This window comes from Varroa jacobsoni, unplaced genomic scaffold, assembly GCF_002532875.2.
Source record: "Varroa jacobsoni isolate VJ856 unplaced genomic scaffold, vjacob_1.0 scaffold_1393, whole genome shotgun sequence".
NCBI lineage: Eukaryota > Metazoa > Arthropoda > Arachnida > Mesostigmata > Varroidae > Varroa > Varroa jacobsoni.
In genome coordinates this window covers 101,315-245,493 of record NW_019214295.1, presented here as the reverse complement: position 1 = coordinate 245,493, position 144,179 = coordinate 101,315, and the positions used below count along the sequence as shown (strand labels likewise).

At 41.2% G+C, this 144,179-nt stretch overlaps 4 long non-coding RNA genes across 6 annotated transcripts; 2 read left to right on the top strand and 2 right to left on the bottom strand.

Annotated features, from left to right (window-relative positions):
* The first annotated feature begins 10,210 nt into the window (after positions 1-10,210).
* Positions 10,211-17,520, top strand: LOC147752230 (uncharacterized). Its single transcript, XR_015314630.1, has 4 exons — positions 10,211-10,344; positions 11,010-11,104; positions 11,581-11,643; positions 16,664-17,520. It is a non-coding gene; the product is annotated as an uncharacterized LOC147752230 (long non-coding RNA).
* Positions 17,521-26,303: 8,783 nt separating this feature from the next.
* On the bottom strand, positions 26,304-129,191 carry LOC147752228 (uncharacterized). 2 transcript variants are annotated; one of them, XR_015314622.1, is made up of 4 exons: positions 127,707-129,191; positions 70,622-70,686; positions 32,437-32,532; positions 26,304-26,728 (listed from the first exon to the last, which is right to left on the bottom strand). It is a non-coding gene; the product is annotated as an uncharacterized LOC147752228 (long non-coding RNA). The 2 variants fall into 2 exon arrangements; XR_015314623.1 differs by lacking the exons at positions 26,304-26,728; positions 32,437-32,532; positions 127,707-129,191 and adding an exon at positions 59,022-69,158 and having other exon boundaries at positions 70,622-70,687.
* LOC147752229 (uncharacterized) lies at positions 67,539-70,914 on the top strand. The gene is made up of 2 exons (XR_015314631.1): positions 67,539-67,675; positions 70,608-70,914. It is a non-coding gene; the product is annotated as an uncharacterized LOC147752229 (long non-coding RNA).
* Positions 107,568-111,232, bottom strand: LOC111269536 (uncharacterized). 2 transcript variants are annotated; one of them, XR_002685819.2, is made up of 3 exons: positions 111,001-111,232; positions 109,621-109,798; positions 107,568-108,457 (listed from the first exon to the last, which is right to left on the bottom strand). It is a non-coding gene; the product is annotated as an uncharacterized LOC111269536 (long non-coding RNA). The 2 variants fall into 2 exon arrangements; XR_002685820.2 differs by having other exon boundaries at positions 109,718-109,798.
* Positions 129,192-144,179: the final 14,988 nt, after the last annotated feature.

Here is a 144,179-nt window from a genome sequence, read left to right as displayed (position 1 = left end):
GTCGCTATTGGGACGAATAGGTCAGGTAAAGCTAATAGTTGTATCAATTTATATATATCCGTATGTTACTTGTCATTCGCAGCTGAAAGCTGAAGTTTCACATTCAGTATAGTCATCCTTTAACAGCAGGGTCGTTTAGACAGTCGACGGTGAACTGAGGTATATTTTAGTAAACAAACAAGCTAGCTACACAAGTACAATAGCACTTATATTAGGCACTTTATATAGATACAAATAAAAGGATTCATATACATATGCAGCTACGAGTATAATAGATTTGGGTTTAAACGTATTCGAGTTGTGGGTCCGGTTTATTTTCTATGTTGGCACAGCTCTTTTCACCTAATTTGCACGCATGACACGGGCTTCTCTAAATTCTGCGTATATTCGTACGGCTCCAATGACTACAACTCTTCGTAATAGCTAACAGCCTTCACAGGTGATAACGAGCAGCATTGTGAAACCTTGACGCCTCAATATCTCGCAGCATCTGCGAAGCAGGTTGAGTTTTCAACGAACGAAGTTGCAAGCCTAATTAAACTAGACAATGACGAATAAGCCGTACCATCGAACTAGCCTTCAAACTGTACCAATTGATATGCGAACAAACGTATAAACAAAAGCGGGCATTTTAAATATTACAGAACTTCACAGGCACAAGAGGAAAGTTTGTCTGTTATCGAAGGGCTAACTAGGTTGCAGCATTGCCCATGCAGGCTGTTAAGTTCGCTCCGAGAAGACCTAAAGATAACAAAAACCAAAACGATTGTGTGCAATGGCGACATAACAGTTCGTTCCCGTGAATACCCCTCTCGGTGCGACGTAAACTGTCATTGAAAGTCTCTTTCCGGTCGGTATAGCGCTGTTAATTACAATTTAACTTTGAAATTATTAAGAAAGTAGATGAAAAACTCTAATTTTGCAGCAATGATGGATACTGCACCGAAGAAAGATGTCTTGTTACACTCAGTATATTTCTGGCGTGCAGTTAGTGCCGTAACTTTAATACCGTTACGAACATTATTGTTTCAACGCTGCAGTGCGGTACTATTTATATATATATATATATAAATAGGATTTTCTATGCAGAATCGGTGCGGAGCTTTCGTGGTACCTAAGAAGGCTTTCGTTAATTCAGATCATAAAACATATACATCTTATACGTCGGAGGCTACCTGTCCGTATGAGGGGCATTTAAAATTGTAACGATCCTGGTTAGTGTGTAGACAGAGGCAAGTTGTTGCGTATTCTGAAGTTTTATTTGAAGTATGAGTGTCAGAACCTCTGAAATGATTGAATAGTTATCCTATTCGAGTCAATTGCTCTCTGTTATTTTTATCCAGGTACAACAATGACATTTCCAGCTCCATGCGGCGCATGGTCATCGCTGAAATGGGCTCCACTATTAACTTTTTCCTAATCCACTACTGTTCTTTAGCACTTTTCTCCTTTTTCCACGACTGCTCGAGCAAGTGATTATTACACATGCTGTATGTGCTTATATTATGAAAGCTCAAAAACATAAGGCAAGTTAGTGTCGCCTCACCGAGACACAGGCAGCTAATATGAATTGTAAGTACTTTCTATGGTAGCTAGGAAAAACAAATTAGTTGTGGACGACAGAAGGTATCAGGCCGGTTTTGCAAGGCAGTCACGCATGTGCATCTATATGATGTAGCGATTCAATTGTCTCCAAAAGACTCTTTAGCACTTCAACCGGGCTGAAATATGCCAGAAGTATTCCGCGACTTTTTTCTGACCGATTGCTTTATCCCTTGGTTTTGCTGCATGTTTTGTACACACATCATAGAGTTACGCATCAGTCGAACTGATGTTTAGGGAAAATGTGCGTTGTTAAATAGCTTAATTACCCGTATGAACGTCTGAAGCGATGTCTGGTACCGGTGTTCTACATCTAACTCGAAATATCTAATTACCCGTGTGGTCAACGGGGCTACTAGTAGGTCGCCAAATACCAGTTTTCCACAACTGTAGAGGTTAGGTCAAACAATACGTGCATGAAGCCCCGTGGAGTGATCATTCTACAGCGGACAGAGGTACGGTATACGCAGCATCAACCGATCCTCTTTTCGGCCTTGACCTGTCAGGGCCTGTAATAAGCTTAGAACAATAAAGCAGAACGAAGAGACGTTGATTACAACATAAATATATCTATGATAGGGATTTCAGCATGTATCCAACTTCTCTAAATTGAAGCCTTATACAAATCTAACGACACAATTGCTTTAAAATTCTATAAACTCTTATGCGTACAGCTTTACGATATTGGCACTAACATTGTAACATCTTTTGGATTCTAATCCGCCGTTATTCTTTACGATGATTATTATCACGATGACTTTAAGCATCCAGATTTAAAAAAAAAAAAAAAAAAAGACTAAAAAGAAAAAGTTGTCGCAGTTACCTTTCCACGTTCGGGTGCAGTTGGCCGTTGGTTTCTACCTATCCCAAAGAGCTGCCGTTACCCTTATCGTAGTACCTTGCCAGAGCGGAACCAGAGCGAAAGATTGGAGCCGAGTGGTTCAATACCAAAGAGGGTAATTGTGGTGTTCCTCAGGTGGTGCTTACCTTCTATGCCCTTGTTGTCCATTCTGTACTCTTTCCTGGGCCTCCATTTTGCTCTATCAAAACAACCTACAGGAATGCATGAGAAGTAGACAATGATTCGTGATCATAATGGTAGACGCAGCCTGAGCCTATAAGGATGTACTAGGACTCAGCTCAATTAGCATAGAACAGAAGGGTTCTGTGGAGTTTTGGGAAGCAGTTGAGAAATGAGCTACTGCGCAGCCTTCTGGTTGCAGGCAGCGGCCGTAGCCAGGTTGACTACTGCCTGCGCACCGCTGAAACCTGCAAGGCCTGCTGTTAGTAGCGGAAGCGTGTGTGCGATTCGTCGATGACGAAACCGTCTCTGTCCTTGCCTTCGAGTGGTCGTTCCTGGTCCTTCCTTTCGCGTCCTTTGCCAAAATACCGAAAGAAGCGAACGGGAAGCTTTCCAAGGAGCCTTCTTCTGCTGTCCGCACCCCCCTCGGTCTTTTCCGCCTTCTCTCCCCTTTTGGTCCTATAATGGCCTACTGGCGTTGTTTCCCGTAGAACCTATGTCAAGTTCTCGCTTTAACTTCCTACATTTTGTCACGGACACCCTTTACTAGACACTTGTTCTGTGCAGGCAAGGCGCCTTTCTCCCTTTCTTCTTACTGTGGCTTGATCAGCGTCTGCGGTGCGCTGTGGCAACAAAGACGGAGGTAGTAGTCTTCGAAGAAAAACGTCATCTAGAACAAAAGACGATGTAAACAAACGCAAAATCGCAGCACTGCCAGCTTTCCCGGGACGTAGTGTCCTTAGGATTATCACGGGAGCTGGCATTAGAACCAGGAGACGTCTGGGTTCGATGGACCGCGAACCGCGCCAAAGGGGTGTTGACGGCAAACGCCTGCTTAGCGTACCGAGGTTGCCTGCTTCGCTAGCATTGTCGTAACGTGGCTGTAACGACTCCATGTAAGTCGTTATATTGTCACATGCTGCGCTGTTCTATTCTGTGACCAACGTTGTGTAAAAAAGCGAAAGGGAGCACGTTGATGGATTGAATTTCCTACAAGAGTCCCCCAGAGTCCCTGGCACTCCCCCTCATCTACCTTACGACCGAGTCTCTTTCACTGATCGGCACATCCTGGCAAGCTGCAAGATTAGTTGCGGTATTTATTATCCAAGTTACCGGCTTCGAGCCGTCTACGTTTTGCTCGGTAGCAATGACACAACTGCTCTTTTGAGATGGGCAACAGAGCCAAACGTCATGGTCGCAAGCGCTGTGATAATGTTTGTCTTTCAATGACCGTTTTCAATAGGTATGAGCAGCTAGTATAGACTAAATCGTTTAGTCTCGTCCGAAGGAGAAAATCAATACCCGTTTAAAGCCACCCATGAAAATAACCGGACAAACGAGTGACATCCACAAGTCTTTTGGCCTTGAGAGTTCCACCTGCAAGTAGCCGGCATCTAGTTATAAGTAGGTTGATGAGCCAGTAAGTGTTCCAGACTAAACACAATTCACCATTGTGAATTCCATTCACATAAGGAAAGCACTGATACGTTACGTTACAGGCTCGGATGCTCGTCTTAGCACCGACCATCAAACATCGCATACGGCTTTGTATGTATATACACAGTAATACGCAGTGTTCAATATATAGACGTATACATACGAGAAAGTGCGCGATGATGTGCTGTTTCTGACACTGCTGCTGCTGCTGCTGCTGCTGCTTTTCAATAACTCAAAGATACTTTCTTCGTCTGTTTCAACCTAATGGCTCTCCCTTTGCTGTCTTTACAAGGTCTTTCGCAGTCGTTCTCTGTTTTATTTACTTGCCTCTGTGCGGTTTGGTTTAATGGAATCATTACAAGACGATATATCGGCAATGGTGTTCGAGGATCCGAACGGCAAAACGCTAGCGGCGCTCACGAATGACTGGTATCGACTGAGTATTCCCATAAGTGCTTACTGAGATGTGCTGTTAGGTAATGGAGAGAAGGAACTAAGAAGCCGCAAATACAGTAAGTACGGCGACGGATCCGACAGACAAACCACAGGCCGTCGGCCAATGCTAGTTCATCGTTAGTACATAATTAGTTTTATTGCCACAGTGCATTACCGTGTGCAACTATGTGAGACGTTGACTGTGCCTCATGGTTGTACGGCAGCCCACAGGACATAGTAGTGGTAAAAAATACGGTTAGATTAGGTATTGTGAGAAATGGACCTATGAGAATTTTCGGAAACAGAGACGGCAATAAACAAGCCAGCCGGACATGCCACCAAAGGCATGTCCGATGGAGAAAGCTTAAAGTGATGGTTTTCCAGGACTCTCGCAATGGCCATGATAAAGTGGCAAGATCTTGACTGTAAAATCGACCAATGGAACCGCACGTTATAATGATCTCGTTCTAGAATTCGCCAGAGAGTGAACAGCCAAGTCAGTAACTTAGACAAACTTTTCACAAGAAAGCCCACTGAAGTGGACTCATATATAATGGGGTGGTCTTAGACTGTAAACGCATAGAAGCCTATTGAACGGGGGTGGATGCTACATTATTTTTAGAATACTAGGCTATAACAAGTGTGAATGCTGCTCGTCGGACGCTACAAACAGGACGTGCTACCATTTAACTAATCATTTAGTTACGCGCGCCAAGTTATGTATCACTGGTGGATAAAGATGTGAAGACGAAGCATCGTAGGTTGCAGTTAGTACCGATGCATTAAAACGAGATACTTGACAAAGTGGCATTCTTAAACGAGGCTGAAGGCTTCCTGTTGAAATTCAAATTGAGGGCCCATTCCTCAATGCGCGTTATCAACTGATACTAATAAGCAGGAAATGGTTCTGTATGCGAGTGTATTTTTTTTTTTTTATTATCTGGCCGTTGTATTATTAGCCGAGACAAATAATGTAAATATTTTATTGAGTCTATAAAATCATGATCATTACCAACTTTTTATTAGATGTTTACTATTATCTTTTATTCATTTATCATTGTTATTACTGCTAGCATATGGGTAAATTAGGTGACGCAATTCTTTTTTTTTTTTTTCGATAGTCTTACGATTAAGTTCAGTTTGAAAGGAACTTGAGCAAATGGGAACTTAAGTTGGTTTTAATATATATTTATTCAATCGTTCTTCACTATAAAATCATTGTTTGTCATTTAGGTAAATCATCAGTCGTGTCTTAGCTATATTATATTATACGATATCTAGCTGGCCAGGCTATTGGCTTATACACATATAAAACCATAGTTTCTTTTTTGGTCTGTCGCAGGTCGTCTGTTTCACTTCGTCCACTGAACGTATCATAGACTTCTCCGTGCATTGCATAGCAACCATTATGCATTCACTCCTATTCATGTTGTCATGTTGTCGTTAACAATCCAAGTGCCCTTCTCTTCACATGATTCGTTCCCTGCAACAATGTTAGATGTGCCTTGTTTTATATTTCCTAAATGGAACTCTGTACACACACACACACTCACGTAATATGGTCATAGCTTTATCTGGCTACCACTCCATTAAGTACTTTTGGCCTTTTTACATTGGCGCCACAAATCTCTGAAGCCTGCGCATGTCTGCCCCTCTCAGCTTGGTCTCCGTTTTCACATCACAGTGAATACGTTCTTGTGAGGTTTTCGGTGTTGAGGCTGTCGCATTGTTTACGAAGATATAGGCAAGCAGCGTCCTGTGCGGGGCACTAAGCCGAAAGTAACATGCACTACGGGTGACGTTAACTTGTTCCGCTCCTGGTAGCGTGACGTCCGTTGACCCTACGAAACGGTTACCGGCTCCGATTGGAAGGGCTGAACATCCACGGTCTCAACTCCAGCTCAGCCATAGACTTCTTCCGAAGTCCCTTTCGCTTGGCAACTAAACTTCATTAGCAGCAGTCTTGGTCCATCTCGGAGTTTCCTCATCAGGACAAAGCCGGAGCAATATCTTCCCTACAAACGTTCCCGTAACATCCATAGTGCACTATTTCGACGAGGTATAACAAAAAGCCATCGTATAAGAAACCAACACGCCGATCTATCACATGTATTTCCCTTTTAACCCACCTTGTTATTCTTTCCTTTTTCAGCACATTCGTAGATTTTTTTTCCCAGGATTTATCTCTAGTCGTCGACGAGCGGTAATTCATTATGTTGTGACACAGTCAATAAACGCAAACGAGCCAGTAAAGTGTTAAGTGGCCAGTTTTCTGGATGCTTGTCGACTCGACAGCTGCATCTGAAGTAACCACTGTGCTCTCTGAGGATGTATACTCCACTGTGCAGGAATCTCCGGCTAATTCACGGCTCACGGTAACTTTGTGCAATTTTCACTAGTCTATCGATATATAAACGCATAGTACAGCATTAAAGATAATTGGTCAGGACAGGGTCTGTAGATAAACGAGTCCATTGCATAACGTAGCGATTCATTGGTTAGATCACTAACATTGGTCCGCACCCTTAAACTGGAAGGTAACTTCGTCGAAGTTAAGGTCGATCTGACTGCAGCCGTTGTATTAATAGCTATGAACGGTAGATGATAAGTGTGGATACGGTATAGATCTGCGCGCGTTACCGAATGTTCCGAGATAAGTAATAGACAGATAGTAACATGTACCAGTTTTACCAGAGGTGTCATGCATCTATTATATATCACCGTAAGATATTACGATACAAAGAATGTTCCTCGTGTCGACGCGTAGCTCCTATGGAGGATAGATGCGGAGAAGGCAAATAGGTCAAATACAACCATTTGCATGAATGAATCTATATAGGGTCCACTACTGACACCTAGGGGCATAGCAAAATATATATAGAGTGATGCATTAAAATGAAAAAGAATTTACTGTAATGAGTATGCGTTTATTAGCTACTTTTGACGCCAAACGAAAGCCGATAGTTTCAAAATTAAAACCGCCGATTCGTCAGGGCTAAAAGTACGTAATTTTCATAATCTGAGAAAAAAAAAAAAAAAAATCAGCTAATATGCAATATTTTCGCGATAGACAACCTCCGTCAAGATTAAAAGCTTCATTACTTGTCTGAAATTTACGGTTTCAGTTATTGTCCCTTTAGGCAGAATAATATTAGCGATGGGATCATCCAGATAAGCTTTTTTAAGCCTTATTTTGCCTTTTCGTATTTTCTTAAAAAATATTTTCGATGTTTAGAACTCTTGCGTTTCGGAACTTCTACTCCAAAATTTAATTCTGGTGAAACTTTTTTTAGATGTAGCGTAGTTAAGCAAAATAAACAATTTTATACGTACCAGTATTATTTAACGGTTCCTCTTAAAAAATCGTTTGTAAGGTAAAGAAGAAATATTTTTAAAATGATTAATATCAAGTGCTTTAGGCCCGAATTGAAGCTGTAATCATGATGGATGGTGGTTACATTTGATAAAAGTAGTCTTAAAAAGTTACACCTCTAACACATGGACAGAATTTTGTTGGATTATCTGTGTTTATTTAAAAACACAATACAAGGAGATATATATATATATTTTTTTTCTTTAATTGTCAAAAGCATTGACAGTCTTAAGCCAAAGTTCAAACAATTTTTTTTTTTTTTAATCTTATAGGTAACCGAGCTAAATATGCGCCATTTTGATTAATGACCCCCTGCCATTTTTCTCGTAACAGCATAATCCCATAATCCAGTCACTCTTCAATTTCTGTGATTTCTGGACAGTAGAGTTTTTGATTTTTGCATCCCTTAATTGAAAGTGAATGGATACCATTATGGGAATTCTGCAGGGACTGCAAAGCTGGTCGTCTAATGGAGCAAGATACGAGCTATACGAGGTAGCTAAAGACATATGTAGTCTACCGCTGTCATGGTGGAAGACGACGCCTTTCATATCCACTAGCTGCGATGGATTTTTTCAATGGCTTATTTTAAAAATCTTGTTCGTCCATCGTTTTGCTAGACGGCAGCTATTGATAATGCACAGGTCATTCCCAATGCCACCAAATACATAACACTACCTTCTTTGGCCTCAGGCTGGACCTTGTCACCGATTATGAAGCATATGTTTTTTTTTTTTTATTTGTAGGATATCGTCTTATGTGAATTACTTTTGACTAGTTGCTTTAGAAATAGCTTGATTTCGCTGCGTTTGTGAAGGGTATCGCAGATACGAGTACGATGGAATAAATTGTTCTGCGTTAATTTGTATGGCATCGAAACGTCGAACTTTTTTTTTTTTTTTTGATGTTTTGGTTTCGTTGGTGAGATCGGTGATATCATGGCCACTTACATATCGTTCTTGTTCAACTTCCGCAGTGATCTTAATGACTTCTTTCATAATCCACCTACAACTATAAAAAGTATCATTTTGAATAGTCCATACTGACTATAAACAGCAGAGATTTTGCATAGGCCTGGGCAGCATTTGCGCCATTGTCGTAATAAAATCGTGGACTATCATGAATCTTTGCAGCAGCTTCCAGGCGCTCGATCTCAGATCCGAGTAGAAACATTCTAATGATGTGAGCACATCTATCATGGCGCAGCTAGTTATACGCATTAGACTAAATAAGCCAACTCGACTTCGCATTTTGTTACTGTTGCATTGCTAGCTGGTACTTCGTGAGTACTATATTAAGCTCTAATCTATCTATAAATGTACAACAAAATAGCAACAATATAACAAAAATATATAGAACTCTATGTAGACCGGCAAAGGTAACAACCCTATCGAACAAACCGAGTAGCGCAACGCACACTTCTATCGACTATTTATTTATTTATTATAACTTCTTTTCGCAAATGAATTTTTACGCGGAACAGCTAAGTACGAATGCGAAAAGACTATATACTAATCAATCAGTCGAGCGAAAAAGAAGGTAGTGTACTTCTTAAATTTTCTACTTCGTATAATCTCAAAAGTTCGCGCGCATTCTGTGGCGCACACGTAGCACTTGATACACCTTGCTCAACACGACGTCCCTCACATCTGTCTGTAATCTCGCGTCATCTGTGCTACTCTCGATGCAGCATGCCTTGAAAGACGCGCTTCACTTGTCTCTGAATGTACATATAGAAAACCGAGATAAGCTGTCCCCAGCACCGAATCAATCGTTCCTCACACCTCGCTCTGAGCACGCTGAGTATAGCGCTACGAATTTAGTCGAACAAGCCATTTTCTCGTTCTTGTCTCCAACAAATGCTGATCACGACGCTCTAGCACAGACGGTGAAGCACGGAAATCGAAAGTCGCAGAGCTAGCAGCGCACCCCAACTCAGCCCATCTTGTCCCATCTATCCCTCTGAGCTACTTCTCTTTTCTCAGCCGTCATGCGTCGGCTGACGGTTTCCGATTATATCTATGAGTCTGCTGTGAACGCACGCTTTCGAAGCTTCCAGAGCTCGGAGCTCCGACCGTGTTTATATTCGGCTGCGACACGTGCTGGGTCGCACGAATACGAACTGCCGGCGTGAACGAGCGTCTGGCGTCGTTTGGTCGGGTCACATGCTTGAGAGCCGCACAAGTTCCTCGGGGCATTCGAATAGCCGGCGAAGACAGATCGAAGCGGTGAGGTTGAAAAGACGGGTTTGGACAAAAAGGCCATGGGTAAATGTGCATCCTCGAAGAAGGAATTCTTAAGCTGCCCGGGCTCGCGTTTGCGGAGAAAAATAACGTCGTGCAATAGGTGTTAAAGCTTTCGTTGACAGTTGTGTTCGTAGGTATAAAAGAAGTAGACGTTTTCATTCTGTGGGTTGTGGCGTCGACTGTGAAATCGCTCCTGAAAGGAAAAAGAACGGTGATCACTAACGAAAAAGGTAAAACCGGGGCGACGTTGCGTTCGATGGTAATAAAATGGAGTTCGAAAGCTATGGGGAGATTTTGACGTTTTGCATGGTCAACATGAAAATGCGGTGGGTGTTTTGCATTCGTCAACGAGGTGTTAAAAAGGTTATGAAACCATTCCACAGGCATACAACATATGTTAGATTTGGTCGTTCAATTGAAGTAAGCGTGTCACTATGACCAAATAACGAAAAAAAACTCTTTGTGCTAAAGAAGATGCATTATATTATTTTTTATCCTAAATTCTGTCGAGTCTTTCATTGGATAAAAGTTATGATACTCAGATCATGCAGTAGTTTTCACTCTTCCAAACAAAATATGCTCGGATTTTCCACTAAATTGTGATGGGCTTACTAATTTCTACCAGCTATCTTTGTTCGTACGTCCGTCGGCTACCAACTACACTGCAACGTTGCTCAAAATGAATCTACACCATCGATGATAGGTCACATTATTCTGAGAGACGTAGGTGGTTACTCGAAGTTCAGTAACGTCAATTTAGGTCTGTTTCTGCAGTGCACCCAAATGTGTACGCAGTATTAAATAGAGCGCTATTTATCTGACTTTCTCTGCTGTTCTGATGTTATGCTGTTGTCAAACTTACTAAGGGGTTATTGTTTGTCTGAACGTCCGACAGCTCCGTGACTCAGTGCATTTCCTCTGAAGCAGGACTAGCATGTTACATCACGACTAGCATCAGCAGAATTCGACCTTGCGCAATTCGGCCGATCGGTAAACTAATCTCATTACAAGTACAATGGTTCGGCTTGTGCACATTGTCTCTTCCTTTTGTCTTCTCTCATATTTACTCAGACGTATTTATGCATTAAATATGGCTTAGTTAAACTGATACTGTTTGGCCTTCACAAATAGAACTCCTCTACGTTTCCGTAGCTTTTTTTGCCATATTTGCCAATCAGACAATATGATTATATGTCTCGAATATATATCTGTACATTGTAACGAGCATTCTTGCTGCACTAGCCTACGTTAGTTACATATGTATATAATTATATACGAAGACGTAGACTTTACATATCGCATCACTTCTTCGCTACGTCGATATCTATTCCTTATAACTGACTGCGATTGCGAGATTGGCGAGACGTTTAATTATTATATTGCCCATACATATGTCCATAGGGTCCACACGCCAAGTTCGAGACAAGAGTACATAATCATTGTATGGCTATTGTCGGACATTTCAGGCACGTCCAACAATGATGTATGCCAAGAATGGGAATCATAGATGGTTTTTGCATCTTATAATGGTACGCAAGTAAGTGGAATCCTGAATCAAACCAGCAACCATTTCGTACAAACCAAACGTATCACTGTGCACCGTTAATTATACAGATAGATGGTTAAGACAGCAGATTGTGTAATAATAATAAGCCTGGTATCGTTTTGGCAAAAGTGACCTAACCTAATACCGTTCGCCCAATATCTTTTGAGAGATGTTCCTAATATTGTAGGACATCCTAAACGTGTTTAGTTTTTTCGGCCCCTATCTCCTTTCACCTATAGGACATAACCAGGCACAAGGCTCTAACAATTTCAACTAGAGCGGCGCTTTGCTTTGGCACGTCAGAAAAAACGGAAAGACACTCCAACATTGGCGCCCAAGATCAAGATTACCTGAAGAGACGGGATAAAATAGGATAACATAAAGTTTTGCTGGTAATTCGATTTTCCTGAAACGGCAACGAGGTCGACTAGGAAAGCAAAAGAACGAGTTGGGGTACAGACCCAAGACACACAACAGCAAAGCAAAAATTTAGGACCGAGGTGGCTGAAGCGTCAGGCGATTTTGTCCAATTGGGCGGCTATGTAGGCTCGCGTTAGCGTTATGGGTCAGGAGAGCATCAAGATCCGAGCAGCGTTATTTGTATCATAGTCATCGATATTGAGTGTATTCGCGGATAATGTAAATTCGAGCGAGGGTAAAAATAGGCAAAATTTCAACAGACCCTAAGTGCGACTGAGCTAGACTGTCGGGTATGTAGGAAAAAGTCAAATGAAAGTGGCTTGTTTTCTCTTGACAAGAAAATTTTGTTGTGCAGGATTTTTCGCAGAAGACTTGAGCTTTAATCGTACAACTTACTCTGTCTTAGACAAAAGTAAAAAGACTATGAGAAATTTGACTGGAAACTCGAAAGTGGCAGTACATTTGGATAAATCACGTAACGTAAACGAAATACGACATGTCCAATCAGGCGTGTAAAGGTAAAAGTGCTGTTTATTAAATGAACTCGAAAGATATTTTGTTCTACTAAATGTGGTGGCACGACGATCGACTTCATACGAAACAGATAAGCAGGTGGAACAATATACCGAAACATATTTATCAGCTATAAGGGTTTCGGGTAAGCTATAAGGGCGGTGAAGTCAGAGTATAGGACTAGTATGCGCAGAATCTGATAACAAGGAAGTAACATTTAGGGACTTCTCTTTAGTGAGTCTTTTCTTTGTACGGCGCGCACTATATAGATAAAGAACCATGATTTGTGTCATGTCCGTACGACTACTCGTAAATCTACGCGTGTGTTCAGCGAGGTACGGCAAGCTAGATGTGTTCTTCGGCAGACTTTTACCGCTGGTGCCCGAATGACATTCGTTTCAGGAAACGAAAATGTAACCCGACAGCATAGTTACCGCGTAGACTTTAAGCGTTATCCGGATATGGGGCAAGATGATGGCCTCACAGGTCCGGCCGCGATTGACACAACCGCCTCTTACTATATCGCGTCCATATATGTACACTAGTTGAAAGTTACAAAGATGATCCTTTTAGTCTTGTGATAAACCGGGCTAAATAAGACAAAACAGAATCGAATCAGCCGCGGGTCGAAATCGCCACGACAAACAGTGAGGTGACGGCTGCTGAACTGTACGGGGTGTAATGTATTTGCGCAGATGGTAGACTGAGTTCACAGTAAGAAAAAACTTATTCGTTGTCCACTTGGAAGATAACTGGCTTACAATTGAAACGTATGCTGTTCTTAGAGTGTTAGCCTATTCCTTCTTGAGTACGAACCTCTTTTCTTCACAATTACTTCAATTTCACCGTACGTTAAGTTGGTCCGTTTCGTATAACATGGCTTATACAGGGAGACGCTGAAGGAAATCGTACACCTGCACAATAAAAGAACAGCGATATAGATTAAAAAGGAGAGGTCATGCTTTCTCTTCTGTAGGAAGTCCGAGATAATCTTCACTTTCTATGCGGGATGTTTGAGATGATCGTCGATTGCTGCCCGTTGAAGGTGACCAAATCATCTGTCTCAGGCTTAACCCTTTTCGGCCCGAGGCTATAGACAATAGGTTCGTATACGATCTCTCTTTGAATTTACACGAATTCTGCACTACGACGCAATACTGACACGTCCCGAAAACGCCTCACAAAAGCTTAAGCAAAAACTAATAGTAAGTATAATCGTGTCTATAAGTTACCTAGGTCGACATCTAGCGTGTCCTGTATAAAGTCAGCTGCTTACAGACCTGGTTCGGTTAGCTATCGATCAGTTGTAAGCTTTAAATATTTTCCTATTAGTTGCTTTGATCCGACGGAATTGAAGGCAGCTGACGAGTATAGATATCTCGAACACAGCGAGAAGCAATGCATCTGCAGTGATTGACACTAAAATTACGGAGTCTTTTTAGATACGTATTTTAATTGTACCCGACCAGAATAGGCGATCCTTGCAAAAGTTATCACTTTTTTTAATTACGTATAGATTTTGCGTAGCGAAAATTTCGCTGATAATGTTTAGGTGGGACGACCAAATCGACTGCTGATAGTAACTTCAGTGGCGAAATTTTACGTTCGACATTTTTGCTAGATCTAGTTTTAAGAGTCTCGAGGTGAAAATCCGCTAGAAGCCTTACCGGAAACTGTCTAATCTAACCTTTCGTCTGATAATTTTGCATATTAGAAAGCGGAAATATTCTTCGTCACACTATTCTGAAAAAGAACTTGTCAACCCAACCATTATCGCAAAATTACATTATGACTATGGGAAGTTTTACTGGTTTCAACAAGGAAATTTAGTCAAACCTACCAAAACTATTATGGATTGATGTCGCACTTGGATTTCTATTTCGTTCGAAACACTTTAGTTGCCTGAGCATGGCTAGTAGTCAATAGTACTTCCATCGAGATCTTACTTTCATTTCTCTTGCAGTATCTGACCAAGCATTGTAAGACCAGCATAAATCAATTAGGTAAACATTCAATACCCGCGAGACAGTGTTAAGCAGCGGCCCCTGTACAGTGTTAAGCAAAGCGATGTTTGGGTTCCGCTAACTTAGATGCAACCATCTACTTGTCTCTCTCAGTTTTCGGCTTCCGGTCTTCGGCGCATCGTCCGCCGCCGCCGCCGCCGCCGCCAGTGGCTAGCAATGCCGCCATATATTGAGATGCAGAAATCTACGCCTCAGTGTACGTCTGTTTATTCCATTATTTCTGCTATTGCTATCTTTTCCACCAGCGCCACGCAGCGAACATTGCGCCAACCCAGGTCAGGGCAGAGCGTAAATAGCCCGCTGCTAATAGAATCAGTAACATTCTGCAATCAATGACATATTATCGCCTTATACAGGCGTTGTATTCTATGTGCGTGTGATGTCGAACACAGGAGCATATTGTGAGGATCTGAGACTTTGCCGTCACGCAATAGATGGAAACTAATTTGGAAAGCATTGATAATACGGCATAGCTACGCTGAATGGACAGTAATGAAATTCCACGCAGCGGGTGGTACATCTAGCCAGGCAATACCAAGTGCATTTGTGACCTGGTAATCAGCCTTAGCGTAGATATAGCAAGAGTGAAGGGAGAGTTTCGCGAGCTGGATATCTTTCCTGTAAACAGTCATTTGTGGTCGATCTACTTACTGTAGATAGCTACACAAATATACTAATGTTTTAACTGAACGATAACGTTAGGCAAGGCTATCTCTAAGTAGATGCCTACCTTCATTTATATACTAGGTACGCTTGAAAATCGTTTTTATACATCTATTGTTATCTGTGTGTCAAGTTGTACGGTGTGTTGGTTGAAGTTTTATTGATGCGCATAATATAAAGCCTTTTTAACTCAAATACTCTTTCTAATCATAGCTTCAGTTTATGTCTGGACTCGACCACCATATTGTGTCTTTCACTTAGCTGCACTAGCCAGAGGCACGATTAAAAACCATAAACCGATGGGTTTCTATTTCTTCGTAGTCTAATTCTATTAGGCCACAAATTCACACAGAACCAAGTCGGCCACGGTATGAAGAGAACACCAGATAAGACCCTTACGGTTATCTGTAAACAGCCTTGGATTCAAATCCTTTTCAACCTTACAAATGTAACGTTACCAAGTAACTTCTAATCAACCAGATACGAAGCCTCGTCTACAAACAGATTAATATTGTTAACCTAATATGCAACTCCTGACGGCTCTATATGATCGATAGAAAGCAGCAAATAAATCTATCAAACAGTGCCTAGATTCCTCGTATGTCAACTATCGGCTTCCGGCAGGCCGTCTCACTTCGCGCGCACACAGTTCTTCGTGGCAGGAAACACCCACAAAGGAGGTCCTGCAGAAGGTCGCTCTTAATAAAACAGTAAAATGGTAAGTTGGTGGAAGGCCGGTCACGTTCTAGGTATAGTCCTTTCTTGACGTCTTTGCTGTTGTTCATCCTCCGAGAAGCTCGCACACTTTCCCATTTGCCTGTAACCCTTTTAGATCAGCGAACCTGCCGAGGCCAAGAGTTGAAGAGGCCTGGCCTGTGAACTGGGCGTAAAGGTTGCGAATTACTGGTTTCGCAAGCACGCCAGTGGGTATCTTGCTCTCTCCTTCGAGAGCAGGCTAAGAACGTGGGGCGGGGGAGAAGGATGAGGAAGAGTATACGCTCCTCATTTCTAGCCTTGCGGCGTCGAGGTGTCTCTGGTCGTCTCTGCGTCTGCCGTCCTGATGTTCGAGCAGTCAGCTCCTGTGCCTTTCCCAAACCTCCTACGTTCCGCTTCGATTTCTCCCCTGGCTGAATTCGAGAGCTGTGCACTATCTATCTTCTGTACCTATTCCGACTACTCGACTGTCACTGTGCCACCCTACGATACCGGATGTCTATAACTTAAGCTATCCTTGTATATACAGTGATTCTACATAGGCTAGGGTAGAGGTAGCTGCCCACACTACAATGCTAGCTATACGTGACTGTACTGGAAGAGACGAGACGAAAACCCACTACACCAAACGGGTCTAACCTTCTTGTCTAGTTATGCTGTCAATTTCAGCGCTTCAACTGTAAAACGTCATCATCCATTCATCTACGCGGTTCGCTTCATCAGCCACGGTGGGATTTTCAGCGCCTTCGGAACAACCGGCCTCGACCGCCATCTATCATTAGCTTTACAGACGATCTCTGACTAGCTAAAATAAAACCGAAAGAACGAGCTGGTTATCAGCCGCCAATGAATAAGTGCAACTCTTTTTGCCACTTCGAATCCCTTCCCAAAACCAGCCGCTCTTTATTCTACACATAGTACAGGCCCGAGCAAATTTTTTACTATTTGTAAGTAGCCACGTAAACCGGTATACAAAAGAAACGTAACCAAAATGTAACTGCTATTTCCAGTACTCAGCTTTCTTTTACCATACTTTTGATTGGACTGCAATCTGCTGTGTACATCTCAATGAATTATATGCAATATGGGCTAGAAGCTATATACACACACCCTCACACCCCCTCACACACAAGATTTTATCATCACAGGAATAAAAAAAAGCCCAATTGATGGGATCGTGCAGCTAACTTCGACCTGATCATTTGTCCGTTACTTGTCAACCCCGCCTGAAGTCTCTGTGCAGCGTAGGCCGATCTATTAGTAGGACACTGACTCTAGGGGCAAGTGCGGCTTACGAAGAAGTTATTTAAATTGGTGTAACTTTAAGTCCTACTTTAGTTCTGCCTCCCAATCCGCATGGTACCGCCAGTCATTATGTTCTTTGTCGAACAATACTGTTGATCGGCTATCAGGCGTTGAGGTCTCTGCAGCATTATGCAGCTCTAACAGAATGATACACGCATTGAAATGCTACAAAAACGAGTCGGTAACTGTGGAACAATAAAGGTACAATAGAACGAATGTTATATTATCGCACTGGATGTATCGGATACTAGATAAGTTGCAAGAGTTATCAAAATTCCTCCATACAGCACAGGAAGCTAAAATTGCATGCAGGCTCTTTTTGTTGGCAGCTTGTCGTCGATCCGGCCACAAGTATTTTCAAGTTAAAATGGTTTTAAATCGATGAGTAAATTCGCCTTTGTAAAGGGCTACTGCATAAAAAGCATACACCATATTATTTGAATGTCGCGGCCAATTCGTCAAGCGTACGTACATACTTTCGGACATATCGTAAAGTCTATATGTGCATAGGTAGTCGATATAAATGCCTCTATTAACAGGGCGTATGATCATCGTATCGGAAGTCTAACATCCCTATTTGTCGCGCTCTATATACGTGAAGATAAGCACATGCTCTTATCCTCAGCAGATTCACACACTTATCGACGGCCCTTTATTCATGTTTAGGTAAACATTAAGGTAATCAGTGCCCTAATTGCCATAAGCCTAAGTTACGATAAGCTTTTTAAAAATCTGTAATATTTTTAGACTTTAGCTTTTTCCCTTTAGATGCTATTGCGATGACAATGCCATGTTTACAATAAAAGAACCAGCAATCACATTAACGCTGAAAATTTAGGAACGGGGCATATATGTAGCTCCCTAAAGCTCTCACCAAATATCACATTTTGCTAGAAGCATAAAAGACTCTACGGGGCGGGATAGTCTTCCGTGTGTCAAGCCAGCCGAACTCACGAGCATGGCCAGCAGGCGCCCGCTAGTTGAGTTGAAACGAGTGAGGAGTTTAGTTAAATTGATAGTATAGGGAAAATACGTATTATAGAAAGTGAATCTGCGTTGAGAAAAGGTAAGACCTTTGTAGTACTCGCTCAAACGATTCACAGATAGACGCTCAGTTTGACTTGTGCTGCAGACACACCACGTGTTGCTAAGTTACTGCGTCACTTCGTCGCCATACAATTGAGAATTACCCGTGTTTTACCAGCATCTCGTGTGCTCTTTGTTATAGTTTACTTTTAGCATTGCATCTGCTCCAGCACGAAGGGGCAGCAGAAATAAAACTCGAAAATCAAGTCAACCATACTCACAACCTTAGCGGCTTTCCAGACTGCGCCGTGTTCCTCTTTCTTTCGACTTTCTGGATTTTGTATTTCCCGGCTAGTCTCGCCTGCCGGCCTCCCTTTATGCTTGCTAGCTGTCGTCTCAGATAAGAAAAATACTATCACGCTCATTGTCCTGTTGATTCGTCACCTCACGGTTTGTGGGCCAGCGCCTGATCGCGGCACTTGCTCCAACGCCCAACACTGCTCTCCATTCGTGCTGCATTTGAAAGCAGGTTGAACAGTCAGACGCTCGCTCACCGACTCGTTCCCCTAAACAACAAGTGAAACTTATGGCCAGCGTCTATCCATTGCAGAGTCGGTATACTCAATGCCTATTACGCTGTTCATCTCTCGTTCTAGTTCGTCCACCAACACGTTTCTGCACAGGAGGCAGTGGCAGCGGTTGTCTTTCCTATCTGCTACTCTTTTTATTCATTTTCCAAAAAATGGCGGTTGACATAATAACAAACGCTTTTCCCTGTTTGCCCCCCGCTGCTTTGCCCTCAGTCGCGTGAGTAAACGCCCGCTCACCTTTATATACATTTTGCACAAGCAAGCCGATTTGCTTGATTGTATCACCACGGAGCCCACTAACTTAACTAGCTTCCTCCGGCAACGTACACGCATCCAGCTGTGCGGCTTTGGAGAAATGTCCAAATGAAAAAATCCAAGGCTCAGGTACTCCTCAGGCTCTCCGGGTCGCCTGGGCGGGATCGAGCGACCATCTAAAATCACGGAACTAAGGTCGATTGCAGTCATAATCCGAATGGCTGCTAAATCGTCATTCGGACGATGCCTTTCGCCGGTTTCGCAACACCTCGGGACATATAGCCTCATGATAATATTTTTTATCTCGTCACTTTCCTTCTATTCCAATACGGGTTAAGGTTCGGTTGTCTCTTTTTTGGGTAGTGGGTTAGTCCCGGACTGTGTAGAGCTTCAACAAGCATACCGAATGAGATGGTATATTGGAGCCTTTCTTGCGGATATATAACAGGTAGCTGTTCTTTTCCGGATTTGTTTATGGTTTACAATATGATGGACTTATAAATGCATAATCAGTCAAATCTGGATTTTTTCCTTTAATTGTGTTCCATAGAATTTCAGTAAGGACCTGTAGGTGCACAAACTGAGTACAGGCATTTGTCGCTGCTACGCTCCGCTACGAACGGTAAATAATGAACGACATTGGTAATGTTCTATAGCAGAAGAAATTCACAGAAAATTATAAAGCAGACTGGAACGGCAATAATATAGACGAGAATGATATAATTGTACGTTAACTAATTAATTATCGTTAATAAAGTACGCTAAACTATAATAACCATAACTTATAAAGGGAAAGAAAAGACGCAAACTGGAAATTGTTGAAAACATCTGTTGAGGCGATAACCTTTCATCACGACTATATGTGCCTTGCTCGACATTTCCCAATACGAACGACGGTATTACTCACAGGGTAGGCTAAAAGTCTCCGGACAGCTAGAATCTTCATTTTCTTCGGCAAAACTAGCAAGAGCAAGTTGTTGAGGTGGAAATACGCTCATAATGGTGGCGTCCTTTTTAGATTGTTCAAACGCTTCTAGTCCATTTGGTATTAGTATATACGTATACATCGCACAAGTGGCAGGGGGCTCGGAAGCGAGATGACCAGCGAAGCAATCAGCGTTTGCGAACCCTGTGTTTCTGGGGGTTGCGACCGCCGCTGCGTCCGCGACCGAAAACAACTGTACGACTATTGCGTTGCCTTAAACAAAGGCACATGGTTGGTTAAACAAAAATCGATTTATGAGTCCAGGGAGTACCGAATCAGTTCTCCCAAACAAACTAAGAGCTTTTTTCAAACAAAACACAGCTGTTTCAGCCCATAGATAAAAGGAAATGTACAATTACCTACAAGAAGTATAGACAAGCTCGTTGCCCAGTGTGTGATATCCGAAGAGTAGAAAAGGTTCGTAAGCATATAGAGATATATATACGTTATTTGCTAAGGCAAGCGGAGCGCGGATTGGGTCAGGGTATTGTATTAGAACAAAAAGACAATCAAAGCTCTTTTTGGTCGGTGCGTAAGGCAAGCGTTGATCGAGATCAAATGATGAAAGTTGACGAGCACTAACCTGAATCTAGACAATCAAGACTAGCTCCAGTTAACAATGGCATAGTTGTTGATTCCAGCTGTAGTCTCTAGCTTTTTTTCTGGTCGATACGTGCATGTTATATATATATAGCATGTGAGACAGTTACGGGCAACATCGACTCAAGCACATCACGGTAAGATTGCAAGTTCAAGTTCCGTCAGCGTCACAAAAAATAATAGTTTATGCTAATAGAAGATATTTTTATATCCATATATACCGGTAAATAAACAAAGCTATCTATATCTAGAAACGGTTCCAACCTGCTCCCATATGGCAATTCTTCTAGTCTCTACAACGTACAGTCGCGGGTCACTATACCTTACAACCATCTTTCTTGCTACAACCTTGGAATCCCAAGTGACGTTAATGTGATTTACGTCGTTTTCTTTTTTCTGTTCAAAGGCGCTTCAACCATGCGACTGCCTATGTGAAAGTGGGCCCACAGGAAGGGCACCAAGAAAGCAAGGGGCTAAGCCTCCGCCATGAGAGGCTCCAGCTGGCAAAATTACGCTGAGAACACCCAGTATATGTGAAGAATGCGGCCTATAGCAATGTTCCATTGCCCTTCTACGGAACTGAGTGAGGTATTTGAGAGAATCCGGACTCGCAGTTGTGTTTCGGGAATCTACGTCGAGACCAACACTCATGAGCTTTTTTTCTATACCGAAAGGGGCGGCCCGTATCCGGCATCGAGAAGCAGGACCGTTGGGGCTGAAAACATAAAGAACTGTTAGATGCTATGAGGAATGCATCGTGCGTCGTAGCGACTTAGTTCGGTTATCCCATCTGTTCACGTCTTCTGTTACCTCTATGTTACTAGTACGTCCCACTGCGTGGTACGTAAAGATGACACCGCTCGCCGGAACATTCCGTGCGGAAGGGCCGGGGTGAATAATATTTCAAAGTCCTAAATGCTTTCCATGGGACTCACTTGTTGTCGTAGGCTTCACGCGCTACAGGAAGACGGCACACCCCTGTTCGTACTTCTTTGTCTCTGTTTTCTCTCAGGAATATATCATTTTCGCTACCCTTCCGTATTCAGACTGAAACAAATAGGAATGCCTGCTGCTCTGTCCAGTTTTCTAGGGGCTGACTTCGGCAGTCCACAAGCCCATTCACTTGTAATGTTAGGAAGCCCCGTTTTACATCGGGCGTCTGCGTGTACCCTTTTTAGAAACCGCTTTTAGTCGCTCAAACATAGCTACGCCGGCCACTCATTCATTAACACACATTTACATCCAGGAGAAGCCAGGTATGGGAAGACACACTAGAATTTGCATGTTAGGGCTGTTTAATCAATAGAGGAGGAAGTAACTGGGAATTGGATCAAGGGAAAGCTGGCGTGCTTGCGCCCGACTCTAGATAACTATAGTCCCTATATGAACCCATTATCTGCACTAGTTAGCCCTTAACAAACCGAGTGCCAACTCTTCGTGTCAGTCGCACAGAAGCCGTCGAGTGGGAGTGCCGGGTCGGCATGCCCAGCAACGAAGTCCCAACGACACACTTTACCTTTCGCGCACTCCGCTAGCTGCCACCCGGGCGGACAGCGTAATAAATGATTCCTGTAGAGCGAAAATCGCCCAGGGAGCGTGTAAACACCAAAACCGCTTACTATGGTTGTTGGCGGGGGCACAGCAAACAGCTGTATAGCGACGATACGGTGACGGTATTGTGGAGCGACGAGCAAACGATTAATCATATGACAACGTTGACCGTACTGACAATGCAAAGGATATGTCATAATTAGCGATGATTTAGGTCTGCAGGTTACGCACATTGCTGCAAGTACATAATTTGTCCCAGAACAAAGACGGAAATGGACGTTTGTATAATTTTGACGGTGTCGATGGGTGGCTATAGGGACGACGCTGGAACGTCCCAGGTTCAAATATCGTTTGCGTCAATTTTCTAGTTTCTAGTTTTTCAGCTATGGTATACAGGATTGCTTAAGCTTTCGTCTGTATGACACGATAACATAGCTTAATAAGACGGTTAATGTTATAATTATACGTAAATTAGTGATATAATTATATGCTACAACTCTGGAACGTGCGACTCAGCCTGGAGACAACAATGATGACATATTTGCGCCAGTATTACTCCGCCATGTAAACGTCAAATATTACTAAATAATTATATTCAGGCTAGAAAATAGCAACGACAACTTCATGAAATACACTTCTTGGGAGTAACTAATATCTATCGAAAGCTATTATACTACCATTGATTATTGGGTGACACTTGTACCCAGTAAGCAAGGTTATTATACAATCACTTTGGAAACCCATACGTTTCTTTTAATCATGGTGATCTTTACTTCATTTGAAAGTTTTTTTTCTAGGTTCTTTTAAGTTTTAAGACGGTCACAATCACTTGGAGTCACACTGGCGGAAATCTGTCTTCTAGATATTGAAAGGGCTATAAAGGACCTTCTGCGTCATTCTAACGTCTGCCCAAAGGTTGAGTTGTCTACTAGTTAGAATTTTTCTAGCAGTTACAGCATATTCTATACTGTAATCTAAGCATGGACTATATTCATGTTAAAAGTTCTAATCAGCTTTTTGCCATGTCAAAAGACTGAGTGAAGCCATTAAATGAATCGATTTTGCTCGACCTCTACATTATACAGTGCCTGTCAGAACAATTCGAAGTGCTTATGATGAATAATTACTTATGACAAATGGCCGTAGAAGGTATCTTAGCTATCTCGCAACTAAAGTCCCTATAAAAATCCTTAGGAGTTTGTAGGAAAACTATAGTTTTGTAGGTTTTATCATTGTTAAATTGGTAAGTGTTCGCCTGTAGACAGAGGACACGGTGTCCATATTGCTTTCTATACCGCAAACATTTTAGCGGTCAACAACAAATTCATTATTAGGTTACAACTATTAATTTGCAAATCTTGGAGTACTCGCTAACACAAATTAATATTTAAATTTTTCTGACGTATCTCACGTATCTTACTATACGTTAAAGCGGTCACCGCTGCTATTGTCGCTAGTTGTCAAAACACCCTGATCCTAAATGGTTTAGGGAATCCGCTATGACGCTGGAGAAATTAAACTGAATAGACGTCAATTTAAAGGACAACGCTACATGCGCTTTGTGCGCGAGAATTTGAGGACAATATACAATTTTCTGACGTTGCATAAGTTACATAAAATTAAATAACTGAACATCCTATAGTCGTTGCTTCACGAGGATGTAAGCTGTTCAACTTCGGTCTTCAGCAGAAACGAAGCAAAAGGATGCTCTTTTGTGCTCATTCTTTATCTACATTCGAAACAGCTATACCTCTATACCGCTTCGTATCTACTGAACTACTTAAAGTCCTTCAGCCCGTTAATCTCTCCAGGTCCCTGGAGAGGAGCTAATTAGCTCAATGGGTACAAGTATGCAAAATGTTTATATTATCATATATAGTTTTAAAATTAGGCAGGTAAGTGATGTTTATTACCTAAAAGGAGATTACTAAGTAGAAAAGTCAAAGATTTGATTTAAATTATTAAATAGTTTTTGTTTTTTTTTTTTCGCAAATCGCGCAATAAGCTAATACTAGAAGAGTAAAACAAATTCAGTCAGTCCCAGTTAATGTCGTATATTGGCCTCTGGCTAACGTTCTCATCAATGAGCACTCAGTCATCTAAATCGAATATTTCTGGTCTATAAATCTAGACAACCCCTCCTAACGCGTTTATTCGGAACGGATTGGTCTATTCCTCGTTCGTGATCGTTACATGTTTTGCTAGTAAAACATGTTGAAATTGCCTTTAGTCCAAGGCTGGTATCAACTACGGTGAGGGACTGGGATGGCATGGATGACTGATAAGCAAGCTTTTGTAGCTTTCCTCTGAAGATTTCTACGCTTACTGTATCGAACTAGTCTTAGGGGATTTCTCGAGCTTCGCGGAGTAGATATCCTCGTCCTTGATTCTCTTCTTTATCTCACCGCGTTGTTTCGAAGGGTGTACCTTGACAGCGCCAACGTTTATCTTAAGGTTATATCTTTGAAGATGCTTAAATGAATCTAACCAGGCAAAACTCTTCGGGCCTTGAAAATTCGCAGCGATAGCTCAGTTTAGGGCAGCTTCTGCTTCGATACATAGGTGAGACATCAGCAGTATGAGAAAAATAGGTTTGGCCAATTGTAGGTTTAGCAAAATAATGCAAACAATTTTGAGTCAACGACGAATTAGACGTTACAGTCTATCCTGTGTAAAATTTTTACACCGTAGCTTGGCGGCCTTTGTGCTTGTTTTTAGTTTAGTGGTGAAAGGCGAGCAACAGTGTAGATGACCTGACTTCGTGAAATGTAAAAAAAAAAAACTACACGCCCGAGGCAGATCGGTTTCCAGGTCTTACGAACACGATCGTTTCGATGCTAGGCGGCCTCTGTCAAAAGTGTGCATGGCATAGACATTTTTATAGCTGACTCAGCGCTTATGCGACAAAATTGAGGACTCTGAAAACCAAACACTTTGAACCGTGCGTGACGAAATAGTCGCGTTCTAATTCTATCCAGGTGAAATGTGATATTACGCTTATGTTCAGGGTCCATGGGACGGCTAGGGTTGGCCGAGCTGTTGATTGAAGTTATCGTAAACGACAACAACGACGCCTACGAACATCCGGAAAACAATGGACACGTTCGCCCTCTAAAAATTGACCGGAAAACTAAAGGTCAACTTTGGAAGTATGCCTTGAACGCACGGCAGGGCATTTTTGACCAGTTTACCCTATTTTAAATAAATAAGGAATGTGCTATAAATTAAAAAAAAAAATGACGAACCTGCTTCCTTGTTGTCATAACAACCGATTCGTGTTGTGATGTCGGGGCAGTTTTCCCGACTCGTGCTCTGTCTTCTGCAGTGCACTTATATACATATCTGCATAGCGAAATACCACAGTGAAATTGAGTAACGTCTTGTATAACAAATGGTTGTTGCACTAACCCGAAAAACCTAAAGATGAAACAGGTTCAGTGGACTCTTTAAGCGATGAGACGATGGAGACTCGCGGCTGTCATATGAAACAAGCGTGTGCTGTGGTGCACTTTATTAACCCGATTCGTAAAAGCTCGTCGCAGATTAGACGAAACATCTTCTAAATAGAGAAAACCCTTGATTTTTTTTTATGCAGGGCGATTCCGAGTAGTAGATACATGAAATAACTCATTTAGAGCGCCACCTGGAATTCAAATGTATAGTAGGTGAGCGGCTTTTGCTATCTATATAAAAATTATTGTTGTAGAAAAAGAGTATATAATTGAATTCATAAGTCACACACTGAAATCGGAAAGCACACATTAAGGGATCCTAATCTTATACTTTAAACAAGGTTAACAAATGAGCATACCAGTTATTTTCCTCTCCCTCTCCCTCCCTCCCTCTCTCTCTCACTCTATGTATATATATATATATATATATATATGAGCCATGGTTGATACTTATTGGCATCCACACAATCCTAAACCCTTCTCGTTTAATATCATTCGTACATTGCATCCGTACACGTAGGCATTAATATACTTGCCTGCTTTACACCATCAGCAGGCCATATAGGGCCCGCTCATTGCGGCGGCGGTCCTTTGTAGTTCTGAGGACAAGTAGTCTTCTTAGGTGCTTCCTCTTTCCCTCAGCTTAGCTTTGGTTGTTTCTCGAGTGAAGGGCCCTCGAAAAGACCCTTGACGCGAAGAAGCCTCTCTTTTGAAAGCGAAAGAAAATGTATCCGTTTGGTGCTCCGTTCAGCAATTTCATTAACTCAGCCCGCTGCCACTAATGGTACTGCCGCTCGAGGCGGGCTTGTTATCGCTGTTGTCCTGGGGTAAGGCCGGCACGCCCAAAACATGGTACCTCGCCGAGCGTAAGCAGCTGGTGGTTGAAAAGGGTGAACAAGACAGGGTCTAACGAGGACTAGAAGACGAAACTAATGGATGGGCGGCTCCCTTAACCCGTTCGCAGGAACACCTAGGTAGACAAATAGGTCCAAGAGGTGGCGCAGGGATAAGCCAAAACCAAATAGGAATTAAAATTGTAATTGCAGAGGTCTTAGTAGAATAAAAATAGCCAGTAGTTTAATAGTACTGAGATGTCGCAGTTACATCACCGTGCAACCGCACTTTGTGTTGTCCATTTGGGCTTGTGGAGAAGTAAATGGTACTATAAATGTAATAGGTTCGCCTGCATCTAACAAATATACATACACGTAAAGCGAAGTAGTACGAAAGTTGTGCCAACGAACAGTTTTCGAAATTTAAGCGATAGGTTGGATCCTTAGACATCGAGTGAGGGTAAATCCAATACCGCCAAAAACAGTTGTAGACAGCTATTAACTAATGAATGTATAGTTGAACCTCTTTGAAGACCTTATAAAAGCTTCGAACTTGCTTAAGTTTGAAAAGCATCTGAAACACATTAACTCTCCCATTTCATGGACAGATCCACAATGCGTGAACAGAAAAGCTAAAGAAAAAATATACCATTATAGCAGGCCTTGCGTAAGTCTTCAACGTAATGCCGAACCGGTCAGAGCAAGTCTTTGTTTGAGAAGAAGTATAGCTGAGAGTCAACGAAGTGTCTAGCGATCTGTACACACAAATTTGGTCTAGCTATTTTTATGTTGTACCATATATTTCTAAGTAATTTAAGGTTAACCAACCCGTATATCTTTCATAGAATTATTAGCGCTGTCTTACATAACGCACTGTGATGGACGCATACGTATAGAGCAACGCACGGCCTGAGATGAAACAGTGCCGATCCGAAGAAGCTTCATCGCGTTTTGTTCAGAGACGACAATGCCGGTTCACGTATACGCGTGCTGCGCAAAACTTTATGAAACTTGCCGTCTAAGTAATATTTACGCGTACCGCCTTTATTCAGTCTATGCAAGTTCAACGAAGGGCATTCCGTAGCCCATGCATCCTTGCCTAGCCATAGCATTTAGTGCTTGCACTATAAGCGTTTGAAACCGCGAAGTTTAAATCATCGATAAGAAACCCCAATGGAAGACATCCAGTATACCCGTAACGACAAATGTAAACATGAAGAGCTTGAATCCGACTTTGTATGTACGAATATTCTTGCATAGCTAAATCATACAGCAAGCGAAATTATATGGTATTTTCAGATTACTTTAGCTAGCCAATCGACGTTATAATAGTGAGAATAGTAACGTTCGTTATTTACCTATAGACTGTGTCATTGACGGGACGTCCTAGTCTCCTTCAAGGCCTGGCCGTTTAAGTTATGGCGTCGTTGAAGTTAGGATCGTCGTCTTGTTTTGCAACATGTTGTAGCAATACGTATGTATAATAAAGACTACCTTTATTTTGCTGCCATAATTCCAATGCAGAGCCGGTGTGATCGATAACAGGATGAATCTCTATGGGCGATTCTTCTATTATGAATAGTAATAATAGGGGTGATTTATATTTTTCGGTTTAATTAAGAACGACAGCTAAGATTTTTCAGTTCATTGCTACAACGTGTACTCTGCATCTATCAAAATAGAGGTAAAACTCATTCAGTGACATAACTGAATAGCTCATTTCAGCCAATAGCACAATTTTTCTAATAAATTTAAATAAATCCCGCGCATCCTAAAAAAAAAACTCTAACTGATGAGTGAGCGCGAACACCTGTACGAGTTGTTTTGAAAATGTATATACGACCTTGAGGTTATGATTTACCTTCGCTCTACTCTACAAACGAAAATTTAATTTGATAATGGAATGGAATTGATTTAAGGTTTCATCAATTGTCTCAATGATATCGTAGCTTGTTTCTAGCATCCAGTTACTGTCCGCAGTCAAAGCTTACTTAAAAGAATCAAATCATCTTTTGTGATCTTTTTTTTCGTCCACGTAAAAGTTCCAGTTACTGCAGGAGTGACGATCCCTTCAACAAATGTTGGGGGTTTGGATGTGTGCAAATGAGGAGTGGAACTAGTCATTGAGTATCTCGATGTATATGACTAACGCAGTCATTCGAGACCTTAACTCTATCATTTCATTTCATTCACTTTAGGTTCGGTCCTGACCCCGGCATTCCAGCTATACCCCCCGAATAGTATTACAGAATGCCCCTGGGTACTGTCTTTCTCCGCTTCACTCCCATTCGTTGGCGGTACAGAGAGATAATTTGACCCGCTTGAAGTATATTCAGCCTCTCGTGTGATGAGCAGATCGACGGCTGTTCTCCCATTCGAGTGGTACCCTGTCTATAGAGAATACTGTTGAAAACCTGTTCTCTTTCAACCGCTAGTGTGTCCATAATACAATAGATCTTTCCAGCTAAACCTCTGAATGGTTAGACGGCTCGGCAACTTGCCTGACCTCATTAGCCGTCGGCCTTTTTTAAGGTCAGCAGAGAATAGAGAGTGGATAGACCTGCTAAACGAGTTTAATCATTACTGGCAGACTTTCGTGAGGCTGCCTCGCATCAGGGACTTTCGAACCGAGTACGCCAACAGACTTACGTGACGAGTGGAGCGCGCTGTTCGTCATTGAGAGACTCTGAGCCGGGCTTTATCAATTTGATGTATACGATATTCGTCCGTGTTCCATGACGTTATCTTTGATGACTTTGATGCAATTAACAGCTTTTCTATTTTTACTTAATTTTATTTATACCTAAAATTGGTACTCTATTCGATGCAATCTACATATATATCTCGTTATAAACCTCAATTACGTGTGCAGGTTGTCAGGGAAGAAGGAATAGAGCGAGAGTCGTGATTCGTATCGATAGCCTTTGTCGTGTCCTATTTATTTGATCCTAGCAATATGGTACGTAGAATAGGACGGGTGGTTAACAAAATAGTTAGTTGCAGAATGGTCTGACGGCTATTGCGAGTTTGGCATATTTGAGTGGGACAACTAGGAAATGGTTTTAAATAGACGAGCAATTTTTCGACTTTTTTTTGTCACGTTTAGATCGCGTTGATTGCTCAAAGTCTCTCTAACAGCCATGAGCTTATGACTACATAATACGCCCGTCTTATCTCTTCGAAACTTTTTATGACAAAAGGTCAGAAACAATGTGAGGACTATTCAACGAGATGTCAATACGAAGTCTCTGTAATTATCTAATCTGCGGCGAAAACGTTATAAACAAGTAAGTAACGGTAAACTTCAACAATTCGGGGGGTGGTAGCACTAGTGCTAATCCGAACACTTTTTTCTTAACTCTTTTCTAATATGGCTTGGACTATAGATGCTTCCTCTCGACAAATCTAGAAAGAGAGATGACTTTAGCTTCTAATGGCTTTTCTAATATTGAATTGAGAATTATTCAGAAGCCGAACCAGCACTCATCTTGAATAGAGTTTCCGGAAAAAATAATCTCAAGGCTATCTATGATGGAAAAGACAATCCAAGAAGTGGCTTGCTAATTATATTTAGCAGCGTAATTATGAGGTATCTACTGTATGAAGTTCTGCAGATTCGAATCTCACTAGGTGATACGATTATCAGTGATGTTTGCAGTAAATAAAGGACAACATCCCAATATAAATTGCCTCTGTGTCAGAAATGTCTGCCTTCTAAGTCGTCAAATGTATCACCCTTTCCTCCGAATCGCGGGTCACAAATTATAATATTTTATTTTGCCTTGTTACTATCGCCGTCGTAGCTATGGGCTGCAAATCGTCTTAGCTTTTTATTTTCGCTAATAGATCTTGACCCAGATATAGCTGATATTTTTCAATAAACTATCCGTGTTTAGGTGCATTTCAGGTCCAGCTGTGCCAATAAACTTACTCATCACGTTCATTTAGTGTTAACGAAGTACACGGACAGCTAATAAATAAAAAACGACAAATAACACTCGTTTGTGCAAAGTAAGTTTGGTACAAAGGCGCTTCGTTCGTATGAAAAGCATAGAATACGCGTTAAACAGTGATACCATCGGCAAGATAGTCATGCGGTCAACCACCAGCCACACAGCGCTTGAAGGTCTTAATAAACAAACTACTTTATTTGAAAGCTATTTTTTTTTTGGTTCTCTTTGGTCAACTGATAGTTACCGAAAAGTTATCGCAAGGTAACTACATGACGAGGAGCTTAGTCTCGAGCCTTGGTCCTACGAAGGCTAGGGGCTCGCGAAACTGGTTTGTTTAAGTGTTTAGTTTACCTTATGCTCCGAAAGGATCGCTCGCAGTATCACAACAGCAAATCTGCAGGACGTAGCGGTATTTGAGGCAGCTCAACCTCGAGCATTACAGACAGCTCAAAGAGAAGGCATCTAACTTCACTTCTTCTTTTTCTTTACACATGTGCGCTATGTCCTGTTCTTCTATTGCTTTAACCGAACGTTCCTATAGCGTTACATGTAACAGGGTCGCATGTAAGCAAAGGGGCATTCAAATCCAGCAAAAATCTGACCCAGCGTTAGGGGGCTCATACATAGATACCCAGTTGCCCGTTTAAGAGAAATGTGCTCAGCTTATTGGACTCGATAACTGATTGCGTAGCCTGATAGTTCGGTACGAACGGCTCGACTGGTCAGGTGCAGCGTGTCAACCTTTACGTGAATATATTGTGCAATGAGATAAAAAGACCTATTAATTAATGCCATAATCTGCCTATGTTCTATCCAAGTTGATGCTTTTCCAAATTCGACAAAGAAAGAACAGTACTCCTTTCAAAAAGTAACAGGTAGTTTCTGTTTTTCAGGAGGCAACAGTGAGACGACCGACACATCACGATATATCTGTTAGTACAGGGTTCCAATCAGACTGTCCGATATCGATCAAATGCTTCGTACGCGATACGATACTGCCACCCGGAAGTTCCCCGTGGAGAAGTCGAACGTAACTAGCGCTTCAACAAACCAAAAACCTATAATAGGTGAAAGAAAGTGTTTTTCTTTTTGTCTCGTCCGACTCATAAAAGAAAATCCGCCAGATCAGTTCAATTCTACGGATAACATTTGTGTACGTCTATCGGAATCCACACGCTATCTGCAATGCCCCGTCATAAGACGTGTAGTGAGTTCAATACTTTCTATCTACATTATATATATGCAAATAGATATAACGCAACATGCGTCAAGAAAGCAATATTATCTATAGTGCATGTTTATTTTTTTCGACTTTTTCAGGCTTAGATATAATGAAAATTTCATTAGAACCTTCTGTAGATTCTACAAGCCTCCTTTTTTGCTGTTGCTACGCTTCAGCAGTTGATTCTTTGGGGAAATGTACTTTACCACGTACCAATCTACACGGAGGAACTGCTCAGCCTCCTTAGCGAATCTATATCAGTGAATCGGTACTTTATTCGTAAGCATCAGCCGCCTGCGATCAGCGGTTTCGCGACCAACGCGTTAGGTGCTTCCCGTCATGCCTTCGTTCCGGCTGACTTATTTCCGACCCTTTCCTTACGGACCCTTGTCAAACTACAGGCAGCAGAATTTTCTGTGCAGTTGAGTGCAGAAGATCGTTTTACACACGGAGCTGATTTTCTTCATACCCTTCTCTACCACGTCCCTTATTCCTGGTCCCGTATTTGTCGCACTTATCCCTGGTCCCGTATTTGTAACCTCTCGTTTCCTGGTGACATCTCGCTACCTCTATTCCACAATCTCCACTGGCGTGCTTTCTTTTGGGTCCTGTTCGGACCATCGTACTCTTTTTTGTCCACTAAGGTGGATTTTCTCCGTCTGTAACTCACCTTGAGAGCCAGCCAGACTACTCAGGCCCGTCTCAGCGAGCGAAAACCTTCAAGCGGCTATGTCGCCGCGAGATAGATGCAAAAGAGTGAAGTCGCCTGAAAGAAACAAAGAAAGCGCTAGGCTGTGCAGTTCTGTCAGAAATAGGACGTTTCATTCTGCATTAACAAAATGTACCTAGGCATGGCTGTGACCATCACGATTTAACTGACACGTGTAATTTGTGATGGCCAATCGTCAAACTATTCGCGCTGACTTAGTTTGCAATGCTTATACCGAGTGAAGCGAAGGCCATTACATTGGTCCTGTTATCACATGCATTCTAGTGACTGATACGAAATCATTAGATGAATCTGAACAAACTGCCTGGTTACGGTAACTGGTATAGCGGTAGAATTACAGATGTCGTTTAACTGCCGATACACCTGCAGGTACTGAAAAACCATTAAATAGGATTATAGCATTATTTTTAGATTAATCTTAACAAATACAAAGGGAGGGACAAATGTATACAGAAGATGACTTTTTTAATATAATGTTCTACGAAGCGTTTCACGTTTAGCTTCGAAGATTATTGAACGGTACTAAAAGCAATTGAATTCGCAGTGAAAACAAAATCCGAAACAGGTTTTCTGATATAAACACTTGCTTAATGTATATATCACAGGCCGTGTGACTCTAAAGATCGAAATATATTAATTTCAACAAAAAATCTGCATATAAAGTAGAATAATAAATAGATAAAAATAAATTTAAAAGAAAAATAAATAGAATAGGGTAAAAAAGTGGGCGCTCATCATAAAACGGGTAATCAGTGCAATACTAATTATAATCGAAAGTCTTCAACTTTCGTCTAGCTGACTCTAAACGCGAACTGGCAGTGTCCTTCGATTTTCCAGGATTGTGTAATTTCTATAGGTCGGAAGAAACAGGTTAAGAAAAACAGCTTTTCTTCACAATATTCTCAACCCCCTCCTTCCCATGCTGACTTCCAGTCTACGGCTTGCTCCGCTCGTAGACACGCAGATGGCTAGAACGAGACCACTTATCAAGCAATCGCTTTAGTCGTGGCTAGCGAAAAACGTGGCGTCACACTACCGCACCACCGTCAACCGCATGATGTGCCCTAACCCCACGTTGCGAGACCGATGGGCATTATTAATGGAACCGAATTTAATTTTATGACATGCGAATGTTATAAGATTAACGGCTTGAACCCGTTGAAAAACTTTGCTGAGGCAGTTGAGTCTCTAAACAATTGAGCTTCTACCAAGCCCGCGCGGTTTTTTCTGGTAACCTGCGAAAGCTCTTTGCCGGATCGTTTTCAACTGCAATGGCCCGTGACCGAAAGAAAAAGCAACCTAGCCACTATCGCTGTGGCTCCAACTCGACTTGTCGTAGTGCATGAGAAGGCAACTCCGTTTATCAACCGGCTTTGTAGAACTAACCGGCTCCCTTCAACCTCTAGAAGCGTCCCAGTATATCTGAAAGTTAGATACATTCACCAGCTCTTACAGTTAACTAGCAATGGCACTTTCAACAGCGAAACTTCCGCGCGAGCTCTTCTGACGAGCCAGTATACCGCTGATCCGGTTTTAGCTTAAAAAAATGCCCCCTCCGAAGCGGCGCTCCATCTAAAACAGAGGGAAGGCAGTCTCAAAAGGGCGTTTAGAGCCGCGCGGCTGCAGCTAAAATAGGGTTGCAGGACGAGGCTTCTGTAGAACAGCATAGAACAAGTAGATGACAGGAGAGCGACAATAGATTAAGTGTTCGAGAAGGGGCGTTGACTAGCGTCAAGGACTAATTCACGTCGATCTGTCGGCTGGTCTACTCCTTCTAGAGTCTAGTTCCTAGAGGGATTCTCACACTGAGATTCTAGTCGCTTGCTCACAACCATAACAACCTCTGTATTCTATGCGCGGACTATATCTATCTATAGTAAGAACCCGGCGTTTCGAACCCTCTGAATTCTGTACAACATGACTCGCTAGGTAGACAACGATAGGACAGTTAACATTCGTAAAGAAAACAAGCTGGGCTACACAGGAAACCCTGGCTAGCGCCCGCCCAGATGAATGCGCCCACGTGAGACCGAGAGTCTCTGTGAACAGTTGAACATGTTTCGGAGCGAAGTTCGTTTGACGTAGCTTTATCTTGCGTTCCTGCTCGTCGTGGCACGCCTGTAGCGTTTCAAGAGCTATTTAAGCCTTTTCTGTCGACTTGCCGACATTCGTTGTCGGCGCTGATGACAGTGGCGCTATGAGCGAACGACATCAGCTCCGGCCGCGGCTGATGTTGGTACTGCGTCAAATTTTCTGCTGCATAGTGCCTCCGGGCCATGCAGTGTTTACAGAGTCTCTAGTTGAACTGATGTTTTCTAGTAGAGTAAGGCGCAAATCTATTACACCGTACATCTGCTCTGCAATGTTGTCTTAGGTGAAACATAGGAGTAGTCGTTGATCGAAATTGAAATTGTGTTTGTTCTGTTTTATAGTGCTCCGTAATAGTTGTATGGTATTGATAACATGATTGTAGTCTCTGATACGACGGATGATGTCATCACTTTCCTTGGTTTGATCATTACGAAAGAAAGTATTGCTGTCGCTTTTGGAAATCGCTTGTACTGAATAATTGGTATACGATCTTTTTGAGTTACTGATTACTGCTAAATAGCTGGTTAAACCGTACATTTCAGATCTTCGCTTTTTGAAAAATAAGACCTTTTTTAACGAACGGTTGTAGCTGATTAGGCGAAGTTACTAAGTTCCCGTGATAACTTGGAGGTATTAGCATAGTAATCAAAGGAACACATTGTGCTCTATGTTTGATCCACTGCATTTCGTGACGAGAGCTAGCCGTCTGATGAAACGCGTAGCGGTGATACTGAACTTGAGACTCAAAACATGGAAGCAGGTAAGTATTTTAGGAAAATCCAGAGTAGGACAGAGAAACCGGGCCTTAAACTTCTCTATTTCGTATGCCAATTCTCAATATTTAAGTGTGGTTTTTTCAGGTCCGCCATATCCAATTGTGAGTAGCCGGTGAAAGAGTTAGCAAAGGCTGAAATCGCCTGACCTTGCTAGATATAAAAGGGAAGAGCACTTCCCACGGCTTATTTAGAATATATACTACTAGCTTAGTCTGAAGAAATAATATTATGTAAGAAAACTAGATTGAATACAACTTGCGAAAAAAATCGTCATGATGTTTTATAAGAAGTATCTTAATTAAAGTTTAAAGTACGGATAAGGCAAAGACTTTCCCTTACAATTGTAAACTTTGTCAATCTAAGCAAGTTTTTCGGAAGAAAGTGAAAATTCGCAAAGTTACCTGTTAGTCCAATTTGGCAAGGCCGAACGCTGTCGCTCAGCTGATGGTCGACAAACATTAGGGTAGCAAGTGTATTATTTGTGGACGACCATTTAATGATAACTACAACAAATGGTGAAGCCTAGTTTCCCGAGGGAAAACTGCTCTCTGAATGTGCGTATGACACACGGAACTCAGCGAATGTAGATTACAGCGCAAAATTACTGATTCTGAGTATGGAATAGTAGTAAAGACTGTCACTTGGACTGTTATTTCTAGTCTATTAATAGAGGAGAGTTGCGTTATGAGCTCCAAAATAAACGCTACGTTACTTCTACAGGTCACTCTTTATAGTATCTTATTTCGTTCAGCTTGTCGCCCGTACTAGATAACAAAGGTTGTATCATCCTTCTAATCAGGTTTTTTTTTGAGACTCCTTTTTTTTACAGACCCCTTATTTTCCATTGTAATAAGAGCGAACAGATGTCAATCAATAACTAGGATTAACGTACTTTCGAATTTTTTTGCATTTAAGTGTTTGACCACCTGTTCTGTAGCAAACGAGCCGTGGTGGACGTAGAAGCAAGTTAGTGTACGTTAGATAATTATGTAGGCATTTGTCAATACGCCATCCGGTTGTCGACTCCCAGACCAATCCAAACCCCCAAGGCTCAAATATCTAAGGCGCTTTTGCTTTCCGAATAATTGCATTTAATTCTGTATGTCTCTCCGCCGTGCGCGGACTTTTAAAGGACAAAGGTATACACCGTCAATGGCACCACATTTACGCATAGCGGTGCTGCCAACCTTAACGAGGAAGGCACGCGACATTTATTGGAATCCAAATCAGAGAGAGTTCCCGGAACCAGCCATTACAAGAAGCACCGCTTTGATGTTGAAAACAATCTTACATTTTCACAGCTGCTTGTTTGATTTCCATGCCTTCATCGATAACTAATAATAATAGGTGAGAGATCAACGTAGAGTGCTTTGATTCGTTTCAGATCACTTATACAGTCGAGGGCCTGCGTAATGCGCAGATAGAGTAATTTAAACGAGCCTAACTTGTCTTCATCTCCAGGTGCTGAGGTTGACAACGATGGCGGTTCGTAACGGTTAAGCGTACGTATATGCAGCAACGCCTCACGTTGTTTGTAATTAATCGTCCAGAAAATTCACTGAAAATTTAAATAGGTGTCCCTGGAACTAGGTCCACCCCCTAGAAACAACCTATTATAGGGTCATCTGCTATAGACTTCTACTTACTCTTGACTGGCGTTAAGGACTGGTCCATCACATCTCTAAACTGAATCACAATTAATATATGCTACTCGAAATGTTTCGAGTGACAAGAATAACTTGTTAGAAAGGGAGAAAATAACACGGATGAACTTTCGCTTATACAAATATAGGTATAATTTGATGGTTTATTTTATAAACAGATAGTGGTTACGATTCACCAAATACTGACACGCTACTAGTTCAAGATCAACAGTAACGTATTTTTTCAAAGTGTAGATTTAAAAAAAGTTTCCAAGTCTAGCCAGCTTCAAACAAATGATACATTTTTGTAAGGCTGTCTACCGGTATTACGTTTAAATAATAATGCGCATGAACACTGTAGATTGCTTTCATATCCAACCCTTCATATATACGTATACGTATATATATAGATATATGGCTTTAATGTGCGTGTTTACGTAACTATACGATGCTTCCATTCCTAAGTGGATTATGTAAAAAAAAAAGTAAATTCATTGCCCATACAAGCAAAGTTGACCCATGTGATAATCTATATGCACTAAAACGACTGACGGACACGTCGTATCATTTCTTACTAGACACGTACACTTTGCTACTCTACTGTATAACTTTTTGTTATAATTTCCCTTGGCACGAGCACAGGTTAAGGTGTATTCAGCTATATATAGAATACACTGTATTCTTTGTCATTTTTCCTGGTCTCGCTTTTTTTTTTATAGGAAAACTCACCGTGGAAAGGTGCACGGAAAATATCGACGTATGAGTCGCATAGTTAAAAACGTGGCAGGCCAACAATATCGTGTACCCTGCGGATTACGGCTGTTGGACAATTGCTACTGAAAATAAGTGTTGCACTACTGGGAACCGGAAGTGGAGTCATCTATGAGAGTTGCACAAGTTACTGCCACGACTACTGGCTTCTGCAAGCAAACGAACGTCTTTCGGGGCAAGGCGGCAAGCGTATGCGTAACCAACGAAAGGCTGTGCGCAGTACATACGGTACCTGAGAAAGCGACTCTGTCGAGGTGTTGGGAAGTAAGCGGTAGGCACTAGACTTCACTAAGATGCGGCCAGAGTATCTCTATTCCCTCTATTGACCGCTTCTTTCCTTTGGCCTAGCTGTGTATAACCAAGATCGAGGGTGCCGAGACCTACTACTACTACTACTGCTACTACTACTATTGTTGGATGACAGCTATGGTTTTAGTGGTAGTCGAGCAGTGGGCTACTGCGATAAGTTAAGGGTCTTCGGGCACCTCTTCCCTTTTTTCTTCCACCACCTGAAGATGATGTGGGTTGAGACGAGAAGCACAGAACGAGCAAGAAGGCAACGTAAGTAAGAAAGAAACTAAGCCGATGACCCGGCGGCGTCTCAAATGAGGGTTTTCGGAATGATTAAAACTTTTCGACTCAAGGACGCTATCATCTTCATCACTGTTGCACCACGGACTTGCTGGATCTATGGATCCCGCGTTATTCCGCACAAACAAAGAATAGCGCTAACTGCCGAATGCCGTGGTTGTTCCTCGCCAGATCGGGATACGCAGCGACATCGTTATAGAGAGCCAGCTCCTTTTAAAAAGTTTTCCTACAGGCGGAAGAGTCTTGCTCGCCTGCCAACATGCGACCATATACTTCCATCATCCTCACATACGGCGTCTTGCCGAAGTGTGAACAGCGCGTCCATTCTCTTCCCTGTGTGCCTAATCTATTGCCATCTATCTGCCCAGCCGCTGCAAGGCCTAGCACAGCATTATACGAGGCAGCTAAAGATCTGAAGTATGGCCCCAACTCTATGTGGGTCCAGTTCCTGAACCTTTTGGGTCCAGCACAAGCAAAAGCCGCGGGTCTAAAACCTTTCTTCAGCTACGCTTCTCTGTTGCTATTACCCAAGCCGCTCATGCTTTGTAGTAAGGAAACGCAAAAGGATAAAAACTGCGAAAAATAAAGAACATCTCAAAATGGGAAAACGCTTATGACCTAACCAACATTTCTCGAAAGCCTTCAAGGAAGGTTCCTGTGACCTTCTCCAGCCGGCTGTCTACAAGCAAAAAATAGTCACCAACCCCCGCAGCGGTGCCAACCATCTACAGATTCAACATGCCCCAACGTACATAGTTCTGGCAGTGACTAAAGAATATGCTAAGTAACCGTTAGTCTTTTCGCTGAGTGGAGCCTCTATTCGACAATGAAAGAACAATGGTAAGCAGTGATAGAACGGAGAGCCGTTTATAACTCCAATGATTCAGGCAGAGGTTGTTGTTGTGGTTCAGGAGGCGAAGGCAAGGATTTGAGGCCGTGAGATGTCGCCACCAAAACGGCGGCAATACTCCCACATTTACTAACATATATGATTCAATTGCTCGCGTGTAAGCTTGAGTATCCGCTACCAGAGGTGCTTTTGTAGTTTTAGTAGCTCATGTTGTCGTTGCTCTTATCGACGGTGGCAGAAAACACTTGGAATTAGGAAAAAAACACAATCCTTCGTGGAAACAGAACTTCCGTCGACGAAATGGAGCGGTATGTTTGACCAGAGACAGCTTCCGTGATGGCGTATTGTCAGCGTGTCTCTCTATGAATTTAATGACACTTCGTGAGATGGAACCCAGGTTCGAAACCGGGCGCGAACAGACACGCAACTTGTTTCGCGCTGGAAATAGACGCCAATCGTATAAAGTAATGATTAACTAAGGTATTGCAGGGCGTACAACTGTACAACTATTAACTTTTTTTTACTGTTCATCTACTTACCTGTTTCTTATTGGTGATCATCTTCTCTCATGGTTTATATCAAAAGCACCTTCCTCCATAGGTGTGCCATACGATTTACGATAAAATGTCTACATTCGTTGACGGAAAAATCTTGGTGAAAACGCATCTGGTCGCGTTAACTAAAGCAGTTCCTTCCACGAACATCTTAGTGATAAACTACTTTGGCGGATTACGTCTAATCATATGGCACATTATGAAGCGAAGAAACTGCGAGGGGATTAGTCGCTCGTACCTAGCCAATAAACTAGTTCACAATTTATATTATCCGTGTAATCGATTCTTGGTGTACATCCCTATATAAACTTAATTCGTACTCAACATACGCCTTAGAAGCAACCGTAGCTCTCATGCCAAGTTTCATACCATCTCAAAATACCATATAAAGCCACACTGTTACCAGGCCACGCATGCATCTTACATAGGTTGAATGTCGAAAGGGGTTTTTGTCATTCTTCAAAGCTCGTTCGCGTTGGAAGCGACAGTGACTTCTTCATTGTGTAGCTCTCAGGTCTGAGGCAAATCTGCACCAGCTAAATAACTCACTAATGAGGACATACGTAACGTGTGGAGAGGCTGACGCAGTGCTAAGCCGGGAACCGGGCGCGGGGATGGCCCGAGAAGTTTGCAATGATATAAGAAACGCTTCTCGTACTAGCCGCAACCATACCGTAGCTCCTGTGGAGACTTTAAAACAAGCCTGTTTCGTTACACCTGCCTCTAGCCCTTGCCCCCACTCTCCATTTACCTTTATGGATGGTCACTTCGAAGCACCTTGCGAGCCTATTCTTCAAACACTTGCGTTAGTACAAGCTTACAGGTATTAGTAATATTTAGAAATAGGAGTCGCCTCCACTTACGGTGCCTGTCAGATAATGAATATGCTGTGTGCAGCTGGAAGCGTAAAGCCTGGCTTATATTTTGATTCTTGCTGTTTGTTCATGTCGACATCGGAAGCGATGGCTAAAAAGGATCTAGCCCTAACTAGTACTAGATAAAGAGATTAGACGAGCATATTAATAACAAAATATTTTGAAATTTTTCAAAACAGACGAAATATGCCTAGGCATCCTTAATATTGACATAGTTTGAAGTGAACGACAGATCTCATTTAGGTGGCTTATTGCCCTTCAGAAGTTTGGTAGGTTGTACGCTCTGCGCATTTTCCCATATAGATAGGATGTGTTCAGGGTGTGAAACTACTATACTTTTACCGGTTCCATTGAGCTAGTAAAGCACGTCTTTTTCTCTTAAACAGGCTACATCTATTGAAGACTCTTTTCAATTTACCAAATTTCACCCACTAGACTCTATATTTTACCTACGATAACTAAATGCTATGCCATAATGAAATATTTGTTAACGTATAGATATGGTAGACAGATTCGTTTAGTCTTCTCTGTCCAACAACTGATATACTTCACCATTTTCGCTGCAAACCTTCTACCTAATTAGGGTATCGACAACCCTTCGGCAGCCATCTCGCCTGTCGTACGTTGTCCTTGTAGGACAACAAGGGTCTACGCTTGCTTCACTGAATGAACTACGAGATACTCTCCGTTTTTTCTATGCCGATGCTTCCAAAACGGGGTGAGTTTATTTCGTAGAGTTATGGCAGCACTAGAGGAACTTGGCAGCGTACACCCCGGACCGCGAATACCAGCGCCATTTCCTTTAGCAGAAACTTCACGTGTCTCGTCTCATTGGAACGCGTCCGCGAAAATGTCCTGCCGACCTAAATAGTCGCTGAAGGTCCTGGTGTACCCGTGTGGTAATCCCTGTGTGGTAATATCGTACGACCGTATCTGGAAGGAGTGAGCAGACCCCCTAAAACTCAGAAATAATAAAAATAGTTTAGCCCACTTGGGATCGCAGGTCATTTGAGATTCATGCGCCTAACGTCTGGCCATCTAGCGTTACGCTTGCTCCCTTTGGCTCATAAATGGACAGATAGTCTCGGGGCCAAAGTTCGCGCATGCGTTCAGACGTATGCACTTTTTATCGAGTCTAACCCCCCAAGGAAGAAAATTTCTCTAAATGATCCGTTCATATAGGACAGTTTCAAAAGCGAAACCGATGACAGGGTCACGGAGGAATAAATAAGCCAGTTCGGTACAAGAGAGAATGGCATATATTGAAAAAATTTAGCTATCTACTTACCTCCGTTGACAGGTGGAATAGACAAATTTGAGCGGTCTCTATTTTCTATAAAAAAAAAAGATGTGCAAATCTTACTTGTAAAGACACGATTATACTAAGTTGAGTACCTTGGACCGGCGAAAATGAGGTGGAAAGGCCATAAAAATATATATCCTTTAATACTCTGTTGTTTTGTATAGTGACAATAGCAAAGGAATCGTTGCGCATTTATAAAAATATATCCTTCTGACTAAATGATTCTTAAATAATGATTCTGAAATAGCCATGTATTTCTGCAGGAGTTTTTCACGGAACTACACTCGAATATAATGTCATTTGTCCAGATTTCTCAAATCTGTCAGGAACTAAGGTGTTATAATATAGGCTTAAGTTATTCGCACTTCAAAAAGCTTTTAAAGAGTAAAACTGGTTACACGAAAACCCTAAGTTGTACTCTAAAATTATTTCTCCTTGATGTAGAACTTCATATGCCTGTACTTAATTCATTTACGCATTTGCACATGTCTCTTTATGAATCGCTCACATAACTCTAAGTTATTTTCACCGATTGAATATTATTATTGAACAGTACTAATCGTAGCGCTTCACTGGCCGTTAACTTGTACCACAGCATAGATCAACTGCCCCCAGTGGTTGGCAGCCATTCACCACTCGACTAACTTGATTACCCCGAGCGTTGGTTTTATTTATGGCTGTTCCATGCCTATTTCAATGACTTCAATGTCATACGCACATAAATTTACACATATGTCTAGATACGTAAGTTTATTATAAATAAACGTCTCTATCGCACTTACAATCGTATGTACAAAGCAGGTCGGAAATAACGCCTATATTTGGCTTGAAGCAGTCTTTTTGTCTGCGAGGCAAGCATCTTTAGAGGCAACATGGTGAGCTCTCTTTCAGTCTCAATCACTACCAGAGCTCATGACGAGCTCTACAAGCTGAAAATGGATGGTGTATTCTTGTTTGCCCGTTGCAGTCCGTTCTTCTTCATTTTTCGTTCATGAATTCCTTTGCAGGTCCCGCCGGTAACGGCGTCCGCTGCAGACTACACTCTTGTAACCAAGCGCGGAGTGCTTTCGTCGGAAAACTCTGCGAAAAAGGAACCCACTCGTGTAGCGCTTTTACAGCTCCTGCAAGTCAGGACCGACGCATACGTGTCGAAGTTTTTGTGCCGTATAAGATTTGTAGTAGATCTTGCGATGTACATATATATATATATATATATATATATATATATATATATATACATCAGCGTTACGATTTATTACAAAAATAAATAACAACCTGGACAAAAAAACAGTATTCGTGCATTATAGTTTAGCAACACAAGCGATAAGGTGACTTAGGTTCAGTTAAACACTGCTTGTAAGCTTTTTTATTTCTAAGGCCGGTAGACTACCCAACGACGGCGAAGGCCAACGGATGATGGCCAACGGGCCAAAATGATGCAGTTTCCGATATGCTACGCAGTGCCTCCCTGTTGACAAACTGATTCCCTCTGTCAGCCGTAGACTCACTATTACGAGGCTACGATTTTGACGATTTATACGGCAATCTCATATATCTCGAACAATGGGCATGCCCGTATGATTACGGGTGAGTACGCGTGACAGATTTTATGCCAGGAACGTCTTTGACTAACCTGCCAGTTTAACTGAACGCTGCTGTTCTACACGGTGAAAATTACAGACGTCTGGGCTATTTTGCTATTGATTTGGGGGTGAGCTACTATCCGACGGCAAAGAAGATTTTCGTAGTAGGCTAAAGTGCCTTCTAATTTTTGACTGACTTCCACGTGGCGTATTCGAGCGGTTCGCAAACGTAGAAATTTACGTAAAATGATATTTTTTTACATGATATATACCTGAGTCAGTATTTGGTTTGCTTCCATAATAGTTGTTAAAGCCCTGGCTGAAACACCAGCAAGGATCTCACTGCTTCAAGGTCCGCCAACGGCGTAAACTACACGACAGGTATGCGACCGAGGAACGTTGTGGCCTTTGTTAGCTTTTAGCTGGAACGAAACGTTTTCTGAAAGATTCAAACCAAGTGCACTGTAAGAAAAGCGTGTATTTATTTGCAGCATCAAAACCAACCTTCTACCTTTGCCTATACAGGTCGTTTAAGGTTTATTGCAGGTGAGTCCAATGAATGCATCTAATGTTACCTATGACCACGCTAGCCTTCTGATTTAAGCGTGAAGTTCGAGTGAGTCGCTGCGACAATATGGGATATATTATGATGATTCACACAAGTACTACATCTTGATGCGTTACGTAATCCCTAAAACAACCGAACTTCCTTCAGTATCAGTTCAGCAAATCCCGCAAGGCATTATCTTCTTAGCTTTGGGAAATCATACATATCTATAGCTCGACTTGACATATTTACTGTTCATTACGGCGTAATTCGAATGAACAAAGAAAAAAATTATTATTTGATTCAGTGGTGTAGACGGCCTCGACTTTGTGTGAGAGCTTTATACGTGCTAGTCGGCAAAGTTGCCACCACCGAAATCGATTGTAAACTCCAAAGATCTTTTAGTTGAAAAATGCTTAATTAAAAACTACACATTTATGGAGACGTATGAATTCTGCACATTCGAATATGGCGGCTTGAGGGCAGTGGCAAACCTGTTAGCTAACTTACTACTTACATGTATTCTGGCTAGACGGTTTGCCATTATCTAGCTCTCGGGAAAACTGGAACACTTCTGCGGGAAAACAAAGTGACTCTGAAAAGCGAAGTTACCTTTGAAAAGGTTTAAAGAAGTTGGCATTATAATTCCAAGTTACTTCTCAATATGTCGAAAGTGACTTAAATCGTCACCAATGTAAGGAAGTTTACGTGATAAAGACACCGGGTCGTTAAAGAACATTTTCTAATAAAACAAACTTTACACGCAATTTGATGTTGGAAGAAAACATATGCTGTTATAGTAATATAGAGGTACATTAAGACAACAGTGAAAGGCGTTTTCGGTGTAATAAATTGTTTATCATGCTTACAAGTGTTTCCATTCGGTTCTTATGGCAATGGTTTGATTTACCATGTAACTAAAGCGACAGTGCTCGGGGTATATTTATCTATTAAAACACATGCAACTGAAGTATCCTGGCCATATTTGGTGGACTTCGTCTAAGGTTCCGCTGGGAATAAGGATGCTGAAGATTAACTGCTAATATGATGGCATATCGAAAGATATTGCTTCATGATTTCCTTAAATTTAAACTAACCCAGGTCCTTCATTGTAGTTAGAAGGCATGCCTTCACCTGCTGACTATTTATACTCGATACCTTAGATTATATGCTTAATATGTCTTTGGCAGGTATTACGAAATACATGTCTTGCTGTTCTATTGATTTTAGCGCCAGGTTAGAATTGTCGTTCAATTAAATCCGAACCGTTTCAGTGTGTCAATTTCTATACCGATTTAACGGTTGCTACTGACCACCGTAAAGTAACATGCAATGGACGCAGCACATCTTTAAGTGGCATGCAAGCACGACTCTTCCTCTATAAAACGTTTTAACGGCAAGCGTTTGCTCACTTAGGACACCATCTGCTGACGTGGTCTTTATATTCGAGGTCTTTTTAAAACAAATTAGAAGTTCCCAAATAACGCTGCTGAGATTTACCACGGCAAAGCCTACCCTATGAGCAAAGGCAAACACCAGACCAGAAAAAGAAGGCAACCAATTGCCAGGCCGTTCTTTCGATAGACACGTCCACACTTCTAGAGTGTCGCTCAAATCCAAAAGACCTTCGAAATTATGACCACAAGAGATTAGCAAGAATGAAACATCGACGATAATCTTTCTTTCTAACGTAGCACGAGTGTCGAAAGGATACCGTGAAATGGAAATCAACGCCAATTTGATTTTACGTCAACTGGGATTCAGTTTCTTTAGCGAAATTTAAAGCTGAAATACTCTGAAATATGCGGCCCAAGTAAAACCTTAACACGCCTATAGGGAAGTTACACGTATATCGATCCGCTTTCGACGCGTCGTAATGGTAGAGGATTTAAGCATCGACAACGGACTGTCTTGTATACATTTATATTTCTTAGTTGAAGATTGGCACTTTTGTAGTTTATCATCGTTTCCCATGATACACACATGCGACACATGATCAAACGGATCAGCATGCCTGAACTTTAAAAGTTAAATGAACTCGGTAACACGTAATTAAGTAGGACGAATTCGGCTGCCAACCAACGCTGAAGCCGACTGACCACAATAACGTGGTACTGAAGGCTGCATAAAACGAAACTTCGATGCAATCCATTAATAAGAAGAAGAAGAAAATAAGATAGCAGGCAGAACACGTTTTTCGCTTTCCTTTGCCATGATCGTTTCACGTTTTGAATTGGAATGTCATTGAATAACGTAATGAATTTACATACTATTGTTGTTCTCAATGTACATTCAGTCTGGATAGTACAATGCACAAAGCTCGGGAGACGCCATTGTATACGCACGTTACCTCCCAACTCTGAACGATATCCACCTGTTATCGGCTTGAGTCATTGATATTAGTATGCTTAATACAGTTGTGTCCACTGTTTTCTGTATTAAGATTTAAAGTCTCTAGGAGTCTCTTACCATACCACAACAACTTAACATTTAAACTTGTACAGCTGTTATATATTTCCGTTATGCCATCTTAACCCTATGTATATATATTTTTTTTTCGTATAGAAATCGTAGTTTTCTGCAGTTTCGCCAGTCTATTATTCTTTATTAGTTTCTACCCACGTAACGCCACATACGTGGCAGACCGCAGTTTTCCTTCACGTGCAATCTTCTACTTTCTCTCTTCCAGGCGGTCTTTGACTGACGGAACACTGCCCTGGAAAAGCGCACCCCTTTCGTTTTCGTAGTCGGCTTGCTGTAGATAAACTAGATAACCCGAGCCCCTGTATTATAGTCCCAACGAGCGGGTTCAACTCACCACCTTTTTTTGCCTGTAGCATGATCAGGTGCCGCACGAACATGCTTGGAAAACAAGATGCGTTTCGTTTTCGTTGCCGGCAATGCTGCAGCCTGTTGTAGCATCTTTCGTTTTTGTGACCCGTTGCGTAACGGCACTGGCGTACCTATATGGAGCGCGTTCAAGTTCATCGTGTCAATTAGAGTCGAGATCGGACGCTAACGGGTCCTCTGCAAGGTAGCTAGCAGCTTAATCATTGCCTACTATAGATTATGGCTCATAAACTTATGCTTTCTAATTCTGTGGGTGTTTCCTGAGGCGCGCGATGGCCTGCTTGATCCCTTCGAGCAGGGCAGCTTGCGTGAAGCCAGCCGAATGCATCGCACCTTCTGCCAACTGCGCTTAGTGACGTATCCCATTTGCATCTCGCTATTGCGACAGATGGCACATTCAGCAGGGAAAGCCTGCAAAGGTATCAGACCGACGCTACTAAAGAGAGAGAGAGAGAGAGCGTTTGAACAGGTATCCACCGCTATAACCTTGTGAACTTGACATACGAGCAGTATAGGGGGGGTAGAATTATTCAAAACATCCGTTTCTTCAAAATCGAACGAAGGTGATAGTAGAGAAAAGGAGCTGTGCTATTCCATAGCTTATCCACTACGACGGCCCGGTTGCACATCGCCCCTTAACGCCTCATGGTACACTTAGAATGCCACTACGAACCGCTCGGAGCACGCAGTGAGCCGGCGGCAGCCAGCAGAACCGGAAGAGTTCGTTTGCCGGAGCACTTCCTCCCTCCGTCTATGTGTTTTGCCGTTTAATCAGTTGCGCTGCAATTTTGCCACGACGAACACTGCATTGCGAGGACGCATACGTCGCCGTGTATAGATACGTGACGTGTCTGTAGTGGAAAATCGTTCCCGAAAAAATCGTATGGTGATTCCCGCTGCCGGGAGATCACAGATGCGGAACAATAGGCCCAATTGTAGTAGTTATAGTAATAACAATCACTGCTAGAGTAAGACAGAAAGATGAATCAGAGATGCACGTGTGGGGGTGGATTTGAATTTTTAGCTGTAGTCGTGCCGTCGTCAGCATGTTTAAAAGTGGAAGATCTGTCCATACGTAGAATACGTTAGAATGTACCAGTAAGCAAATGGTGCGAACTTGGAAGCGAAATTATATTTAACAGTAGCTAAAAAAGAAAACTTTTATGTCCCGTAGTGTCATAGTTTACTATACTTATTCATACTCGTTCTGTTAATTCTTTCGACCATTTGTACAAAACCTAAACATTTTTTATACGAAGGATTATATATATATATTTTCACAATCAGCAGCGAGAAATCGATGCCCTTGCTTCGCGTCCAAATACGCCTACGTTTCTTTAATAGTTGTTACGAAACAGGTCATACTGAAAATATTAGGGCGTCCGGAACTATTTAGCGTGTCGAAAAACTCAAATAACATTTAAAGCAGCCAGAGGAGAACGGCGATACCCTGGAATATATTAACGGTACTCTCCTTGCTTATTTCCACATTAAAGCCAGCACTTCAACAGTTTTTCAGGATTGTGTATTTGTTATTTGCATTATTATACCTAATCCCGTTGTCGATTACTTGTGTGGAAAAAGGACGATCAGATATTCTACTCACATTTTCACGTTGAAACAATTGGAATTGCATAGGCTTGTGTCTGGCGAGTACAGGAATTGAAAACACCACTCGATTTGCTTTTGTTTTTTTTTTTACTACACTGAATCGAAGCACCCATTGTGTCTAAGCAGTCGTATCGTATACTGTCGATTGCTGAGCCACCAATCTATAAAGTTCTTTAAGGGCTGCTCAGGATATCTGGTAGCGCTGATCTTTTCAAGCAATCTCTCTGCATAACACGTGTCTCTGATATTTATTGCGAGTATAAACGTTACGTTGAGCCAAATTCTATTTCATACTACTATCGATGTCGCTTTCTTGCCCGCGAGACGTCATTCTCAAAAACTACAGGCTGATTTATATATCGTCCATGGCAACGATGTGTTCCAGCAGATTATCTCGAAGGTACATCACGTATGCGTTTATCTATCTTGAACCCAGTTTAAGTAACCCAGTAAGAAATATATTCTGTTTTTTCTTGATCATCTGTACCGCCACGGCAACACTATAATACGTGCTTCGGGCAGTCCCATATCGAGCCGGCGGAGAGCGCGTGGTCTGCGTTCTATTGTTCTCAAATGTTACCATGATCATAGCAGGCTTGTTTTCTTCTTGCAGTCTTGATGTGCAGCTTCTTTCTCGGTGGTCTCTCGGCCTAGAATAGGTCAGCCCGCATTTCCACTTTAGAGAATTAAGGGCTACCTGTTGATTTTCAACACTAAATTACAATACGATAATTAGGATACGAAACGAAAATAAATCTTCGAATAACACTTGACCAGCGTATAGGGATAGATAGTCAAAGATTTGATGTAATATTTATCAAATTTGTTCCGTTATTGGTGTATGATCGAAAATTTCGGCCCACAAAATAGCTCCGAACATAATAACAGACAAAGAAGATATTAAAAGAGGTGTTGAACCTAAGAGATAGTCTAGGTTTATAGAAACACTAACTACTGCAAGTGCTTGATATGTCACCACAAATCATGTAACGGAAAGCTAACAGAAGCCCGAATAGTTTCTAGCCGATCAGAATGTTTCAAAATATCTTATTAGAAGTAAACAGTGAATATATAACAGTAATCACAATCGAAGTACAGATGCAAGCTTATTTCAATCTTGCACGGCTCCTGAATATCGGATTAGTATCAAAGTTGTCGCTATAGCAGGTGTAGATAAAGCCTATCGTAGGACACCAGCAATTAGCACCAAAGTGACACATCGATTCCTTCAAAGCACACACTGACTCTGTAGAGTGTTAATAACAGCCTAAAGTCTTAAAAACAGCCAAAATGTATAACGGAAACCGCCGTCGAGGACTGGGGCCATAACGTGGCGCTCGCTTTAGGACGAGCGGTATGGAAGTATTTTCATGTCAACAAAGAATGTCGAGCGTACTTCGACGACCTTCAAGAAGGTTCATGCAAAAATTGCGCATGACACGCGCATAACCAAAGGTAGATCTGGTCTAAATTCACTTGAAAACACCTATTAGGAACGGGCGCGTAAAAAACATTCGTGAAACTAAATCGACATGATACAACAATGAAAAATATGCTCAAACGGGTTTTTCGTGCTCATATTTTATCGACGAACTTACAACGCAGTAGTCGAGCGGAGAAATGGCTTCTACATAGGAACTAAATAACTTTAGCCACTCGTACAGCGCTGGACGGACGCGTGAACGTTTTTGCGAGCTATCACCAGCAAGAATGTTTACTAATCATATAGCTTTCTTGCTTGATTTGATTTCGCCCAGCCTTGCGTTTGCTTTCCCTGGCCCTGCCTGAATTATACGACGGAAATCGACTAACCTTCTATAAACAAAATGGTTTTTATATTTCTTTAATGGGTAGCGTCGGCTATCCTTGTTTTATGGGTGTGTTAGACAGACGGCTCAATACGAGCAATTTCGAAGACCTAAACACGAGAAAACATTATGAAGTCATTATCCCTTCTACTGTTTGTATTTTTTGAAGGACCAAAATGGTCCTAGTCTGAAATTCGTACCTAAATAACCTTTGTATCTCTATAATTATCGGGCAAACACGTTACCACCTCGCCATTAACAGGCACAGTTCCCCCCAGGGTCTGGCAATTAGGCATGAGGGGGATACTAGATACAGCTGATGTGTCATAAAACCTATCCCGTACTGCTAAGCGTGCCCATTACGACGCATTATTGAATGAGAAATTGATTAACATATTGTATTACAAATATATATGCTTATGTGGAAAATATTATTTACATAATAGATATTTCAGTTCCCATTTATAAATATAGTAGATCTGTATATATAGTAAATAGAAGTATGTATAAACTGATCTGAAATGTATATCATGATATACGCTGACGATTCAATTCCTGTTTGATTTCCGGTTTTCGCGAACGTTTGATCGTCATATAATAACTGTATCAGTTGTTGCGATATCTCTAATAGCCTGCAAATCTTAGCCAGATTTCTCATTTTGAACGTCCTAGACGTTACGATATGCAGTAATAATAGCAAGTAACCTTCTTAGAAGGTTCGTTTATTAATACTATTTAAAAACAGCAAAAAAAAAAACAAGTCCTGCTGCTTCCGGACTAACGGTGACGCGGTTTTTTAAATATCCTATATTTCAGGTAGGCAGACTGCTGGCACAGTTCGAACCAGTCGTTTCAATGTCGCTTTCGGCTGTGAAGCACCTGTATCCAGTTGCCTTTGCGCGAGGCTCGACCTGCACGCTGTGAATTGGGCCTATTCGTTTAGACCTTTCGAAAGCAGTTCTATGCCTACTCTAGCAGCACCCGGTGGAGTAGCCACTTACCGGAATCGTCAAAACTCATACGGGAGATTTGCATCAATCGCTTTTGGGTGAAATCAAAGGCCATAAAACATCAATTGCAGGTAGAATCGACCTTATTTGAGCTCTTCAGGCCGCATCCTTTCAAGTTGGTGGAAAGTAGTTGTCAGACGGCAAATGAGGGTCCTTCGCATTTTTTTGTCTATTTTTTTAGGTCAAAAGATTACATTGTGTTTCGCTTCTCACAGTCACCGCATGATGTTTTGAGGAGCAGACCTTATCGGGCCAGCGCACTTAAAGGCATATTATAATAGATATAGTTAGTGACGGTAACAATTGGGGATCTGAAGCATTGGACCAGCAGTTAGGCAGTGAGATAAAAGCTAATTTAAAAGCGAAAACAAAGAAATTTATTTTTGATGAACCGTACAATTTGTCAAATATACGTAATTTCATAATAATATTGTAAACAACAATGCGATTATTGTCTTTCAAATTTTACATCACCGTTTTGGTGTGTCTTCACAAACTCATAACGAAACATCACATTTTTTCAAATTTCGTTTACATAAGTTGGTCATAAATACTAGGATTTCATGTGGAATGCACGTTTTTAGCTCCCTAATATAGGAAGACTAGTTATGTAAACCTTGCTTTTCTAAAATTTTCCACAAACCTAGCGGCGGTAAGTTAAATAAACAGGGCGATTACGGACGGGACACTAATTCACTTGACTTCCCATTCAATAATTTCAATTATTTGAATACGCAATGGCAGGTGTAATTAGAGCCGCATATAGTCTCTATCCAATTTTGCAAACAGAAAAGGTGTTTCAAGATGCCTCTGAAAGAAGAACTCTTGATAGTTCAATAAAATTAAAAAAAAAACATCCAAAGACACCTTTTACCTAGGGTCTCCGTCAAACGGCTTTCTGCGCTCTATAAAAAAACTGTTTTTTTAATGGCGTTAGGAATCGAAGATCATATGAGGCAGTTTGTCTTTACCGGTCCCGTCAGAAGGAAATGCGAATTAACTGGGGGGATAACTTGCCCTTAGTTAGGATTGCGATCCAGCTGCTCTTCGGTCTAAGAATCGAATGCGGGAGGCTTGAGCTACATCAGACTTTTTCTAAGAAAAAGTATTTTTTAAGAAAGAAAAATGCTTTTTTTGGCCATGAAAAATGGCCATGGAAAATTAGATCTTCACAACATTGACTCCAATACGTTCTACATAGAAAACATCAGTTTCTGTGTGTAACTCTTGTCTACGTGTAGTCAAGTACGATTGTTTCGCTCTATATTGTGTTAGCGTTCTTTCCTCTTTTTTTCTGAATCCGATTGTTGTCTTCCTGACGGCAATCGAATAGAAAACGCTTCGTGTATTGCTGATTATTAGGAAAAGCCTGTTTTTGAGGCACAAAAACAAATAAAGGTCATTGCTGTCTCGCCAACAAATTTCCAGTCTGACATTGCAATAAAAGCGGCCCATAAATTAATTCTTGAAAACATTTTTCCACGACGACGACAGCGATAACGCAAGGACGAGGTGAGTAAACCAACGTATCGCATTGAACAGCGACGACGATATCATCCTTTTTCGGCTAAAGTCCCTAATCCGTCCATGCGGAGAAACAAGCGGAAGCAATAGGCTCGCCTCTGCAGAACGCAACAAACGTATACGTCTTCAAGTCTTAAAATCCAGGAACTGCTACGGCTGACGCTATTGTGATGCACCAAAATCGTCGGTAAAGCCCCAATTAAGTGGTCGATATGAGAAGATTGCTTTGAATCAGCCGTATCATTGGCTGCGTTCACGGTGAAAGATATCAGAAGACAGAATACGGTTTCTCTCGAGAGATAATGAAGCCGGTGCCCTTGCCACACCCACAACGGACGCACTCGACAACAAACCTGATTTGCAACTCGACGGAATATTTCAAAATTGGCGGGCAAACATGTTATGTTTGTGACATTGTAAAGTGGTCTGTATCTAACGAAGCTTTCTGCACTTATATTGAGCAATCGTTGGCACTGCAATCGACGGTGGCTGAAGAGTGAGTCTGTTGTCAGTACGTTGTTATGGTATTGTTTGCGCATTATGTGTTTTAGAAAATTTCTGAAAAGCACCATAAATACCAAAACGGTTTTAGATGGACACTACGATAACAAATGTCGACACCATTCCAAATAATCGAGTGTGGTATACGACGTCAATTGTTGTTGTTGTTGTTGTCATAATCGTCATCAGGACTATTATATGGTGCTTGCTTTTACTGGCTTCTCTGTGTTATAAGGGATTTACGGGCTAAAAGATTTCTGAACAGCCCGGTTTGTTAGACCAGCAAAAGTACCACTGAATGAATTAGATTTACAATCGCAGCGCATTGTTGCCGAGTACGAGCGTATCGGCTAGGAGAAGTTCCTTTAATCGTTTGTTTGAAGTTTATTGAAGAGAAAGAAAGCCGGTCAGGCCAGATCCTAATAGGCGGAATTTTGGCACGAATTTTGAATAAATATAGAATAATCTTGGAAATGTCGTTTTTAACCCCATTGCTTCATGTTGTACTAAGGTAGGATCCAACTAGATGACATTACTCGGACAATTAATTCCAACAATGTAGCGAGTCGAATTTCCGAAGGTAGCTTGTACTTTTAAATGTGTGCAGCAGAAGATCTACCTGACTGCTCTAGATAGAGTAAGATCCTTAGCCATCATAGCTTTTTTAGTTTGTGTCTACAGTTAAAAAAAAATGACCGAAACACGGAAACCTGGCGTAATGGGAAAGAAGATATATAATAGCAAAATTACAAGTAGGGCTGCGCCATCTTTCATATCCTAATCAGCCTTCCAGAAGCTTTTGCAGAGCTTCGCCTCGAGATTTTTAGCATTGGCTCAGTTCTTATTATAAAGGACAGAAGATATTTGCGAAAAGGTAAAAGATAGTGCGTTTGAATAGCTATCACAAGAGCCTTGCTAGCGCGCCGTAATGACTATTGCCAATGCTCCATCTAGAAAATAACACCGCGTGAAACATCGAAATATACAACGCAAACCTTGTGTATATTTTTTAAACACATAAGGTAGCCCGCAAAGAAGCGTTGTGGTTTTAGTAAACAATAGAATATTGGATATCTAATTTTAGATATCTCTCTACCTCTAACAGCAGCGGCTGCAATAGCAATCCAGTCGGAAGCTGGCCTGTGTAATGTAGTCTAGGCCATTGATCAAACCAATCGACATTAATTCTACGCGATCACCTAAAAATTAACTCTACCAGAACTACTACGGCACACACCGAGTATATTTATGAGATAGGCTACCACATTTGTACCAAATTGGTGCTGTAATAGAAAACTAGTGATTACCTATGCATAGGGCCAAATTAAATTGGATGCAATAGAAATCGAAAGGGTTATAACAATGTTGACGTGATACGTGATGCGTTTATCCGCCGTGTGCAAAAACACGGTAACTGCCTTCGAAAGGCATAAAATGTATGCAGATAGTCTACGTGCAATGTCTGCAGGCAGAAAAATACACAAGCGCAGATAAAATTACCATCAAATGCTTCTCTCAGGCACAAGTCAAAAACTACAAAACGCTTGTCAGGAAGTTTCAGAAGAAGAAGCTTTAGCATAAAAGTCACTAGCTCGTTCTAACGTTTACAAAACGTCTACATCATTTATGGTTTTGACAAGCCGACCTGTTATACCGGACCTACATTTTGAGACTTTGCAGTGAATAGTTAACACTGTGCTTTTGTCGGTATATTATTGGAAAACGCATATGTCTCAAAGATTGAAAAGCAAGAATTTTCTAAAGGCACTGTAGAATTCGCTGGTGACTCGAGTCGGAATATTTTAGGATTAGTATTCGACAGAAAGGGTTATAAGGTGAACGAAACGTTTCTGCTAATCTGGATCAATCGACTCGTACAAAAACCTGCAAAGGGACTAGAGCAATATAAGTATTGTCGTCTCATATACAAAAGACAATTTTATCTACTTATGTCTGTGAATATGTCCGCTCTAATGTGATGCTTCCTATAACAATGAGAACCTCGTGAGAATTCTACTCAACGTTTTTTGCTTTATGGCGTAACTTACGTAAGTGGTACAAGTAAAAGTTATCTGAGTTATGGTGACAAAGCCGAAAGTTAACAGATTCAATCTATTCATTTAATTACCCTCACAGTAAACGAAGGCGAAATACAATTGTCTAAAAGTTATGCGACTGAGTTTTCGCTAGGACTGATTACGAACGCGGAAAATAAAAACAACCAGGATAAGGGCTCCATGGTGCTTCCCGGTTTATTGTAGCGTCTACTGCTGATTAATCCTAGAGCCGCCACAGTTACTTGATAACTAAATCAATTTCAATAACATAATCGTTGTCAATTTTCCTGGCAGCAATGTTCAGTTACGAAAAACGCTTCATGATCTCGCGTCATTGATTTTGAAATAAAAAATAAAGCATATACAAAGGATCGCGATTGTAATAGAAAGCCTCCTAAGTCGCAAAACCGCGCAGAAATCTCAAAACCCAACTCAAAGTTATCACTCGGCGCTAATTATTCAAGGACAACTTCACGGCACCTCATTCCCGCTAATCTGACCCCATCATGTTCAGCACATACTGAGTCATCATCTAATCTGAAGCGAACCACTAGCTGTCAGTAGCCTCTGCCCGCATTTTCTGGTACGTCATAGAGAGCATTTCTTTTTACTATCATCAAGCTTCCACGCTAATTCGACTATTATCATCATGCTGAACATACCATAGCAGCTCCTTACTACTATTTGATTTGCACTCAAAAATTGCAACTTGCTTTTTGAATAACGTTGACGTTTAAGTTGACACGCACCCGAATGCCGCTACCGCTGTATGGCTTTTCAAGCCATTTGCCACTTGGTTTCTTCAGGAAAGTAGCGGAGCATCGAGGTGCAAATGGTAGATGCTTCGGAACCCCGTCGAGGCGCAAGGTAGAAAAGCACCAGCTAGCATGATCTCATGAATATGTGCCGTTCGGCCAAACGCAGGTTAAAACGGAGGCTGTTGGAACAAGCCCGGAAGCTATACGCCGTATTGGCGTATCGCGATAGGGTGCACGATGGACAAAAAACATGTTATCGCAGACGATCATTTGGACCCACAGTTGGAGAGATTGGCAAAAATACCTGCGATAATGGCGACGGGCTACGGGGAAACTCGACGAGTCGGCAAATAGCGTTCGCGAACGAAATTGTGAGGCTACCGCCTGGGAGAATCTTGTAGGGCGTGCGATAAGGCGGGAAATCCGCCCCGGGCGTCGAGAGCTGTCGCAATAAGAGAAGCATTCGGTACGCAAACAACAGCAGCAAACATCTGTCTTATCTAATCTTGAGAAGCTATAGTGGAGACTTTCGTTCGCGCTCACTGCGGTCAGCTCGGTCAGAAAGATAGGGACTATAACGCTCGTTTGGCGTGCTCCCTGTCGCAATGGTTCATAAACCATAGGGACAACATGAAGCTAAGCAAGGAGCAAGTTTATCGCTCGCGGGTTCTGCTATTAGGGAACTAAGGAATCGTAGTAGATAGTTGTAGAGAAGTTGTTTTTATTAGAGGTCGCATAACGCGAAATGGATCCAACGATGGTTAGGTTGAATCTAATTACGTTCAGTGCTCTTTTATCAGAAATAAGCATATACATACAGAACTGTATAATGGGCATTTACCTAGCCACGCAACACTAATAAACGCATGTTCCTAATCAGTTTATATGCATAATGCAATCGGCGTGATGCACCGCTCAGCCCGTCACAGATATACAACATATATCACTATGTTATCAATAACTTATGCTTATGTGTTAATAGTGAGGTTCACCGACATATTGGACGTACTGTACAATGCCCAAAGTATTAGTCACTTAGCATCAACAAGGTACTAATGTACTGCGTCGATGAACTGAGCGGCAAGTTCTCGACCCAGAAATAACAGGTTAATTTACCAATTGAAACATAGTGATTTTTAACATTGTTTCAATGTTCGGTGCACAGTTTTGTGTAGAACAAATATGAACATGTCTGTATTGCAACCCCTATTCCAGTGATTACCACCGCACCATAGGTGGTGTTCTTCACTAGAAGTACCAATGCTGAGGCCTTAGCGACGTATGCAAAAAACAATGTAGTCATTTATATGAAGCAATCACTTTACTGAAGATAATCGACAGTAAGTTTTCCGTCATATCAAAACTATGAATGCATTCTCAATTAAACCTTTGAATTGGTACCGAGATGTAACGAGCCTTTTCGCTTCACAGAGCTCAAGAATGAGTGTATTTAAACTGACCCTACAATGATATACACAAAAAAATCGCAAATGAAGATGTCGACGTAAACATGTGCAGCCTACAGGATCTAGTCGACTTAGAATGGTTTACAAAGGGCATTCGTTTTCCATTAATCTTCGTGTACCGCGTTGAACTGGAAAATTCCAGCAAGGTTCCCATTGAAGGCTCGGAACTTGATGAATTGAATGAACCCCTTGATGAATCCTTCATTTGTCATGAGCCTTCTCGACTCGTATACGAATAGGCCGAGGTCGGCGTAAAAGCGGATAAAGCGTCATGGAAAAACCGTCTAGTCAAGGGGCAGGGGCAGTGAATCATAACGAAAAGCTATTTTCCGCAATCCAGCCATTCAAGTGCCAAATCATGCTTTTACCCTCTCATTAGCCGTCTAAAATGAATTACGAACATGAAGCAAAATTAATTTAATTAGATCAGAAATCGGATCATGGGCGTTGCACTAATTTCATTGCTAAATCTATTATTGTGTACATATGTGTTTAATAATATTTGACACCTATTTAAAAAAGCACAGGGCAAATGATGATCGATTGCAAAAACGTCTCAGATCAATTCGAGTCTACATATTTAAAGTAACATTTTTTTGTTCTCTGTCAAATGCAGCTAAAATGAACTAGCTAGAAGCTAGAAGAACTGAACCGTACATATGGTTTTCTTATTCGTTGATGCAAACGATAGGAGATGTATTTGAAAGGAGAATGCACGTAGCTTACAATTTTATATTCAGGCCCATTTTAACAGCCTGTATATTTTATGCACAGATAAATTACATAATATGTTCAGCTTGTAGGCCGTCGTAGCAAACATATCTGGTTATATCTTTTCAGACAATTTTATCCCATAAGCAGTAGTACCTCGAGCTTTTCATACACACAATATCGCGAATATATATCTTACTCCCATATCATATTGATTTTATATTAGCGCGCTCACTCATTTATGAGAAGAAGCTTACCCTATAGCAAAACGGTACGTATATGGATATTATTCGGAGAGCTGAATTAACCTGTTTGATTTAGACAAATAAAGCGGCACCTGGGCGGCAATAACTGAGCTGGACCCTTATTTATACGATGCAGTCCCATAGATTGAATGAACCTTACCTTTCCACGTGTGCATCAGCCTTAATCAAGAAACGCCACCAGAAGGCACTGTGGTCGTTAAAAGCACGTCCATACGCAGAACTTAGATCAGCAGACACCTGAAACTGCTACAAAACCCTTGTTCCTATGACCACGTGGTGCAGGCCGATTTGCATTAAACGATTGTAAGCACAAGCAATAAGCATTGTGAAACACAAAATACCAGAACATCGTACAGGTTTCACTAAAAATAAGCACAGGTTTTTTGGGTGGAACGAAATATCAGATACATTTATTCATTAATACTCGATATGCTGTTCGGTATGCGTGATCTTACTTTTCCCTCTATTGATTCTCTTCAGATGTCCTTCTATGTGTTAATGCTGATAACGAAATTGTTAATTGCTCGCTGATGTTGGTTTATTTGTTTATTTAGTTATTATATCGAACAATACGTTCTTCTTAATTCTCCATTTATAGGTGTTTCTTTTCGTTAATTAGTCAGTGTTTTCATGTTAATGAAGGAATTAACCCATTGATGTACCTAGTATTATATGAGCGACCATGGCATTTAGTATCGATGAAAATGGGGGGAATCCTCTCGGATGCGATTCGGACCAGATTTCGCCTTTAAGCCTATGACGTTGAGCGTATACTCCGTAGAAAATTCATGCTGACTTGTTGCAGCAATAAATGAAATTCTACGGAAGCATTGCCTGAATAGCGTCTTCGATAGCTTATGAGCCCTATTTGGTGGCCACTAAGTCACGAAACCAAGGTTCACTGAGCGCAGGTGAACCTTAGATAGATGTCTTGCCGGACAACTGTGTATCTCGCGACATGTAGGCAGTCTTAAGAGGTAACCGTCAGGGCCAGGTCATAGACTCTTTGCAGACGTGGTCCAGTGTTAGTGCCGTAAAGTGGATTGACCACACTCTCCTTGATTGACTACAAACAGTACAGCCCAAATAAAGACCGCCGGAATTGCAACAAATTCAACTGTTATCGCGTTGTCAGTTAAATCCTAGTAGCTTATGTCGCTCTCTCATCGTTTCGACAATTCCATAGTCTATTGCCAAACTCATAATGTTCCTCGATATTGCGTCTGTCGGATGACGGTAGAGTGGCATTGATTACTGCTAATCTTTCTTTCATCTTTCGATATCAGCATCAACCCATGGGTTTTATTGTTTCAATACATACGAAACTCTATCAAATAACGAACATACTCGACCATGATGTGGTGTGTAATGTTATGACCTTTCGTTACTGAATTTTTTGGCTTACTATCAAAGCTTCATCCATATTTACGATAATCTAAATATTGATGCAGATTTAGCATCATTCTCATCACCAATTATGGGATTGTTTTCTTATACACAGCAATAGGCGCTCGCATACGTCGAGCTTTTCTACATGTTTTTCTATTTAGATAGGACTTTTATTATAGTTCTTGATGGGAGACAAACTATAATATTCGTCGGTCATCAATAGCGCGCCCTGATCGTTGGCGTCCGTTTGCAACATACCACGGGACATCTTTAACTGACTTGATGATTTCCCAAAATGTGGAACCTGTTACGTTTGTCAACATCATTTTCGGCGGTTGGGTTTGTTAACGACTTAATTCTAGCATTTCTTTCATATTTATTACACAGTATACGTGCGTCGTTTCCTCTGTATCCAGAGTTTAGCTATTCTTGTCATGTCCGTGTTGTTCTGTCGACGCCTTTTTTTTTGTCAAATTTCTCCTTCGCCCCCTTGTGTATTATAGAATCATTATTTTTCTCTATCTTGCGTCTTATATTTTCGCTATCTAAACAATTCTATACGGCGCTCCTACAAAGTAGATGCTAGAAGGGACTGAACTGGGTGATGGCTGAATGTGGACAGACCTTTTGGAAGAAAAATTCTTTTGGGCTTAATATTTATCAACAATCATACAGCAGACGAAATAGGTGTTGAATCTCGCCTGCTACACTAATGACTTTGACTTGAACACGTCACCTTAATCCGTAAATGATTTTCTTGGAGGTATAATTACCCTCGTCAGTATTTTGTTCGGTAATACAGCTGGGGGTGCACGCACGAACACACTAGTTTTACATGTTATGCATATATGTATATATCCATCTAACTAATATCATCATCATCGATCCTGAAATCACTTTTACTGCAATTAACGCCACGGCTTTTGCACTGGTTGCCATGGATACCATCTTATTTTGTTTACAAACATGAACAATATCATGTTATCGTCTGCTAGCCGCCGATCATAAGATTTGCAATATTTTTTTTAATAGTGCTTTGTATCCGCAATGACATAGTTGTATAACTATATAGTATATAAATCATACAATTATTACGGTATTAATAGTTAGTAGAGAATCTTACTCATATTATTAATACTAACAATAATCAAAGTGGTGTGTCGAAAATGTCTAACGCTTGAGGGCACTCTTCGTATCTCTTGCGGCTGTCTTATTATATTTTTTCCATGTAGGGAAAAAACGGAGATTTACATGAAAGCACATATGCCGTCTGCAGGCCATATAGATGTTTGTGTAACTAGGGAGGACATCCTTTAATATATAGATATAAGCTATTGTTATATATTGTTTTTTTTTGGCCTTCTAACTATAGACAGACGACGGTATCGACTATTTGTTATTATCAATGATTAACATAGATTAGAATTGAACTTCATAACTAATAATATTACCAATATTATACTATGCCTCGACGCCGTATTTTCTGCGTCCTTTGGCTTAGTATCGTCATTGTTTTATTATATTAAGCCACTAAAGCTAATGATTGGTCATAGTGCACTCCATTTCTTATCTCTACTGTCTATTTCTTACCTACGCATTGTTCGATGCATTTATGATAGACATCTGCGTTATCTCTATGTGTAGTTTTCTTTTGGCTGTGAAGATTAGCTCCGTCTTAGAAGCCAAATCTACTATATGTTGTTTTGCTCTGTATACTAATAATAATAGTAATGCGTACCGTGTTGGTTGTCATGGAAACATGTACGTGACATTTGACAACAGATATTTTTTCAAGGTCTACGATTTCAAGGTTGTATTCACAACCTCGGTATAGGACTGAAGTAATATGTATATATATATATATATATATATATATATATTTTTTGTTTAATTTTGCTCCATGGCTTTTAATGAGGACAGTTATTGATTCATCACTATTTTAATGTGATCAATAATTTTTGTCGTTTCAGCCCTTGTTACAATTCAATATCCATTCATTTATGCTTAATATACTTCGTTAACGTCATCATTGAACTCATAAGCTTATAGGTCGATTTATTTATCATGTATTTTATAATAAGTTTATATTATAGCCTATGACAATTAGGTCATCTCATGACAGTTTACAGTATGCTTTTTCAGTCCGTAAGTGACCGTCGTTATTTCTTAGTATCTCTCTCCATCTCTCTTTCTATATATATATATATATTATATATAGCGCGCCAACCTCTATGTGAGCCGTAAGGTCACGTAACAGGCTTTGGCTCGTGCTGAAAAGTCGCCATATAAAGTACCTACTAAAGTAATACATACTACCATTACGATGGGAAATGTCTGGGATACGGATCGGGAGATGGCACAAAGGAGAGGAGATCTGCTTGTCTTCAGTTTTCAGGGCTGTTTAGTTATGTACTATTGGGATAACATCAGGACGGACATTAGGCTTGGATCTGGATGATAATTGGATACAGAACAAACCAGTAGCAGCATCAGCGGAACAGTTGTTTATAGACAGGGAACAATTAATTAAACATCGTTCGATTTTCAATGTGTGTATATATGTCTATGTATGTATGTATGTATGTATGTACGTGTAAATGTCTTGCGACGTGTATCATGGTATCCGCGTCGTCCTCTCACATTCATTTCTCAACTTTGTGTGCAGATGAGTCCATGGACCCCACTACGACGTCCTATTGGTTCATACATCCATATACTAGTTGTCTCGCATGCGGTTAGTACTACATATAATGAAATATTCCTGTCTTCTATCCCTAATATGGATGCCTAGCTGACCGTTCTGTCCGTGAATGTGCAGAGTACCCTGTCGTCGTGACTCACGTCCTAAGACCTTCGTCTGCTAACGCAGGCCTATATGTTTCGTACCCTTTGTCTCCATGGCGGTTCAAAGCCACAATTAATTCCAACTTATTAGTGTTCCCGATATCAATAGCAATTCTATACCGCCAGCTTGTCGTAAAGCCCTTGACCAGTTAGATGCCTCCCTACTGTTTTGCAATCAATGAACGGTTCTAGAAGTTGTCGAACTATCAGAAACTGCGAAAGGTAGACTAATCATTATGATTTGTTTGTCGATCTCTTCTATCTTTTTCAGAAATGTTCCCCTAACCTACACGGCCATTCATCTGCTGCCTGTTGCTTTAGTTAGCCACAAGTGTAAACTTGTGGCTAACTAAAGTAACGTCAGAAATGTTGGCAGCTGTGAATGAATGACAATCATTATGTGACTCTTTTTTTCTTTGCCTTTTTACTTTTATTTTGCTCTACGGAATGCTTTCTGCGTATAAAGGGTGGTGTTTTTACATTGGCCACCCATGAAAGTTGCAGAAATGCTCCAAAATAAAGCCGAAGCACTACTTCATCCTACATAACCCTTTAATTCGCTCGCGCTCAGCCAGAGTCAATGCTTTGCTTTTCTTATGCAAAACAAAAGCTGGCATTGTTGTTAAGGTCATTGTTGTTGATAAACGGGGTTCCTGTTATGTCGGGCTTCTTGTGTCGATTTCGTTGCTTATTCTCAAAGCTGCAAGTAGTGTTTTGCTTTAGAGGGACCTGTTTTTCGTGTCTGCTTTGTCCTAGTCGCATCGGACCGTTGCCATGAGCTCGTACTGCGTCCGCCTCGGTTATCGGCTTGTTCGACTGGTCGCTGTCAGCAGCTTTGTCCGAGCTATCGTATTGTCTCGCTGTGGTGTCGCATAAAGTAAAAGCTATTGACAGAGAATCACGAGTGACAGGAGCAAAACAACAAACAAAGTCTGCACTGTCTTCTGGCCGTGTATAGGGAGCAGCTGTCAGAATCTAGGTCCGTTTATGTCCCATTAATCAACATTACTTACTACAGCTTTTCGATGCAACATACGTCACCACCAGAGCTATTCCAGTAGCCGCATATAATGCGAGCTGGCACTTGACCTTCCATAAGAACTGGCACAGATTTTTTTTGAAAGCCGAGCTTTTAGGTACTCACGACGGCCATATTGGATCCCAATCGAATTGTCACACTCTATTAATTATTAAGTTAACCAACGCAGCAAGCGAGCACAGTGTTAATACCCTCTCGCCCGATAAATTTATTTTTCCATCGAAACGGCTCGTGCCTGGTTACGCGAAAAAAACTCAACCTAAAGAACCCATTTTATTGGGTTCGCCCATCACCCTGGTAGATGCCCGAATGAATGCGACAGTCAGCTGGGTTTCATAATTGCTGTTGTACGCTAGACTTGATTGGAAATGCGGGTGCTAGTGTGTTTATTCTAAATTAGCATAGTTTATAGATAGGAAGGTGCATCGATAGCAGACTTGTTGACGGATCGTAGTTGCTTCTTCGTTTAATTGATGAGTCACTAACTGGCCTCTGATCTGGTTACGTGTTAGAGTCACTTTAGTCTGACTCTTTGTTTTGCCATGACATATAGGGGTCCACAGGGCTGAATTGAGAGGCCGCTAATACGTTCAATGCCTGTATGTACGTCTGTTAATGAGTGAGTGTGATATTCTTATATCTGCTGAAAATTGCCGTTTTTGATTAGTGTTGTGAACGGGTATCCATGCTTGTTTGGCCTGTGGCCTTATTTGCAAGTTTCTAAGTCTATTCGCTTGCCATTCTGTGTCGATCTTCAATTGGGTCGAAAACTGTTTGGTAGGAACTGTCATTTGTTATTGTAGTTCATTCTTAATGTTGTGGTTTCTTCAACCCATTTGAATATGCGTTTCAGCTGTTGTGGGACGACGCGCAATGAAGTGGACCCACGAAAATCGCGATGCTCGATGTTCCACCTATTCTTAATCATCTCAATAATGCGTGCTAGGGTTGTTCTCAAGTCTATATTTGGTAGGTGGCATGATTTCTAGGTAGCTGTCTTTAGACATCCCATTGTTGTCCTTGTTTCTCGTTTTTTGCGTAGGATTGCGATGTACCTAAGATTCATCAATGTTTATGTTACTGAGATCCAGTAACGCTGGTCATAGACTCCTAGTAAGTGGTGAAATGATCAAGTTATATAACCGTCTTGATAGTGTGTGGATACGTTACTGAGCATCTTCCTTACTGGGTGGTATTGGCATATTCCATTGTTCTGATAAGCCCATTGATCTACTTCGAAGATCGGCACCTCTTAGGCGTCCTTCGGTGACGACAGATTCCTCACACGAAAGAACTCCCTCAACAGCCTTCGGGCTGTTGAGGGAGCGAGCATTTCCCAGTTAGCTTTGGCGAGTGTCTGTCGTACAAATAAGCCTCGATGGACTTGAGGCGACAAGAGAACGTAATCCCAAGACTGGCGAAGAGCTTCGAATCTCGCGCCCTCTCAAACGGTGTCGCTTCTTGACGGTAACGTGTTAAACATGCCCAGACAAGTGTCACCTTAGCATGTCACACAATTGTAATTGCCAATTGCAAATGTCACAATCCTACAGTGATGCTGGTTGACAGCCTAACAACAAGTATTGTGCTTTTAGATCGATCATTCGCTTTTCGAAGAGGAAGATGCCGCATGTTGTTGTTGTTGTTGTTGTTGTTGCTGATAGGCTGCCGTACAAAATAAATTGAAAAAGTTTTTGTTTACTTGCTTTTTCTTATGGAAGTGCCTTGTCGGTGTATTTTTGATAATTATTTCAACTTTTTTTTTTCTATGAAATGTACTTCCATTTTACGGTTTAAAAGTGGTTGCTTTGTCTTTTTAGCAGTATTCTTGTGTATACCTGCTATCATCAGCGACACTTTTCAGCATATTTATTTTTAATTTTTCTCCTATTTTTGTTTTTTTTTTTCATTTGAATTTTTTAACACGTTCCACTGTTCGTATGCTTTGTATGTAATTATTGGCTTTTATTCTTTTTTTTGTTTGTTGAAATTGCCTCCGAAAGGATCGCCGACTTAACAACGTTCACCTGCGTCTGTATGTTTTCGGGACCGCTTTTTTCATCTTTTTTTTTTTATGCATTTTTGGGCGAGCTGCTCTACATTGGCGTCCTTCGGTGTTTTCAAGTTTGAAGCAGACGACCGCGCGCCCTGTTGCGAAGGGTCGCGGTCTTGGTGTCCATGGTTCATGATTTCAGCGTATTTGAACACTGTAGCGCGCTGTGACAGGTTTATGACTATTCATAACAAGTGTGATAATAGACGAAATCTAAGATAAGGGAACAATTAGGGAGCTGGTGGAGTGAATCAAAATGTAGTGGTCGAAAGTGAAGTCTATTGATTTCACGGAGCGTGAGGTGGGAAAGGTATCATTTCATTGTCTATTAAATTACAAATGGGACCCAAGATGCTGGAGAGTTGACTATGTAGTTCATGTTATCAACTTGTCCAAAAGGGTGAAGGAACGGAGGTGGTCAGGGAATATCATTAGGAAGGTATAAACGATTGCTTCTGTCCCGGATACTTTATGCGGGAGTTTTGAGCGACATCCCTGATATAACACGGCTTTGCACGTAGCAGAAATATCTCGTAGGGTCGGCGTCAGGGTAAGTGAATGGGATTCGAAGTTGGACGAGGCGATGTTACGTAGAAATTTACTCATTCATTATTAATCGTGTAGTTCAGCTTTAACTGAATTAAGTTACAATGCCGTTGGCTACATTTGTTATACATATATTACAGATGTTGCTATACACTGATGACAGCACTAATTATTCTAAGAGGGTTAGCCCATTTTATTCAGGTTATGCCTTATTAATTCTGTTGTTATCTCTGAATTTTAGCTCGTGCCGGAGACTAATTAACTGATTCTTTGATTGGCATGGCAATAAATTATACGGAGTATCTGACAATTAGTTTATATCATACAAGACTAGTGGGTAAAACGTAACGCTCTTAGACAAATGTATTAGACAATTTAAATATTTGTTGTCTTCTTCAAAACAAACCCTTCTCGAGAGGCTCGATCAAAACAAGGCGAGACATTTAGGAAGTTGTCAAACAAGAAGCAGACTTCAATCGAGTTCCAAATACGTATGATGTTAACGAAAAAACGAAAAAGAATTAGGAGAGAATTTAAAATGTAGGGAAACATAGATTTCTAGGCATAACATACCAAACGTTTCGTGTGTCTTAATTACCCCCTACTAATTAGGATGATAGTATAGCCTCAGCATTAGGTGTTTCTGAGAAAAGATGCACAACAAGCCTGGCAAAATGTCGACAGTGGTAAAAAAAGTGCCAATTAAAATAGCTAAGTAGTATTGAAAAAATCATCACCCTGATCATTGTTCTTCAGAGGGAAAGATAATAGTTAAGTAATCATTTCAAGTCACAGTGTGTATATATATATATATATATGAATGGGTGTGGCATAGCATTGATGACCTGCCATTTTCTTTGAAGGCTTGATTTGTATTAGTAGTTACCATTGTCGACGTTATCCCGCATGTACCATTTTATAAGTATACTGGATCATTTATATACAATGTGTTATGGCAGTTATATATATATAACCGGCAACTAGCAAGTGTAATCTGCAATATTTTTTTATAGGTGGTATCCACTGAGCGTCCGTATGCCCTTTTGGTGTTAACACCATAGTCATAACTACTAATATATAGACGTCAGTGTTCATCACGTCAATGTATCGATTTTGCAAGTAACCTGTCATCAATCCCAGCATACGTTCCGGGTCGAAAACGGTAATTACTCCTGTCTTCTAATCAGGATTATTTTTTCTCCATTGATTTTTCGTATCTAAGCGATATTACCGGCTGTCCTCGTTGATGAAGATAGTAGTGCGGGAAGTTGCTCCGCAGTATTGGACATATGCACACAGCAAAGAAGTTCATTGACGCAGTAGCATATGTAGTGCTATTTTTAGATAGAAAGACGAAATAGCAGGGATTTTTTCTATTGGGTAATATTTTTGGTCGATGTAGCAGATGTTACTCAAGACCGACTGTGCAAATATCTATAGGAAATATTATCCGTTATATCTATTATATATTATCTATTATATAGTATCTAGCTCTTTGTGAGCGTGTGTGCAACTGGAAATCATTTCATTTGCGCCATAGGTCTGCCCACATCACGGTTACCCTTAAAACAATCGTAATCGTGTATAAATTGTCGTATATAACTAAGTGAAGATCTGTTATTATACTTACTATTGATGCTGCTCTGATTATTATTATTATTATTATTAGATATTGTGTGTGTATGTATATATGTTATAACTATGATTTGTCAGCATGTAAGTTATCGTAATGCTAATAGCGAGAAAAAAAACAGCCCGCGGATCACAGCGATGATTTGACAAAATTAAGTGGCCACTGAATCGTTTTTTCTGCCCCGATTTAATCGCATCAAAGTAATAGGATAATGCATATCCTTAGTTCAAACCGGTGCCTTCGTGCAGACGATCACCATTCTATTACTGGGCTTCTGTGTCAATGCCAACATTTTCCAGGGCGGATCAACGTAAGTTGATAGATTTCAACCCCTACCTTAAAAACTAATTTGACCTTAATACTATTAAGCTGATCTTGAATCGTCGACGCATGGTATAGTCATAGTCGCTTCGTCCCATTTGTAACTGCTGGTACATTGTCTTGAACCTATTGCCTATCCCTATGTCTATGGTTTTGTTCAGTGATTTATCTGGCTTGTTATTATTTGCCAATAACGTCTTCATCTGCTCTCCAAGGCCTCTTTGTCATGCTTGCTTGCATTGCTCCGAATCACACAGTCCGAGCTTATACTTGGATGTCCATCTATTTGTATATACAGCGTTTGTACATCGAGTTTTCCGCCAAATAGGCCATCATGCCTTTATGTTGGTATTATCATTGCCCTAAGTGGGTGCGCCCTTGATGAGAATACATTCAGAAACATGGGTGTGCTGTCCAATTTAAGGGATGAACTTCGATTCCAATATGTTTATCAAATGCCTAACACTTTTCTGGGTATTGGTAACCAGCGGGTTTTATTCCCTAGCGTCTTTTGGGAGATTTATGGCTGCCGGCATCGTACTTCACATGTTTGCTGGACGATGAATGGCAATTGCTGATTGAGACGAAATGGCTGTTGTCGATTGCGAAGCCGCTACTTGTTGCTGACGTTGTTGTACGGGAAGGTTGATACATTGTCGGTGTTTATTGTTGGAAAGCGGACACAGTCGTGCTAAAATGAGGTGAAATCTTTATTGCGTAAGCACATAAACTTGCAAAGTTGCAAACAAAAAGTTGTATATGTATATGTGGGGCTGTCGAAAAACTATTGACCGTTTTGAAGCTAGAGAGCTCAGGTAATGTAAGTCGTGTAGTGTGGTTTGAAATCTGAGACTGAAGGTAGCAGGTGTTCTAACACTGTTAAGACAGTGCATCTTGAAATGAACGAGCGAAATTTCTGTAAAATTTTTCGGTGCCTTACAGTTTATCACAACAAATGCTACCTAGGCTCATAAAAAAATGGGTCGTTTACGGGCCAGGCGCGTTATTAGTAGAAAAAAACCTAAAAATAGCTATATCGGTCTTTCGTTTCTAAAAACCTCTATGTGGAACATGTTCCTCGTTGTGGTCGACCACTTACGAAAGAAATTAGTGAAACAAATAGCAGAGGTGAGCAAGACCGACATGGGCAACCATGACAGCGATAGGAAATTTAAAAACGTTTACCGTTAAGCTATTTGAAAACATTCGAAGGAAACTGGGTGCAAAAGAAGTTCAATGCTTGACTGCCGCTCAAAGTAATGTAAAAGAATTAATTTGATTGTATTGCCTTCTTCGAAACGGAACATAATAGAGCCATTTTTAAAGTGCTTGATTACGGGTGATCATAAATAGATCGCATACAGTAACAATGTGCAGAAATGGCAATGCCCAGACTGACGCCAGAAAAATGTGTTGCTACGTGTTTAGTTGGATTGGAAAGGAACTTCAGATTATGAGCGCTGCCGCCTGGCAAAACGACTGTTTCGGATCTCTGTTGTTTGCAATTAGTAAGATTATAATAGACGACTGAGAACGAGCGGCCGGAACTAGTAAAGCTATTTACCAAAAAAGGCGTCGTTTTCCATTATAGACTACATGTTGCAGTAAAATTTGGGAAAGATGGAACCTTTCAATGCATCTGCTGTATGGTCCGGATCGTGCGCTATCCGATTGTCATCTGTTTCAGTCTCTGCAGAAATCCCTAAGTGGTGTTAATTCAGCTTCTGATTTGTCACAATCTGTCGCTCGGAAACCATTTAAAAAGTTATACTGTGATGAGGTTATGGTGTTACCAGACGGTTATCGATCGAAATGGCGCATATTTAGTCTCGCAAGATTATTGTAAATTATAAAAAAATGTTTGCTTCGATCTTGGCTCAAAAAAGGTCAATACTTTTTGGACAACTTAATACATACTTTAGCTATCTCATTAGTTTAGCCCTGTTTTAAATTTAAATTCTATTTAATATTCGAAAATCTAGATATATTTTAAACGAATTCTCAAGAAGTCAAGTTCAACTGAATTGACTTGCTCTGAATTTGTAGGTAATTCCTAAGTAAGCGATTCCTAATTAATCGGTACATGCAAATGAGATTTTTCACGACAATATGAAATCTTTCTGTTTCCAATAACTTTCAGGTGGTATTACTTACATGACATATTTGATACAGCTTCGCGGTCGAGATTCGTAACTTACCACTTCCCGCGCCACTTCACCCTGTAAAAAGGGAAACGCGTTAGACATGAGTCGAATTTATTGTTTATTTATCGAGATTTCATTAAATTCAAGTAGTGGCGACAGATGCAGACAAGTTAGCACCGTTTAATCGATTATCACGAACACATCTGAAGTGTGCTTCACATGAATTCCTTTTTACGTGATAAGGAGTTTTCATTTTTATGCACAATAAACACTTCGCGGTATATTATTGATTGTAACGGTTGACTGAGACAGGCGTCTTTTCTTACAGGCCAGCCGGCTCGAAATAGTAGCAAACTGTCACGTCGAGCTGGGGCGTTACACTGGTAATGTAAATGAGGGCGGGGCGTAATGGATGGCCTGTTCCTGCGTGTACTGGGCTCCGAATATAGGTATGAGGTAGCCTTCCGAATTTGCGTAAACGTTCGCTAATGACCTTATACATCAATCGACGTTGTCGCAGTCGTGTAAATCACACATTGTCCTTTGGAGATACCTTTCGCTTGAGACAATTCACGTCTATTCCTTAGTATATATATATATATACTAATCTCTACAAGTGGTAGTCACTATGTCGCTTTGAACGAAACATGAGGGTAATTGTGACAGCAGTAAGTGGAAAGTAAACTGTGACGTGCAGTTAGGTCAATGCGATTCGTTAGAGATTATTTTAGCCTACGAAGCAGACGACAGTTTGGCGGCGGGTGTCGTGGAAGCCTAGTGAAATTGAAACGCTTCTGCACCATATGCTTTGAAACAGAAGTTCCAGTAAGAAGTGCCCATTTTCGTCATAAATGATAAAACCTTGAGCATTTTCACAACTATCATTCGCGAGATTATACCAAAGAGGTAGGTTGAGAGATAGATTCCAGCGGAGTTTGAACCTGCGATCCTTTGTCAACATAACAGAAATTGTGTCATTTGCAGGAGTTAACTTAATATTTACGTAGCAGGATAGGAAGTTGGAGTAAACTCGTAGCAGCTAGGTAAATCAAGTAACAAATCTGAGCGACTGACGTTTACGCATGCCTTGTCTTCTTCAAATTCTCATCGATACTTGCTCGTAATAGTAATAACAATTATAGTCTAGGCGCTAAACTTATTTCCATTTACGTACATGTTTACAGATGATATATACAGCTAACGTTGCGTATAAATAATATCAGCTAATGAAAAGATTTGAATGTCAACAACCTAGCTATTGCAGTCTATATTATAACCTTATAGCGCCATTGTCTCACACATAGACAGTAAAGGTAGCCTGGTAGGGTCTATTAATGGCTTTTATCCGAAGCACCGCAGAGCATCAAACTGTCTCGCGGTTGGCCATAGCCACCCTGTCCAGTACCCATTATGCTTGGCTTTTTTCAGTTGTTTACGCATTGTATGCGTCACCCCTTCGAAGGTAGCCTGCTTCCGGAAACAATCGATTTCGACTACTGAACGTAGCGACGTTATCCTAACTACGTTTGTGCTATCGATTTGCCATTCCTGAATCCTTTCAAACACTTCCTTCTTCCCGTCACTTAGAGTCCACGTCGTCGGCACAGTTTTCTTTCTCCAGTCAACCAGGATCAGTGGGCGGTCCTGGCTAAATAGACTGATTGCGATTCAAATATCCCTTAAGTAACACGGCGCAAGCGGGCAGGCGTTGTCAAGGCGGGTGCGGGCCCTCGATGACCCGCCCCTTGCAGAGTCCAGCGACTCTGTGTAGCGGCTCATCAGTGAGTGTTGCCAGCGTCCATAGACCTCAAGAATCGGCTTAGAATCTGGCAGCTAGCTGGAGGCGTTGAAAATTTAACGGATATGGCCCTGTCCTAGGGGGAATAGAAATCGGCGACTTCCGAAGTCTGTTCTATGCCAGGCTTCATGTACACACAGGCAGAGTCATAGGATGGATTTGCTGTCATATTCCTCTTGGATCGGGAAGTCGACATTCGCGTAGGTGTACATATAATACACAAAATATGAGATTAGTTAAAACAACGTCTAGGGCTTCCAGTGCGTTAAAAACGACTTCGACTGGGTCCGATCCTATTCGATTCGAAATCCTGTCGTCGAAACTAAAGATATACAATGGTTCTCCATCTCCGTGCTCCGGCGTCTTTCAGCCGGACGAGATTTCAGCAGAGATGCCGATATTTGCTCTATCCCTCAAAAGGACTGCGGTCAAGAATTGGCTTAGCATGATCCAGTGGCGATTCACTTCACGACAAACAACGGTTGACAATGAGTAGTTGCTATGCTTTCTGTCCAGTCTGGGGTTCGGGATTCCTTCCAGCCCCATGATTGGGTCACAAATGTCTTTCGGCCTTGGTAAATTATCTCGCAGACGGCCAGTCTATGCAAGTAGAAATGCTTGTATTGCAACACGCAATGCTCGACATGCAGCCCACACAAACATAGATAAACTGGCGGAGCACACGGCCTTTGAGGAGTAAGACATTGCAATTGAGCAAGGTTTAGTGGTCATAGCGGTGCCGATCGTGAAGTTCTAGCATGTTGTTCAAAGGTTAATTAAAAGGTGAGCAATGTAGTTATACCCTGAGGCATGCTTATATATTCAATATAGCTCAATGCCGTCGATTGAGTGGTCAAGGACAGCCAGGTCAATTTACCGTCCTCGTACCTACATTTAAAATTCTTTATGAAGAGGAGAGCTAGCCGACCGCTTGTTGTGCTCGAAACTGGAGAAACTCAATATAAACATTATCGTTTTGCAAACCAGTCGTCAGGAATGGTTCAGTGATGGGCTAGAGCCTATCTGGTCTAATGGCAATTAATCTGCTTATGGGCCAATGCACAGCCTTAGAAAATAGGAGAAGTAACCCCCTTGTCATCTTTGGGAGCCTGCAAGGCGTGGAATCAACCTGTAAAACTTTCTCAATACCTACTGAGAGCATGCGCTTTCTTTTCTTTTGCCACTCTTGTCTAAATCTTCAGGAAAATGCTTCCGAAAAAAGATGTTGTAATCTCTATAACGAACTTCCACTAGCTCTCAGATCAATTGTCTAGGATACAGTTGAGAGTAATGGGTCGTTCAGCTAGAATAGATTCTTAAGGGCTACTATATACAATACAAAAATGTGGTTTGATAATTACTCGAATATATTCACAGGGCCGAGCGGAATGGCGTAATCGATAGCCTATTCTGTACACTGCGTCAGTCTAACGTTAGCATAGGCTTAATACGGCCCAACGTCAAAGAGATCGTTAAGATAAAAAATGTAATTACTTCCTACGGCGGTAGCAGCATCTGTAATTGTGTGTAAATAATATCGACTCTTGGACATAAAACATCATTACATGGTCACGACGGCGCCCGTAACCATAGCAACAAGACGCGGGTAGTAGCAATGGTCGTAACTAATGTAAGAAACAACACATTTGGCACAGCTCCTGGTTCCTAAAGAAGCACAGACAACTTGGGTCCATATGTCACAAATGTAAGAACCCACAACCGACGGAAAAACAAGGGCAAATAGTGCTCCACATTGAAGCTCATGTTCTGTAATAGAAGCCTGCTCTTTGCGGGTTTTGGCGTGCGATTGGAGTGGGCTCCTTTTTGATGTGGGCTTTCTTCTGAATCAGACCTACGATAAAGTTTTACGACTCGAATTCGGGATGATCCAATATACAAGGAGAAGTATTAGCCGCGGGTTACAATCTTTTTTCTTTCACAGAATTAGGCAATTGGTAACGACTGTTGTATGCTTCCAGTGACTGCTTCAAATTTAAGGCACAAAATTCTTTATCTATGAGTGCAGACTAGATGTACAAAGGGATTTCCTACTTTGCCTAATCGATGAGCCCTTGCTTCCGGTCTCGCATTCCGCTACAGGTAATAAAGAAAATCTTAAAAAGTCTAATTAGACCCAAGTATCTGTAGATAGGGTAACTACAATATTACAAATCAATATATTATCTGGGAATGTTTAGTGTGATCTCGTCTTAAAATAGAATGGTCGACTGGAGAATTAATCGTATTTTTTCCTAATGTGCAATATGTGCACAAAAAGGTACGACTATTGTGAATCTGATTTTGAACTCAAGCTCTGATATGAATAGCAAAATAATATAATGGTCTCCATCTATGATCATATTTATATTCGTTAGCGTTTTAGCTGAACTGCGTTTTCTAACATTTTGTTTGTAACAAAGAGCATCTGCTGTTTTATTATACCCATACTGATATATTCGATCTGAAACAACCTCTGGCCACAGCCCACTGTCGGATCGAACGTTGCATCCTGTTGGGACTAAATTGGGTCAGTATCATTGTTTGTGTCTGTTACTGCCTTCGATCGCCGCTTCACGATCAATCGGTCGCTCTTTATGCACCCGTCAAATGGAACAGAGAGTCCTGCTTCAAACGCCAAATAGGTTTCACTTTAGTCGTAAATGGCTATTGTCAGGTCGTCGGATGCTAGTCATCAATTGAACAGGCGATATCCACAGACAGATTATTAAACTCGCCGTTGTATTTTGGCGGGCCCGCCTTATATGCCTTGGGTATGATTTGCACATACGGACAAATCCGGCTGATTAAGGTTCGATTGCCTCGATCAAAAAAAGCTAAGTTATAAAACAAAAATTGTTATTGGCTTAATTTTCGGGCCTTCAAATATGCATAAATGTCAAATATAAACGTTTGAGTACGATTTTCAACGGTTGGTTCTCAGAATAATCATTGGCGTATGGATAAAGATATGGCATTTGCCCATTTACTAAGCAAATAACGTCCTTTGGCTAAAACGGAAATTATTCATATTACGAAGTATTATTTATTATTATTATTTACAACTGACGTGGGAATCTATTATCGTCTGTAGGGAGGTTCCCCTCCACATTCATTTGTTGCCTCGGAACACAAGCAAGCAGACGCCATCTTCTGATCATTCTGTTGCAAACCACTTTCTAGTAGACGTGTCATATCTTTGTTAAGTTCTAAGACAGTAAGCGAAGTCCGAATCCAGTTTGTAAGGAACATAAATAAACAATTCATAATTAATAATAATACACTTCATTATACTGACTGAGTTTTTTTTTACTTTTACCAAACAAAAAAGGAACAACGCTTGTACTAAAAGTCGCTTCCAAACGAACCAAACTTAGATTATTTAAGTATACATGGTGTGCTTGCTTACCGAACTTGAATGTGGTCGTGGTACGAGAAGTTGGGTAATAGGCATGATCGCCGCTGTTTACACCGGTATTTCAGGGTAAGATGCTTCTCAAGGCTAAGATTAAACTAACTCTTGTAGCCATACTCAACGTTCGCCATTACCTAGGCGTATTATGAATATAAGTGTGCTTGAAAAGATTAGTCTTTGACTTGAAGTACAAATAACCCGTTTTGTAGACTAACCAGTTGCTATGACTGGAATCAATCGCCAGCAGGTGGTGTCCATATAAAGGCGAGATAAATGGGTAAAATTCTATATATATAATCCATTTCCGATGTACCGTATCACATACAATGACAACCTTCTGTAGTGTATTCACAAACTTGTCCCATGTTAGCGCTAATATGGCGACGGTTTGCGCTTCGCAAGTGAATAGTCATTATCTAACGGGGTGAACCGACCCGCACCTCAGATTAAATTGTTCGTTTAAAAAAAAAGTTAGCGCGTTGTAACTAGAAAACCGACTCTGTCTAATACTAAATAAAGTAGGATCAACGTAGCCGTTTGCAACTTGGCCTAACATCGGAGTCGAACGCTATAAGGATGTTAAAAAAGCAAGAAAAAAGTTACTTCACTTCAACTGAAGCTGTGCGTATTTGTGCGGAGTACGTTATACGAGCTATACGAAGCCCGCTAACAGTAGGCACTTGCTACCGGTCATATTGGGTTTCGGTTTTTGATTTTTTTCTCCTTTTTCTTCTAGTTGCTAGTATGTTCTTTCGTAGAAGAAAAAACGACCCATGGAACAGCTTCATAGATACGTTCGGGCGCACAGATATATTAACGCGAATATCTTAGACAACCTTCAGTTTGGTGCACACAGAAGCTTTTAGGCGCCGTCACTAGCCTGGGAAGCAGTCCGTCTCATCCCCAATTCGGCTGACACCGCAGACGCACAACATCAATAAGGAACACACCTGTCGCAGAGAGCCTGTCTTCGCCTCACTGGTCGGAGTCGTTACAACTCCGACCAGTGAGGCCATACGTGTGACAAGTATCGGAATATAGCCGCAGTATTAATGGCAGCTGAATGAAAGGAGCATCTTTGGAAAGGATCATCATCTAAGGAAAACCCTGCGCTGTGAACGACTACCTTCGTTTGGCTGCCGGAAAATGACTGAAAGGTGGAAACGAAGGCACGTCGTATGGACGCGCACGCAAACATAGAAAACAGGGAATAGCTGAACGAACCGAACGTGGCACAACAGCTGGAGACGAGGATTGCCATTTCGTTCCCCCATGATCCCTTTCGACCCCAAGGGTTTTGTCGGACCGTCTATTTATAAATGCGCTCAGATTTACGTACGCATATTGGTATACCACACAGATATACGTACTACCCAACGGGTAAAAGTGTAGCATGAAGCTGCCCAAGCAGGAAGGGAATGCGGACGAAATGGTCGGAAGTAATTTTCAGTACTATTCGTAGCGTCTCTTCCTCTGTCTCCTCAAGCTGCCAACGCGGGCAGTAGAAGCATTCGTAGATTTGGCAGATCTACAATGGCCGATCTGTTACAGCCGCAGGTGACGTCCGTTTCCATTAGAAGATAGAAACCTGTCCCTTCTCAGCTGCTGGTCGACTACGGCGTAGTTCAACGGGTCCCGATGACAATTTCATCCATCGAAGTCGAGAGGTGAAAGAGCGTCGCGATGTCTGTCGGCACCTATCCAACGGAAGAAAACGAAGCCGGCTTGAATCGCAGAAGACTTTCTGTTTGAGTTCTGAGTGTAGAGACGCAGACTATGCTGAGTGGAGCGCTAGTCGACTGTAGTCTCAAGTCGTAAATTGGATTGGTACGCGACGTGGCAAGAACGTACTGCAAAAGCGTAGATTGGAGGAACAGAGCAAAGCAGTGGGGAAAAAAAGGATAGAGGGGGAGAGGGGTGGGGACAAGGGCAAAAAAGCAGAAAATGGGATTTTATGCGTGAAAAGAAGAAGCTATGGAGAAGGACGGTGTCGAAAGGAGAGTGGTGGGATATATAGCGATATTTCGAGGTGGCAATAACGCTGTAGGCTGTGAAGTCCTGAGAGTAGCACAAACAAAAAAAAAGTTAACTGCTGATCTTGCATCAAGGAGAGAAATATGACTACAGAAAGTACGGACTGATAAGTACTGAGAAAGAAGGGATTTGTATGGCAATAAGCCCATATTCGTTTTTTGCGACCAATGTCCGAACCGTCATTGAGGTTTGATTCCTCTTAAACTTAGTATTATATGTGAAAATGTGCTAATAGTGTAAATATGTATACGTATATACAGATAAAAACACTGATTTTTTAAGAGAAATGTCCGCCTCGCAATTGGATGACACGCCTACTTATACAGTAAAACTCGATCTCATTTTAGCTAATTTTAATTGTTTTATATACTTCTCATACTGACCAAGCTGTATCTAAGAGATGTCATCTCACTGAAGATTAACTATTTTGCACAAAGTAATCAAGCTTTATGTCGTTCGTTATGTGATTGGACTCGAGAAGTAGATCAACAGGGTTCATAAAAGCTGTCTACGAAGCGGATACATGTTTTCAGCTAAAACAATACTTTAATTAAGACTATTTCATTACTATAAACAAGTTAAATTTTTTTGCGAAGATACTTTCGCCGCGCTAACTCTCTCTACGTATGTGTACGCGTCGTCATAGACGATTATTAAGTGACATCTTAATATTTTTTTCGACGTCTACCTTTTCGACAGACGTCTGATGGTGCTTTGCTGATGAGATTTGCTACTGTGAATGAACTCGGCAAAGGATCTTCATTCAATAGGCTCGTGGTGCCAAAGAGGATCACTACTTCTGCCAAATGAATAAAATTTAGATTACTCTCGTATAAACAAAGAGAACAACTCATAATTTTATTAAATATTTTACCGATACATTGATATATAGACGCATGCACTCCTCGAAAGTGTGCAGGCAGCTTTTACTAACACTATTAGTTTAAATGAATTCTGATGATTTGACTCCTATAAAAATGCCTATATATACACATCAAGTAGCAATTTTCCTACATTTATATAGATTTTTTCTCTTTAAACAGAGAGCAATAGAGTTGCTCCTTATTTCAAGTTGCGTATTGCCATAGACTTAGACACGATACCGCACAAACAATGAAATGTTTGTCTAATCTAAGAAGTTCATTTGAACCGACGTCAATGAACAATAATAATAAGCAAACGGAGTGAGCAACTGATCCACCGTTGCTTTGATACCGCATGGTGTGATTACGGTCCGGGTCTACGAGAGGGAAAAGATAGCGAATTAGCTAGAGTGGGACAGATTTGAAGACGGCGACGACAGAGACCTGCTGGCAGTAGGACCGCCGATGGCATCAACCTAGCTACGTGTATCCCTACCCGCTGGCCACGTATGCAGGCTCCGCCGTACCTGTCCTAAGCATTACTTTGTCTGTAACCGAAGCAAAAACGTACTAAAAGTGGTCGAGATATAACAAGCTGTAGAATGCGCTACGTGCCCACGGCAGTGCCCTCGTAGTGAGCAAACGATTACCCAGGACAGATGAGGGTTGTGAGCTAAATAAGAAAACAAAAGATGAAGATACACAACATGGAGCTCACGACAAACGAAACAAACTATACCGAGATTTCTCGGTTTGGTTTTAGTAGGTTGTCCCTTTCCCTTAGCCCTGCAGGACTTTCAGGTCTTTTGCTGTACACTGTAGACATTGTTGGTCCGGTTAGGTAGAAGAACGCCGTGGTAGTAACCTTCAGCTGGGCAAAATTGGGTTTCGTTTAGAACCTTCCAGCCCACGGCTCAGCTAGGGTCATAAGCAATAATAATAGCAACTTCGGTGCCTTAACAGATGAAAGAAAAAGACGAAAGAACAAGAAACTTAAAAACGGGGTAAGAAAATATGGCAACTAGGTATGGCAAGGAGTCACTAAGGTGAAAAGAGTACAAATAGGTTCTACTTAGATGGACCTGTTTGACTAAGTTCTTGCTATGTACTGTTGCTACAAGGACATCGTACCTGTCACGGAACACTGACCAAGTTAAAATTTGCATGACATGGGGATGTCGGTCCCCGGCACTAAGGTCCCCCGTAGCATGAACCATCATCAGCGATGTGTCTGCTTCACGGCTAACAGAGACGCTAGACCATCACCGACTTTTGTTCTGCCATCGCACAGTGCAGCAGTATAAGATCGCAGCACATCTGTAAAGATTTATGAAAAAAAAGTGTTGCAGACAAGTTGACAGAAAGAAAAAGGGCCTGGCCTTGTGGTCGCTTGATGCACGCTAAGATCCCAAAGCAATAACCTACCAGCACCTATCCACCCACCCATATGTCATACGAACCTGCAATATTAGATGTAAAAATTTTTTTTCTAGCGAAATTTTTTAGCAAGGACATTAGATAATTCTATAGCCAATCAGGCTCGCGGTAAACGATCTCCGACGCAAAGCGCAGCCTGCAAACAAATCATGTCATGTACAATATATAAATAACCCATGGGATTAGGTCACTATTTTTACAAGCATAGATACATACAACTCTACCGAATTAACCCCGATGTTCGCACCTTCTGATACGGGCAAATGCCTACCTGAAACTAGCGTACGCTTTACGTTGCTTTTAATAGGAAATGTTCTTTTAATATCACGACTCTGTAATACTACGGGCGTTCAGGTAAAATTCGATATATAACAAGAAAATAATAGCCTTATACAATTTGATCCTTAGCTGTTGTTGACTGTCGAAGACATTCTGTCTAAAAGAGACGAATGGCAACGCGTACAGGGCGATGTGTCAGGCCAGGAACTTTTGTTTGCGTGTCTGAGTGATCTGCTGTGTTGATTGTATAAGGCCAAAGATAACATTTAGTATTCATCACGCTGGCTCGTCACTGGGCAACTCCCCATCGCGCAGTAATAATTTTAATCGTAATAGCAACGTCTTTAAATAGATCTTTATGGATATTTCAATTCCAGCCTTGACACAGTGGACTAGTGTAAGAGATAGAAACAGTGATATGCATCAATGCGTTCTACTATGACCACGTATTATATCATACTAGATTGTGTTCTTTTTTTGCATGCTTCGTATAGTAGATGAGCCTTGGCGACAACTATCATTGACCCTGAAGATGTTTTACTCTCGCAGTGTTAATAATAAAGACGTTTTTGTCTATTGACACAAGCTGCCTAGCATTCAGATTGTCTCCCTATCTAGGCCTTTTTGCCTATTTCGTCCTATGTCGAAAGCATTCCCACATGCGGACTTTAATTCAGAATAGCATTGCATTGTGTTGCAGATTTAAGGTCGTTCAAGCTATTTCCATAAAATCTATGGCTTTCTGAAAAATGAATCCGTTTAACGCATAGTATCATTATATATTTCAACATGATTTACACCTTTCAAACCCAGTCTGTATGCGTACGCGAATTGTTTATATTAACTATAGATTTCCAGAGATAAGATCATCTTATCTTAAAATATCATATCGATACGAATCGCGTTATCGGTGTCGTGAAAAACTGGTATTTCGGGACGAGATGCACGAGAGTACGCGAAATTAAGGTACGGAAAGGCAAATAGTCGCATCTGAAACCGATAGTTTTTCCTCAGGGATATGTGTAGATCAGGCTCGAAATATAGTTTGAAATAGACTGACGACGTTTATGCCGAAAAGACCTATTGTTTTCGATACGGCCCCTGCTTCACCTCAACATGACTGTATCACCATCTGGAAGCTGTAGGCGCAGTAGCTTCCCGTTCGATCGCGATTGGGGAGGACGCTGGCGATATTTACTGCGAATAATGTAGATCTACCAGCCTGGCCTCCCTGCGGCTATAGCTGCGACCGCTACTCTAGGTGTAGGGAAACCCGAAAAACAAATTTATGAGCAAAGCAAGAAGGTTTTTTAAATTCGAGAACTATATGTCTTTATTACTGGTTACGGATCAATAACAGGGTGTTCGGAAATGTACGCAATCCTGTCAGAAGTTAATCCAAGGTTCCAATAGGATTCAATACTAAAAAATAGGAAGCTATTTAAAAATATTCATTCTAGAGAACATTAGGTGTTCTGAAATAAACATTACGGTTCGACCACATGGTTGATAAAAGGAATAAAAATTATGTTATTAAAATAATGATTAAAAAAACCGTCGTTAGCCTTCTGTTAGCTTGATATAAGGTTACCTTCTGAATCTATATATTTATTTGTACTTATCTGATACACTTGTCTCATATTACTATAAGTATTATTAAGTGTGTTCAATTTCCGTCTCGTGAAAATTTTATGAGATCTTATATATCATGAGAGATAACCGATTGAATACAAAAAGTACGCGTATATTTAATATTCATTTAAAAATGTATCTATCTCTAACTGATAAGCGTGTAATCAATTTCGTGCTTTACTAGCTATAATACTGAAAATTGGCCATCGTCGCTAGCTTGTGTAGTAAATGTCTAACATTATATCCCATTGTAAATGTGATCTTGATTACGAAGTGGTATAGTCACGATCATTAAAGATCCCACAGTAGCTAATAATAGAAGGAAGGGCCGTCAACCACCTTTTATTAATCCTACGATTAGAGGTGTCAACCAAGTGTCTAACGTTTTGGCCCCTCATTTTCGCATATGGTTCGTAATATCAATGAAAAAACACTGCCTATTGTACAGTTCCATGGCTTCATTCAGTGTCTATACGACTGCTACTTTGTAACCCAAGATGTTCTACCCAATGAATGGCGTATATTCGGCAAAAAAAATTATATTGGTACTAATTCGGGTTAAGTTTTTGTGATTACTCTATACGCTTATAAAAGGTTTATCCTAGTCTTTGAAAAATACGTGTATACGTATACGTCCTTTTGAGTTCAGTCCTTTAGGTTAAGGACCCGGCTCTCAAAAGCATTCGAAGATTTTAAGTATATATATATAGTTATTGCCATGTGTGGACACCTAGTAAAGGTGGATGCCTACTAGAGAGTACTGCCCTTCTGTTTTCTTATGGCCGCTTCTTTTTGCTAAAAAAATAACTATCCCTGTGATACTTTCGGCAAGTTTCGCCGAAATACTTAGCGGCAATAACGTACATAAAATACGCATCATTTATCTGTCTGTAATAGTCTACAGAATATGATGCATTTGCCAGTCCATCGAACACGTAACTGACGCTTTTTGTACCAGAAAGTAGTTACTTTTATTGCTATTGGAGTTTGCTTTTATGGTTAATTCATTTGATCATTCTATGGGAGCGACTCATTATTATATCTATGACGATTTAGGACATCCGAACTTGGATTGGTTCTGCAGCATCGAAAAATCAAAAAATGACGCTTTTTTGTTAAGTACACATTATCTCTTGCAGTGGAATCTTATACATAAAGCTTTCGAGATATATAAAAATCATTTCTTCTTGTCACTGCCAAGCAACAGGGTCACGCCAAGATCTATTTGCGCTAGAAGAAGGATACTGCACGAACATGTGCAAAGATCCACTTAAACGCACACTGATTTGTCTTAATTAACAAGATAAAACTCTGTTGGTATAGTTTTACTTACGGCAATACGATTACAGTTTTTTGTGCAGCAGGCATTGTTAGAGGTTTGCCAATACCGCCAAAATTTGAAAAGGCGAAAATCGGAAGAAACTTTCTGATTCCGATATATTTTCTGTATATAGTCCACTTTTGGGACAACTGCAATAGTAACATCTCTGCCTACTAAGTTTCTGCGGTGGTCTCCGTTAATCTTTTGCCACTTTTGACAGAAGCGTTTGATCTTGGTTGCTCGCCCGCCCAGTTCTCTACTGATCGACCGCCCACATCCGTTCAATCCTGCAAAAGGGGATATTTAACCGTATTGTATAATAAGTATATTATTATTTAGTTGTCATTCCTGTAAGAAAAAACCACCGGCGGTAGTCAATGTTCATCTCAGTACAATGTATCGATTACTACCTAAAAATAGCAAAGAAATTACAAGTAGTATCAACTTCGAATAATATATATTATCTATATTATATAATAAAATAAATCATAATACTAACTCGCAGCAAAAAGACCCGTTACGTCGCGATATATGGCGTGCTATCTTTTCGCCAAAATTTAAGTTAAAATCAATTGATTGATCATGCGGTACGTTCACATATGTGCATAGTAGTCCAGGAATGCGTCGCTAATAAAAAAAAAAGTCCAAGACCAAAAACCATTGACTCCAAGTAAATCAGATATTTTCCATTAATTTTGGGGTGGAGTAATCTTGCAATGATCTGCTGAAAGAATTTTTCGTGGCCTCAGGTTGAAGTCAAGTGATACACGCTCTCCAAAATTTACTAACAAGCTCATAGATAATTAGCTGTCTCACGCTCTCTGTTAAATTCTGTTTCGTCTGTAGTAACATTTTTTAACATTTGGATCAATTAACAAGATTACACATTTGCTAAGAATTATGAGTTATTAACTCACCCGATCGCCATTAGAAAATAGGCGTAACTTGAAATTCGGCAATTCTTTTGTCACTCAGCGACTGCTCTGAAGTATTTTTAGGCCCAAGATTGCGACCAGAAAGGTCGGGATCTTGAGTCTAAACATTTGAGCAGCCGACATCGGGTCTTTTCCATTGTGAGCACTGCAATTCATCTGTGAGTAAAATTGGACATTACCTATTTAATTTTTAAAAGGAAAACCATGTTAAAGGCAAGAATCTATCTAAACTAAAGAAAAAGGTTTCTATTTTCAGTGAATTAGAAAAATAAGGCTAAAACGGATTTGCCATAGAGACCTAAATGGTAATAGGTTTTTTTTGTTACTGCACAGTTGTGTTACGTTTCGTACTGCAGAGCTTTTCAATTGATCTATAATTATTTAACACGAGCTTAGTAGGATTGTCCCATGATTTTCCGCAGCGTTTATTCAAAAATATAACAATATTATTGCTAGCGAATCCATGTTTTAACTTAATATCCAATCTATTTTAGTTTGTTGTCAAATGACTTTGAACTCAAGTACTTTCTACTTAAATTATTCGAGCTTGTTAAAGTGAGTTCTCTACTTACGTCTGTATTCGTAGACAAACAACAGGCCGGGTATTGACTTACTGCATGAAATCTACGCTACATCGTCAATGTATATACTCCTGCCTACCCACACACCAGCCCACATTCATGGTTACGCTAATATAGATTTACATGAATACAATCAATAATTCCTTTGTTTTTATGTTTTTCGCCTGCGAGTTCATCTAAATAACGGCGCACTTGTTGACGGACGTCAGCCCGCCCTCGAATAAGCCCGTCGAATATACCGCAGATTCTATGCCGCTCGATCTCGATTCGAGTACAGCGAAGCCCGCCACCGATGAACCTAAAGAGCGCGCTCAAAAAAGCGTTTGCAAGGGTTTCCTTTGACCTTTCCATGCAGCAGTCCCGCCTTTTTGTCGCACATATCCGCTTATCCCTACGCGAACAAGATTTGTGGCAGGCAATAGAGTTCCAAGCCTCAGTCACGGTTCGGCCCGCTGTCATTCTTCTTGAACTGAGGGACTATGTGAAGCGCCAAAAAAAAGCAACGCAAGCTTTATTGTGCTGGGGGCACGCAACATCGTCTAGTAGTGTCACGAGACTCGCCTCTTTGTCAACTGATCGTCCTCCTTTTCGGCCTGTTTTGTCTATGCACTTTTATCTTATATAAAAAGAATTCCCACCAGTCTCCAGGTAACAAGCAGCGGTATCTAAGCCCTGGAGGCCTAAAGCTATCAGCCCTCTCAAATTCATCGACCTGCATCCCTTGTGCTAGTGCCTCACTCCGAACATTTTGGTTGGGTTCTGTGCTCTACGTAGCGATCTTGCCTAAACAATCACGGCATCGCTAATTACCGTAGAAGGTAATCAGTGACGTGTAGCCTTTTCTTGTTGGGAGAACATGGCTTAAATGGCATCTACAACCGGTGGTCGTTGCGGTGGTAAATGGCAGAATGTGTACGACATGCCTCCTGTCTCTTGCGCCTACAAATTTGCTCATGACTTTCTTGCTCAGAAGGGACACAAGGTTGGATGACGCACAGCAGTGTGAAGTGTTCAAATAAGACCCTTTGGTGCGACTCGTTATCTACTGTTGAATGGTATTCTATACGGTATGTGCAACACTTATACGTGACCGTCCGTTCCGATTTCTGTGTGGGCAATCATTCGTTGTTATCTGTGCTGTAGTGCATAGTTTCATAGTTTCTATCCTTCTTTTTTGTCTGTTTGCTTCTTTATGTTAAGCCTGGGATTATTCTGATGGCTAACAATGCGCCCATCCGCACGTGACATATCAAATGTTTAAGTGTTTGTTCAATCATGTATAGACAACCAGGCTCGAGTGATATTGAATGACGTCAGTATATGGGGCATCGTCGCATGTCGTTAAATGCCAGTCTGTGGGTACCTGGAAATGCCTTTATGCTCTCCGATCTTAAAGCAGTGGCGATGCCGTACCAGTATGAGTGTACACGTATCCTTCTGCCCCTGCCTTATATACATATAATTTCTGCCGGACAGCTTGCAGGACGTCTTTGCACGAAAAAGTAGACGAGCGCTAGGCTCAACTCTAGCCCGCATATTTATGCTGCTTTCGTTATATATCACCGTGCACAGCGTCACTGCAACGCAGACCAAACAAGCAGATAGAAACTTGGTGACCATTCTCCTTGGACATTTGCTTGCCATGTAAGGAAAATTCGCACCTACTCAGACAGAAGCATCGTCTGTCCACAAGCCACATCAGACTGTGGGTTCCTCGCTCGACCTCTCTGACGCAAAACTTATTGCATCAGAACAACACCCCAGGCTTCCGTCTACATAAACCTAGTGTTAGGTGAGGATTGAAGAATACATAACACGAGCTGCAGATACAGGAGCAACGCCCAAAGGAGCTGCGCACGTAGGGTAGACATCGCTTTGCGAAAATCAGCGGGCTGGTGCAGGAAAGCCCTAGGCAGTCAACCTATGCGCCAGCTTGCTGTCGAGCCTTCAGCAGCCTAAGTAGCGACGAAAGTGACGAAAGCATCACAAAATAGGCGTCCTGTATTTCTTTTTTACCAGACGCGTGTTGCTATCCCGTGTTCGTTCATCACAAAGACCAGTTTACTACAAACATCCCGAAGGCTTCGTTTTCCTAGCGAAGCTAGCACTGCGCTGGTCGCATTTTAAGGCTTCATGTGACACTGCCATAAGCCCTTTGCCCTTGTAGGAGCAAACGAGCGAGTAGAGCTGAACAATGGTGTACGAACTTTTTGAAATAAGGAAAAGTGGGAGATTTCCACGTTCATGAGCATGGTTCTCCGTCTGCTGAAAACGAGTTTTTGCTCTTACCGAGGACAACAACAACAACAACAACAATAAAGGTTCGGATAATTCTTATGAAGCCTCGCGCACTCGTTTTTCCTTTAGAGTTGGTCTAATTTTCCATCATTCTCAATCACTATCATCATACTAACGGGCAGTAGATGGAGTATTATTTATACACTAGAGGAAAGCAACACCTCCATTCCCTGCTGTTCTTGATGACAACTGAGAAGGTGCGCCACGTGCGAGACGAGATACTTGCCTTGCTTTGCAATGCTTCTCAGCTGCGGTTTCGTAAAAACCCGACATTGTAACACACGCGTACTGTGACAACAGTCCCAAAAGCTCATAAGGCATGGTAGCGTGCTTACCCCTATTGTTTTGAGCAGAATTAGGCTAGGGTAAAACAATGTGGTTCATTGAAGATGCCACAACAAGCTACTTATTCTTTCTTTGCTGCTGCTTGAGGTATTTTAGTAAAAACAACCACAACTACGATAATAACAATACGAGAGCGGTGCTTTTGTTATGTGTGAAATAGGTGTGGGCATATCCCTGTGTGTGCGTGAAGGGCAGGGCAGGGGAGCATTGAGGGTCGTTGGCGGAGAGTTCCTTTGCTGCAATAGCTTTGCAAAGAAACAGAAGAAAAACACTAGTTGACTCGGGAGTTGAAAACCGTGTGAAGTGTATTGATAAACACTAGAAATTGAATGCTTTATGTGACAGCTCCGTTTAGCCTGACGAGGCTTTGCGGCTAGGGTCCTGGTAAAATCATGTAAGGTTTTACTTACCGAAATGTTTACGGGCTCATCTACACTGACCGGAAAACAGTGGCTGTTGACGTTGGCCGACCGAAGCCGGAACATTGTCAGATAACAAAAGAGGACAAAAACGTTTATTTGGCATAAAAGCTATATCTGAAAAGTTCCGAATAGGTTTGTTACGGGCCGTTCGAAGATTGCAATGCTTGCTTGTGGATACGAACTTGTCCAAGAACAATATGTAAACTTTCGGCACAGCTTTCGTAATATAAACGTGTGCGAAATAAATTTCAATATGCTTGGTACAATATCCGGCTTCGGAGTTCTGGGTTTTTTTTTCAAAAATAACCACAATTTTTCGACTAAACGGTAGCGTTTCTGTTGACATTCGGTCGACTCATATTCGGAACTTCTTGAGTTAAATTGAATGAAGACAATGGTCACGATTTCTAACGAGGGCCATTAATTGTAGCCACATTATCGGTCGTTTTTAAGTACATTAAACATCGATTTCATATTTATTTATCATTTGCATTTAGCGTCCTTTGAAATAGAAAATGATTTCGGAATAGGATGTTATCGAGCGCCAATTTTACCGAATAGAAGATGTCCGTGCTGAGATGACTGGCTGAAAAATATTGTACGGGAATCTCTTATAAATTTTTCTTATAAACAAAAGTCTCTTATAAACAAAAGTATTATTTTCAAATCATTTGAGTGGCGCGCTTCGTGCTACAAAACACTGTTGGTTTATTCAGCAAAGCTATAACTAACTAAGATTTGCGCGACATTTTCTCATATCTAATACATAGGATGCGTAGATACACCTAGATACATATTATCACTTGGAAAATAGTAATATCAGAAAATATCTGCGAGTCTAGGCAGAAAAAGACCAAACGGTAATCACATTGATACACAACGCTATTTAGCGTAGAGGCTCTTCCTCATGGGATGCATCATGAGATGCCTCGCGGGGTAATAAAAAAAAGGTTTGCCCAAATTCGAATGGTCTTGTTTCAATCCGCGTACTGCGCAATATCCGTATTCATTTTGCCCACTCAGACGAACCAAATCAGGTTTTAACTGTTTTTAGGGTAAACCCAGTTGGCAGCAATGTTGGTAAGGGTGGCAATGATCAATTGGTAAGACCGAATTGCTCAAACTGATAAGAACATCAAGAAGCCAACAAGAGACAGCTGTTTGCAGCACAAGGGTTCGTAACGCTGAGGGAAATCCCTTAACTGGGGATGTTGACGGAGTTTGTTGTGAACCTATTAAGTCCTTAATGTCGTAGAGCAAGTTTTAGTTTAACAGGAAAGTGTACTTAAATATCTTATATTGTTTAATGTTAAGGCTTTGTCACGTATGTTGCTTCTTGTTTAGGTCAAAAGTTTCCAAAAGAGCAAAACCTTTCTTTTATAGGCTACCATATTACATTATATACATGTTAGAGTGCTCCATCACACCTAAATTCATAAGTGAGCTTGTATAGAAAATGAATGAAATTTGCTCATGTTTGAAATACCGTGTCCTACAACTCAAGCCATCAAACATGGCAGTGCACCGACGTGGATTTTCGCAGTAGATGAAATCATGGAGGAATATCATAAGATTGCGCTGAACAAAGCGACACTTGAGGTTATCTTGATCAAGCCCCGACGTGCAGAATCTACTTCTGGTGCTGTCGAAAAACGTGATTTTGGTACACTTCGAAGAACAAAAGATTACAAACACCCATAGGTTGGCGGGGTTTGTCTCTTCCCTATGTACGCTTTGAGGATGGTTGAATTCAATACATGGACCTGTCTTGTAATGTATGTTAGGCCTCCTCCTGGTCATTGTTCAACTGGATGCTTCTGAAGGCGACGAACAGATAATAAGTGCTTTCTAAATATGCTCGTTCAAGTCTTCCTTTCAGTGCATTCTAGCTCACCACTTCGAAAAGCACTAAAATTACGGAGAAATGAAGAGCCCATAGTTTTAGTCCAAGACGTGTATTCTTTAAAATTTTTACCACTGGGTATCATGAGATACATTTCTTTTTTCTATATATGTGGTTTCTTTATCAATCCTTTAATAACGAAGGCTAATCTTGTTGCTTTTGTCGATTGTTATTTGAGCCTTACTTAATAACTTTCTAAGGACAAGGTCTATAAAACTGTTTTTTTAAATTACCTTAGTTTAACACTTTTTTTTTTTTTTTTTTTAACTAACTTATACTATGGATGAACGCTAGAGTTGCTTTTAACTGCCTCGTTTTTTGTACAGACACATAGATCTACATATAAACATACGTCTGTAAAGCTTAAGTTCGTTCAGGATTGTGCATTGTTACCGTATGTATCTCTACAGGCCTACCAGCAAAGATGCACAGATGCAAATAAATAGAAGTCTTGGTTCTAAAGAATCACAAAAGTGATAGAAATGATGGGGCTAAATACAAAGTACAGCTCTAAAATTTAAAAAAGTATTGAAGGCAGCACATTAATGTGGATTGGATACTGTGAATAAATTTACTTGATGAATTGCTCATCTTAGCCCGCGTTTACTTTAGAGTGGCATAGTCTTGGAGAATGACAACATGTCATTATCGCTCTGTCACAAATCTCTGTTCTGACGCATCATCATTGTCGTCGTCAACAGATGAATGGACGGCAGGAAATCCGCTTCCTGCAATTTGTATAGCCATTACCACTATCGGCTCGAGCTGGGCGTGCAAGCTCTGCCTACCAATACTAGAAGCAGGACGTTTTGGGCTGGTTCCAAAGGTTCTCTTCGACTTGCAAAAACCCGAGGCATGTTTGCCAGTTGCAAATGGTGCACCACTCCACTAGCTACCACATATATCCGTGTATGTAACTGGTTTGCTAACGTTGATTCTAATCTTGGCCTCGGTTACCTTCAGAAACAGTTTCGTGACCAGCGCAGTCGAAGCGGGATTCCTAGCCGCACTGTCGGCCCAGAGTAACCACAATAGTTGGGTCAGAAGCCCAGCAACGATAGGGTAAAGGCCATTTGGCGGTCTGAACAGCTTTGGGAGCCGACTGACTGGATGAATAGAATCCTTTGCACGAAACGGGTCTGAGTACATGATGCACGTGAACAAATCGAAAATTCTGACAAGCGGCCGAGTTCCTACGTAGTACGGAGCAGGGGGCAGAATGCAAGGATGGACGCGACGAAGTGGTATAGCCGTCAAGGAAGCACTAGGTTACACTTCCTATTTCGGGCTGTGATCCTATGCTTGATCTATGTAAATGTGTACGTATTCAGTACAGGCAATGACTGAGTGGTGCAGCTTTTTCAACTGATACAGACCGGAAGCCAGTTTACGGCATACCTATATCCATATATGGGTCGATTTTGGCGTTAAGGGCTTAAATGTATGCTCCACATTATATGCGCTCCTATCTGTCTAATTTAAAATTGCCATTGTTGTCTCCAGCATTCTGGCTAAGCAGACGGAAAGCCCTTCAAATATTATATACACAGATCTATATTGGGTGTGCCGTTCAGCTGGTACCCACTCAATGTTGTCCCATTACGTATCTTACAACACGTAGCCCATGTATCTTAGGGTGTGGAGAAATTATACATCTACTTCAGAGGGACATTGTTGAAACACTATTCAGTGTTTACAAGGAAATCACGCCCGATGAAAAACTGAATGACGCACAGTTCGTCTTCCTTTAATGTCTCGATCGCTTCTGGCAAATGTGGGTGTACCGGTAGGCCGAAGCTTAGTGGTATTGACTAACCTACCTATTACAACGATTTTTATCCATCAATGTGATTATACGTTGTCATCAATAGGGGTTTAGGTAAACTGCTTCTGCACCGCTGAACGTATGAGCACACAGATGGTCTTTTCACAAAATGGTTATGTAGACAGGCGCTACTCAGCTACGACATTAGATTTTGTTCCCCAATAGGGGGTTTGTTTTTGGGTTCCTTAAGAGACCAAAGCGAAAGGGTGTTTCTGTTTACAAGGGGGTAAGCGTTAACTATAGTAGAGTGTAAAGTTTTAAATCGTTTCGACGGATATAAGTACGTTCAGCAAGTAAGCTGATTTGAAAATACGTATTACATTATATTCGAGACCGAGTATTATTGTATATAAGAGTATTGACAAGCTTTGTTTCCTATTCCTAGGTGGAAATAGAGGTAATGCTCAACGAAATGGTACCGGACGCAAAGATTTATAATAGAACATTGTAAAATTTTAAGGTCCGTTCAATAAAAGAGTGTAACTGTACGGATATTACAAGATCTGTCGCTACGCAACAACGATTCCACTTGTGGATCTCAGAATGCGGCAGTATACTATTAATGATTCTGACAAAATGAATCTTTCTAAAACCGATCCCATTAAACTTTAGATAATGGGAAATACCTTCCCTATTAAGCATTCTCTGCCTTCTGCATATATTTTCTACGCCATAGGAACATGGCACGATACGGGATATCTCGTTACTATTTTGAGGTATAAGGCTGGAGTGATTGTGTAGCTTACATAGGCAAGATAATAGAAATGGCTTGCATGAATGTGCCTCCCACACTGGGCAAGTTGCATGATTAACGAATGTATATAAGTACACGCTGACCACACACCCAGAGGCAAAATGCAAGAGAGATTGAAAATAATACTACGCTTATAGAAGTAGTTGGCAATCTTTTCGTTTCGGAGTTCTCTTCATTTCTTATGATCATGTGTGACGTTTTAAGGTGTGTGCTCCTTGCAAGAGTCCTGGCGGGCCCCTACGAAAACAAAGGCAAGCCCATAAACTTTGCTAAGATACTAAATAGTTTTACTACAGCCCGCCATAAGGCGTGACAAAATTTTCCGGATCGACAGAGGAAGGAAAATGAATAGAGGGATAACAGCCATAATCGTTACCGAGCCAGCGAGAAAGAAAAGCCAATATCTGCGAACATTACTCGTTCATCAGGGAAACAGGCACGACACGCAACGACTGCGTCGAAGCGGAACTTCCATCGCACGCCAATTGAGAGAGCGAGGATGGTAGAAGTGCCTTAAGAAGGCTATTAGGTGCTTTTTTCAACTCTTATATGGGGTTATATGGGGCTGTGAAGTTACCTCGCTTGCATGGTACAGAGATGTCTGTTTCGGATCACATGGATCATTGCCAATGCCAAAACCCGTTCCAGTTTTTAAGTTACCGCAAGTACTTAGTTTTGATAAAAATTCACGGAATTTGCAGTCAGAAAGTCCTTAAAAAAGCTAAAGCCGTTCTTGTTTTTTTCCGAACCTACGATGGCGTATGCTTCAAAAATATTTCTATACTACTCCAGTTCATCCGTCATAAATTAGCAACAAGCTGATCTAGTAAGTAATGAAGTCTCGTTAGTCTAAGAAATATCCTTCTGTTATCATACATGCGAATATTCTAGCAGTTTTATCCGCCCGAACCATTCTGTGCGAACCAATAACTAGTTGTTTTTTTTTATTTACTAACATTCGACAACACGCGACCGACAAAGCATTACACTGCTGGCGCGGCTGGCCAACACGTTCTCCCGGCTAAAGAATACCCCTTACAATACAGTCGAAATGCAGTGTTAGTGACGTACTGCTTCGAGGATCTACCTCCCAGGACACGAGCGGTCTGCGGTCCTCTGGCGGCATAGTTTTTTACAGTTCTTAGCTTCAACGAACTGTAAGAAACCTCACTTTGACTGTTGCAACAAATGTATACCGAGTTGTCAAAATGGAAGGGGCATACTGAGACAGTTAGGCGAGGGGCAGAAGCGAGTCGTTCGCGTATAGCGGACACACTGCCCGTTACTGAAGTCAACCAGGTGGATAATAATGCCACGGGTCTGACTATGGTATTACTTGGAGAAGAAGTGGTAGTCAAATGACGACTTTTGTAGCACGAATGTAAACGACGTTCAGAAATTTGTTAACTCTTTGATGAATAGCGGAGTCCTATAGGAACGTGCAGGCGACAGTATCTGTGAAGCTTGCATGACAACATACCCACCGTTGTGGAGTTCTGCAAAGTAAGTTTTCATGATGAAATCGGAGAAAAGCTCAGATGTCTAGAGATGAGATCGATATGTGAAGAACTGGGCCATACTGTTACTAGCTGAGACGTTAATAACGGTAATGATTGCTTTGTGAATAAGGAGAATTTAATTTTAGATAACCGCTAGGCCGTTGAATGCTTATAATCTGATAACGTATCGCTCTTCTGCTTTATGGTGTGAGGTCTGTAATACTATAGGCCGCTAGGAACCACAAAACTCGGCGATATTCCTGGAGGAAACGACCTTCTAGCAGAGGTCTTTAGCTTTATTGTTGCACTGTTTTACCAATAATGTTGCCTTCACGACAAAACTATATTTTACAGTCTCAATTTTAATATGCCTACATAATCAGTCCAGCGTTTGAAAACTTCTCGGACGACTGATGGCCCGCTGTCTAGTGGAACAAGTAATTAAATGTATATATATATATATATATATACTTTGCTATGCTAATCTAATACCTGCAAGCGTTTCCACATAATACAAGAGATAAACGCGGCCTGGTGGTGCCACTGGATAATCCCTCTTGTTCTACGCACGAGTAGAATAAAATATAATTAAAATCAGATCATAGTAAAGAATATTACATTAAGATGCACTCCTTATGGTACCATGCAATCTTTGTGAAGGAAATTAATTTTTTTGTAAATCAAAAGTCTTCAGTTTATTGTTCTTTTCGCCAAATAAACGGCCCATAATATCGTATATGTAATCAGTGATTTTGTTGCAACACGTCCCAGAAAGGATTTCATATCTTACAGGTGTACCCTTGAAGATCCGATTTAAAACTGAACGCTTTCAGAACATACATCAATCGTTCTCGATTCCTTTTCAGTTCCGTATGAGGGGCAAGAACATGCACGTTTGCATTGCACAATACATAAAGAGAAAGTATTGTTATATAGAAATATAATCCAAATTTCAAATGTTTCGGAAAAATCTACGCTAAACAATACTTCAGTAGAAGGATTCGTCGACGAAATGTCCACGTATTAGTTCTATTCAAAGGAGGCGAAACTCGTTTTGCTGCAACAGACGATCCCCACTAACTCTATGATGATAATGAACGTAGTATAGAACAATTACATATCGGTTGTCACATAGAGAATCACTCTGGACGTTTTAGTTACGAGGTGTTCAAAGGTCGCCGTTAGCCCCAAGGTAAACAACGCTAATGAACGACCTTTTTGCCTTAGGACTTGTGGGCGTTTCTGGTAACTCTGCCAGTCGTTAGGATCTCCAACGAATCGACGCCCCGACTTTAAGAATCACCGGATGTAGAAGGCTATTCGTTTAGGAAAGGTAGTTCGAAGAATTTGAAAAGGCAGAATCAGCCTACAGGGCATATCATTCCACCAGTTGTTGCTGTTGTCACCAAAGAGGATTTACCAAATATTATAATCGGCTTTGGCTTTTCAGTAGGCAAATCAAATAAGGTCAAGACGAATCAGGCTTAGTGGTGGCAATGGGTATTAAGACATTTTGCTCAATAGAAATCGGTTTTTCCATCATTTTTTCTAATATTCATTGTAATATGTGTAACAGATTCAGAAATTTCACTAATGTGTGTAGCAGTTTCGTACATAGAAGGATACATTTATGACTTATTTGAAACATATTTAATGGAAACTGCTCAGTAGGTATCTTCACTCATAGTAATGCAAATACGCCTAACGCAAATATAAACCTTGATTGGGGATGCGACAAAATAAAGAAATTGTAAGCTAATAAATGAAGGAAATCCAGGCAGCCGACGCAGGCCCATATAATATTATTTTTCCAAGCGGTATTATATATGAGGCAAATGTTTATGTTCTTTAAAACCGCATTAAAGAAAACGATTTAATACCAGTAGAATATCATATGGTTTTGCCATGTTCGCTTAAAGGGTGGTTAAATTTGAAAATATAAAGATTCACATGAATTAAGAGTAACACCGAGCTCCTAGGATGTTTTCGTACATACGTTTCTGTCAAAACGTCCGACGTAAATCCAAATAAGCAGAAAAATTATATGGATATTGACAAATTACTAATGAGTCATGCAGGGATAATTCAAAAGTCTCGCGCGCAAAATACTGGCCATCGACAACGGGCATTGTCAAGCCAACCACTTTGAATCTTAGTACATAGCCTTTTACCCTCCGAATTTTTATTACTTAGTCACAGTACGGTAAGCTACGGATAGGGTGCTTTGATTTGGGCCTCCTTCGTTGTCTGGCAGCTTTGAACTAGTTTACCTTGGGGTCAATACGATTAGGAAGAAAGCCGAATCAAAACGGTTTAGTTAGGTTATACATTAGGTTGTCCAGAGCTACTTAACGGATCGGAAATACTGAACAATCATTAAACTATCCAAAGTAAAACAACAATCTAGACCTATATATAGATATATATCATATATATGTGCATTGGTGATATTGCTCTGTGTTATCGATTGGCGCATATGCTTCATACGCATCATGAGATACCTGGAATTACTGATCGTTTACATTAGGGGTAGCGTCTGATGATAACAATTGTATTTGGCACTCGGTGTGAGTATGAGCTCCAGTTTATGCCTGAATCTATTCCGTGCTGTTACTGAAGTCACTTTCTCTGCTGCTCACACGCGTGAAGCCATCGATTCCAGGTTTATTTTCCAACTATTTGGTTTCATTTTTCATTGCCAATGCTTTCGTTACCGTGCCGTTGCATCGATATGATTTGAAAAATCTCATACTCAATATTAGTCGCTTGCAAAATTAGATATATAGATTTAGATGTTTACCATACTATACAGTAGCCCATATAATCGTTTCTACTTCTTTCTTACTTCATTTCGACTTCATTCTTAGTACAATACATGCAATATAGTAACAGGTATATGCCATTGTAGGCATAGCCTTTAAGGACATACAAGCGGGAATGACAAGCTGCGCAAACTTTGGTTCAAATGACGGAACTTGATAATTATTTTGTCCAGTGAATTAATTAATTTAGGTTATGTGGCAGTGGACATTATAGGCGCGTTGTCTAATTAATTGAAGAACCGCAACTGGAACACTTTACGAGGCCAGTCACCAAGCCCCCGTATAGCAGCAAAAAGGACGCCCAATATTGGCCTGTTATAGCTAACGAAATTTTCAAGTACCTAATTTTACTTGGGGGTATGTTGTGCGATAATATAACAAATAGTATCCCGACTACAAGGTCAATGTAACAGTTGTTACTTTAGGTTTTAATAGCAGAGCACGTAATATGATAAAACGCGGCTACATTAAAAGAAATACAACTTGGTTTAATTTAACAAATTTAGCCCGGTCTACGAATCAATGGAGTATTCAGTTTCTAGAGCAAGACGTCTTTATAAGAATAGATGAAACTAAAAGCTGAAAAATCTCATTTGACAGTATAGCCCTCACCGACTTAAGCCTTACCGCGTTAGGACCTACTGCCCACTGCTGGGAGAGAAATCCATTTACGTTTAAATGTCCATGTTGCATATGGTTGATTCCAAGACGGATCACTAAGGTGCCCTGAAAGTACCGGCAGAGAACGGTTTGCTTCTGGACGACGTGCCACTATGCTTGCTTCATGCTTCTAGGCTGGCCTAGAAAAACGTTTTTTTCCTATTTCTTCTAAAAAAAATATACCTATGCGAAACTATCATCGAGGAAATTACCGAGCCAGCTCAATTAAATTAGCTAAGACCTCTTTGTCTCGTTACAAAGGTTCGAAGAAGTCCACCCATCGTGTTCACAAAAGAAAAATATTTGAATATTTATTGGATGGTACGACTGGATAGCCAGAACAAAGAAACTAATTGTTTTCATCGACCCTAGGATTCAAGAAAAGTTGTCTCACAGTGTTCGATTGTTCAGATCCCTAGGATATTTTTACGGTAAATGGCATGAAGAACTAAGGACACAACTTGGCAGTTACAGCCTAGCCATTGAGTTATACGGGCACCTAAAACCTATCAGTCATAGCAGAGAAAGGAAGTAGGACTTCCGTTTCGGATTCCGTAAAACGCATCTGCGCGTACATTTTGTGGTGCTTTGTTGTGAAATGTTTACATCGAACACTATTGTTGCTTCGGCTTTGATTTGAATGAAATATTTTTAATTTCGTAAGATAAAAAAGAAGTGTATTTATAGGTATCACGCAGGCTTAGCAGGCACCTAATCTTAGGAACACATTGTGGCTTAGGTTTGAATCCAAGCACAAACTCTGTTTAGAGTTTGTTGCGCCTGTAAGCCAGCTGTCTGATGTAATGCCTAACAGCAACGTCGGTCGTAGAAATCAAAACATTTTGATTTCGTTACTCACTACGTCATCACAAAGAGCATAGGTATTGATTTATTTACTTTACCAGTAATGCTCGATGCAAAAGTGTGCTAGAGGGTGCTATTGATTACTACGTAGCGTAGTCGAGCATCATGGGGTGCTGGGTTTATTATATATGGTAATGGTTTTTTTTATCAGTGTCATGACAAAGCTCATTTGGCGACATTACTCATCCTAGACACGAATTTACAGATTACCTAACTATAGGTACATTGTTTAAAGTGATCGTAACCAACTACTTACATTAGCTCTATGCTTGTACAGATGGCTGCGTATTTATAAATCTCAAACATCCAATTGAAATTTCGCGGGGTACGTACAACTACGGGCAAGCAGCTTATAGAAAATTTGCCTATTAGTCTATTACTGTTTTCACCGTTAGCTTTATCCTTGACCACAATCAGTTCCTGTAGGTGTTTTACCTAAGTCTAATGTTTGCCAGTTATGGTAGGACGAAATATACTTGAGCGTAATGCTAATTAGGTGATACGTAAAACAGATACGATGATGTTACGCATGATGAAGATATAAGTCTTTTTAGTTTGGATGACTACGTCATTCAGTGGGAAAATCCATCGATAGGTAAACATTGCAGCTGGAGCTTCACCACGAAAAACGATAACCCGTCAAGAAAGTATCGATACAATGAACGCTCCTTATTAACGGTAGATTGAATCGTGAAGGCGATATGGCGGTCTTGTCGCTGTTCTAATCTACCCGTGCACAAACCAAATTTAAGAACATACAAACTTGTGCTTTGTGTTTCGTCAACGCTTCGAAGTGACTTCCGGCCGTACTTTTTTATTTTTGAAGGAGTAAAATTGACTAAAAAAGAGCGTGCACCATTTTTTCTTCCATAATAATCAAGCGCTCCCAGACCGTTCTAGTCGGGGTGCTGAGTCTACAAGTCAGGAGGGCAACCATCGCTTCGGGCGACCTGCCGCAGCAACTATTGAAGAAAACATGAAAAAGCATAAAGCACTGTTGCTAAAGGGTTGCCCAATCAGACTTATGGATAAAAGTTAGACACCTTAACAAGAATCGTGTTGGGCCATTTTTGAAAATCGTTTGAAGGCTAGGAGGCCCATAGCAGTTGAACAAATGCTAGCCCCTCGACAAGTGTCTTGAATGAATCCTACGCGCTTGCTTCAGAAAGGAACCTAGACAGAAGGATGCTGCAATATTTTGTTCAAAAACCTTCTTCGACTATGGGGAAGCTGTACATTATGAATACATATTTAGTAGGTCTGCTGCGACGAAAAAGTATAAAAAAGGTAAAGAGAGGATTTTAGGAAAATTACTGAATGTTGGAACGGAAAAAGATCCGTATTCCACGAGGGCAAGTTGGGTGTTCCTTACCATTATAGTATACGGGCTCACACGTTATTATTTATACCGCGTTTTCTCGCTGAAACTAAAGGTATGTGTTGATTTGGCCTCTCTATTTGCCAAGTTTTTTTCTCCTCTTAAAGCTTAAAAAACCGGCGAACTCAAGCAGCTTCGAGAGGATCAACGAAGTCCATGGAAGAAGTACGGTAGATCCGTGGTCCGTTTTTACGCCCGGATTTAAACAGCTTTGAAAATTACAAAAAAAAAACAGTTACATATGTGCATTAAACCCAGCGGGGACGACTTAGCAGAAAAGAATCGAGACTTGACCCGCTAAAATATGTATGGTTAGTCTAAGGAGAAATTATCGATGTATTTTTAACCCAGTGGTATACTGTGCCATTCGAGCGAATAAACACACTTCACTATAAAAGCATGCACTAGCAAATTGCTGACATCGTATGGATAATAATAAAAATTTAACAATATAATAAAGTGCATGTAAATCTCCAGTATTGAACTTGTTATTATACTATCGTTTATAGTATGCACGTAAGTTTCATCGGGACCCTCGCAACCATTAGAGGCGTTCGTTCATGATCAAGTTTATTTAAATTTCTGCTCTGCGATAATGTTCAGATGGTCTAAACGTTCCACAAAAACATTTTGTCAAAAAAGAAATTACATTAGCTCATGCATGTTACCCCCTGTAGCAAACAGAAGTTAAGATCATACTTACGATATACTTAGATAGTTAGAAAGTTAGTCGCACATTTTTGCCGGATTAATCCGGAGTTTCAAAGCAAACGATCTATAGATATATCGTGAATATCATTTTCTTTCTGTCAGAAACAATTAATACTGCATCTATGTAACATATAAAGATGCATATCGCTCGTAGTATGAGGCGGTCATGCCTATAACAATGTAGGCGTTCAAAAATGGCTGGTAAAAAATCGTTTGTTATCGTGGCACGGTAACCAGTTTTTGATCGTCGGGTTAAATGAAGCCAATGTGCAAACGGCTTCGATAATGGAAAGTGCAGTACTTCCGTGTGTATCGAAACGCAGTTATATAATTAATTTTATATATATATATATAAAGTAAAGCTGAATGAAATACGGGTGAGTCCGCATGCGTCCTAGAGAAGATGAGTTTACGACAGTTTAGAGCCATGTTTTAATACAAAATGTATTCAGATGTATAAACGAATTGCGTCGATAACATAAAATAGATACATATACTGTACACAGACGATCGGTACAAACATGAAGCACGTATGCTGATAGTGTTAAAACCATAGCCGAGGGATCCTAAAAAAGAATAACTTGGATTTGAGTTTCGTATAATTAATATTCAAATTTATTATACCTAATATACCCATTTTGGTCAGTGTACTGCTGGTAGCAGTGGGCTATTGATTCATAAATTTCAGCAAGCTTCTAAATCTTCTAGTTTTCGGTGTGGGCTTCATCTTTAAGGTATACTCGCAAGAAACACCGATGGCGTCCGATCTGAAGAGTGGGCAGTTCTTCAGTCAACTCATTTGGTTAAAAGATTCATGTCAATGTACTTTATCCAATGAAAAACAAAATCCGTTATTTTCATCGAAGTCATACCAAACGCAAGGGAAAGCAGGGGTGAATTTAAGTACTAGTCTCTATACGGTCAAAAACAAATTGTCCAATTAAATTACAGTGTAAATTTATTGGAACGTCCTGTATATAGCCCTCCAGCTTCGAGACCTTTGCAAACGAGTTACGAGCGGAAGCGAACATAAACAAACGCTTTCATAAAAACAACCTCTATTTGATGTATTATACGGCATTTTAATCTTGCTAGCTAATTATCATCATTTCATTCAGTTAGCTATGCTTGGTTCTTCAATCTTCACCTATCGTTCACATGCATGCATTAAATGTATCAATCACTAGGGTGATTCTATATCAGTTATCAAAGTGTTTATGATTATTTCTTTCTCCAGGCGTTGATAACGTCTATTCTAGTTCCCTTGATAGGCGCACAGTATTTTTATCACATAAATGACTATAGGGAAAGTATTGTCAATTAAACTAATATTTGTCAGGTGGCATACCGAGCTATATACGTACAAAAAAAATTTGGCATATTAAATTTTATATGCTACTTTACATCATACATACGATGATTTCACGGATCTGACCCAAGCTAGGTCCTAAAGCGGTTTTTGGAACGGTAGACTTAGGATTTATTGGGTATATGTGCGACTTGCATCATGTGTTAAGCACCAAGATACTGTCATTCTTTTAGTTACTGAGTGACGCTGGTAAGCAATTGAACCTGCGGGCAGCAAGCAGCATGATATAAGTAAGAGAATTGCCTATATTTCGTACAAACGCAGTGTTTACTAGGTTTATGAAACTCCGATACTCTTTGTATAGACGATGGTTAAGTTAAAACCATCCACTGCATGGAGCATCGGCGCATAAATGTTGAAATGATCAAACACTTTTTAAGTCTCGTCCGCCATGGCGTTTTTCCAACACAATTTGACATCGGTATACGCGAATTTTCGAGTCTATTTTTCTCCGGAATGTTTGAGGGGACTAGATTGACACGCGACGGCGGTCCTCGGCGAACAGTGGTGTCACTGCAAGAAGATGGACAAGCCTGTTACACGTTATTTGATGTAATCCCAACGTTCTCTCGAGAAAAAAAGCCGGTTCGCTTCAAATGCTCAGGACTCTCCACTGTGAGGTCATCTCAGATTAAGCTCATTCCAGTGGCCGTTATATAAGATCAGCAGCCCTAAGTAGGTAAACCGACTAACATATGTCAGCGTGTCTCAACGGTCGGTCTGAGAGATATAGCGTGTCACAAGCCGCATATTTGCCTCCTCTCTAGCGGTTCATTGCTCCGGTTTTTGGTTAGGTTGATAATTAGTCCCGATTCCTAGACTAAGGAATACAAACTCGCTAGGATCTGCTGCAGATGGAAGCGACTAGTCGCGTAAGTAATTAAATCGCCTGCTTAGAAAAAAATGAAGAAAGAATTACATTTTTGGGACCTACGTTTTACCCTGAAAATCCAGAAGCAAGACTGAGGAAAGGAGAGGGTTTAAGCACTAACCCTAGGTTACATCTGTAGCCTAGGAAGACGCTGGCAGTTCTGAGACTCATTCATCAATTGCGTCACCGTTATCAGGTTAAGCGCGTTCGCGGGAACTTCGACGTCGAAATAAATGCTTAATACTAAATTCCTCTAGGCAGAATCGAAGGTAGTTTTGAAATCTACAAACAGTGCGTAAATATATTGCCGGGAGCTACGTAAAATTCGCTTGATATCGACACATGGGATCCTGCGTGGTGTTTTGGTCGAACGCTTCTACCTGAATCCGTAATGCTCCTTGGATATCACGCTCACACTTTCTAACAACACGTTTAGTCTCCTTGCCAACAGACATGGGAGAAGTTTAAAGCAGATGTTTTTATTCATGATTCTACGCTATGCGGTTGGTTGGCTTAAATCGCCTTTGCCCTTTGGGACATCGGGGAGCATTGCACCCCCCTAATGAAGAAGAAATAGTGCGAAACGAAAACATTCATTAAGTAAAGCCGTCCAGTACAGCGCAAGCCCAATGGTGATCTTGCAACATTCATTTCGAATCTCGGATCGTCCTGCTGCCCTTTTTGAGCGTAAGCTCTCAAGCGCCTGAATCACCTTCAGAACGGAGGATTCATGTCCCGACCTTTTGTGTTTATTCGTTGTCAGTTCGTTCCACGTTGCATTAACTGATGAGACTTTCTGTAATAAGGTGTCACCAAATGAAAATAGTAGAGTGGTCCATGAACACTGTTAAAGCAGCAGGACACGATGTAAGTCTACGTGGGGCAAGCCGTTTATACAGCTGACGCTTGGCCTCCTTTATGAGAATAGCTTCCCGCCATTTCAAGTATTTTCTATGCCAAATAGCATATGTTTTCCGGCAGATCACTTTGAACCCGGCGGCCAGTGGCCCCGATGCTGGTTGTAGTATTGCCAGTAACCTAACGGCACCTACGCACGGAATTTGTAATGAAACTGCGCCCGAATGTTTTCTAGGGCGAACTGGATTAATCGAAGATTGTAGGATTTCGACGATATGACGTGAATAGACCTCAACATCCATTGAGTTAAATATTGGCACGACCTTGTAAACCCCTTCTAAGAGCTTACTCTAGTCCAATCACGTTTCTTGCAGAGATGTCTATGATAGAGCTTTTTGCAGGACCGAGAAACGTTAGTACCTCCTTGAGCCTAACTATCCCGCAATGATGCTCCACCATTGTGCCGTGAAGGCCTAATGGCTTAAGGTGAACTGGTCTAGACGCGCATTGAAGTCTATTGCAACGATGACGGCAGTGTTGGAAGCAGGGTCTGCTACGACCTGCAGGCCGCCGAAAAGCTTTTCTACGAGGGCTCTTTATCACATATGTGTCGCCACGAGCCGTATTCTGCGCCACATAACGCCATGACGTTGCCCTCTACATTGTGTGGAATCAGGTCTCCAACTCAGTATAAACCCCCGAAACTTTGCTACTGGGGCGGCCGTAGCCCATTCCTTACTTTCCAGGACAATAAACGGAGTAAAAGCCCGGTAAGTCCAATGGGCCGGCTGCCGGTTTTCCGTTAGCGTAGGGCTACGACTGAATCCCATACTTCCGGAGCGCTAGTGGAGGCACCGCCGCTGTTCAACGAAATAATCTTTGGCGTTTCTTATGATTCTGGTCTTCGTCTTTATGCTGAAAGTGTACTCTGATTGACTGCGAGGTTTGGAACTCCTGTTTCTTGCCATGATTTATGTTTTCAACACAAACAGGACCTGGTTCAAAAAGTCTTCGACTGCCGGTGATAGCGAAAGATGTAGGAATCTTATGGTTGATTCCGAAACGATTTTGAATCGAATCCTGTGCTGACGAATTTCTTTAAAAGTCTGAATCAGTGACGATTCTGTGATGCGATTTGTGCAAGACTTGCAGATGCTCTGGACTGTAGGGTCTGGCTTGAGCGGGTCACCGGCGTTACAGATGTTTTCCTGCGACTCGTTCACACGCCTCCCGTTGCAGTCCTTTCTATCCTCAGCTTCAAAGAAGATTTGATTCGCCTTGTAATGTTATACGCGATCTACCAAGCTTCAACATTTCTATGGCTTTATCAACCACTCTCGGCGGCTTGACGCTGTGTGATTAAGAGACACAACAGCTACAGCAAGCATTATAAAACCTGTTTGAGTAAAATTTACAGATAAGGCTTTAAAGATATGGAATTTCTATCACCCTTTTTTTTTCATTAGCACTCATATTATACATACATTTTGAGGCGCCTACCTCAACTTTCTATTTTCGGATGGATATCCTTTATCCGAAACTGAAATGTGTGCCATGACAGAAACGACGGCTGAAAATCAATTATGAAAAAAGTCTTCCTTCGTTTATCTGATTACAATACTTATTTCTCCTTTAACGTAACATTGCCTTCCTTTTTATAGACTCTGGACGCTACAATGTTCAACAAACTAGAGATTTCGTTTTTATTTCTGTACTTCAACTTCACAACATGCGCAACGTGAAGTATACCACTTGAATTGCGTAGTCCCCAGCTCAATCACAACTCATGCCAAGACTTCGATTACAGATGCTTTTTAGCTTGGTAACCCCGGTACGCCGATACTTAGTCACGACAACAGCGGTGCTTTCCGTTTGGTCCGGCGTGAGGTCGTTAATCGCAATGACATTCGGAAAGGTCTCTCGTAGACCCCGATAATCTATTCCCGATGCTGTTCGTGATACATTTTCCAAGCGATGTTTCGTATTTGTGGAACATCCTAATCCATAGCGCTCTCTTCTCCGACTTATCGGTCGGTGTCTTCCCTAACCGCCTTGGTTCGTTCTCGAACGTCGACGATAATTGTACGTCTACGCTTACTAAACATTTCTAGGCTGTTCCTTTCATTCCCTTAGTCCCACTGGCACATGTTTCTTTCATCTCCGAGGTTACTGGCCAACCTCGGCACCTCTCTATTACCACCCAACACGACATTGCGCCTCCTCGCAATTTCGAACCATTCGAACTGTGTTAGCTCCTTTTGATTTGTCGCCACGAATCTACATGTGGGTAGTGAAGTCTGTAGAGCGAGGGGTGATTCCTGCGAAGAAATGAGGAGTAGAAACAATATGCCTCCCGCTGGTGAAACCTTTTTGGCTGCGTTCCTCGTCTGTGTAGTGGGAAGGAGAGATCAGGGGATAAAAAAAACGAGGGTAACGTCAGAATGAACAGCTCAGGAGCAAAGAGAAAAAACATAGGAAGCCGTAACAGTGTACTAGCGTTAAACTGTAGAATTGCGTTCACTGTTATTGATCTGCATCTAGAGGCCAGATGGCAGGCTCTGTTTGCAGCGGCCTTTTCGAATCGGTGTGTTATTGCTGTGTGAATATATGAGGAACCCCTGCGATATACATTATTGGTTAAAAAAAATTCGTCACATTGGTGAAAAATTTAAACTTGTAGTTTTCTACCAAATTAGACTTAGCAAAAAATGATTGTTGTTAACTTTACCCGAAGCGCAACGCCAACCAGTCTGCAAAAAAAGGGACCAACGACGCAAAATGATATGATAACCTGTCAAAAGACATCAGATATGGATGAGGATGACTTTGTATTATTGTATAAAGTCAATGATAATGCGATTTTGCATTTTCATTTGCTGGATGTCTGATTTAATCCTGACAAACGATTCTTCTTTTCTGCTTTGTGCTGTGTCAGTACGACGCAACCAACGTCGATTTATCGACGGCTGACGATTTTCTGCAGGTCCATGCAAGCTTTTGCTGTGATTAGATACCCCTTTTAGTAATCCTTTTCCACCAGGCCATTGTCGAGTCTTTTTTTTCCCTGCATTTACTGGTGATTATAGCACCACAATTTCCAATCCACCGGGTACGTCTTATCGTTCTTCAGATCTTTTTCGAGCTAAAATGATACAACATCTTTACCATTGTAAATAACCACGGCCTTTTCTCAATCAAAAGGACTTTCCGATCCACTTTCTCTATATTCCACACTGTAGCATTAGCCTTTTTTTCCAACAGGCAGCAATAACAACGCAGAAAATCACTGTACCAGCTGCAAACTTTACAATCGTATGTATGTTCGATTTCTGTCAACGTTGTATATGCTTCATCCTGGCTCCATTCGTGCGTTATCTACGATTTGTTCTATAGACTCTCACGAGGTTCGAGAAAAGCGGGACTAACACTGATGAGTCCCGACAGATCTGTTTTGAAGTCTCCTGACCAAATTGTTTCTGGTCCTCCATTTCCCCTATGAACACGGGTCCCACTTACACAGTTCGCCAATAGTGCGACAATCAGAGCACGTAAAATCTGCCCGATAGACGACTACGGGCATATGGCGGTGCGATTAACAGGACCTGTTGTCCCGTTCAAAAAAGGCCTGTGTTAGCTTTTTTATTTACACGGATTTTGCAGCACAAGTCGTTGGTGGGGGGCTTGAAGCAGTGAACTCTGGTCTTCTTAAACCAAAGGCATAGCAATATAAACTACCGCGTTGGCAGTCACGAGTAATACGGCGGTCCTAAGAAAACATGCTGATACCGTTGGGGAAGCTTAAAATAGATTTTTATGCAAAAAAAGTAGTACATTGGGTATAACGTTGTACAGCATAGTGTATTTACGCTTAATATTCCAGCAATGCCAAAACTGAAAAGGAAAACAAATTTTACAAGATATAAAAAAAAAAGGCTAAACAGGACTAACAAATGTCCCGATATTAGGATAGATCTCTTGAAAAAATAAATACATCGATCTGGATTTCGCTGGAATTAAATTACTGTAGAACGTGGTTAGAGAACTTTAAAAAAAGTGAATTGACTGTTTATGTTGTTTTACATTTATTTTATTTTTTATTTTTTTAATTTATAATTTTATATTTTCTAAACATAACATTGACCTTTATATTTGTTTTCCGTTTCCCCTTTGCGTCCCGTAGACACTTGCTGATGTAAATGGATATATATAATCGCAATAGTAGTTTTTATTAATGAAGAGCTTGTTAAGATTTCTGCACCGATAATTTTTTCCACAAATGTACCTGCTCAGCTTTAGGAAGCTAAAGCTATATTTGACTTCGACAGAGTTGACTCAGAGTGCTCGGCGAGAATGTGGAGAGTCTTCTAAAATCCTTAGGTCGAACCTTTTGATCTTCGATGCGTTTCAAAGGTTCTCAATATAAGGCAATCTTAGACCACATCTAGGTGTGACTGTTAGGCCAGTTTTCTGCTTGGGCTCTTGAAAGTAACGCTTTCCTCCAGCAACATTTCCACCACAGCTGCTTCTATTTTATTCAGCGTACAGCGCCATTGCAATTGCGATGGAACTGGCGACTGCCGCGCACAATTTCGGAGATTTGAAATGTCTTTGCACACTGTGATCTTCGTAGCTACTATGCTACTCTTTGCTCTTGCTTAGTGTAGGTTCCACCCTAACCGATTTCCCCGCCCCAAGCTCCCCCACCGAACTCCTTAGTCAACAAGGTCTTCGTTAGATCTTCGTTTACAAGATAAATGTATCTGGGCACCAACCCAAGGTCCAATAACAAATGAGTCCTATTAAATGCGACTACTAGCGAACTGTCGAAGGCAGCGTGCAAGTAACTCCATTGTAACCAGCATCTATCAAGACATCAAACTAGGGTAGAGGCATCTGGATCGTTTATAGAAGCAGAACATTGAGCGAATTTTCTTTTGCGCAATCGACATCCCTTGCTTCTTCACACAGAACGCGCCTTCTCAACCGTACGGTGTAAGCAATCAACAAAACCAAAAAAAAATAAAGAAAACAGATGATAGTAACATTGTTCGTGTATAGATCCTCGAATTCTAGTTCCTCTTCGTCTTAGCACTGCTTCGCGGCACAAGTTGCAGGGGTGAAATCAGCGTTAGACGAAGGTTGTTAAACACTGGACGGCAACTGGTTTGAGTGAAGACGGGAAACCGACGAGTAAATAAGACAAATCGTAATAAAAAAGGGGAACTAGCCACCATCAAGCAGAAAATGTGCACATTCTAATATTTCCGTTAGCTGGGTTAGCTAGGCTATAGCTAAACGTATAGCCGGGAGCTTAGCATTTCTTCCTGCTTTGAGTTAAATTATTAAAACTAACTAAGTTAATATATTAACTTAGGTTGATATAATAATTTACTAACAGGTCATAAGAAACAAACACCGGGTGCATTCAATAAAATCTCCAACAACTGATCTTGTGCAGATATATATATATATGTTTCTTCGATTAGATGTGCAATTTAAGTTAAGCAATCACTGTTTTCCTTAATTATGGCTGGGCTTATTCCAAATAATGTGTAATACGTTCCTCAATAGGAAGTCCATTTTCTTTCCTCTCGTTTTGCTAATACACCGATTACGTAGAATCTAATCCCCAAGGGTGATACACGGCCATTTTACGGGGCTATGTGGTAAAACTACTGCAAATCTCCCGTTTTATTCCATGTCTTTCTCAATTTGCAGCCCCAACATAGCCCATAGAAACTACACGACCCTAAGCACCAGTCTAAAGAACCCTTAATTTACAACCGTTCTTATGGTGCGGTACCGTGTTCGTCTGAATCACTGCAATTCGAGAAGCCTAAAACACGGCTGGTGACAGATTGGTACATCGATGAGGATTCTACTCGTGACCCGATGGGGGTTATTCAGCGCTCATGTCTTGCGTATCTCATTCCAGCTATTCCTACCACTTCCGCTGAGCTGTCTAAGGTTTTTTGAAAGAAGAGAACCCTAGCTGATAACACGTTAACCCCTAACGTATGGCGTCTGCTCGTACCGTTGTCGCTAAAACCAGCGAATCGTGCCAGTTTTATATCCCTTCCCTCTCATTTCCTGTCCGTACCACCCAAAATAGCATTTTTACCTGTGTTTTGTCATTACCTTCGAAACCTTGCCAGCGGACCATGGATTGCTGTTCCTATATTCCTAGAGCAACGTTCCCTGAAGGGGCCCATTTTTATCCGTAAAACTATTTTACCTGCTGCTCCATTCATCGTTGCGTGCCTGTCTTTATGCCATTTTTATTGATTGTCTTCCCGACATCGCTACACAAGACCTGCTAAGAAGACGAAACAATCATGTCAGCCGTGCGAAAAGCTCGCCTTTTTAATTGGCCAACCTGCTAAAAAGTAGCTTTTAGCAAACAATCACACGACAGTAACCAAACACGCTTCCAAATATATGGACATAAACAATCTCCTAGAAATTATGGAACAGGTATTCAGCAAAGATATAAAGAGACGTAAAATCGGTAGAGTGTGGATGCGGCTCAGTGGAATTAGAGATCTACTCGCTTTTTTGATTTCCCATTTAGATATATTTTATTCAAACATAGAAGCTGCATCACTTTGAAAACACTGACTTCAATCAAGGATTGCGCGCCAGTTTCTCATGTGGTTTTCAACGCAATCGCTATAGGGTAGTAAGGGGCTCCAAGTATCTATGTCAATAACTCAGGGATTCAATAACTGTGCACTATAGGATACCGATAAAGTGCACAGGGCGAAAGTAACTTGTTTTAGTATTCTTATATGTATTACAACATTTGTGCCAAAATATTATTGTTTATTATTACAGTGGTCTTTGGAAAGCGATCCAACGTCTCGGTCAAGGATTCGATTAAGCTATTCACTATGGCATAAGAACTTTTTTTTGATTTTCACACCGACACTTTTTATTTTTAGGTTAAATTTTTAGGTTTTTTCGTATTATTTCTGGTATTTCGACATCTTTTTTCCATAATTAATCTACCTGGTACGTTTTGTGTTGCATTCGCTTCCGTTATATTAAATCGTCCCAAGTAGTCAGAAGACAAAAGGTCATAACGTATTGTTAATTGCTCCTTTTCGTACGATGTCTAAAGCAAGTTAAAAAAAATTCACTTAATTTTACCTGTTCTATTAGTTCATTTCATTCTCTCTATCTAGAACTAAGCACTTGAAATCCCTTTATTTTATATAGAAAAATCTCACAAAAAGATACAAGGGAAGAATTTTGACTACCTTTTTTTTTTTTTTTTTTTTTTACCTAAAATAGAACCATATAGGTAGGCAGATAATCAAATTCTAAGTTACCTTAACCCAGTAATACCAATTCTAAAATAGACTCATATAAGTTCGACTGGCTGTTACGGCCGGAATGAAGGTTACGGTAAATTGGGGCTTGCATCTTATACCTATAATTGTGCTATCTGTATATGTGAAAAGTACTCGTATTCACCAGATGATTAACAGAACTAGGAGATTTACACTGAATACTTACAAACTTGAAGTTATCTAGAGGTAAGGTAGGTAGCTGCGCGATTCATATTAAACATATCTGCGAGGTACGTCTATCATTCAACGTATTTTCCAATACGCATGTCGAAGGTTTCAACCAGTGAGAAAAATATTGAAGCGGACTTCGTCGACAGTACTGTTTAGCTTCTATCAACGTCTAGACTTATTTAGATTTTTCTCTAACAGACCTATAAGACGGAACGGTAGTAATATGCCGTAATAGACATTGAAAGTCGAGCTAGGAATCGCCGCATGTTCACGGTTACCATGGCAATGCAATTAATATATTAGTACCATATATACTTGTTGGTCGACACCTGGTATAATACAGTTACCAACTTCGACATTGCGCCACTGTTTCCGATTTTCCTTTACTTACGCGTATCATGCGCAGTAAAGTCCAACCTATACAAACACTACATTACAATTGGTTTACGCACCTTAGCCACTCCTCAAGTGTTCTCGGGTTTTAGTCTCTTTGAACTTCACTACTACCCAATTATACAATCGTTACTTTGGTTTGTGTGTATATGTGCGAAAGCCGTTCTGTGGTTTTTAGCTTCCAAATTTTAGAAATTATGCTACGGTCCCTTTGGCAATCCGTAAACGGGTTTCGGGTTTCCCACCTCCCAAATAATCTGTTGGTATTCGTCTGTCACCAACAGCTCAATGCTTAGGGTGTCACTGCTGTAAGATGAGGACCGCAATAGCAGCGCAATTACTGTGGCGGGTGATTCGAATTCAAATCAGGCAGACGAAACGGGTCAGATCGGTATCTTTGGGTCTGATCTGTCGATGGAACAATAGAATATCCGGCTACCTCGGCACTGCTAAGGGGGAAACGGATCATTCAGTTTCATTTTTGCAGCTGGGGCGATCTGACGATAACTGCAGCGGAACGGGAGGTACAATCAAAATCAACGACGCTTTATTTCGAAGGGCTAGTGATTGTACGGAGTTCTCCATTTGAGTCCATACCGACAGGGCAAGCAAACGGCATCACTGTCCACGGTGATGCACATTGTCCTTTTTTGAAGGGGCTTTTGCGTCTACTGCAGCCGTTGAATCGAATACATTTATTATTAAGTGTTGGGCATTTGTGCTTTCTCTGATTTCAATAGCCTGTTAATGACTGATCCACAACCTGTTAGTTAAAGAAAAAGATAATCCTCTATTAGAATGGAAAATATCACTTGTGATCGAACAATTATATGGGTGTAGGCTGTGTCTGTGCTACTGCATTTGAGGATTATCCATGTGTGTATAGCCAATGGTATCGGCGTGTTGTGTCGATGCTGCTCGTCCGATTCAGTACTTGGCACTTCAGATATAATGGTAGTTTGGTAGCTAGTGTTCACTGTCGAGTGGGGTCCGATTAGAAAAGGAAAGCTTTAAATTTACGGTAGTACAAATATATCTGGGGCCACCAAAATTTTCATCTGTACTTTTTTTTTTTATACGCGGGATTTGACTATGGTTTGCATAAACCTTTGATAAACAAGTAACATCGTCCCCTCTATGACAACAGAGAATTTGATAAGCCTCCAGGAATAACAATGAGATTGCAATTCAGTCGCTATTGTGTCGTTTTCGAGATTGGATTCAGCACTGTCTCCCGCCGCGTTGTGAAAAGTCTACAGGGATTCAGGAGCGAAAGGCTCCGCGTTAGACATGCGCCGTTTGAACGGCTCATACCTGTGTAGTTGGTATTGACGTATGACGTTTTCTTTAGTGGACCGTGCGTCATAAGTTACACAAAAGCTAATTCTTGTTTTGTGGTCCAGAATGGTTCAATATGACATGGATGATCACTGTGAACCGTTCGTCAGAGTCCTTTTATTGATAGGTATTTGCGTATCGACCCGTCAAGCAGCTAACGTATTAGATCTGTTGGCAGTGTAAAGAAACCGGACTGCTATTAGGCACAATGTTGAAATAATTCGCCATCCGAAAAAAGCTATAGAGCAAAGCCTGTCAGTACATAACTGCAGCTACACTATCTTCATGCAACACAATTAATTCACTTATGTACGAAAATTAAATTTGAAAATATATATCGATTTTGCTGATCGCTCGCGTCATATTAAGCAAGTCCTACCCTAGGGGTACCTATATTATTTGCCCTTGTGTTACCTGTTTGTAAAAACTGATCTAGGCTGGCATCTGTGGGTCTAGAATATATGGAACGTGTTTCAGTCAAGAATTAATTGCACAAGAGGGAAAGATTAATGTGCTATACATTCATTTGCAAAGATCCTCTATGGGGTATGATGGTCTGCTTGCTAGTAAGTTCTAACCTGACTTGAATATTACAAGTTTAATGCAATTCCATGTTACTCCGCTCGTTTGCCGTTTTCATTTTTTTGTAAATCTTTAATTTCTCTTATAATTGAATTTTCGCTCTACACTTTCCCTGTGCAAAAGTGTAACCATCAACACGAGTACTCTATCGCTTGTCCTATCGGATAGCTCACACGGGATAACTAATGTACGACGCATTATTGGTACAACTCCAACAATTCTACAGCATCGCAAATGTCAACGGATCATTTTAAATCTGTATGTTTTTTTTGTTGCTATTTGCCGTGCCATTCTTTGCAGCTTTTCTGTCTGTCTACAAGCCTGACTGTGATGTTTCTGCTGGAATTAGCGCAACCTGAGGCCCAGGAGATTCTCTTTCGATCGCGTTATCAACCGCCGAGACACCAAAACACGGATTTAGATCAGTTCAAGAGCAGATCGGGGTCGCCTTTAAAGTTCTGGACCTTATAGCTGAGTCCGGAAGTCGATCAGGCGCTGCCAGTCATAGGACAACATCAGTGGCAGCCAGTCACAGGGCACAACCATGCGACAGTCCTGTGCGATGTTAACGGCGATAAGAGGCCAACAAAAGACCCCGCAAATCGACCAAGCTAGCCGCAAAAGAAGACGAAGGAAAGCATGATGGCAACAACACAGACGACAAGTCGAAGTAAAACAGTTGTCGAGCCGAAAGTAGCCGGAAATGGAAGTTGTCCATTTTGGCGCTGAGGCGTGAGAACAGCGGGACCAAAAAGCAGTGAACAGTAGGAGGAGGTAACCATTCGGTAACCACGCAAACATTTGCTGGTGTTTTAGTAGAAGAAGCCTACAGGAATATAGCTTAAAGAAGGTGTTACGATATGGTGTAACACATTTCAGTAGAACGGCTTTTAAGTAACAGCTCCGCTTGCAGAGCATTGTTGAACTTGAACTCTTATACAAGTCACCTGCTCCCTTACTCTAATTATTTGGGGACATCAATGTGCGAATGGCCTCTCCAGCCATGACGGAGTTTCATCTTTTTTGCCCACTATCACTTACTACCATAACATGAACTGGAAGGCCTTCAGTTATGGAAATAGGGTCATATACTTGCTCGTCTTAGCGCAACTGCCGCTTGAGCAACGAAAACAACCCAAAAAAGTAGACCACATATGCCTGTCACTGAGTAGAGATGTTAAAGGAAATTAACAAAAAAAAAATAGGCCGAAGGACATTAGGGAACATCGGCAACTGGCAAAGTTGAACAAACCGGGTGTATCAGCCTACAGCGACTTGTTCGCATGGCGTAACCTTGCCCTATTTTAGTAGAAAAAAGACCAAGAAAACTTAACATGCAAGGAATGGTTGTTGGTTCATGGAAGGGCAAGCCAATGCTAGTGGAACGTCAATCGGAGCAGTAGGCCACGCCCAACGGTTACAGCTAAACTGAAGAATACTTCAGGTCCACATTTTGTCTTCTCTTAATGTGTCTTGGCCTACTTGGTTTGGCTGGCTGACCAGAAATCCGTCTTAACGTCTCAAACAGTAAGCGCAAAACTGCTCTGCTGTCGCAGCGCAACTCGACAGACCTGGCCAACGACTTTACATCGTGTATGGTCTTGCATTAGAATTCGTGTTATAGGTGTTGTCATTGCTCTGATTGTTGTCGCTGTTCTTATTACCGTCTGCTACTTTTGCCAGTCAGGCCTAGTTGCTTGTTGTCAATAACAGTGAGCCTACAGCAGACGCTTAAATAAAACGTAAATACCAACATCAGTACGTGTTTGCAAAGTGCAGACCGAATTGTTGACAGAAGTAAAAGAACTATGACAGGGATACAAGCGTTCTTTAAAGTAAACGACGATATCGATGACAACAAAAACTTCTAGAGTTGTGAAAATTGTCTTCCGAATGGTGTGAAGAAATACAATATATGCGGATAGAAAGGCACTAAGCGAAACGTCCTTTATTAGCGCGATATACAATGGATAAACGCAGAAATGAACACTCGGATAGGCTCCGCTTGTTTCCTTCCATTACGTACATGCGTGCACAAAGGCAGCGGCTCATTGTGTACGACCATACCACGCATTCCAGATTCCAGCAGATGAAATACGGGGGCGAGCCTGTTGATTATACAGTAGGGGCCTGTGTGGTAGGCTCGACGTGCTCTGCCGCGTTACATGACGAAGTAACCACACCCGAACAATACTCGAAGAATAGGCTACGGGGGGATACGGGATTTGGGACAGAATAATTCAAGCTGTTGGATAAGGGTCAGGTATATAATAACTGCTAGTATGGAACTTCTCGATTAAGACGAGGCTTTCATTGATTAAATGGGCACCAACTGATATTATTAATTGGCTCATATATCTATTGTATATATATGTGCATATGTTATACGCTAATATCTTACAGAAATGCTTTAATAAATTAATGATTTAGTTAAAGGCTGTTGTTATGATAATAGCAAGCGTTTGTATTTATTGTTTGGCTTATCTTATATCATCATAAATAACCTATAATTCTCTTAGCTGTAAATAGTGTCTAGTGGTTATCTGTAAGGGCTAGCTTAATCTTGTCCTGGTACAACGGGCAGCATTGCACGTGACCGAGTAAAGTAAAAGCAACATTTCCTGCCCTTACCTTCCTGATATGGACAATAACATTTGATAATGCGACAAGGACAAACATATGTCCTCGTAGCATGTAACTCCGCTTATCGTCCATAACTAATTTTATTTTCTTTCATATAGATCCCTGCTTCTTTAGCAGTGAAGGACTGATGAGGCTGCTTAGAGAAATGCTCTTATTATTCATCACATAATTAGAGAAAGAAAAAATGTTCACTATCCACGCTCGATATTTGCTTGTGACAACGTCTTTTGCTCCCTATCCGCGGTTTAGCGTAGATATGATTGTCGGCACTATATGATACTACTCTTACTGAGTCGGCGACCCCCCTGAGCGCTGTATGAGCTTCCGGGATGAATAGGGCATCCTTGCAATTCGCCGTAGTCAACTTTTCTAGATTTTTAGAACATGACCTGGAACAATATCGTTAAACGGCTTGTCACGTAATGATTTGAATACAATGTCTGTTATGAATGCTATTTGAAGGTGCCATATATACGTCTACTGGATAATCGCACTTTTAATCCTATCCTACTTTTTGGATAAAACGGCTTCGACGGTTCTATGCAATGAATTTCTTTAACTTCAACCAGTTCAATATATTCATTTCATCAGCAGTGACAAGCGATGTAGTGTAGATTCTGGAATCTGCCGTTATTGTTACTTCATAACTTCTCGAGGGCTATCGACTCTTGACAGCATTAACGTTCAAACTCTTACATAGCCTACATATAATACGAGATATGGTGAGGGCCTTTTAAAAAATGCCGCGTCTATAACTGCCTCACTTTGGCGCTGCTTGTTTCGCCAGGTCTGTCTTTACCTTCACCCGGCTCACTTATATTCCGAATATTCAGACAAAATTTGTATTTTAAAATTCACTTTGTCTACATCTTCTCAAGCAGCAATCTTGGAAGTTACAGAAAAGTTACTCTACCGTGTAGTTCTTTCAGTTCCATTTCCCGAGCTCTAGCCCAGAGCTAGAAATGTGATTGAGTGATGTGGAGACAGTTCCAGCAATAGTAGTTAATTGGTAGCTCGGGGGTGCGCAATTTCGCCATCCGTTAAACTAAATTCCTTGAATTGTTCAAAAGACAAACCTCCCTATAATTGCGATGTGGGGTTGTTCCAGAATTGTAATGAGAGGTAGGTTAACCCGCAGCTATTTTTAATTTTTCATGTCACACCCCGATTCTCTATTGCTTTTGTTTCAACCGAGATTTCGCGGATAACTCCTTGTTGCCCGATCGCCTGGAGACGCCTGTTTTCTTTTGCCTTTCCTTATTACGTGCCCGTCGAGCTTATGTCCGTTTAACCAATTGCCTGGTGCAGTCTAGTGGAAACCTGCCTCTGTTGGTGATGCTTTTTCCGAGAAGGGTAATTGTGGCCTTAGTAATTCTGAGCTAAACTGCGCTTTGCGCGGGCCTACTTTGCTGAATAACTTTCACGAGACGAGGAATGGAAAGCGGAGGACTACGTCAGCGCTTTCTTCCCCGCCGTGTCAGTTCCCCGGCGTTGCTTCCTTTGGATAGTCATCGTGAGGTGGTGCCGGTGCGTGATAATTTGTTGGACCATCGCAACCACCAAGTTGCAGCGCGCTATTGTTAGAAGGCGAATGGCATCTGGGATTCGCTTGTTTTTATTAGACCTTTGTTTTTTCCCAAGATAAACACCTCAGCAGTAAGCCAACAGCAACGTGATGGAAGAATGTGACGAATAATTAAAAAATCATTAAAAAAGAAATTTAATTTTTTTTTAGAAACATACAAGATATTTCTAAGTCCATCCCCTTTGCCTTTCTGATCCTTTCTGCGCAATTGCGTCTGCGTGGAGTAGAAGTAGCCACAAGTCTGGTTGCTTCTATCGCCTCCTCGGACCATATGTGGCGAATATCCAAAGATCTATAATAACAATTGCGCGAGCCAGAGAGGTAGAAGAACTTTGGGAAGTGGGTCTCCCAAGCAAGGAGGCTCTCAACTACGGCAGCCGACACAGATATTTCCGACAAGCCAACAATACCTACGGGTTTCAACATCCACCTTTCTGTCATAGTTGCTTTGCACTACGATGTCGGTTGGATAGGAGTGCTACACCTTGACTTGGTGTTAGCAGTGAGAGTTCTAACAGGTTGCGGGGCGCGACGCGACTGCGGATCGCCATAGAACCGAAGTTGAAGCTTCCAAGTACGAAGCAACCTGAGGGGTAGATACAAGCGTAAGGATGACGGATGGTGAGTTCGCCTATTGTCGTCCAGTCAAGTATAAGGGCATCCTTTGTGGTCGGCCATGATTGCCACCTTTTGGTATAGTGACATGAGTTGCACCCGTACCTCTGTGGTCAAATAATATAGCTTAAATGCTGCAGACTGGAATAAACGAGGGCGTGAGCTTGATGGTAAAGGCAATGAAGACCAGTGGAAGCTGCAGTCGGAGAGTAGCAAAGCTCGAGAAGTGGGAACTGCAGTGAAAGCCAGGGGGAGGGGGCAAAGGCTGCAACGATGCTTTGGTGGCACAGGGTTATTTTCTCCGTGCATGAATGAGCATTGAGTGAACCTGTCGGTCCAGTTGCTTGTCGACCTAGGTAAGGTGCTCTTCGTAACTTCCTGCAGTTTTGTACACTAACGTGAAGGCCGGAAGTGCTGCTGAGCGTTGCTTTCTATTATGGAGACTTGACCATACGGGCTTGTAAAGGTGATGCCAGGGGCGCCTAATGCTCCAACAAAATATATTTTTTCCAGCATGATTCGAAACAGATTGTGGCCTTCGTTTGACCATTCAACCATGCGACAAGCAGGCGGCATATCCTAGATGTTAAAATGGATTACTTTTACAAGTAAACCAGGGTTATGTCTATGCCAACATGTCTTTATACAAAACACTTATTTGCCTTTAAGTGGAATCATTCAATGGTAAACCTCTAACACTGACTATATCAGGATTAGAATGGGCGAAAGCCAAAAAGTTCTTCAGTTCACTATGACCAAAGATTAGTGGATATTCTGGATTGCAGTTAAATATATGGAATTGGGGCTGCTTTTTCTAAACAGTATGTGTAATATAAAATGCGTAGATGTATATCGGTAAAACGTAGTAATCCGAAGATAATTGTACGTCAGTTAATTAAATGGCATGGATTCACGTGTCGTAGCATCAGTAAAATATGAGCCTAAGGAACATATGATTTTTATAAAATAAAGGTGAAGGTATGAATGAATTTCTAGGCAGAATTTTAGGCCTAAAATGAGGATACTATATGATATGTAGATTAATAGATCCGATTTATCTTTCATATCCAGAAAATAACGAAAACAAATGCTAGGAATTTTCCGCTATGTACTCGGTTCGCATAACAGTAGTTAACTACAAACAATATGTTGAAATGCCATATTAGTATATTTGTCCAAGCAAAGATTAGCGCGTATGATTATCAATGGACCACGCTTTCATGGCCTATGGAAACGTTTGTCCCGCTAATCAAACAACTTTCCAGAATATCCAAATATCAAGCTGTAGTGGACAAGAAAACTTACGGCCTTAAGGCCTTGAAGGGAACGTATCGCGTGGCGTACGTCGCTAGAACTCAAAAAAAGTTCCATTGTTTAAAATAACTACGAGCTGATACGATAGTTTGAAAAGCCTTTTTAACTTTTGCTTTTTAACATAGCACATTTTATTTTTATTTTTATTTATTTATTTATTTATAAAATCTTTAACATAAAGTTATATGCAGTTCATATTTGTTTTTGAAAATAGATTAGAATGTTCCAAATAATGCAAATTATAAGATTTCCCCTAGTACATTTAGCGAGTCAGAACTAGAACAGTTATGTCAGCGCTCTATGATCAAGCAAGCGAATTGCTAGTACCAGCTTAGTGGTACACTTTTTTTTTTTTTCCAAATACAATTATTAGTAGAAAAATGAAAATCCACCTGAACAAACAATCTATAATGGTTTGTTAATTAAAAATGACAATTGAGACGGAGTCGTGGCCATTTCCTTAACACCCTGTATCGAAGCTGTGTACGTAGTATGTTAATTAGGTTTTATTTAATTCGGATACAAAATAGCCTTCTTTATTCAAATATACACCGCAACGCCCCTGAACAAACAAATCGCTTATAATTCCTTGATAAGCTGTACTATGAATTATGTAAGGATTTGTATGTATTTATATACGGATCATCTCACTTCTGATATTTGCTTTGTGTAGCCGTCATACAAATGGAATAACGAAACGAACATGTCCCGGCATTTGTGCTAAAGGTTTTTACATTTACTTTTGGCGTAAATGAAGGGAAAAATTAGGCGGGTATTTCAACAAAATTTAGCAACTTCTAGAGCATTTAAGCTTTCTGGGAGCCACTTAGGTTTTCGGGATCTCCACAGCATGTGTAAAATGAGATTAATAAAAGAGTCAGATTTTCGAGTCTGGTATTTCTATCAGGAAACGGTACTGACTTTTTGAAAAATATCAACTTGTTCATATTGTCTGCTTGCTTAGCTTTTCGAGCAGTCTAAAACCCACCTTTGAATATTAAGGTCGCCTTCGCTTTAAGGTACCGAAATATCCGGAAGGGATTAATGAAGCAACACTATCACAGCAATGGCTTAACCGCAATGGGAGTACGAGATAATTAACAAAAGGACAAGAGATACCTGCCAACACGAGAACAATAGTAAAATATTTAAATTATCGTTCTGAAATGAAATACTGTATGTTACCATATAAATATAGTTGCGACACTACAAAGTCACAGTAGTCAATGTAATGTCCATTATTTATATTTTTCTTCTGCCTCACGGTGACTTTGAATGTTCTGAGCGATTTTCTTGAATATCTTTGTAGCCTCAAATCCATGACGAAAATAAGGGTAAAAATTGTAAGCTATTGGAAATCTCTGCAGCACTGAGTGGTTTTGGTAAACAAAGTCTGAGCTATCTACATGTTGAGGCTGGATCATAATTAAATCGTGATAATTTTAATTTCTGGTCTTAAACACTGTCAGTTATGATACAGGTAGAAGAGATCCAAAGGGCCGTCGTGTTCTATCTCAGAAACAAAACGCCCAGCTGCCACCTAGGTACTTGCGATGGAAAACCCAATAGCTTACTCTTTTTATGCCAAGACCGCTTTAATAAATAGGCTGGCTTATTCTTTCTTTTCCCATTTTCAAACTATTCTTTACTATACGCGCAATCGCAGGCTAGCTCAGGCCGCCGATTAGCCACGATTCGAAATTGTTGTTTGACTAGGTTCTGCAAACCTGATATTTTTCCGAGGAAACAGTTAAAAGTGTAGGGGGAGGGGGGGGGGGTATGTAGGAGACACAAAACATGACGGACGCCTTTAAGAAAAGAAGGAACATGAGGCACTGCTCAATAGCAAAGAGGCGTTCCATAATTCCGAAACGAGATGACAAACCCAAAGCGCTCGAGGAAGCAGTTCTGTTGATCCCGGGAGGAGAGGATGCCAAATGAATGCATCATTGCCACATACGCAGCAACACAGTGAATAGCAAAGGTAAAGAGATTGCCAGATGGCGCACTAAGACTGGAGAATGCATTTGCTCACCTAGCCCAGTTAGCTATGGCAAAGAGCCTGAGAAGCAACAAGGAGGAGTCTGTTAAGGCAAGCGATTCACAGACAGACTATACGGACGCCCTCACCAAAGTCAATAACTCTGTGTAATCGCCGAAAAACCCGAGAAAGGAGTTCAAGAACACCCATTTGACTTGCAATAACACCATAACAGAACTCAAGCTCGCGATCTGGTGGCTCCCCAGCCAGAACTAAAAAAGGTACATACTCCTGAAGGACCTTAAAGGAGGTTCGTGAAAAAATAATCAGGGGTTGGATAAGCGAAAATGCGAATTTTGCAAACAGTTGAAGGAACTCCTTAAACAGAATGAAGGATTATTTTGTGAAAACACCAAAAAAAGCAGTGTACCAGAAGGCAGCTAGGGCAAAGCAGATGCACACCTGAGCTACAGGCGCAAACACGGATACTGCAGGCGTCCCTGCGTCCCGAAAGCAACAACAAGTGTTACAAGTTCAACCAGAAAGTAGAGAAGGAACACCTACGAGAGCTCAGAGCGGCAGATGGACCTTGCAAGGAAAACCGAAAAAATTCTTGATGAGTCGTAGACTCTCGATAGCCTGGCACGTCTTGTCACCGAGATGTGGCCCAAGGTTTAAACGCATATTCACGGATCTATCCGAACGTATCACGTTCGCGTTTACTAACGCTGTTAGGGCACGCCATAGGCGAGCGATAGTAGTCATTCAGGGCTTCTAATAAAACAAAGAACTGATGGAACAGCCCTCTGCCCTCTGCTCGTACCCGTTTACCACAGCAGTTATGAAACTATCCTGTAAAATGTTGCTGCGCCAAAAGCAGTCGACAACAGAGCCGACTGAGACTATCCCTTCATAAATACACAGACATCTGGGAGAAACTTATATAGGAATGGTGCGAGCAAATAGGATAACAAGCGATTTCATGAGGGCTCCCTTAAAGGTCATCGAGAACATTAAGAATATGGCGGCATCATAGATAGCAGGTCTTCCGACGCTCCACATCTCAGAGCTGTTGAGTAATTGAGGCCTGCTGCCAGAAAGTTGACCGTCTTGTTGAGCTCGTAAAGAAAAAGGGCCTGCCTTTTTGGGTATGAAGCATTCCTCGTGGATGAGAAATCCAAGACCAAGAAAAGGAACACTGCATCACAGAGCACTGTCAGGGCAAGGACGAAAGACAAATCGACCTTTGAGGCTACTCTCAACGCTATCAACGATCTCATTGAGTTGGGTGAAACTGAGGTAAAGATAGACTATGTTACGGATATTAGAGATAGGGACCTCATCACAAACGTACGCGAAACTAGGACCGGCGATAAGATTACTATTGCAGATGTAATACGCAAAGGTGCAAGGGAGGAAATAGATGTTCGTGAGGTGATAAAGCTCGCCGTAATGCAACGCGGATCCCTCTCCGGACGTACATGAAATAGAGGTCGCTTTACAAAAGAAGCTTAGGGTTTCACCAGGAACGAGGCCCTGCACACGGAAGGGGTAAATGAAACTGTCTTGTTTCTTTGCCGTGGTTCGTTGCCAAGAAGTCTTTTCATAAAATCAAGCATCATTGGGAAATGCTAAAAGCAAACCTAAACAATCATGGGTCAATTTGCTGACCCGCTTCAATTGCTAAAAGACAGGGTACTACGCAAAGCACCGCAATCAAAATAGGGCAAATAATCCGGCGTTCCAAATGCAGTGCAGTTAGCCGTGTCACCAAAGACTGCATGAATGGCACTCTTGATGACTATAGATGCATCGAAGAGGGGCATTTTGCAGTCTTTATGACGTGTTCCTTGTACCGCAAAGAAACGGTTAAAACCAGCCTATTCCTCTTCCAAGAAAAGACTGCAATAGCAAACGCTGCATTAAAAGACAAAAAAGTATGTTGACTGTGATGGGCAATGGTTCAATACACTAGAGAGGGCTGGGATACTTAAATTGAATGCCGAAGATCTTACATTTAAACTCGAACAGCTGTCAGTAGGCCCACGAGATGCTCAGCGAAGCGGTTACATATAGACTTCTGCTTGCTTGGTGAGCCAAACCTGGCAATAGCCAGAAGATCAAATTTTTAAACGAGAGATGGCGCAGTAATGAGCAAGCCAAATCAATGGGTTGACGATTAGAAGCACTGAGCTTAAAAGTAGAAATTATTTCTTTATACCAGCTTTGTTTGTTGAAGCGCCTCCCTTGAATTAGTGCCGAGAAAGAAAATAACCTACGTAGCGCATGGCTGAGGGGCCATTATTTACATTCTGAGAGAACAAATAGGTTTATTTTCGCCTTCAAACAAACGAGTCAGAGTTTATTTGAGCATTCTTTTAAAAGCTCAGCAAAAGTGATACGAAGTCACCCAATGTTCGGCTAATTCACAGATAGATATACGCAGAATGGCAGTGACATTATGCAACTGCTACCTCGTACCTAATTAACAGAAGTAGGATCTCAAAAGCCTGCTAAACTACCTAACGGAGAATATAGAGACGCAGGAAGGCTACAAAGAGGTAATCCTTATTGGCGACTTTAACTCAAAGATTGCAAAATGGAGAAATCCATATTAGCTCGCCAGAAGACGTTCCGTAACAGGAACGGACTGCAAAGCTAGATCTGCGTGGTACAAATGATTCCCATTTTTGCTTGAGATGACCACTAGAACATTCTGCTAGCGATCACGGAATAGCAGGTATCCGAGTAGGAATTGAACCGGAAATATCACAGATTTGTGATCTAACGAACGTGGGTCAACGAACGATCGCAACAGCATTACTTTCCATTTAGACGGAAGTATCTTCTGCGAAAAACGGGCCGCACCCAGTCCCTTTTCATTAAGATTGACAAAGGACAATATAGATAGACTGGATGGACCATGGATGAAAAGTTGTTTCAGAGAGTATTTGTAACACGCCCACAAGCAGTGTGCTGATAGGATGCCAAGATTGCTGAGGCTTGCTCCGAATGCATCCGACGGAGATACCCAAGAAGAACAAGACACACTTGGCAATGAACAATGGAGAAACCAGCAGGAATGAGAAAGAGGAGCCGGCACAAGCAAGGAGAGTAGACGAACGCTTAAAATATGCTCGCGAAAGGCTCTACAATTTAATCAGATGGAAAAAGATGGCAAAGTATAAAGAACTGATCGAAAAGTTGGACAGAGACAAAACTGGTGTACTCTATAAAATCTTTATGAATGAGATAAAAAGGACGATCTAGGGTCTACTAGCGGATATGAAGGAGAGTGCTTTGCACTCCTTCCAGGAAATTGCGAAGACAATCGATAATGATGCCAGCAAACAAGAAACACATCTCGGAGGTTACTGCAGAAGAAACCGAAATGGCGAGACTGTGGCTAGCCTGAGGCAAGGTATCGGCCCCTAAAGACCCATCTGAGAAAAGAGGTGGCTTGTAGACTTTAGAAATCTCATATATCGAGTCTCAAAGACGGCCGATTTCGTGACGCACGGAATGAGATGGATCGGACCCTCATACCTGAGCCATATAAGGAAACAGACCCATAGATTTACCATCTAATATACTTTCTGAACACCAAAGCATATGAAAAATACAACCATTACCAAACTTTAAAACAGAAACCGCAGAAACCAAGCACTATACAAAGCCCGATACAGTTTCTGAAAAGGAAAGTACACTCTCACCACTATCAAGGGGATTTTCGATAAAGCGCACCGAGAAAGACAGAAAATGCAAAAGGTGAAGAAATGTGTGCTCCTGATCCTTTTAGACGTGAAAAATGCCTCTGATATGGCGAGCTGGGATCTCATTATGAGGGTGTTCGAGGGTAAAGAATTCTCGCTTCACCCACAGGTAGTCATCTGTTAATACCTTACAAAGAAGGTGTTGAACATCGGCCACAAAGGGCGCGACATCTCAGCAGCTTAACCGTAAGCGTTGACACCAAGCTCCACTTTGTGAAATCTTACATTCGAAGACCTCCTCTGGTCTACCGTAAAGAGCCGAGTGTGTCGCATACGCCACTGACCCAGTCCTGCTAGTTGTTGCCCGAAAGAGGATGTTCTTCAAGAGAGAGCAAATTTTGCACTAGTCAATTTAAAAGCTTATTTGGAATTTCAAGAGCTTATTTTCGAGATTATATCAGAAAAGAGCAAGAACATTTATTTGAGTGGCGGTAAGCGATGCCGGGCGAGAATTCTATAAAAATGGATGAAAAATTTAGATATCTCTAGCAGATCCTCACTCAGAGAAAGTGCACATGTGCCACAAATCCTACGAGGCTGATGCCCAAAATACCAGAGTCATCGGAAAGTGTAAAATGTTTATTGGAGACATTAGCCGAATCGGTTGCACCCAAAGCTAGACCTGTCTAAGCTGAGGTGATAGATACAGATTTTCCGCAGAAGGAGCCGTACCGAACGGCCATCAGTAAAAGCATCCAAAATCCCCCCATAGAATTTAGTGTCTAAGGAAGAAGTCGAGCGTTAGCTTAAAGGGGAACTGCAACTCACAGCAGCGAACAAGGCTGCACAGGGTAAGTAACAAGATCAATAGCGCGGGGTGCACTACGAGACCAAACAGGAGCATTGCCACTAACTGATTTTAACTATCACCACAAAGTATAACCGGTTACGCAGAACCTACGTATCAGGTGACCTGATACGTTCTGATAGGTTACGGTTTTAGACAGGTATGGCCAAAATTGGTAAAACACGGATGTGGAAAACTACGTGTGTTCTTTGTGAATTCGAAGCAGAAAGCGAATTTAAGTATACAATATGCTACCACGTACTATTAAATGCGATATCATAGAAATTCCATTATGGACGACCACCAAAAGTCATAGGAAGCAAAATGAAGTCAGAAATGTTGTGGGATATTGGTTCGGCTTTCCTTTACGACATTGTATCGAAAGAGGGGAGTTAGAATATGATATATGACGATGAATTAAAAAATCCTGCACGTATACCGAAGTAGAGCCTGCGTAGACGGTACTTCACCAGCTTATCTAATCTTCAGAGGTTTCGAGGTAATATGATAAGGTCTTCGGATCGTACAAGGGTCCTTTAAGAAGACCGCAGTTAGTGTGTAATCTCGATTTGCCGAATGGGACCCTCAACAACACCGCTGGGTAAGCGGCGCTTGAGCTTAACAGAGGTGCCACACTTTTCCTCAAACTGCACAGGTAGAAAAATATGTCCGGGTTATCCATACATTTCGCAACTGAATTCCCCGAACCTCGAAGGAAAAAACCTAAGGTAATCAAACGAAATCTACAGTAAAGTTTCTAAGCTAGAAATTACGGGCGGTTATTGAACTTAGGTCGGCCGCATTGGTCTATGTTTCAATGCATGCAAAACTAATAAGCTAAATTAGACCTGCCATCGAACTAATTCTCATTATCATTATAAAATATTCACAACGTTATAAGTTATCAAAGCGGTACACGGTGTTGCGTCATACCTAAGAGGTGGCCTACGCAGCAGGTTAGATTATGCAGGCGATATCACGTATCCGATGAGTCGCAAATTACTGGGTTGATATTTCAACCTTGATGGTTATACCCTACGTGTTTTATATCACACGACACGATCGTATTGTGTTAATGGCTTTAAGAAAAGCTAACAGGTACGTAAATTTCATAATTCGTGAAGCACCAACTGACGCAAAAGATCAGGCACATCTGTTCATCCTACGATTACAGGTTGCTGCAAGGTAAAAAAAAAGATGCAAACATATACGAATTGTTGGCCACTCAGATTTGTTATGAGACGCTCGGTAACTGCACAGAACACATAATACAAAATGGCTGATTTAAGTTCAACTTAAAACCCAGTTTTGATCAATAAAAAAAATGTTTAAAAAAATATGTATTATACATAAATTTGAGTAACATGCTCTTTTTTCATAGGATCGAATCAGGGGGGTGCTATTTACTGCGGTATGCACAGATAAAATAAAGTAATTATTCAGGATGCGATAGGATAGTTCATCTAATTACTTTATTTGTCAACGTCACGTTCTTAAACCAGAAGTACGACGCTCAAAGCTGTTTTCTTTTATACGTAGGCCAAATAATATTTTTACTGATCAGCGAGAACCATTAGAATTTTACTTTCAACTTCCGTCGTGCATTTCACCGAAGTTTCAGTTATCTCTTCTAAACATACACTTGTATAGCATTTGTGTATATAACTTTATATATCTACACATTACATACCGCTACCACTGAAGGCGGCAGAGACCTGAAAGCACCAACACTTCCGGAATCCATTTGCGTGGTCATTTTTTGAACAATGGAGGTTATCGGTATCCATTTATGTTGATTTTGTGGGAGATTTTACTGCAGTGTGACTCCGCAATACATTTGTTCCTTTTGTGAGTGTGCTATCTATTACAAATCCACCAATGACCTTAGCGGTTGCTACGCGTATCCGAGAGCTGTTTCATATAGGTCCTGCAAATTTTCGTGGCTGTGTTTCGCAAAAATTTTCAAACTTCCTAATCTCTAGACCTTTTCCTTCGCTCTTCCTTTTTCCGAGCACTCATTCTTCAGAAATGTTTGTTTTCGTAACTTTTCTGTTGTCACCACTGGGATGCTCTGACCAGACAAAATATCGCATGTGGTCATGTGCAGATAGACAGCACTTCTATTAAATGAGCTTTTATCCAACTTTCTTCCTTCACTTCGGTAACTTCATCTACAATAACTTCTTTTCGAATAATCAAGAACCTTAGCGCGGTGCTGATAATCTGCAATTTTTTTTTTGTTCCACTTTTAGAAGTAATCTCTCCTTACCGACTTCGCCTTTTGATTTTCTTTTTATCCACCGTTTCGGGAGATTTGCTGACTTCGGTCACCGATGCTGCTTATCCAGACTTTTCTTCGTACTTGAAAAAATCGACAACTGAAGAACTTAAATGCTCATTAAAATACGCATACCTATTATCTAACAGCACGACTTGAATGAAATTACTGTTTTTGCTACTGAATTAATATTTTCTTCGCAATTCGTCAATACTTTTTAGTATTATTTTTGTTGTTGTTGTAGACGCCAACATAAGACACCAGGTGTTATAACTGACTTAATCCGGCTTTAAAACTATATAAACACATTATTTAATGCCGCTTGCCAGTGCCGTTTGCACACACGGCAGTGCACGGTTTTCTTTGAGTTACGACCTCGTATATAATCGTAGCCGTCTTCTGGAGTTTTCGATTCTTACACAAAACTAGCTCACTTTGAAGTCGAGTCTCAATGCAACTTCAACTCTTACCAACACCCTTTTCGCCGAACGCACACCAGATCCACACATAGACTACCACCAACTTTAGCACGAACACTCCTCTCAATTCACTTTTTCTTAAGCAGGTCGCCAAAGTTTTGTGAACTGTTAGCTAACCTGTAACCGACTGACTGCTAAACGTACTTTAAACTTACTTGTCGCAAATTTTCAGCCGCCCCCAAGACGGGCAGTTACAGCAGGGGTTGGCTGAAGGGAAGATGAATTAATATAGTTGAATCGGCAAGTACTTGTAGAAAGAGATGGTTGGGGTTGTTTCTGGTAACTTTTGCCTTGGGGGCGGCTGGAGCGACGTTGGCGATATACACCACCAAACACGTACAACCACGTCTTACCCCATGGCGGTTGGACGCATGTCTGGTCCTAACGAACAGACGGGCCACAAGCGTGCGCGAGTTCCGCGTGCGTTCCCGGCACGGCGAGGAGCGCTCCATTGCCCTAGGAGAAAGGAGAGGGTATGCCTCAAGAGTCTGGTGAGAGAGGGGTCGACAGGAAACGGTATGCCTCGAAAATATCTGGCGTATGGGAACCCTGGACGAGATGATGCCTGATTTACAAAGACAGAGCAACGGCTAGTTAAAAAGATGGGGATATAAGAAGACAGACACGAGCATAAACGAAAAACTATTCCTTTTATCGGTAGTTATTGGATTGACGGGTTTCTTTTGAAGGGGGAAGGATTAAGTTGTCGTAACTTGTGTGTGGTCGTAAGTGTGAAGCCTTGATAAGACCGCTGTAATTCATTAATAGAACTGGTGGTGGAAAAGCGTACATCGCTTGAATAGGCTCACATGGACCGAACAAAGTACAAGCACTTAATAATCTTTTGTCTTGTTTTGGGAAAGAACACACAGAATGGCACGCTTATTATTGGACAGCGTATAAAGAACGTGTGATGTGAGTGCATTGAGTCGCGTATCAATGGCTTCCGTTTAAGGTCAAGTTTTTTTGAAGGAAAGCTAAAGGGACACGATTTAGTGGTTAACATGAAATTGCATTGTCATTTGTGAATGATGAGTCCCACATGATTCTTTTAGGTCTACTCAGGCTATTTCTATTCGTCCAAATTGGGGGAATGACAATACCGCCGAGTACGAACAGATTAAAAAAGCAAATATTTAAATCACTTTTAAAGTGGGTTAGAGAAAATTGCTAAATCCGCCTTGAAGATACGGGTATTTTCGCATTTTATATACAAGGCGAGCTACAAATGACAGCCTTCCTTATTTTGCTGTAAAAACGATAGACGGACCAGAAATTTAAAAAGCTTATAGAATTTCTCAACTTTGAAGATATATTTGTTGGGTTAATCAGTTTGTGACTAATTATCTAGTCGTTCGATCTATATTCACTTTTATAAATTTTATACAAAAATAATTTTTCAACAAACTAGACAAATCTTTTTTTCTAGCAGACACAGCAAGGTAAACTTCAGATCTGCATACATTTTTTAAATTCAAATCACTGTTTGTTCCGCAGCAACCACACCACTACTCAATCGCTAACACGTGAAAAGGATACATACATTGGCACGATGCCTCCGGCAGTGTGCGATATTAGGCCGGCGGGACTAGAGCGATTGTTAGCTATTAGAAAATGCGAAGTAAATTGGGACTAGACGTTACAGTGTGGATTAGAAGCTGGTTGTTGTCGAAAGTTAAGTTGAGCCAGTGTTTTACGCCGCGACACCCTAGCTATCAATATCTATTTGACAACAGCCTAACACCCAAAGAAGGCGGGCTGAAACGGGGGAGGGGGGAATATGGGGTCCTCCAATGTCACCCTGATAACATCCCTCTTGTCATTATTAAACATCGACGACGACGAATATGTGGAGTGGCAATGCAAAGACCCCAGAAATTGCGTTTATTGGCCAAACCAACCTGCCTATTCGCATGAAACGGCAGTGGTAAGGACCTTCGGGCTAGAATGGGGTAGCCCTATTGGTCAAGTACCCACAACCGTGTTATGAAAGTTTCGACAGGAACTCACCTCGTTGTCTGCGTCGGCTGACGTCACGACACATTTTATCGGAGAATCTGTCGATTCAACGCAGTCTAGAGGTCGGCGCAAAAATGCTACCCCGACCCGATTTCTTCACTGGGGGGACAGCTGCGGGGCGTGTCCCATAACAGCTGCATTGCTGCGTCGAAATACCTTAGGGCTGAGAAGAAGTGATCTATAACACGCCAGCAACCAAAACAGTGACATCCATGCTTCGCTTGTTAGTAGCTTGAGGAAAGAGACGGTTGCGTAACTCAAAGATGGACGGTCGCAAAATGGAAGGGTACACTGTTGTGCTAAAGGTCAACCAGATACATAGTACATAGGCTAAAGAGTGTGTGTTTGTGTGTGACAAGAAGCTATGTACTGTGTCATTTTGTGTCGTAAACAGAAACAGAAGAAAATAGTAATGAAGATAATAATAAGAAGAAGAAGCACATGGGCAAACGAAAGAAATAACACACCATCATCATTACCTCTACCCGATGCAGTTCTATGTTATTATTAGGAGGGCTGTGTCAAGGACAACTGCTGATTTTCCCTGTAAAGGAGCTTTGCGTAATGCGATGAAAGCCACAGCTACGAGCCCAGCGCTCTCTTTGAAGCATAACTGTTTGTGCCCTCCGGTCCCACTCGCGTTGGTGATGGTTACTTGTGGTGAAGGCGATAACGTTGACAATGATTAGAAGATGCAGAGCAGTTTCGCCCATGACCTCGGGGAACTCATGGTGCGACGAACTCACCGGCAACAGAGTGGGCAAACGCACCGAAACGGGGGGCAAACGGACGTGGGCAGTACGCTGGTGCTTCATTCCAAAAAGCTATCATTTAACGGGTAGACCAGTAACGTGTCATTTAGCCTCGTGATGACCTCAAGCAAAGCACAATGTTAGTAAATAAGCTGTCAGAAGACGTAGACCACTCGAGGCGATAAGAAGGAGCCATGTTTGACAAACAACGCTTCTGTGCGGTGTCGCATCGTAACTCAGTTAACGATGACAGAGACGTCAATATAAAAAGAGCGTTTCAACTTAATAACTTTGTCAGTAACCATTATAACCACCTCTACTAATAATAATAATTATTATTCTTATTGTGACAATAATGATTTCCCATTCTGAATGATAAATATTTATTACTATTATTAAGTAAGCACTTTAATTAAGTCGTGACAAAATACCTTGCAACGAAATTAAGCACGCGAGTGCCAACACCGAAGTCGGCCAATCGCCATGCATCGAACACTGGCAAGGGTCCACTCGAGGGACGATAATAAAAATAAAAACGGAAATAATTGACTAAAAAAGTTTTTTCACCAGTTATTTCCGGTTTTAAAACCCATTTCTATTGCACCACAACGCTCAACTTCAAGGGTAACGGCACCCGTTGAAAAAATTCCCATTATTCGTTATCCATTCATCAGACCTTCACTATGCCCTGTGTCATTCAGGTGTAGGCTAAAATGTTTTTCAACTAACGAAACTATTAAGAGAAAAGGTCACCTGAGAGCTCATATAAGTTAACTCATTTTGATTTACACCGTTAATTTCTATGTTTGTCAAAAGGTGTATATAGAGAATAGGCCACGACAGCTGAGCCTGGTTACCTTCGTTGGTGTCGATATGATCTATGTGATTACCGTACATTACAAGCATTTTTCCCCTATAAATGTATGCATTCTAGCTAGATAGACAGTCAGCCGAAAACAAATTGGTCGCAATCAACAGGAACGCTAACGTGACCAGTGAGATCCGTAGCAAAAGAAACATACAATAGAAATGCAAGCGTGCATTGTTGGTCGCTCTGTCAAATTTTGTATTTCGTAGTTCTATAATTTTGTATACATATGGCAACAGCTAGAGATATGGCAGACGTCAAGCAACCAATACAAGCCAATAAACGTGTATTAAAATCCAAGGTAGAACAGTTTTAGTTATTGATAAACTACGGTGTCAACCGACGATTACGTTTTTACGACGTTTTTATAGCCGGATTTAGAACGGATTCAATATTTTTCTACGTACCCGGAGCTTCACATGCACTGAGGGGCGTCTATATCTTCTCCTATCAATGTGAGAAATATTGTATCGTAATTAGCCATCTGAGCTTGTATATTCTACGGCGAAGCCGAATACCTTGGGCGACATGCATATATCGAAACATAGCGTCTGCGTGGTAAAAGAAAATAACATTTCAAATAAAGATGATTGAGCCGTCTGTCGCTAAACACTTTAAAAAGTCTCCCATATGTGTAAATCTTTTTCAGTGCATACCTAACCCGTCTAAAATAAACAAAATAAATCTCTCGCTTTTTGCATGCGGTACCATTTTACCTAAGCACTTGTTTCGACGATACCCTTGCAATACCCCGGAACAAAACGAAAATTGCCTACACCCGTTATTCAAGTTAGGCCGTCTCACATGCTTCCGAGTTCAGTGGACAAATGCATTACTACCTTACTATCCTCGATAGTTGAGACATCTCGTTCTGATTCAACAGCTATGAACAACCCTGCGCGCCATGCTACGGAAAACAAAAACATGTTACTGGTAAGGAGAAAATAATCGTCCATAAAAGGGGCAATAATCGTATTTTTTTTGCGCTGTGAAAACCGACCAACAAGATATTCACATCGAAGTATCAATAACAGGCATATAAAATGAACGTAATGAGAGAGTAAATAAAGACACCGTTTTGTTCTGATGAAGTAACACTTTTAGAAATCGATTGGATAGGTCAACAACCACCTCAACAGAGTCCTACTTCGCTTCGAATACCGAGAGTTAGCGACTTCGTATCGGCGCGAGAAAGATCCCAGAATAGAACGGAAGAACGGTCCAGACATAGCAGTAGAGAGTGCTCCCGGCGCATCTTGCAAGTAGACCAATTATTCTCACAGGAATTTTTAAAAAAAAAGTTCATAGAAGATATATTGAACGCTACACGGAACATATCATCTCAGACCAGCCGTAGCAAACATCCGCAGCTGCATGTATTTTGCAATTGGGTTCCGAATCCGAAAGTGATTATGTCCAAGTTAAAGTAAAGTATCACCGCGGGTCACCGACAGTTAAAATGTTACCGGATTGATTCTAGGGTGATTTGATTTAAGGGTGACCGAATACCACAGGCTGCTGAGAAGGTAGCGGTTCGGAAGGATTTAGAAATTACGTTCGACAGGCAAATTAAACCCAAGAATCATATCACGGCCGTGGCTACGGCTGTCCTTCGTATCACTAACTTAATTTTTAGGATGATTTCAAAATGAGAAAATCTGAAGCGTTTCTAAATATATGTGACTACTTAGTTTTACCCAAGTGTATGTATTATATCCATGTACTACTACCCTGCCGCCAGAGGGAAATTACTCCAACGTGTGCTATGATGGACTCTATAAATTTGTTTTTAAATAATACAATGATTTTAGAGACGAAATCATCCTTTCGGGCATAGCTGAGCAGTAAATAATAGAGTGAGTGATTTTTCTCACAATTCAAGAAGGCGATCTGCAAAGTGACTGATCAGTTCAGACGCCCGAAGTAGTACCAATCGTTATTGTATCTACGAACATGGCAACCTCAGCAATATTTTCAATATTAATAAGAGCCTTCGAGTTGTTTTATCGTAAAGTAGATTCGAAATAGGATATAGATAGACAAGAAGATGGACCTAAATTTCAATATCTTTTTTTTCAAGAGGGTCTTTTATATCTCTCCGTTTTTATAACTATGGTTACGGGTAATAAGAACGCCGAAAATAGCTCTCAGAACTAATTGACTTGAATATATTCAGTGCTAGAATATGAGTAACCCCGTAGGTGTCGTCCTTTTGTAGTTTGCATCCATCGGTGCTTGTTTATTCTATAGGAGTATCGAAAGAAGCAACTCATCACATGGGACAGTATGATGATCTCTTTCGGCTCCCCTTATCAGAAGGAATAATCATCGTTCCGTATTTGGACGTAGCGAGTGGCAGGTCCATAGGCTGCAGACTGTTTTCCCATGTATCCACTAACAGCTTTTTTTTTTTGTTTCAGATCACAGAATGTACCTCTTCATAGCTTGTTACGCATTCGAAGCATCGATCTTTTAGCACGCCCGCATAATTACAGCCAATCGTATCCCTACGATTCGTGGCAATATTAATGCGCCAGAATACAACGGTTTATATTTTTAGCCTGCGTCACGGGTCATTAGTTGTTTCCCTGAAAATCACTTCTACTTCTATCTTTGTTGTTGGACCTAAACGGAAATTTTATTTACATGGGAGGTATGCATAGACAAGCTGCATCGTAAGTGTTTGCGAGCCGACTCTGTTATCTGAATGTCTGCGGTACCATAAGACTACGAAACCGCGAGACGTTTCACACCTATACGGCTTCCCGTTAATTCTCGCGCATCTCTAATTGACAGTGCTGGGCGACGGCTGCTTACGGCTGCACTTCTGTAGATCCTCCACGATCGTATGAGTGAAGTTCGCCTCAGGCAGCATCATCGAACTGGGAAGAACATCATAAACCGCTATTGTCTCTAGCATTAGTGACAACGGGACCGAGGCTAGCAACTTAATCATATTGCTGCTCGTTTAACTTCAGATTAACTAGCATCCTTTGCTCAGGTCATCATTTGCCCCAAGCATGACGGAACGTCGTGGTCGCGTTCCTTCGTTCATCTCAGCATATTTGCATAGCTGGTTTTTTGTGCGCATGATGCGGCGAACAAGCCAAAGGGCCATCACGACCCACAACTTAAATTCGTAAGCTTATCGTTACGGTTGTTACTTTTGACTATATAAAAAATTCGCTCCTTCAAGGTCTAATAATTTTACACTTTCTTTAGAACAGCTCACGATGTCGGTGGGCACTTCAACTACAAGGCCGCTACGGTCTATATTGGTCTATATGATACTAACAATATACTCCTGGGAAAGTTTCCGAGATGGGCATTTAGCCAAGTGTGCATCGGTAAATATCGTATGCACCTTGACTTGAACAAATAGTATGATTCGTTCCTCTTCAGCCAAGTTGATGTTACGCCTTGGAAGATTTATTCCTTGTGGAGGACTGCTCTTCCTATACAAGAGCTGTTTGATGCTCTAAGTATGCCGTATGCGAAATGTAACTTGTCGATTATACGCAGTTTCATTGTTGTTTGTTCATGAAAAGTTTTTAGTAGAACGCTGCCATCCGGTAATCATCGTTTTTTTTTTTGTGTCCTGGTATTGGTTGACATGTCTATCCTGTGTATCGATGTGATGAAGAAAAATGCTTTACAAGAACATACGAGCTATCTAAGTAGTACGATCTATAGATATTTGATTAGGAACGCAAAGTTGATTAATCCGGTAAAATGATGAAGAATATATAGGAGAACAAACGTGAATGCTGTACACAAAAGTGTTTGTCCGTATAGGTAGCTTATATAACAATTTTGTTTAAAAAGTGTGACATATTGTTATATTACCCTTATTTCAACTATCTGCAAATGCGGAGCATCATACAGGTGGCGCGAAGACCGTGACGAGGTCGTAAACGAACCAAATTCGCGGTTCCTTTGTCAGCAAATCGAATCAACACTTTCTCTCGACACTATGATAAAAGGCACATTAATAAAGTTTGAGTCAGGAGTTTGTTGAAATACGTTGTTTTTTTTTTTTAGCCGTTTCAGATGCAAAGGGCCTCATTTTTACACTGATCCGCTGAAAGGGATTCCAGCAAGCTCCTGCGATATTCGCGAACGGATACTATTGCAACGTAAGGATCCGTGCTAGCAGGAATTTCGCGTTAATCAGCCAGACGATTGTTGTTAAAACTGCGCGGAATGAGGTGACTCAATGGAAGGGGTGAAAATAACTGTCCCGGAAACACCATTTATTATTCACTATATGAGCTGCTTTACCCTATATATGTTGTTTTACGTCCAGTTCACTAATTAAAGATTATCTTCTGCTAATTTCGCCATTATAATTTATTAACTGACTTTTATGCTCTTTGTTTACCCGTGCTGGGGGTGTACAAACGTTCAATTGTCTCAGTAAGACACCGAAGCGATAACAGTGTATACCAAATACAACACAAGCTAACAAGTTAATTTACAGTGTGTCGTTTTGTGTAATCCATATTTGTGTACATCTCCTCTTATATGAGAGTCTGTACTGGTTTGGAACGATATAGGTTTATACATGTCACTTTGTTTTTATGTTAATTACTATTCAAAATTGTCTTGCAACTATATCAGATATATTTTGAATGTAATATTCATATAAGTAAACTAACTAAATTGACGAATACGCCTTTTATAATCAATGTGCATACGTTTTTACGTGCACCCTTGAAAAGGATCCCTATAATCTTGCCAATTCCATATCTATTATACCACCGAACTGGTAATCCATGGCTCTTTTACCTTTTTGATTCTGTCCTACTTTGTTTTACTGTCACTTGAATCACATTGCTCGCGTCATACGTGCTTTGTTAGTATTTCCCTCTTAGTCTGCAGTTAATGTTTTGCGCCAGCATTGCCAAATGTCGTGACGCATCACGACACACTTTCCCTTTTCGCTCGTTTCGGACAACGCCGACCTCTACACAGCCATTAGCCGTAATTTTTTTTGCCACTATATGGAGTATAGCTGTGCAGGTCGACGACTCAAGCAGTCGCCTCTCGTGATTATAACGTGCCCACCAGGGCTCGCAGACCTGGGACTTGCGGACTGGCCAGTGGAAACTGCCACTTCGACCCAAAAAAGCGACCATGGATGAATCTGGCGATAGCGCCTACCGATTCTGCCGTCATTCTGTCTTCATTATATGTTTGAGATTTGGTGCCCGTCGTTTTTTCGTTTTGCTTTGCCCCTTTCTATCAAGTAAACTATTTAGCAGGCTAACCTTTGCAATACACCCCAGCTCTTCCTTCGTAGATATGGACCCGCTAACAAGCGGTCCCGCGGCTCACTCCACTCCAGCAGCACTCTGTCGTCGACATCGATGAGATAGATATTGGTTAAATTTGGCGGCTTGATTTGAAAAATTCAATTCTTTCACAGCCCAGCCAGGCACTGAAACTGGTGAAATCGGCAGCTGTCAGTGTAGCAGTCGGTTTCTACTAGGAGCTAGCCCTTCATAGTCGTTTAAATTCTTTCGTCCGTTTCGATGTTCTTCAGTTTTGTTTCGTTCAGACCTGTCTGTGAGATCGCTTGTCCATGTAACTCGCTACGAGCGCCTCTAGCCGGAGGAATAGCCGAGTGTTTGTTATCTGTGGTTCCGCAATAAGGCACGGCTCGATATGGCGCTAAATGTATATGTCCTAGATGCTCGTTGGTTCCATTTGCTCTTCTGCGAGGGCGCTCTAACATGGCATAATTTCTTGTTTTCTTTATTTTTATTTTTCAGTTCCCTCACTGGTTAGGTATATAGATATCATGGAGGGCCGCTCAGGGGGGTCAATGCTTTTCATGTTTGGTAGAACGCCTCGTTTCGAGATTAAGAACGCAATCTGTGTCTGCTAGACCCTGAATTCGGAAACACGTAATAGCCGGAGCCGCGATAGAGACTGAGGATTGCGAATGCCATTAGCGAAAGTGGCGCACGATCTAGAGGAATGGGAATGTTTTTGTGTGTAGGGATCGCGCACTCGAGGATAAGTGCTCTACACGTACATTTGTACGCTGGCGAGCGAGGAAGTACTTGTGCCGTGATGTTTCTCCAACACTGAGCCTCTGACTATGTACGAAACCAATGCTGTGGCCGCTGTTGTTTTGATGGCATGAGCGTAGCAGAATCAATGAAGAGCTAATGGGGAATGTGTGACTAGCTAGGGGACTGTAGACGGTACGCAGACGTCAACGGGAATAAACGAAGCACAATCAACAAGTAGTGACCACTGGTAGGGACAACGGGACACAGCGTAGAGAAGATGCCAAGGGCATGCAAACGTCACTCGGGTTTCCTTGCATTAGTAGGTTGCCAGACTGATTGATATATAAATAGAAAATAGAATACTGAAGAGTACATGTTAGTTGATGGGTAGATAACGGAAATGGAAAAATAAAATAGAAATAGTTTCTAGTTATATCGAATGTCCGCTCAAGAAATTGTGGCTATTGACTTACAGTAACTTTGACTTGACATGAATTAGAAAAAAAAACCTAATCTGTTTCCTCGATCGGTAGTAAACTGTGACCCTTAAAGAACGAAGAAAATTATGGTTTGGAAAACCGAAAAAACTGGCCGGTCCTAGGTAAGATATTTTGAACCTGAAATACTTTAAAGTGAAAGACATCACAACAAGAGCTCTTCCAATTTACCGTTATATCTCTTAAAAGGTCACCATGCCTTACACCACATAACGATGGTTTACGTGTACCTAGCAGAGATTATACGCAAACCTTAGTTTACTCTGTTGCCAGCACACACAAGAGTATAAACATAAGATCCGTTCCTAATCGCTCCAACCCCGCAGAAATGCGAAAGCTAGTATCATAAAAAATGTTACTCCTATTTTTTTCACTCTATTTAGTCTATAGGTTCGTGTGTGATCCTGATCCTCGTCAGTCTTCCGCGTGACATTATACAGCTCTGTATTTTAGTTGACTGTATAAGCACCGCTACGCAATAATCATGATTATAATAATTTTGTTACTCTAATAGAAGTCAAATTTAAACACTAATTCTTATTTCATGTCCTTTTTTTTGTGACCCAGAATAGATATCCCATAAGTGTACATCAGCCCGAAATATATAAATGGCAGCAGTCATTTCTTGTTCGTTAGGCTACTAAAAATAGAGAAACGCGTACAATTATAGCCAATCTTTTATGGAGAAAAGCAAGACGGTTTGCCGTGTCTACGCTACTACGTCCGCACTTACTTGCCATATAAAATCTTGAATTAACGATAGCGTTGAACAGGCGAGAAAAAGCTGGCTGAGGATGTTATGGCTGGATATCGCACAGGCTTCGTAAGAATAAAAAGACCTTCACCAGGAAAAATTTCGCCTTCCACAAACACTGACTTGGTGGAGTACTAAGCTATTTAAAGGAAAAACAACTAACAGCGGTAATATAGTACAAAGGAATGATTATTTTCCTCTTATGTACCTATAGTAGCTTGCCCAATGGGTAAACAGCTTTTTCAATGCGTTAATAGCTAGACAATGCGAATGCGAAATATGAGGCGGAGAACTACCGTTCTCAGATCAACTATCAGGCTCGGATCAACAAGAACAGTTAAGCGTCTGACATATGTGCGCATTGTCTCCCATATATAAATATGGGTTTCATGAAGTAATGGTTAATGTGTGAGTGCTTAGTGTACGTGTCATAAAAAAACCACATGTGGTACTTTAGAGTACCCCCAAAGTTTTGGTTGGGAGGTTTCGGGCCTGAGGAAGACGCAACGGCAATGTAACCAAATACCACTCTAATTGATCAGATCTATATTAGTACATTACTAAGGATGAAATATATTTGAGGGTAGATTATTAATGTCCAGGTAATTCAATTACTTGAAACGGGCTTATCGGTTGTCGAGAAATTTAGCCCTTGTGTCATAAAAATTAGATGTATATGACATGCTCTGAGCGTAAGAAGCGCGTTGAATAGTTGAAAAATCTTAAACTGTCAATGGTGCCAGAATAAGTAATATATTATCGCGAAGCTTGTAGACACGTTTGTGGGGCCATGATCACCTCAAAGATAGTGGCATCGAAGGTGAACAGTTTGGCATGGAAGCGAATAGAATTCTCCTGATAGGATTCATAAATCGAGATCGTACATGGCACAAGCGTATTAAAAATAGTCGACGTTCAACGTACTTTTCAATTACAAGAACAGACAATATCCCGTGAGGTGACCTGAAAGCAAAGATAGAAACAAACAATTTTCCAATAAAAATTCTAAAAAATCATTTTACTGTTGCGAAGCCGTAATAAGTACTGCTTGCGCCCAGAGGGCATAAAATGCAAGTCCTGGTAACTCATGCACAATAATTTTCTTATTACTCTGGTTGATTTTATTTAATTGGAAGCTTGTTGGTTATATATATCAATATATGCCACTGCATTCCCAGGATTGCAACAATGACGAGCGACTCGGACGCGGTGAAAACCAGCTTTATACCTTGCGTTTCGTCTAAGACAGATCCGTCAATGACTATTACTACTTTTAATCGATCACGCAAAATGCGTCAAGTACTCGTCTTGTGCTTCATTCTTTACGCACTGCATTTATAAGTAAGCGAAGGCTAGCAGACGTTTGTGATGATGGAACGTTACTGTTTGTTTCCCTGTTGTCTAAATCGGGAGTCGATTACGATCATATCTTGCCAGTGTCACGCAGAGTACGATCGACACTTTCCATTAATGAAGGTAGGACGGTGCGGTGGTGGATCAAGCGATGGGCCGAAGAGAGCGCCCCATCTGCAGATAAAGTGAGACCACCGACCGCATGAACAACTAATGACACCGTTGTGGCGCGGAGCGGTGCAACCCGTCCGTTACAACAACCTTAACGCTACGTCGTGCTCAACAACTCGGCCTTCTCGTTGGGAAACTACTACATTTCGAAACGAGAGTTGCACCTTCATCTTTACGAAGTATACTTGACCATGACAGATTCACTGAGGAATATCGTCGTCATGAGATGATTAATAATATTGAAACAACGCTGTGATTTAAACGTACGCGAAGCTGCTCAAGTTATGTAAGCGGGGTCTGGGAGAATAGACATTGCTGATCGTACACCCCGTATAGTATAATTCGAGACTTACCCGGTAATACTTTCTGCGCCCTCACCTCAACAGGAGGGCAACGGGCGTTCTCTGTCGAGTCGCTGCTATTATTATGATTCTGTTTCACCAAACTAGCGCCCGCCCAAATGGGCAGTTTGCTTGGATAGCGTCTGCTAGATTCATGCAGCATAAAAGTGTTCCGGGTGCACCTAAACAGCCGAGAGGAGCGGTGTCACCTTGTAGCACACTGAACGAAGCCTTTACGGAAAATTGCGGCATTGAAAAATCGCCCGTCACTTTCTGCCTAGACAAGTTTATCTTGTTCACACCGGCTTAAGTAAACATTTGTTGATATTTGTTGTTGCCTGGCCGGCTGGTTAGCTGTTGTACGTGAAATAAGGTCACACTGCAAAAAAGAGTAGCCGCTGAGCGACCTGGTAAGCCTTGTCCAAAGCCGGCTCGAATCTCTCCACAAATCTTGTATAATGTAGAGAGTAATTATAGGAACGTATAGTATCTTCAGTTAACCTAAGACGATTGTAATGGTCATTGGCTAACTGAGACCTGGCTAAAGTCCGGTACGACTCGGTACGAACAGGCGTTATATATTAGTAAATATCATGATGAAAAATGGGAGTTTCACTTTTAATATAGCACAGATGGAGTAAAGTCGTTTATGAAGTAGGAAGTAGTGATCTACGATATCAATTGGTGCCACCAGGCACCTCGTACAAAAAGTTGCTCCATAGCCACCCAATAGGGTACGTAATATTATGCAATGAAAATCGTTACTGTCTTCCCGGTTCTTCGTGCCGTGATTATGTGGCATTGGCCTTGACGAAGAAACGCAAATAACAACAGGGAACTTGATTCAGCCTCAAGTAAACACATAATTACTTTTTCTGTGTGGGTGCGTCTACATGTGCCACATCGTACCGTCAAAAGCTTGAGACTCATCTTTGTTCACTACCAATAAGACTCCGATGAACTAGAAGCTTCGCTGTTTTAACATTAAAATATTAGAAGAATTTTTCCCTCAGGAACCTCTTAAATGCATTTTTCCAAATGTGCCTTATAGATTCAAATTTCTAGGACATTGCTTCAAAGTGCTCTTAGTTTCATAGTAACGTAGCTTCAGCGATTCCTTCGGCTGATATTAGCAGCATTTTTTCTTTTCTTTTAGAGATATCTCTGCCTTATTCATTAACTATCTGATGTTCTAGGTTATACTCAATTTTCGAACCCAAGTTCATATCCTTCGTATCTTTGCACGTGAGCTTTCAAACTATGTTTCTGCAGCTTTTAGCTTTTCTTCACTCTAGCAGGGTTCAGCAAATTTGTAACTCTTGTATAAAATCCTCACTGCGGAGCTTGGGTCTTCTGTGAAAAAGCTTTCCGTAAGCAGGTTTTGCGCGGGTATTTAAATTTGAGCACGCGACCAATGCAAAACACTTTTGTGATACCAGTCTTACCACCCCTAAGCTATCTCCAGGACGCCATTACGAACAAATGTTCCATACAACTAAGTCCTAAAAATTGTTGCCCTAACATTATTGAGATTATCATTATTGTTGCCGTCATATGTACCGCTGCCCATTGTGTATGTCTAATGTATCAGAGCTCGTGAAAGTTTCCCGTTGTGCCTTCATCTACATCGACAAGTGAATCTATGCCTTCCCTGCCTGCTAGGTTTTCTGCTTCTCATTGTCGCCGCCGTCCTTGTTCCTCTCTTTAAGGGGCCTTCCTTTCGATGCGTCGAAACCTAAGTGACAATCATCGTCGCTACGTCTGCTGTACGCAGATGACACGTCGATCACACCGTAGCTCCTCTACCCCGATTCTGCCGGCTTGATAGGCCACGTCCTAGCGATACGACAAGAGTAACGCATTCTCTCATTTCTTTGTCTTTCTGCCTTTCTGCTGTTGCAGCCACCACTGCCTTCGTCACTTTTTGGCCTGCAAAACTTATGTCGCTAGGGGGGGGGGGGGGGTCTTCGATACCACGAAAGCAACCTCTCGATAACGGGCGATAGCATTAAGTGTCCTGGTAATTGCAGGCCGAATAGGGGTTGGCCAGCACGCGAGCCTACGTCCCGTGCTGTTTTTCAGATACTAACAATAACTAGCGGCAGACTGCTATAGGATGGACGCAGGGAATGGTGTCTCATCTGAGCTGTCCAACACGGCTTATCTGTGGATAGAACCGAAGAATGCTCACGAAAAGGAAGCATTCTCTTAATAAATCTCAACGAATATCCTGAGTGACGTAGATTACAAAGTTTCCATTATAACTATATAATACTAAATCTTATGACTTTACAACATAGGATAACTTGGACAGAGAAATGCCCCAGGTGTTTCACACTATGGGACTCTCTGTTGAGCGCCTGTGCGGCGGTTGATTTATGCAGAACTTTGAGTACAGCAATCAGGGTTATTAAATGTTGATTGCAACAGAAATGTTTCTATTAATATTTATCAGGGAAGTAGACGTCACTTATACGACTTTCACAACCAGTTGTCCCAATGACCTCGGCATGGAAGAAAGAAACTCTTTTGATATTTTTGATGTTGATACCGTTTCCGCGTAATATGTTTAGACTTATATTTGCTGTCCTTCTTTACAGTGTATCATAATAGGAAACTATGACCTGACTC